We start from the raw sequence: 125,000 nt of genomic DNA on the forward strand, positions 1-125,000 counted from the left end.
TAAAATCAGCAGCTTTCCCTTCTCTGCTGTGGGAGAGGCTGGAGCCGCAGGGTACTGGCTGTGATCCTGAGCGAGGCGATAAATCAAACCGCTGTCTCGGAGCTCGTCCGCGCCCTAGGGGCCACCAGAACAAGCGCCGCCCCAAACCTGAAACCCCTTCTCACCGCAGCCCCAGCCGTGCACGCTTTCTGCTGGGAATGAACGAGTCTCCTCCAACTCTGCGCTGTCTCGCTCTCTCTGTCTCTCACTCTTCCACCGATTCTCATCTCGCCTGGGCTTGTCCCTTTGTCCTCCACCTCTATCTCTCCTGTTCTCCCCTCTCTCTCTCTGGAATGTGGATACAGATCAGGGTTTGGAATTCGCTCCCTCTTCCAGCGATTCTCATCTCCCCTGGGCTTGTCCCTTTGTCCTCCACCTCTATCTCTCCTGTTCTCCCCTCTCTCTCTCTGGAATGTGGATACAGATCAGGGTTTGGAATTCGCTCCCTCTTCCAGCGATTCTCATCTCCCCTGGGCTTGTCCCTTTGTCCTCCACCTCTATCTCTCCTGTTCTCCTCTCTCGTTCTCTCTCTCTCTATCTCTGCAATGTGGATACAGATCAGGGTTTGGAATTCGCTCCCTCTTCCAGCGATTCTCATCTCCCCTGGGCTTGTCCCTTTGTCCTCCAGGGGCCGGCAGCTCTCACTCGCTGTAAAACTGGCAATCCAAAAAAAGAAAACTAAAAAACGTACGAGGGGACTGACTGCCAAACACAATGATAAATCATTCTCACACAAACAGGTGCTTGCAGAGTGATCTGGCACTGTTCATTAATTACATTACAAAACAACGTGAAAACGAAGGGAAAACAGAACAGAAAAAAAACCCCAAAAGAACCTCAAGTAAAAAAAAAAAAAAACACCCAGACAAAGAAACGTCATTAAAACCGATCGTTTTCTAATAAATTTTACTGTGAAATTATAAATATATATATTATTAACACACAGGTTAAATAATTCATACAAGCACCAATTTTACTGCAAGCTTTTTAAAAATCTACAGCAGACTTTATATATATATATATATATATATATATATATATATTATATATATATATATATATATATAAAAATACACACAAGCTTTTTTTTTTTTTAACTTAACTTAAAGCAATCACTAATAATCATTTTGTTCGATCTAGTCTTAGTGCAAATTCTAACATGAAAACATAAAGGGTTAAAAATAATAATAATCTATCCCGCTACAACACTACAAGCTCACTTCCTGTGTTACAGTTAAAAAGGTCCCCGTCTAAGCTGGCACTACGTGCGGGTCAGGAGGTCCCAAATACCACAAGCACAGGAAGTGTATTCTGTAAGTCAAAAGTCTAGAAAATTTGTAAAAAGTATCAAAAGTCTGGCTAGTAGGAATATGATCCTACCTCAGATATATAGACAGTTACAGGCAGGGAACCAGATTAGAGCTATTAATAGGTTGTGCACTAAAGTATGTGCATCACTAATATTCTTCCCCCCCCTGCCATCATCAGATTTAAAGCATGTTTTTTCAGGAACCAATTTTTCCTGGATTCGTAAAGGCTGGAGGATTAAGACCCTAGCACAAAACCCAACGTTGTACAATGATACAAAACACACAATACACAGCAGGAGAGAAAACACACAGGAAATGAAATACAACAACAGAGAAAGTGAGCAGCCCTCTAAGGACTGCTTATGCAGCACTCTGAGGATTGAGAGCGACGCTGTCTGGCTAAAAGTTTTGCCTGTCCTACATAAAGTCGAACACAGCCTGCTCAATAAAGTTTGCATGTTGAATTACACCCCGCTTGCTTTGTAGATTTCCATACACTGAACAAAATCTAAATCTTTTTTTTTTTTTTTTTTTTGCGAGATAATTTGTAGTTTCATTACATGAGGTTAAATAAAAGATCTAAAATTATGTTCGTATTTTTATTTTTTTTTTAATTGCTCCTCAATCCTAAAATTCTAGGCGATGCAGAACTTTTATCCAGATCTGTCTGGGCCGCGTCATTTTCAGAGCAACGTCCAGCTGCTTCTTCCGCGCTGTGCAGGGCAGATGGCTGCAAAAGCAGAAGTGCGACTCTTTGCGTTTCGATATGCGGCAACCCGCACAGCAATAAAAGGAACAGGGGCTGTATTTGTAATCTTTAAGAATCTGCAGAATTTCACGGGCAGTTTTATATTCAATTTGCCCTTTCTAGAGGGCCAAAAATATATTTATTAAAGCACAGGTTTGTTTTATCAATTGAAGACCATGTGCTCCAAAACAAGTCTCAGCACAACGCGGTGAGACACGACGAATCGCTACACCCTGACTGCCCTTCACACATCAGCAATCTCTCCCAGCTCTGTGCTGCGAGTCGCTCGGAGGGTAGGGGATTAGCGTTGCTTCAACAAAGCACAGTACTTGGGCTGCAGGTGGAAAGACTGGCGCCGACTTCACCCCCGCCCGTGACGGACGGCTCTCTCGGCCCACAATCCCGGGGGAAATCTCTCTAGCCCCGCCACCCCCCCCCTCTCCGGGATCAGGCTTTCCGAATGGTGTATTTTCCCTTCTGGAGCTGGGAAACGTAGATTTTGGTTTTACTTCCATCTGTCCTTCTCAACCACACCTCTCCCGTGCTCACTGCCGTGATGACTGCCCTGAAATAAAAGACAAGATGTGTCTCTATTACATTTGTAACAATATTGTCTATAGGGCTTGAAATTCGCACTAGCCCTGCTGCTGCTGCTGCACCCAGTCCTGGGGTTCAGAGCTCCCCTCAATGAAGTCTAGTATTATTATTATTAATATTGAAATGATCAGGAGACACACTAGCCAGTTCAGTGCAAGTCAAGACAGTTCTGAAAGGCAGTACCAGATACAGGGCTAGCTAGTGTCAAGTCATGTTTTCAACACATGTAACATTTCATTTATTTTAATCTATAAATCAAATGAGGCTCTTTTACCTTCAAGGCATGTCAGAGAGATATTTCTCTCCCTGTCTCTCTGCTATGTTCCCACAGTGCCATCTAGTGTTTGCAACAGGGAAGTGACACTGGATGGTTTCATTCAAAGCAAGTAACTTTTCTCCTAGGCTGCGTGTGCTGCACTGTACAGAACATCGAAGGCACTGAAATGTGTGTGAAGCGGTCAATTTGTATCCAATAAAAGCCCTTAAGCTGAAAGAAATAAATTACCTGAACCAAGCCCTAAACACTGGCTTCATTTTACACTTAATTATCTGAGTCATCGTGACAACACAAATCTTCCACAATTAACAAAAACGTCTTGAAAAAACACGTGTGTGGGTTTATGAAGACACTTCATTTTGTAAAATTTCGTATTTCGCTTCTCAATTCTTAAAAGTTATCGTGTTAATTAGTAATCTAATTTTACACAGACTCTCCCAGTGAAATACCAGCGATCAGGAGTTCAGGCTGTCTGGTGTCCAGAACAGTGATCACCTGGTAATGATTTGAGCTGGAGAAAGCGATACTAGAAACTATACAGAGGTTTTAAGTAGAAACCTCTGGCTCAGCAAGAGCCCGATTCCTTGCGCACCTCGGGGGCCAACAAAGGCTTCCTAGTAAACTGGGAATCTTTTCACTTACTGGGAAGGGGGATCATCTCTTATCTCCAGTAGGATGACCTGCCCTTTGCTGTAGCACTCGCCTTCGTAATACAGCTTCCCGTCCTCGCACTTTGCCGAATATTGAACGCTGTCCTGCTTGGCTGCTGCGAGGACACAAAAGGTGACAGGGAGCAGTTAACGTTTTCGTGCTCGGGGGAGGTCACAGTGGTTAAAGCAAAAGCGGTCTTTACACCAGGAGGTTCAGATCCCGGACGAGCCACCGACTCACTGCGTGTGTGACCCTGCGACTCACAACGGGAAAGGACCACCTCCTGGCGTTGAGTGAAAAACAGAGCTGAAAAGACACAGGGACGATTTCACACTCACTCTCTGATTTCTTCTTCACTGGAAGCACCGTTGCTTTAGCCTGTGAAACAGCAAGTCTGATCAGTTTCATTCCGCACGGCAATTATGCATTTCATATAGATTAGCAATTTACTGTACTACAGCTTATAAAATATATCTTTATAAAATATATCTTTATAAAATACACGTAACTGGTCATACCTTTGCCGTTGAATTTACACTGAAGACCCAGAGAAAGACTTCTAGTGGAAACATTTGCCATTGAACTGACACTGAAGACACTGAGAAAGACTTCTAGTGGAAACGCTTGCCATTGAATTGACACTGAGAAAGACTTCTAGTGGAAACGTTTGCCACTGGATCTACATGTTGCGTTTCTGTCCTTTCACTACTCTGTGTTATGCTTGGTTATATTTTTATTGTGGGATTTATAAAGGCACTTCATTTTGCATTTGAAGCTATGGCACCACTGCTCAGCGTTTACCTTCTTAATGGCAGTCCAGTCTTCTAAGATGCTGATGTCTTGTAACATATAAACGATGTAGGGTCCTGCGACGAGGTTAAGAAACAAAGCACTTTGAAAACCAGCAACATTAAGAATAACAATGTTTCAGGGATGGAACTGAAATGAGACTCCTGCTGCATCGCAGGTGGTGTCCTGGTTTCGCTGTGAGTTTAATAAGACACACCTGAGAGCGTGTTACCTGTATAGCTGTGGCCAAAAACTTAGCATCAACTAGAATTTGAGGATTGAGACATTCCTGTTTAAAAGAAAACTATATGAACATAATTTACACACTTTGACTTAACATCGTGTAATCAAAGAAACTACCAAATGATATCGCAAAAGTCTACCGGAGGCCATGATAGTAGTACAGTACTTCATTGACTCACTGTGTGTGTGTGTGTGTGTGAGAGACCCTGAGCAAGTCACTTCACCTCCTGTGTGTGTGTGTGTGTGGAGACCCTGACTTATCCTCCTTGTGCTCCGTCCTTCGGAGAGACGCAAAACAAACGAGGTCCTATTGGAAGAGACTCTGCAGCAGCAGCAGCGGTTGTTGATGATGCAGAGTTCAAAGTCTATCTCCGCTTAATGGTGAAGTATATGAATCTCACCTACTGACTGCATGACAGTTGCGATAACAGCCCTGGCTGGCACTAGTGTAGAATGCCCTCCTGCTATGTATTCGGTGACATTCCGACGCAGTGAAAGGATACCAGAGACCAAAACCGGCTTCCTCTTTTTCTCCGGCTTGGTCGGGTCACAGCGACGTGTGCTCTTCTTCGAACGAAGCTTGTCGTTCCACCACTCTGCGAAAAATAAAAGTGAAGACACTGAGAGAGACTTCCAGTGGAAACGTTTACCACTGAACTGACACTGAAGACACTGAGAGAGACTTCCAGTGGAAACGTTTACCACTGAACTGACACTGAAGACACTGAGAAAGACTTCTAGTGGAAACGTTTACCATTGAACTGACACTGAAGACACTGAGAAAGACTTCTAGTGGAAACGTTTACCATTGAACTGACACTGAAGACACTGAGAAAGACTTCTAGTGGAAACGTTTACCATTGAACTGACACTGAAGACACTGAGAGAGACTTCCAGTGGAAACGTTTACCACTGAACTGACACTGAAGACACTGAGAAAGACTTCTAGTGGAGACGTTTACCATTGAATTGACACTGAAGACACTGAGAGAGACTTCTAGTGGAAACGTTTACCATTGAACTGACACTGAAGACACTGAGAGAGACTTCTAGTGGAAACGTTTACCATTGAATTGACACTGAAGACACTGAGAGAGACTTCCAGTGGAAACGTTTACCATTGAACTGACACTGAAGACACTGAGAAAGACTTCTAGTGGAGACGTTTACCATTGGATTGACACTTAGAAAGACTTCTAGTGGAGACGCTTGCCATTGAACTGACACTGAAGACACTGAGAAAGACTTCTAGTGGAAAATGTTTGTCCGAGAATTACACAGGCGTCCTACTATGTTCATATTTACGCCGATAAATATCTGCGTATATAAACTATAATCAATTAATCAATCCGAGTGTTGGAGTGTGTCTGGTCTCACCGGAGCTGATGTCTATGGTCTGTCTGTCCTCTTCCAGTCTCTGAATCTTCTCCATCAGTTCGTTCCGCATGGTATCAAACAGCAGCAACTTCTCGCTCTGAAAAATGAAAGGATCGGAGCTGCATGAAGAGACAAGCAACCCCCTCCATCCATCCTCAGCTACGGACAAAAGTTTAGCATCGCCTAGAATTTTAGGATTGAGACATCATTTAAAAAAGATCCTGATATTGATGTCTTTATAATATACAGCACTAGACCCTGATATTGATGAGACACAGCCCTCTGAAATGTCTTTATAATATACAGCACTAGACCCTGATATTGATGAGATCCAGCCCTCTGAAATGTCTTTATAATATACAGCACTAGACCCTGATATTGATGAGATCCAGCCCTCTGAAATGTCTTTATAATATACAGCACTAGACCCTGATATTGATGAGATCCAGCCCTCTGAAATGTCTTTATAATATACAGCACTAGACCCTGATATTGCCCAGCCCTCTGAAATGTCTTTATAATATACAGCACTAGACCCTGATATTGATGAGATCCAGCCCTCTGAAATGTCTTTATAATATACAGCACTAGACCCTGATATTGATGAGATCCAGCCCTCTGAAATGTCTTTATAATATACAGCACTAGACCCTGATATTGATGAGATCCAGCCCTCTGAAATGTCTTTATAATATACAGCACTAGACCCTGATATTGATGAGATCCAGCCCTCTGAAATGTCTTTATAATATACAGCACTAGACCCTGATATTGATGAGATCCAGCCCTCTGAAATGTCTTTATAATATATATAATATATCCCTCGTCCTAATCACTTTTGCATTTCGGATTCAGTTTCAGTACCTCCGTGTGCTGTCTGGCCCCCTGAATTTCACAGTCGTACTTGTTATGAATCACTTGAAGGCACAGGTCCCTATAAACACCTGCAGAGAGAGCGAGAGAGAGAGAGAGCGAGAGAGAGAGAGAGAGAGAGAGAGAGAGAGAGAGAGAGAGAGAGAGAGAGAGAGAGAGAGAGAGAGAGAGAGAGAGAGAGAGAGAGAGAGAGAGAGAGAGAGAGAGAGAGAGAGAGAGAGAGAGAGAGAGAGAGAGAGAGAGAGGAGTTACTGGAAACACTTTGTAACAACTGCAAATTCCTAACGAACTCTGGCTGACGGGAATAACGCATGCATATCTTACCGTCAGTGTTCTGAAATCGTTAGTTTCGCACTCAGCCCCTGTTAATTCCATTTAAAAATCACCCGGATTCATTCCGTGTTCCTTTGTAACAAATTCTACTGACCGTGTGCATGAATGAACGCTTCCTTCTAACAATCCCCTGCTGGGAGAATAATGCCCGCCTTACAACACTGCCCCCTGGTGGCACGCCGGCAAGGATTAATCAACTCGGGCAGTTCTTCTTATATCCACTGGGGGCTGTGTTGCAGTGGGGAAAGGTTAACGGTTACACTGTGCCAAGGAGGGAAGACATGTTAGAGAGCTCTACTGAGGCCACTGCTTCATTTAGATAACAGTATTACTAAAGTCTGTTCCAGTGATGAGAACATGCTATGCAATAGGATACTGCCTTGCAACAGGAGTCTTATTTCTATCCCCGGTCACTGTCTGTCTGCCTGGGGAGCGTACCGGCCACTTCAGTTCGGATCTTCATATTCTTCTGCAAGGCAGCTACAGGTTCGATGTACTCCGCTGCCTTCCCAGCTATCACCTCTTCCAGCTTCGCCTTCACTTGGTTTAACCGCTCCTCGAAAAGCCTGCAAAAACACAACAGTTGAATTGACAGGGCTGGGAATGCTACCTTAGACAGAGCTTTGAGTTCTGGGTGCAGCAGCAGCAGCAGCAGGGCTAGTGTGAGTTTCTAACCCTGCTCAAACTCCTGGCTCCTGATCATTGCAATATTAATAATAATAATACTAGACTTCATTGAGGGGAGCTCTGAACCCCAGGACTGGGTGCAGCAGCAGCAGGGCTAGTGTGAGTTTCTAACCCTGCTCAAACTCCTGGCTCCTGATCATTGCAATATTAATAATAATAATACTAGACTTCATTGAGGGGAGCTCTGAACCCCAGGACTGGGTGCAGCAGCAGCAGCAGCAGGGCTAGTGTGAGTTTCTAACCCTGCTCAAACTCCTGCCTCCTGATCATTGCAATATTAATAATAATAATACTAGACTTCATTGAGGGGAGCTCTGAACCCCAGGACTGGGTGCAGCAGCAGCAGGGCTAGTGTGAGTTTCTAACCCTGCTCAAACTCCTGCCTCCTGATCATTGCAATATTAATAATAATAATACTAGACTTCATTGAGGGGAGCTCTGAACCCCAGGACTGGGTGCAGCAGCAGCAGCAGGGCTAGTGTGAGTTTCTAACCCTGCTCAAACTCCTGGCTCCTGATCATTGCAATATTAATAATAATAATACTAGACTTCATTGAGGGGAGCTCTGAACCCCAGGACTGGGTGCAGCAGCAGCAGGGCTAGTGTGAGTTTCTAACCCTGCTCAAACTCCTGCCTCCTGATCATTGCAATATTAATAATAATAATACTAGACTTCATTGAGGGGAGCTCTGAACCCCAGGACTGGGTGCAGCAGCAGCAGGGCTGTGTGAGTTTCTAACCTGGTTTATATATATTCCTCTTACTTTTCCTTCAGACCCATGAACTGCTTCTCCAGGTCTGACATTTCATCCAGACACTCGATCCTCCTCCTTTCGCAGTCTTCATCGTCCATTTCTACAGGAACACAGATTTCCTCTTCAGTCATTTCAGAGGCCGCGTTCGTTTGCACAGCGATCACACATTTAACCCTTTCTGTGCCGCGTTCAATCATTCACCGCAAGCGAATTAAACAGGCTGCCAGGCTCCTGAACGCAGCGTATGAAGCTTTATCATCGCAGCGGGAAAAAAAACACCAAGACAGCGGATCGTTTTTCAGGTTTTTAGCTTCTTTACGTCGTCATCAAAGCGTTTAGAAGGGCTGTGCTTGCTGAACTCATAACAGCTGAGTTCTGGCTTGAGTTTTGCGATTATCAAAAAGTTAACATTTGAGTTCATGAGAACATTTTAATAAGGAGGAGTTACCAATCTTCCACAACAGAAAATTACAAAAGTAGCCTGTCCCTCAAAAGAGGGGACCAGCTATTAATGTAATGGGTTAATATATTGTGAACATCACAGGGTCTCTCTCTCTGTCTGTCTGTCTGTGTGTCTGTCTCTCTCTGCCTCTGTTTGTCTCTGTCTGTCATCTGTCTGTCTCTCTCTCTGCCTGTCTGTATCTCTCTCTGTCTGTCTCTCTCTCTCTGTCTGTCTCTCTCTCTCTCTCTCTCTCTCTCTCTCTGTCTGTCTGTCTCTCTCTCTGCCTGTCTGTCTGTCTGTCTGTCTGTCTGTCTCTCTCTCTCTCTCTCTCTCTGTCTCTCTCTCTCTCTGTCTGTCTGTCCGTCTCTCCTGCAGTTCTCACCTGAGCTCTCTTCCTCCGGCTCAGTCTCGGACTCGCTGCCGCTCTCCTCCTCTTCCTCCTCCTCCTCTTCCTCCCCGTTAGCCTCAGTGGCCGAGTCGCCCTCGACCTCCATTCCCTCCGGCTCCTTCAGCGCGGGCTGCACTGGCATCTGAATCACAAGGGGTCCGCTTTCAAACGGGGGGCAGATGTCGTGCCGGGCCGAGTATGTTACCGAAGCTCACAGTGCCACAGATTACTATTAAACTAATCAGACGCTTTTATCCAAAGCGATTTACAGAGCCTAGGGGGGGTGAACTCTGCTTCATCAACAACTGCAGAGTCACTTCCAATAGGACCTCGTTTGTTTTGCGTCTCATCAGAAGGACGGAGCCCAAGGAGGTGAAGTGACTCGCTCAGGGTCTCTCACACACACACACACAGTGTGTTACTGGTTTATTACGAGATAACATTATTTCACACACACACACTATATGCAAAATAATTATAAATAAAGGAAAATGCAATAGCATATATAAACAGGAATTGACAGATGAAGTTCATGTGAAGAGAAGGCGCAGCAAGTCTCCCGGCACTCGAGAGGGGACGAGCGGGATTAGGAGACACGAAACACACACACAAAGGAATATTTACTATCACATTACAGACGAAGCTGGTCCCGCTGCAAAGAGATTACACACACACAGCACCAAATGAAAAAAAAGGGGGGGCGTTTAGCAACGCTGGCTATTGTTGCATAGTTTTTAAAATTGCTGAAGTTAGCGGGAAAAGCATAAGAACGATGCAGCAGATTTAGGTTTCCGCTTCGGTGCAGTTTTATTTATTTTGAAGTGATAAAATAACATTATTTTTTGTTTTGTTTTTGTTTTTGTTAGCGCACATGATCTAAACACACTATTTGTTCCCACACTCAAATTAAACATTTATCTGCGGATAATGCCAGACGTGGAAACATATACACACTTAAACTATAAGTATTTAATGCAGTAATACATCGTGCCCACAGTTTGCAGATAAATTCTCATTTTGAAAGAGCTGCAGTAAGTTTTTTGGGGTTTTTTTTTTGAGGTATGTATATTTGACAGGAATAAAAACGTAGTTAATTAGGTGTAAATTAGATAAAACGTCTGGATTTGACTTTTTCTTAGTTCTGCTTACCTTACAGGATTATACTGAATAAAGATCGGGCTTCTTCAACTCCACTTCCTCCATCAACTCTCTAACTTCACCAAGGCTTCTCGTCTCCGCCAATCAGGAGGGGGGCCAGTTTGCAAATCCACCAATTGCAGGCCGAGCTCTGGTCACCTTGGCCAATCATCGTCGAATGCTACCGTAATTTTTTTTTTTTTTTTTTTATTTTGTTTTTCGACCAATGAAGTTCTAAGTTAAAATTGCTTTCGTCCAATCGAAACCGCGGACAGGTATAACCAACTGTAAGAGATCATGTTTTTAAAAACAGATTTGTTTATATGTGAAATTTAAAAAAAATTAATCCGGGATATATATATATATATATATATATATATATATATATATATATATATATATATATATATATATATATATATATATATATATATATATATATATATATATATATATATATATATATATATATATATATATATATATATATATATATATATATATATATATATATATATATATATATATATATATATATATATATATATATATATATATCTATCATATGACCTATCAGGTACCAAATAAATGTTTACTTATATCTGAAACGAGATGTATTTATGTAACCTTGGCGTTGCATGTGGTTACATTGTTATCTTCTTAGCAATAATACAGCAGTTAAGAGAGAGGGAGTTAAAAAAAAAAAAAAAGGAAACCAGTTAAAATTGCAGCCTATCGCAAAGGAGCTAAACCGGAACCTCTTTTGCTGACTCCCCCTCGCTGAACTTCGTGTGGCGGACAGCTGAGCTAGAGAGAGAGAGAGAAAGCAAACGCCAGAATAAATCGCACCCCGTTTTGTTGTGAGTGAGTGAAGCAGAGCTGCCTGTCATGCGTGTTTGATAATCGTATGTAACGCTATTCAGCGATGGTGTGGGTGGTTTTATTTGATTTGGGTTTTGTCTCTCGTTGTGTTTCTTTGCAGTCTGCTAGGATGAAGGCCGGGCTGGTGGGAGCGGTGTTGCTCTTGGCTCTGGGCTCACTCTGCTGCGCCAGCGAGGGGAAGAAGAAGCTGCAGATCGGGATTAAGAAGCGGGTGGATAACTGCCCAATGAAGTCGCGCAAGGGAGACGTCCTGCACATGCATTACACCGTGAGTCCCTGTAAAAGCTGATGCAAGCCAACCGAAGCGATCAAATCTTCATGCAATAGAAATACAGACTCCGCTTGCGCAGCAGTGTGATCCATTCCAGGTTTTACTGCTACCAGCTTCATCAGTGTGTCTAGCTAACAAGCTCAGGTGTGTCTTATTATTAAACTCCTAGTGAAAGCAGGACTGGATCACACTGCTGTGCAGCGGGAGTCTGATTATTAAACTCCTAGTGAAAGCAGGACTGGATCACACTGCTGTGCAGCGGGAGTCTGTTTATTAAACTCCTAGTGAAAGCAGGACTGGATCACACTGCTGTGCAGCGGGAGTCTGTTTATTAAACTCCTAGTGAAAGCAGGACTGGATCACACTGCTGTGCAGCGGGAGTCTGTTGTCCGTCAGGGATGGGAATTAGACTCCTGTTGCATAGCAGTGCCACCCGTTCTAGGTTTTATAACTACCAGCTGCTTGATTAGTGATACTAGGAGGTTCAAATCCTGGCTCAGCCTCTGACTCACTCCGTGTGTGTGTGTGTGTGTGTGTGTGTGTGTGTGTGTGTGTGTGTGTGACCCTGAGCGAGTCACTTCACCTCCTTGTGCTCCGTCCTTCGGACGAGACGCAAAACAAACGCGGTCCTATTGGAAGAGACTCTGCAGCAGCAGCAGCGGTTGTTGGAGAAGCAGAGTTCACCCCCCCCCCCCCCCCCCCCCCCCCCCCCCCCCCCCAGTCTCTGCGAGTCGCTTTGGGGTAAATAATTCTGCTCAGGTGCTTGCTGTCTTGGCAGGGTAAGCTGGAAGATGGCACAGAGTTTGATAGCAGCCTTCCACGAAACCAGCCGTTCACCTTCACCCTGGGCACAGGGCAGGTCATCAAAGGATGGGACCAAGGGCTTCTTGGGTACGTTTCAAAAGCATTCCTCTTCAACCCCCCCCCGGGTGTCTAGGTAACAAGTTCAGGTGTGTCTTATTAAACTCCTAGTGCTATAGAGGGCTTCCCAAGCCCCCGGTCCTGCGGGGGGCGCTGTGTCGTTCGTTTTCATTCCAGCTGAGGTCTCGGTTACCGAACTAGACCCTGAATTGAACTTTGGTTTGACCGTCTTTAATTTCTTTTCAGCTCTTTAAACAGCTGTGGATTTCAAGTGAGCGGCAAAATTTTAGATCTTTTTCAGAACGGAGAAGAATCGGGGGTGGGGGGGGGGGGGGGAGTCTAATTAAAGCAAACGATCAGTTCAGTGAAGGGTCTGGTTCAGTAATTGAGACCTCGGCTGGAATGGAAACTGGCAGACACAGCGGAGGGGGCCCCGGGACCGGGTTTGGGGAGCCCGGGTGTAACAGTACAACCCGGCTCTATTGTTACTTCAGCACAGCGCGTCTCTGCTTGGCGGGTTGAAAAACGCCAGACAGGACCAGAACCGAACCTTTCTTTTACATTTATTTTTTTTATTTATTTTTTTTTAAGGATGTGTGAAGGAGAGAAAAGAAAGCTGGTCATTCCTTCTGAACTGGGTGAGTACTGAGAGGAGCACCCCGATTTGAAACGGTAACGCTTAGAGCTGCGTGAACCGATCGGTCCAGTGTCCGGGCGGAGCTCTCCCCGCGGGCGAGGGGCGCTTGTGCGGATCGGGGGGGGGGGGGGGGGCTGGTTCACCGTTCAGAGTGAATTCAGAAACAGCTGCTCGGGTTTGTGTGGATCGCTGGGGCCCTGTTTCTGGGTATTTTAATATTAACCCTTTGAAGTCCTGTCAGGTCCGACATCTTCAAAAAGACGTCAAGCGCAGGTCTGTAGTTGTTTTTTTCCTCTGGAAAAAGCAGAGAAAACATTTCACTGGCCAAGCGAGACCACCTGGGAGCTCCTCGTTCTGGAGTGTCTTTACCAGCGAGATGCTGTTGCAAAACTGAGAGGAAATTAGGCTCTGCCTTGGAGATAAATATATTGTTTGTTTTTTTTCTTTATAAATATCTCCAGACAGGTGCAGCCATTTCCAGAAATAATAATACAAATATAATAATAATAATAAAATAACAAATTGAAGAAGTTCGTTTTATTCCTGCACACAAATCTACACAGATAAACGAGTCGCAGTGACCCGAAACATCTTATTTGTACACATGACCTGTTCTAAAAGAAAATAAACATCTCAAAGTTTTTCTGTGTATAAGTTCATGACCCCAACTTAGAAAAAGTCATAAAATATTATACAGAAAATGAAACGAGAAACGAGAGTCGGGTCAAATAGACCCGAAACCTAAGAGGAGGGTTAAGTCATGGCTTGTAGCTGCAGTGTGTTGAGCACTCCTGTTTTTGTTTGTGAGTTTTGCACGGCGCTCCGGGACGCTGTGTTGTTAGAAGGGAGGGGGCGATCTATACAAGATGCGTTGGGATTGTAAATTCAGTATTTTTATTTTTCTAGGGTATGGAGATAGGGGAGCCCCACCAAAAATTCCAGGTAAGCAAAAAAAAAACTTAAAAATATTTGCAATCCGCACAAACTGAGCTCTTAACTGCCAATCAAAGGGGTTTGTATTTTTTTTCAAAGGTTTACTGTGAATTTACTTTTCGCTGTCAGAGAGGGAACGTACAGCAGCTGTGTTTATAATGTGGAATATCTGACAAGAAACAGTGTTTTTCAGATGTAGTAATAGTTTTGAGACGGGACCCCCCAACCCCGGTCCTGGCGCCCCCTCTACTGTGTCTGCTGCTTTTCATTCCAACTGAACATCCAAATTACTGAACTAAACCCTTAACTGAACGGAATTGTGCTTAATTAGACCTTAATTGGAGCTCTTAAACAGTTGCAGAGTTCAAGAGAGCTGTAACCTTTTATATGGAAATTGAACTGATTTCCCTCTTCCCCACCACCAGGTGGCGCTACTCTGGTCTTTGAAGTGGAGCTGCTGAAGATCGAAAACCGATCGGAACTGTAAATCGATCTTGGAAAAACCAAATCCCTCACACTGCCACAATAAACAGCTGCGTTTCAGCAACATGCTTACTGATTCGAGGTGCAACCAAACGACTGCTGAACTATTGTCAGACTTGCAGATACCTCCACAAAGGTAGCCTTCGCGGGTGTACTGCAAAACTGTATACCAACCAGAAATACATGGTTATATTGTTATTGTTATTTTGTCATTTTAGCAGACGCTTTTATCCAAAGCGGCTTGGAGAGGAGGGGGTGAACTGCGCATCGCATCTGCTGTTGCAGAGTCACTTCCAATAGGACCTCGTTTTTTCTCATACGAACATATTTCTTATTTCTGTTGGAAGAACGTAGTTTGTTTGCAGACTTTAGTTGCAGTCGCGCTTCTTCCCCAGCAGATGTCGCTGCTGTGCAGGGAATAGCTCCTCTGCTTCCAATAGGACCCCGGTTTTCCTCATGGGAAGCATATTTCTGCTGGAAGAAAATGTAGTTTTGCGACTTTAGTTGCAGTCGCGCTTCTTCCCCAGCAGATGTCGCCGCTGTGCAGGGAATAGCTCCTCTAATGAAACGCCCTTGGAGGAATGTATATATTGACACACACGTGGCAATTTCTCACGGCGCTTTGTCATCTTGACAGCTGAAGCGGTTTAATAGTCTTTCCTGGTTCTAAATTCTGCAGTTCTCTCAACGATTGAATCTGCAAAGTGTTTCTGTATACGCCCTAAAATATTCCTTTAGGTAAACGCAAATACATTCCACAGTCGCGCACTTCTGTAACAGGTTACAGTACCTGCCCACGTTGTTTTCTTTTCTGTAACACAGACTGTTAGCGTTGCAGAAGTTAAAAAAAAGCCCCTTTCCAGATGACAGAAGCGAGCGGTTCGCTCATTTTCGGTTTGTTTGTTGCTGTTTCCAGTCCAGGTATGTTTTAACAAAACGCGAGGGGTGGGGTGGAAAAAATAAAGGCCAGAATGTGACTCGCCTGAGTGATTCAGTCCTGTCTTGATGGTTTTTTGTAAAAGCATTAGAAACAGCTGATCTGCGTCATACTATTTGAATAAAACACGTTCACAACTAACTGGGTTTCCTCTTGTGATTATTATTATTATTATTATTATTATTACACTATGTAACACAATTTTTTTGTTCCTGGGTAGTAAGTGTTTTTTCCTAATTGCTTATGCCTCAAAAGTATAGAAAATGGCTATTATTCCCCACAAACTTTGCTTTTGTGACCAGGACAGTGATATTTCAAAATATCACTATTTCCAATGGGAAAACGGGCAAATGTGTGTCTTTTCGTTCACATAAAGTCAGAAAAAAACAACATATGAATCCAAATTAGCATGTATTTATACTAAAGCAATACAAAAATGACTACAAAAGATTTAGAAGTGAGTAGTTTTTCGAGATTTACGATTATACTGTAAATTTACTCACTTCTAAATCTTTTGTAGTCATTTTTGTATCCAGTTTTGAAGCCAATGCTCGGGAAACACGAGGGCCCCTGGAATTAAAAGCAAGCGCGCAAAGGCCGATTCGTAGCAGTAGCCATTTTCTTTATCTTAGTAATTTTGGGCATTTCCTTTTCTTTAATATAAGGGACCCGGGCTTTGCCAGAGCAGGTGGCAGCTGTTGCCTGCTCTGTATGGGGCCCTTTATAAGGCGGCGGGCGGGGATTTGGCAGCCAAAACGCGGCAATGCCAAGAACTGAGTCAAGGACTGAGCTGTCAAAGGCGCAGGAACCCAGTCTCCCCTCATATTAACCCTGTTAACACCGTATTCATGTTTGTAAAATACTATTTTTTTTGCAGTTTTGCAACAGCGAGCTGTAAAACAGTGCCAGGATAAATGATATTTATTATTATTTTTTTCTTCTCCATGTTGTATGTTTTGAAAAGCAGTTTAATACAATAAAATAAACAAATTAAACGTGTCGAAAAAAAAGGGGGGTTGGTGACTCTGAAGGCGTGTGTAAAGGAAAGCGATTTATTTCTGTATTTATTTGTGGTTTATGCTGAATTCAGGGATTAACAAAGGAGACGTTTAAGATGATTCCGGACGCAAACCCCCCCCCCCCCCCCCCCCCCCCCCCCCCCCCTATACTGACAACCCCCCCCCCCCCCCCCCCCCCCCCCCCCCCCCCCCCCCCCCCCCCCCCCCCAGACCCCTCCCCCACCCCCCCCTCCCCCGCCCCCCCCAAGTTCATTCACAAAAACCACACAGAGACTAGTCAATTAGTTTACTGTTTAAAACAAAACAACAACAAAACAAAAAAATAAAAACAGTGTTTTTAAATATCTTTGCTCCTTTTAATTATCCATCACCTCCCGTCATCCAGTTTGTATAAAACGCATTTTAAAAAAAAAAATATTTAAAAAAGCCGGTTTTATTAAAAAAAAAAAAAAAAAAAAAAAAAACAGGCTTGTAATTTAAAAAAACACCTAGAATAAAAAGGTTGACCTGGTTTTGTTTTTTTTTTTTTTTTTTTTTAAACAAGAGAAAGCTTTTTCGACGTTTATAAAAAAGCAGGACTCCCCCCCCCCCCCCCCCCCCCCCCCCCCCCCCCCCCCGACCCCCCCGGTCCGACGTCATTTCTTCTGTGGCGTGGTCAGCTTCTGCATCCCTCGTATTCGATCAAGCAGCTCGGCCACGAAACTCTGAAATCAAATCAAATCAAACCTGTTCATAATAAAAGGGTCAATAGAAACCTGTTATGGCGCAGATAGATAGATAGATACTGTAGATAGATAGATAGATACTGTAGATAGATATTGTAGATAGATAGATAGATACTGTAGATAGATAGATACTGTAGTAGATAGATACTGTAGATAGATAGATAGATACTGTAGATAGATAGATACTGTAGATAGATAGATAGATACTGTAGATAGATAGATAGATACTGTAGATAGATAGATAGATAGATAGATAGATACTGTAGATAGATAGATACTGTAGATAGATAGATAGATAGATACTGTAGATAGATAGATACTGTAGATAGATAGATACTGTAGATAGATAGATAGATAGATAGATACTGTAGATAGATAGATAGATAGTAGATAGATAGATACTGATAGATAGATAGATACTGTAGATAGATAGATACTGTAGATAGATAGATAGATAGATAGATAGATACTGTAGATAGATAGATACTGTAGATAGATAGATACTGTAGATAGATAGATAGATAGAGATAGATAGATACTGTAGATAGATAGATGTAGATAGATAGATAGATAGATAGTAGATAGATAGATAGATAGATAGATAGATAGACAGTAGATAGATAGATACTGTAGATAGACAGGCAGGTAGATAGATAGATACTGTAGATAGACAGGCAGGTAGATAGATAGATACTGTAGATAGACAGGCAGGTAGATAGATAGATACTGTAGATAGACAGGCAGGTAGATAGATAGATACTGTAGATAGACAGGCAGGTAGATAGATAGATACTGTAGATAGACAGGCAGGTAGGTGACAAGTCAAAGGAAGGCATATATCAGGCGTTAATATTATAAATATAATAATATAATAATATAATAATACCCCTTACTTCAGTGAAGTCACCCAAACATTGTTAGCTGGTCGTTAAGGACGTTTTTGTCGCCCACGTCGCAAAGGGCAATCTAAAGGTGCAGTGTAAACAGTTACTCAGTCAAAAAGTAACTCACAATACCCTTGTTTTTGATGTTTCGCACACGTTAAGTTGAAGCAATTGCAATAAGTCGTCGAAATTAGGCTGAAGTACTTCGTTCATGAAGCAAAAGGAGTTCATTTTATTCCCCCTCCCCTTGGGGGGGTATGCAAAACTGTTAGCCAGAGCTGTACACTTTGAGACAACCCCAACGCGCCCCCATGCTGGGCTGCAGACCCACCTTGACCGTGGCGGCGCGGTCCTCCTCGCTCGGAAGATCAAGCAGCTCGTCAACGTCTATCTCCAGCTCTGGGATCGCCTCCTCCTAGCGGGACACAGAACACACACAGACCCGGGCTGCGTTACTGAACCGGGATCAATCAAACCCACGCTGCTCGTCCATGCGTCCTGCGTGGCTCCGGCCAGCAGCTGTGCGCAACATCTGCGTCGAAGGATGTGGGGTTTTTTTTTTATGCAAAAGGGTTGCTACTCCTTGTCGATGCAACAGAATCGTGATCAACATAAAAAAAAAATAACCCAGATTAAAAATCAATTTATTACAAAATCATAAGGGAAGGTAACAAAGGATCTTATTGCACGGCAGTTTGACTGACCCCCATATGTGTAGGGTAACAGATGTGTCTCCTTAAACTCCTAGCAAAACCAAGGTGTTATTTCCTCCCCTGCGGCTCAATTTAAAATTAAGGTCTGCGTTTAGAGACTGGGGGATATGCAAATTGCTTGCAAACACCGAATAACCGGCGTTTGATGTCGGGAGAACTATACTAACATTACACTCCTCCCCATGTTCATTACAGGGTTAAGAAATACAATTACGCCTCAAAGTGGGACGTCATACTGTGATCCTGATTCAGCGTGTCTTTCCTCAATTGTCCACCAGGGGGAGCCCTGCAGGGCACCGAGAGCGCACCACGTAGCTCAGGTTTCAAGGTCACAGAGTTTTGACAAGGCGCCCCCCCGCCCCCTGTCCCAAAAAAAAAAAATGTTTGAAAATAAACTCTTGGTACCATTAGGGCTTCAAACTGTAGCCAGGGCGGGACCTCCAAACAGGAGTGGCTCTGCCTCCAAGTGGCTTTCATTTCGCTGAATCATGAAATAAATCATTGGCAATGCGTTAGAACGCGCAACACTGCGATTAAATATGAAACATGAAACGACTTTGTGCTATTTCCAGGAGTTTCAAAACGCACAGAAATGACGGGGATGGAAGAGAGACTCCCTTGGCATAGCGGTTTGATCCGTTCCTGGTTTTTACAAAAGAGTTTAATAAGACACCCAGGGGATAATCAAGTAAAACCTGGAATGGATCGAAACTGCTATGCAATAGGAGTCTTATTTCAAACCAAGAATCAGAATTTCAAAGACAAAATCTATAGTAGACAGACCTTTCAGCTAGTGCCTTTGGTTTGTGTACAGACAGTAACTTTAAGGTAAAAACACCACATTTAAATGGTCATTGTACACACACACACACACACACACACACACACACACACACACACACACACACACACACACACACACACACTAAAGCGTAACTTTAAAGGTCCAAACGCGGGTGTGTGCACACGCACGTACACTCACACACACACTCACACACAACACACCCACACACACACACACACACACACACCGCACACACACACACACACCACACTTTTTTCCTCCACACACACACTTTTTCCTCCAAAGATCCAACTTCTCAACGTTTCGCTGTGTTTCAGCACGCCTCTGTCAAGGGAACTAGGTGTTTGAAAGCAAACAGTGGAGGTGCTTCTAAGCTTTTGATGCCACGGTAACACCACTCGCTTATTTCTATATACGCCCAGAATCGGATCCTCTCGAGAACGCACGCTAAACAGTATGAAAATGCCAAGCAGTCCTCAGATATGTAGGGCAACGCGAAGCGTGGCAGACAGCGTGTGTAACAGCTGACCCCTCTTCCGTTCCCCTGCCTCTGTGCGGTTTTTAGTGCTTGAGGCACTTTCTCTCTTGAAACCCGATCCTTTAAAAACAGGATGGGCTGATCACCATCCCCCTCCCCCCCCCGCGGACTGCCAGGACATTTCCTCTGAATATCTTAGTCCCCAAACGCGTACAGCACACACAACACACTGTCTCTTGAACTGCTGCCACACAGGCAGAGAAATGAGCAACGCTCCCAGTGCAGAGCAGTGTGGTCCAGTCCAGGTTTTACATTCATCCTGCGAGCTTATTAATAATAATAATAATAATAATAATAATAATAATAATAATAATACTCCCATTGCATTGCCGTTTAAGCTAATCCAAGTTTTATAAAAATAAAACAAACACAAAATCGCTGCTGGAAAATTCTACTGGAAAGTCTCCTCTTGATAAACGTCGAGGCAAAACTGAGACCCCTGTCTTTGTGTGCTGTGGCACGGTGACTCCCTGCAGGAATGCTTGCACTGAGCAGTACAGTGCATGGGAAGAATGTGGCATTTCAGGGTGCCAGACCTACAGCCTCAATAACGCGCAATATAAACCTGATCTCAATCCTTAACTACAGATACACCCAGCTGCAAACTATTTCTGCCCCAAACCGGTCACAGCCCAGAAAACCCTAAAATAAAAAACACACAGCTGTCCCGGAACCCTGTTTCGAAAGCCACCTGTCCTCCTCTCACGCTGCCGACGCAGTGCAGCACAGAATCTCAATTACCTTGTGAGAATGCCAGGACAGCACAGCTAACAAGCTGGGGGCGACTAGCACAGCTTTCAGTTTGCTGTGATCATTTTACAGAATAGGTGGCTTGCCGGTCCAGCGGTTCAAGAAAAGGGGTCTCAAAACCAGGAGGTTCAAATCCCGGCTCAGCCACTGACTCGCTGTGTGGGACCCTGAGTGACTCACTGAACCTCCTTGTGCTGCGTCTTTCGGATGAGACCCAAAGCAAACGCGGTCCTATTGGAAGAGACTCTGCAGCAGCAGCAGCGGTTGTTGATGAAGCAGAGTTCACCCCCCTGGTCTCTGCAGGTCACTTTGGATAAAAGCATCTGCTAATTATTATTATTATTATTATTATTATTATTATTATTATTATTATGATGTAACACACAAGCAGATTGAGACACAACTTTTGATACTGAATTTGTTGTGTTTGTACACAACGCTGCCTTTTGTGTTGCTCTACTGTGGGGATTGCTGTTCAATTCGCCTGCAACGTCAGCAAGCCAGCGCTGCGTATTGAATTCAAATCCAGTCAGGACTCCTCACTCCCAGCCCTCACCTCTAACCATTAAACCGAGCTTAACACTGTAATTATAAAGCATCGCCGCCTCATAAAACGAGACATCAAGAGGAAAATTGAGGAAGCAAAGGCAGGCAGGCAGGAAGGAAGTCACCTTTTAGAGATCGTCTCTCTTGTTTACTTTGTTCTGAATCATTTCCCGGTGCTGTCAGCGCTAGGTTAGGGGAAAACGGGAGGAAGACTAAAAACAGAGCCCTCACCTCGTGCCGTCGACAGGGATACCTCCCCGGGCGCGAAAACACACAGGAACAGGAGCACTGTTGCCGTGGAAACCGGGCCTAGCAATATGTTCAACACCTCACCGGGCCGCTTCATATCTAAACCAGGAAACAGTCGCTCCTGGATTAGTTTTTTTGAAGCTCTGAAAAGGACACCGGTCTTAATGCAATTTGTATCCCCACATGTAGGGAAAGTCCACCAATAAAAAAAAGGTTATACACACACACACACACACACACACACACACACACACACACAGAGGGCAAGCTGGCTATGCAGACGGACACACTAGGCCACAAAGTGACACCAAGGACAGTCCCTCCAGTCCAGGGCAGGCTTGAGGCACAGAGACTGAACTGCTCCCTCCTTCCCTCACCCCCCCCTAAGAGAAAGGCTGCTCCCTCCAGTCCAGGCTTGAGGCAGGGAGACTGAACTGCTCCCTCACCATACACATACACCTCTGATCACAGAAGGAGTTAAAACAGCTACAATAATTATCAAGCCTTCATGAAGCTGATTTTATTTGACTCCATTCTGGAGCCGGACTCCAGTGTGATCAGACGCAAGGCCTGGCAATGCTGGTGTCATTAAGCCATCTGCATTCCTGGTACATCCCAGCCCTCTTGCCTCCCAGACAACTGACTCACTGCCAACTAGACCAATTCACTGAGTATAATGATCTGCGGCCAGCCTCTCCATGTATCCATTCAGAGAGCTGCTTTCAGGATGACGCAGCCAAACAGAGCACACAGCCTTTACAAATCAATCAATCTTTTATTCCCTATATTAGTGCCTTTCACAATGAAACACCTCAAAGAGCTTTACAGACTTAAAAAAACATGCACACACACCGACCATCAAACGAAACGTATCACTTATATTTGGATAAAATTCACTAGCTGTGATCGAAAAACGACAAACTCTGTTTCAGAGCAGGCGCAGTGACTTTTTATTGTGCTGATTACCAACTGACATAACGAAGATGCTGCAGAATGATCTGTTGGTTCTCGGGCAGGTGTTGTGACTCTTGGTCTCCCGGTTGGCGTCCTGTCATTGACAGAGCGTGTCTGGTTATAGCGTCTCGCCAGGTTTGAAATCGCTGGCTGCGAGCGCCCAAGACGGAGAGCCACAGCCCGCTGCCCCAGCCCAGCCTCCAGCGTGCCGATCGCACGAAGGCGCTGCTCTCTCGACAGACGTTGGTGTTTTTCTGTGATTTTTTCTTTATTGCTTTTATTCAAGCTTGCAAGTCAGCAGCTGAAATCGCTCCACATCCAGCGTCCAACCAACTGTCTCACTAATTAGGTGATTAAGAGCTTCAGTCACAGTCACTCAAGAGGATGTAACGGGCAAGGATGAAGGATCAAGTGATTAAAAAGAGAAACATTTCGTCAATGGCTATCATCTATATACTTTGTTTTTTTAACGAAAATAAATGTGTTACAATAGTGATAAATTTCTTTTGATGCTCGGTATATACACACACACACACACACACACACACACACACACTCCCCTGACTGTGTGACTCCCCCCTGCACGCCACGCCGCCGTGCCTTTACCAGGGGAGACTCTCGGGGACCCCTGCTCTCCCCTGACTGTGTGACTCCCCCCTGCACGCCACGCGCCCGTGCCTTTACCAGGGGAGACCCTCGGGGACCCCTGCGCTCCCCTGACTGTGTGACTCCCCCCTGCACGCCACGCGCCCGTGCCTTTACCAGGGGAGACTCTCGGGGACCCCTGCTCTCCCCTGACTGTGTGACTCCCCCCTGCACGCCACGCGCCCGTGCCTTTACCAGGGGAGACCCTCGGGGACCCCTGCGCCCCCCTGATTCTGTGATTCCACATATACTACTGTACAACAGGGAGGAAGGGGCGGATCTTTGCATTAGTCATGCGATTTCTAACCGTGCCCCCTTTAAAAAATGGAAAAGAAAGCAGGCTGGCAAACGCCGGCTTAGAAAACGTGCGCCAAGCAATCATGCAAGACTTGGCAAATTAGCAGCTTAGAGAGGGAAGGAACGCTGCCAGCTGTGCACAATCGGCATGTCACAACATGCCTGGTTTGTCTGCTGTGCAGAAGAAGAAAAAATGACTACATGCACCCACCCACCCCAGCCTATTCCATTACTGTACAGAACAAAGCCGCATGTAATACGCAAGTCGGGTGTTGTATTCAGGTTGAGGGGGTATGTAGCTGATGATCAGTCCATCTGTCTGCGTTTGCTCTGGCCTACCATCCCGTCATAACCCACATCCCGCTCAGTAACCCTCTCCTCCCTGTCAACACTGCATGACACTTAACACAAAACAGACCACTGAAACTCCAAAGCTACAGATGGCTTTAGTTCTTGGGTTGATTGCTTTTGCTTGCTTCCCAGACTGGAGAAAGACAGAGAGACTGAGAATGCCCATCTTTTCTGCACATGTCTGGAGAGCCGCTTATCCCCCATCGTCATGAAACTTGGTACAGTCCAACCCGTTTACTAGAACTCCGGTTAATATCACCACCCGCTGATCACCATCACATTGCAATGTCCCGCACACGCAATACAATGGGAGTCGAATATCCCGTTGGTTAACATCACAGCCCTTGCAATTGATTTCCACTTAATGTCACTTGAAAAGAGGCTTCCACAGCCCTGCATCGGCAGTCACAAGATCCCCCTGCGTGTCTCCTGGAGAAGCGTGTGTTTTCAGTTTTAACCATTAAGCATTAAAACGAAAAAGTCTGCGAATCCAGTGATGCAAAACTTTTAGCCGCCGCGGAGAGTCCCGCCCGTGTCACAGCTGCTTTAGCAATGCACACATCACCCCCCCAGCCACTGCGGGAAGTTGCAATGACTCTTGCCCTCAGCAATGTGCTCATAGACATGTGTTCTTCACACCATGTGCTGTGCATTAGATCAGCAACAAGAAAAGAAACAGGCTTTCAGACAGAATCGGAAAATAAATGATAGGGTTTCAAATATTAATTTACGATAGTAAAACGTCTTGTGTGCTTGCAAGTTATGATTTATTATAGATAGATAGATAGATAGATAGATACGCACTGTAGATATATAGTTAGATACTGTAGAGAGATAGATACTGTAGATAGATAGATACTGTAGATACACACTGCAGATATATAGTTAGATACTGTAGAGAGATAGATAGATACTGTAGATAGATAGATAGATAGATATATAGATAGATAGATAGATAGATAGACAATAATAATATAAGTGACACCCAGGACAGCAGGTACTTGAGTCCTGAGTCCAATAGAATCTGAGAAGACACTTATATTAGGAGATAGACCGTTTTTTTTTAAAGCATTAATATAACGCCTTTAAGGAACCAGCCAGTGGAGAGGGGGGAAAGCGAAAGGTGGGAGGATGTAAACAAACTGGTCTGTCAAGGCCGACTTCCAACGTAAATAAACAAACAAATAAATAAATAACTAATGAAAACAACGGTCACAGACAGGTACCAATGGTCGCAGCTTTAAAAATTCTGGATTTGAGGCTTTAAAAAATTCACAAAACTCAGTGAAACACAAACACACACACACACACACACACACACACACACACACACACACACACACACACACACACACACACACACACACACACACACCACACACACACACACACACACACACACACACACACCCACACACACACACACACACACACACACACACACACACACACACACACACACACACACACACACACACACACACACACACACACACACACACACACACACACACACACACACACACACACACACACACACACACACACACACACACACACACACACACACACCACACACACACACACACACACACACACACACACACACACACACACACACACACACACACACACACACACACACACACACACACACACACACACACACACACACACACACACACACACACACACACACACACACACACACACACACACACACACACACACACACACACACACACACACACACACACACACACACACACACACACACACACACACACACACACACACACACACACACACACACACACACACACACACCCACACACACACACACACACACACACACACACACACACACACACACACACACACACACACCACACACACACACACACACACACACACACACACACACACACACACACACACACACACGGTGTGCACACACACCCCCTCACCACTACCCACCACACACCACACACACTGACACCACATTGTGGCACACACACACAACCTGACACACAAACACACACACACATTGACTGACAAGTCCAATATAACACTTCTGGAGCCTTAAGTCCTTCCTTCCTGTAAAAGACCAGATTGTTCACTTCTCAAATACTCGCAGGAACAGACGACTAGAAATCAGCGAGGAGGAGACGTGAGCAAAGGATGTGTCATAACAGTGTGAATTCAAACCTCAAACCTCGGTCCACCGGGTGGTTTACAGCTGGGGGGTGGTTTGTATTATTCTGTTTTAACGCTGCCGTGTCAAACCAGGCAGATTGGCTAGGAAAGCGTTTTATGTAGGTCGTGAGAAACGGAACCGTCCGCCGGTGTTTTAATCGCTAGGATCTTACAGCGACCGACCATCCGCCTCTCTCAAGTCGCTCCACCGCGCCGGGGTCAACAGGACACGGTATCCAGCGCATTGGGTATCGATAATACCCCTTCCCCCTCCCCAAATAAACGACTAGACTGCCTTCAAAATCAACAGCCGGGGGGCAAACACAAATTACATTTAAAAAGTGTTTCCACTTATTTTAAATAGATGACATTGTAGCTGTATTGGTTTGGACTAACTAAATAATTATTAAAATAATAATAATAATAATAATAATAATAATAATAATAATAATAATAATAATAATACATTTAAAAAAGGTGGAAAAATCGATAACACCACAAAACAAAAGATGACATTTTTTTAAAGCGTTGCCAGTTTGTAAATTTAGATGAAATATGAAATGAGGCGACAGGCTTCACAATGAGTTTGAATTGAACCGGTCTGGAAACGCGACCTTTAAATTAAAGTTGAATTAAGTCAAACTTGCCCGTTCGGGTCTAATTTGAGTTTACAGAAAGTGCCGAGAGAGTGGAAGGCAACCCATAATAATAACAGGAAATACATTGTATACATTGGCATAACTAACGCTTAAGTTGCAACCTTAAACACACCTTCTAATTCTCATAAAAACGCAGTTCCTGTTTGATTTATTTTGCGCGACAATAACTGTGTTTATGCTCGTTGCGGTGACACGCAGTTAAACGCGTTGTGGTTTTTCATTCAGTTAAATTATACGCCGAGACACGGTCAGCCCATGATTACGCATAGCAGTACGCGTCTCCTGCAATGTAAGGGTAACGTCACGTCCTATAGGACCCTACAGCAGTGCGATAGGACACTCTATGGGACTTTAAATAAATCCTATAGGATATTCTATAGGGCTTGACCAGTTTACTATAGGACTTTCTCTCTGTAAGGGTAACTTTGATAAAATAAACGCCAGCCCAAGTTTACACCTTAAGCTGTCCGGCTGAAGCGCATTTGCACCGGCGCCATCCACGCGTCAGCCAGTTGTTACCAAGTTAATCTAGCCGTGGTCGTTCACGACATGGCTATTATGAATTAGCCTAATCGCTTTGTGTAGAGGCAGTGGCATTAAACGCAAGCTCCCCTCTCCCCGTGCATTGCGGCAGGGACCGGTCAAGAGCACATACCTCACAGTCGTAGAGGTCCGTCAGTCTGTTGATGATCCATTCTTCCAAATTGAGTCTCTTTCGAAGTTCTTTTCGGTCGTATTTCACAGTCACCCTGCCTTGTTTCCGAACCGGGATTTCGGTCTGCTCGGTCTCCGGCGGCGTCTGGAAGTATACCCGGGGTTGGGGACTCGATTCCGGGCTGCTTATTGCTGCCATGCTTCCTTTCGGTCGGTTCTAGTGTTTGTCTGTAAAGCCGCTCCGTTGAGGACTGGAAAACTTCAAATCCGGTGCTTTTAAAAAATATATATCGTACAGCAAGTCCGGTGTGTGTTTTGTATTTACACACGACTCCAGCACCTAGCCTTTTTCAGAGGAGAACCGTGCAGAAATATCAGCATATAATAGCTCCTTTGTTTCTTTGCCAGTTATTTAAATAATAATTAAAAAAAAAAAAACGTGATGTTATCTTCTTTTCGTAGTCCCTTTAAATAAACGACTCTCCGCCTTTTTCTATAGATTCTGCCGGCGCTGGTTTATTTTGGACTGTTACAATAACGCCAGCTATGAGCGACCATTCTACTTGACCAGTCCGCTTTCTTTCCTCGCTTTGTAAGTCAGTGATCACTAGACAGCAGTCTCTCTTCTCTCTCCTCCCTCCCTAATCTTTCACGACACACACCCAGCTACCTCCCCGGAGAGCCAAAATCCGAGCTCTTAAAGAGATATACACACGGGTTGGAGGTTAAGTTCCAAAAGCACAATTTTGCGTAAAAACTGATAAATCCGTTATGCAAATATCGTGTAACCGCGGCGCGTCTCTTTGATAGCGTGGCGACGATCCAACGGGCGCGGAGTGACTGAAGTGATGTCGACTGCAGCGTGGGGGTGACAACCAAACAGCTGCCTTTACGCTCAACTGTGACCCCAAGACGTGTTGAAGGTCGTTTACCTTTTTAGTTTGGAGGCTGTTATTGACAGTGATATGGCAGGTGTTTACGCTTTTTTTTTTAAAAGACTTCCAGACAGATGCGTAAACGTATCCGATTGAGAAATTGGCAAAAACCAGACACATTACTTCAAAACTCACAACATTTCCATAGAAACGAGTGCCAGATTGAGGCGGATCTGAGAAAGCTATCTCTTTGTTCGCTATGCTATTACGCCCACTAGAGGGCACCGTGTTTCAGTTTGGGGGGGGGGGGGGGGACTGACCCCACTGGCTGTGTCACAGCGACACAGCGAGCTGGGGTGCATGTTCCAGGGGGAGGTGCCTTTTCTGTTATGAATCTCCACCCGGGAGCCTGTCGCTCCGGGAAGCGCGTTTGGACCAGGGTGACAAGTTCCTCTCCAGAAACAATGCAAGCGACAGAATCCGCTATTGATCAAAAGAAACCCGCCTTCTGGTGAAATGACACCAAAACAAGTCCGACTTGTTATTTTACAAAAAAAACAACTGTTTTTTTTTTTAAGCGCTGGGAAAAGAGAAAAATGATTAATTTAGAGGAAGTGACAAGGTGTTGTTAATGCCAGCCTCTCGCATGCCTGCTGTCTCTAGACCCCGGTCACGCCCCCAGCCCTCCCCACCGTCTCCTTCTAAACTCCCCGCGGCAACTTCACTGTCAGGTTTCAAAGCAATGCTGAAATCAGGGCCGAACAACGGACGGGTCGAGAGTCCTGTATCCCGGATAAAAGTTTTGCACAGTAAAAGCACAGCAAAGTGTAGTAAAGCATTGTAAAGAAGAGAGAGGTATGGCAAAGCGTATTAAAAAACAAACCATGCTAAACTAACCCTTGTAAAAGTATCTCTCTCTCTCTCATATATATATATATATATATATATATATATATATATATATATATATATATATATATATATATACACATACACACTACAACAGTAAATACAACTTTAACATGGACGTTTTAATACACAACCAGAGAGAGAGAGAGAGAGAGAGAGAGTGAGAGAGAGAGAGAGAGAGAGAGAGAAATAGAAGAAGGGACATCCTGGCAGCTTGACCTACATGCAAGCTGTCTCCAGTCAACCCTGCAATAACACCGCGCGCCGTCTCTTGCTCACTCGCTCGCTGGCTGTCGATCGACCTTCCCCTTTGCCAATGACAGCGAGTCCAGCGGCAACCGCAGCAGCGCACGGGAAGCACAGAGACGTGGTAAAGCATAGGGAAGCATTGTAAAGCACAGAGAGGTATGGTAAAGCATAGGGAAGCATTGTAAAGCACAGAGAGGTCTGGTAAAGCATAGGGAAGCATTGTAAAGCACAGAGAGGTGTGGTAAAGCATAGGGAAGCATTGTAAAGCACAGAGAGGTGTGGTAAAGCATAGGGAAGCATTGTAAAGCACAGAGAGGTCTAGTAAAGCAGAGAAGCATTGTAAAGCACAGAGGGGTCTGCTAAAGCATAGGAAAGCATTGTGAAGCACAGGGAAGCATTGTAAAGCATAGGAAAGCATTGTGAAGCACAGGGAAGCATTGTAAAGCACAGATAGGTCTGGTAAAACATAGGGAAGCATTGTAAAGCACAGAGAGGTCTGGTAAAGCACAGGGAAGCATTGTAAAGCACAGATAGGTCTGTTAAAGCATAGGGAAGCATTGTAAGCACAGAGAGGTCTGGTAAAGCATAGAGAAGCATTGTGAAGCACAGAGAGATATAGCAAAGTGTTTTCAAATCAAGGCAAACCACGGTAAGCACGTAGAGAGAAGCATGGGGGGGAAATATGTAAAATGATCATGCACATTTACTGCGGTAATCGTTTCTAAGGGAGGAGTCTTGTAACTGGTTGAGCAACCGGTTAAACTGGTTTTATAAAAATAATAATAATAATAATGATTCTGAAGTTCAGTTCAATTATAAATAATGAAGTGTGACATCATGCGCGAACGTGATATTGACTGTAACAGTATTAGTGAAGGGAAGGAGCAGGCAAACAAGAGTTTATCTGAAATATAAACAAACATAATTTCCAGTTGCCTCCTTTCAGTTTCAGTAGTCACGTCACCGCACATGGCGATCGTGCTGCGGCGGTAAGATCACCGTTCCAATTCGGGCCACATGTCTGTAGTCTCTCGAGTGATACAAGCGCACCCTCTAGTGGTAGATATGAAAAATTGCAGCTGTGCTCTCGTTTTTAACCCATTAAATACCAAATGCATATTTTCTTTGAAAACAAACAAACAAACAAACAAACAAACACAGAACAAATTATGTATGTAGTTTGATACATCATATTTAGACTTAATCAAATTAGGGTCGGTTATCGCGACAGCAGAGTTAAAGAGAAAATTAACATAACAGGTAGACGAGAGTTAAAAATGCTTGCAAATAAATAAATAAACACAACCAAAAATATAACAAAAAGTGAGATGTTATGCCAATTGCATCCACTAGATGGCAGGCTGTGATTGTTAATTGTTCTCTTAATAATACCCAGTGCGTTCTGATAAACATTGTATGGTATTTGGAAAAACCTCTATCTATTTGTATTAGTTATCTAGAACTGAAATGCAGCGTGTGAATTTCTGAAAAAAAATAATTCAGTTCAGTGTCCGTGCCTCAAGCCTGCCCTGGACTGGAGGGAGCATCCTTTCTCTTAGGGGGTGAGGGAGCAGTTCAGTCTCCATGCCTCAAGCCTGCCCTGGACTGAGGGAAGCACCCTTTCTCTTAGGGGGGGGGGGGGGGGGGGTAAGGGAAGGAGGGAGCAGTTCAGTCTCCATGCCACAAGCCTGCCCTGGACTGGAGGGAGCACCCTTTCTCATAGGCGATCAGTTTCTGTGCCCAATCACAGAAGATAAATTTCGTTTTTTTTTTTTTTTTCTGTGCTTCTGTATTTCAGAAGGTGACTACTGCAGAGCACCCCAGCAAGACACTCGCGAAGAACAGACTGGCTGCAAGAGCGAACCGGCCGCCTGTCTTATCAGCACAGTCTGCTTCCAGCCCAAAGCCGGGCTATCGCGGTTCAGTCTTTGTTTCCTCTTCTCTGCCTGTATTCGCTTCAGCATTCCAGCAATAGCATTACTCCTTGGTTGAAACCATCAACAAGAACTTCCTGTTATTGACCAAGAACCTCATTAACCGCTTGGCGCTAGATCCTCAATTCTCTTCACTTCAAATCGCTCTCCGTTTCGGTCTCAAAGGCTCAGTTTTCCCCGTAACCACAGGTGTTAGCAAACACGCATTTTAAAATGAAACCGTGCGTGATATCAGACACTAGGTTAAAGAGATTTCTGGAGAGTGGGAGAGTTGGGATAGGTCTCTACCAACTTTGCACACCTAGATTCTGCAATATTCGACCATTCGTCTTTACAAAACTGCCCAAGCTCTGTCGAGTTCCTTGCGGAGCATTGATGGACACCAATCTTCAAGTCATGCCATAAATTTTCGATTGAATTCAGGTCGGCGCTCTGACTGTTTATTTTTGAAGGCGATTGGTTACACCTGAGCTAATTTAGGATTGCTATTACAAGGGGGGTGGACACTTATCCAACCAAGCTATTTCAGTTTTTATTTTTAATTAATTTTCTACAAATTTCTACTTTTTTTTTCACTTGGAAGTTGTGAGGTAGGATGGGTAGATAAATGAAAAAAAAATCTATATTTAAATGTATTTTAATTCCAGGCAACAAAAGGTAAAATATAAATTTGAAAAGGCGTGTAGAGTTTCTATAGGCACTGTAGATAATTAAATCTACGTGATCTTTGTTCGTTAACCTTTTACTGAAGATGTAATAAACGCTCTTATCAGAAAGGCAGTTTAGATGAAAATTCATAACTCTGGGTACACACTGAATATTTTATAGCCATAGTGATCAATAAAACAATAAAGATTAATCAGAGTGCGCACTGCAATTAACAGAATTTTTTTTTTTTAAAAAAAAAAGCACGTGTTCTGTGAGATAATTCTGACTGGTGCGCTTATCAGTTCCACTCGGAACTGCAGCCTGTTGCAGAGGGGCGGGACAGATTCAAGGTTGCACTCGGGTTTACCAGCCGTACCCAGAGGAAAGACAGGCTCGTCAGCTCTGTAGAGACGACAAGCGTGGTTTTAAACTTTAAAAAAAAAAAAACGACTGGGTTAACTTTATCGGTGCAGCTCCGAAAGTTTCCCGCAAAATATTATCAGTATTTCAAAACCCAACACAAAGAATTTCTCCTTTTGAGTTTCTCTTTCGTTTCCCTGGCTTTTGAAACGCCTCCGTCTTCGGATACAAAGAGCGGTGAAAGTCGGGGTGCAGTTACAAGGTTTCTCCGACAGGAGGCTCTGCGAGAGTTATGGAAGCTCTTGAATGGTGCAGAATAGTTTACTGGCTGTTGTTTAGATACTGGCCTCATTCTACACGCATTGCCTCGGGCGAGCAATGTGCTGGCCAGTGATGACTATACCTCTCACAAGCCTTTCCATTCCTGTTCCTGGAATAAAAGGATCAAATTTCCACAGCTTTTACTGCATTGAAAAGCTAACACTATTAGCATTATTTACAACACGTCCCTTATCAAAGTTTACCAAGGTATCATATATGTGTGTGTGTGTGTGTGTGTGTGTGTGTGTGTGTGTGTGTCTATCTATATCTATCTATCTATCTATCTATCTATATATATATAGAGATAGAGAGAGATAGATAGATAGATAGATAGACACACACACACACACATATATATATATATATATATATATATATATATATATATATATATAATAATTATATATATATATACTACCTTGGTAAACTTTGAAATTCAACATGAACAAAACAAAGCTAATTTTCATTGAATATAATAATTTCACACAACTTTGCACCGCAATGCAATGCAAAATGTTATACAAAATAGTGTATTGTTTCATGGAATGGACGATATCCTTAAAAATACGATTGCAAATAAATAGTTAAAGAAAAAAGAAAAAGAAGAAAAGGTGCTTCGTAATGTAACCCAGGGAGTTTCTCCAGAACTCTGTGCCTTTAAGAAACTCCAGACAGTGCTGCTGGTATTATCTAGTTCATACAGAGAGGTCCGCCTCTCGACTGTGGATCGCTCCGATTGACAGCGAGCATTGATCCGCTTTCTCGCTCTGCTCCTGCTACCAAAAAAAAAAAAAAAAAAAAAAACAGCCGAGAAACATGGAATAAAGTCAAGGATTCGCAGTAAACACGCCCGCCGACCTTTTTTTTTTTGTTTTGTTTTTCACCTGGAACTTTATCACCCGTCTCCTATCCAAGTTCCGAGCTCAGAGCGGGGCGTGAGGACTCTCCTACCCCGCCGACAGCGCCGCAATGGCCGGGGCGCGCCCGGGAGTTCATGCGCTCCAACTGAAACCTGTCTCTGTCCACGAAATCCTGAAAAAAGGCAGCAAGTTTATACAATGGGACGAGGTTGGTCAAAAAAACCCTTTTAAAACTCAATTCATATGTTTTATTGTTGTTGTTGTTATTAATTATTGCGGGGTTGTTTCGATCCTATACACAGTTTCTGACTTGCACCTGGGTTTGTGTGCTTTGCGCATTGAAGTTATTTTTGTTTAAAACATTTGCTTTATGATTTGTTTAATGATTTACTGATAACTTCCCACAAATAATCTCAAGGCTCTGTGTAGCATATTAGTAATATGTTGTCTCACGGTGGGTGGAATGCAGCGCGCCTGCATTCCTCTATAGCGTTTACTTAAAGAAATAAAAAACGCACCTAAAACTAAACACATCTTGCATTAATTCAATGCTCTTATTCTATTTCCCTTCAACGTTTTGTCGCCCAGGGTCTTCCTCGAGTTCCTTGCTTCGCAGTTGATTGATTTGAGCAGCTCGGTAAATGTATTATTAGCTGTCCTTTTGAAGGAGTGAGGTGTGAGTCTGGTGTGTGGAGTGGCGCATTGCAACGTCCATGTTACAGTGTAATTCCTGTTGCATTGTGCATGTTTTGAATTACTTAATGGTGATCTGGTTGTGAAAAATTGGGTAACATTTCTTGTAAAATGTTACCAGACTACCAAAAAAAACAAAACACTCGATTTTTAAAAAAAAACAAACTGTTATTCACATTTTCTGTACCTACACTATCCTTTATATCTATCTATCTATATATATATATATATATATATATATATATATATATATATTAGCTTAAAGAGCCAGCTGCCCGACGTTTCGATATATTGTACATATTGTGATCAATGGAGCCTGTGTTTGAATCAAAGCATTGGAGGAGAAGAGATGAAGAAGAAAGGTGATTGATAAACGGAAAGCATAGCGTTTTAATTAGCGGCAAACGTTTTCAGTTGTTCAGTTACTTTTAAGTATTTCTAGTCATTGATGAGTAGGCTGTCCTGTTAGGTTCTCATTCTCCTGGGAGAGAGAGAGAGATTTTTTTATTCTCTCTCTCTCTCTCTCTCTCTCTCTCTCTCTCATTCCACTTTTGTTTCCCACATTTGCGCTGCGTGTGACAGGGGCTCGGCCGGGTACCCGCTTCTCTTCCAGAGTGACAGTGGCGAGCAGGGTTCAGAGAGGGGGCGGGGTTTGTCCTGTATTTCGAGTAGTTGAACTTTGAACGGGGGATAAGTTTAAAAAACAAACAAACTGTACCGTCAACAAGTCCTACCTGTACGACAACTATATATATATATATATATATATATATATATATATATATATATATATATATATATGTGACATCATGCTGTAAGCTTGGGAGTGAGAGAGAGAGAGAGTGTGTGTGTGTGTGTGTGTGTGTTTAACTGTGGTGTGTGTGTGTGTGGGTGGGTGATACTTTTAATCAAATTTTTAAACGTAGGCCTCATTAATTCCTTCCTGTATGCACAGTACACGCTATTAGTTTGAAGTTGTGTTTTATTATTGCATTATTACTGAACTCTGTATTCATACAAATTCAATTTTGAATTGAAAAGTTTGGTGTAATCCCGCTTTGTGATTTTTAAGGTCCAACAATGATTGATTTATTCCTTTAAAAAAAATTTTCCAAACTGTAGTATAGTGTTTGCAAAACGCTACACTGTTTCTTCCCTTGAAATGTGCGACCTTTTGAAATCTAACATGGAATACTGGACTAGTATGGCTTCCGGTAGACTTTTTTTTCAGTATGATTTTGTGGTTTCTTTGAGTGCATTATGTTAAATAAAAGATCTAAATTGTGCTAGTCTAGTTTTGTTTGTGTTTTTTCAGTATGGTGTCTCAATCCTACAGTTCTGGGTAATCAATGTTCGGTTTGAGATTTCATTGAAACATTGCGCAAACTGCAATGTAATCGTCCCTGAGACAGAGAGGGCGGAGAGGTAGAAATCGACATATAAAGGAAGTACTGTTTGTTGCTTGGATTTGTTACACCCGGGTGCAGTCCTTTTAAACTTTCGCTGCGTTGTAACTGTAGTTTTTAACTGATTAATTTATAACCACACTGGCATAGGGAAAAGCCCACGCCTGTCTGCAAAAGACAGGCTGCTAATACGGATACTGTGTGTGTGTGTGTGTGCGTGTGCGTGTGTTTTCACATCCAAACTAGTGTGAGGCGCTATTTTCGCCAGTATAATCCAGAATCTGCTGGAAAAAAACACAACGTATCGAGGCATGTTCGCCGATAGTATGTGTGCGTGGGAAGGAGCTAATAACTCAGACTGCGTGTGTCGAGTGTGTGTGTGTGTGTGTGCTTGTGTACCGGACTTTTGCTTGTCTTGATACACGTTAAACAAAACAGTGTTTCAGATTATAAGGTTTTAGCACACAGCAAATATTTAAAATAATAAAAACGGTGTCTTTTATGTACAGCGCGGTAAAGCACAGAGAGGTGTGATCAAGCGCGGCGGTAAACATGAGAAACGAACCCTTATTAAAGTCTGCCATAGCAAAGTGTAACAGGCTAGTGAAGGCGTGGCAAAGCACGGGCAGGTATTGCGAAGATATATATGAGAAGCAGAGCTGTGTATTTAATGAGAAGCAGAGCTGTGTATTTAAAAGCCGGTGCTCTCTGAGGCGCGCCAGCCCTGCTTTGTCATTGAGAAGTGAGTGTTAACACGCGTTTCAGAGAACATTGTCTCCATATATCATCCAGCCCGTGTCGCTGGTGTCTGTGCTAGAGATCTGGAACTGAAGCTCCAAAACATTTCAAAGCCCCTTATAGTTACTCGCAACCTTACTCCATCAATCTCACCTGTCGGGTCCCCCCCCATCAGCGAATAGGGAGGAAGCAATTGGTTGGTTAATGACGGGAAATAAGCCATCCCCCGTCGGAAGGAAGCGCGACGCTATCTATCTGAAAACGAGATTTCTTTAACCTAGTGTCAGGTCATCCCACAGGTCCAGAGCGTCTCTCCAACCTGCTGAACCCGCCGCGTCCCAGCCAGCAAGCCGAGGTCCTCCTCCGACTCTGTCACGCTTGTCATATCCAAGCAAAAGCGCGGCCACACTCGGGGAGCGCTCGTTTAGCTTCGTGGCCCCCGACTCTGTGGAACTCTCTCCCGGCTCCCGCAGTCGCTCGCTTCAAATCAACTCTCCAGACCCACTTGTTCTCGTTCGCTTTCCATGCTGTTTAAGCCTGAGATCAGTTATTAGCTGTTGTCTAATTTACGGTTTCAGATTTATCTTTGTTATGATTATGTGTGACACATGCATCCACAATGTCTGGGACTCGCAGCCTAGCCTTGTATTGAATGAGCTATGCCCTGTATATCACTGTATTCAATGCATTTGCATTGTTATATACTGTTTGTATTGAATGTGCTATGCCCTGTATCTCATTGTATTCAATGTAAAGCGCTTTTTGATGGTGGTCCACTATGAAAGGCGCTATATAAATTAAATATTGATTAATCGATGTTTTAAAATAGTCGCTTTTACATAGCGTATTGCCTGTCGTGCATCCCAGGGCACGCTGCAATAAAAACAAACAAAAAACAATCCAGCTAATAAAAAAATAAGCCAACAAATATGTTTGTAAAATTAGATTTAAAAGATCGGACTGTGCCAGCATACCCGCTACGGCTCAGGACTGATTCCCAAAGGCTTGGAGTAACTAAAGACCATCGTCCCCGTAATATATCCTGAAGCCCTGATTTTAAGACAACTTCTAGAAACTACCAAGCGCTTAGCAGCCCCTGGTCTCGGGTGTGTTTCTTTCAAAACTGCACACCTGAGACCTAGTGCGCGCACGGAATGGAAGGGCCCAAGAGGTGAGGTTTCTGGACTTGATCTCGATCGCACCGCTGGCAGCGTGTGATGATCTGCAGCGTGAGTGTCTGCGGTGCTGGTTTCTGTCGAGCGTATCTGCGGGTTTGGTCGCTGTTGGTTTGTCACGGCTAATGAAAAAAAAAAAAAAAAAAAAAAAAGTTTTGGCTCCGGGCAACCAAGCGACGAGCAAACAGCGTACGCTGGATTCGCTTTTGTTTTTGTCAAACCTGACTCAAACGGGTGGCGTCACGGCTAAAAAAAAAAAAAAAAAAAAAAGTTTGGCAGCGGGTTGCGCATGCAAACCACTGAGCGCTAATGTGTGCCGAGAGACCCTGGCGTGGTTTTAAAATGCAATCTCAATGGCTCAGTGCAATTCCCTGCAGAAATGTATCAGAGATTCTGCATTGCTGAGGAAAAAACGAAGCTATTGAAAGAGGACCAGGACCACTCAGAACGACTGAAGCAGTAGTAAGAGTGGGGGTGGGGGGTAGAGCTTGACAACTTTACTGTGAGAAACTAGCCTTTCTCTCTCTCTCTCTCTCTCTCCCTCCACTTCCATCCTCTGGCCTCAGCCTCTTGATTTTTGTAATTCCAATGCAATTAAGACATCAGGGCTGGAAATAAACCCCGGGAAAACGATCTGTCGGAAGCTGGCTTCTCCTGCTCCAGCTCCCAGGAGCTCCTTCATTGACAATTCAGAGCGCTTTGCAACTGGAGCCTCCCACCCCCGCCTTGCTTCAGTTGAATCATTCCTAAACATTGAGCGCTGCTTACTTCTGGGTAAATGCATTAGAAAGTAGGGGGGGGGGGGTCCTCCTAATAATAATAATAATAATAATAACAATAATAATAATAATAATAATAATAATAATAATAATAATACCTTCCATTGCAGATTTACCAGTCAGAGTGAATTCAGAAACAGCTGCTCGGGTTTGTGTGGATCGCTGTTCTCTGCAGAGACTTTAAGAAAAGCAACGATCATCACAAGCAACTGTTTCTGAATCATGCTTCCCCCCCCCCCCCCCCCCCCCCCCCCCCCCCCCCCACTCTAGCTGCGTCTCCTTTTTGAAGCAACATTAAAAGGCATTGTGTTCTAGGCTGCTTTGAAAAGAGCTGCCAAAGCTTTTCAAATGCATTTTCTCGCCTCTTAAAGAAGCATTGTCGCCAGTCCTCCTTTTAAAGGATTGCTAAGCCAGGCTTTTAACATCGATTTTCTTCTTCTTAGCGCTCCCGTCATTATCGCTGACCTCCCATTCAAGCAATCCATGTATTACCTCTTATTAGCAAAAGCGGAGCTTTATTGCTGCTTTCCACCTCTCTGTGCTTTACAATGCTTCCCTATGCTTTACCAGACCTCTCTGTGCTTTACCAGACCTCTCTGTGCTTTACAATGACCTCTCTGTGCTTTACAATGCTTCCCTACCTCTCTGTGCTTTACCAGACCTCTCTGTGCTTTACAATGCTTCCCTATGCTTTACCAGACCTCTCTGTGCTTTACAATGCTTCCCTATGCTTTAGCGCTTTACCAGACCTCTCTGTGCTTTACAATGCTTCCCTATGCTTTACCAGACCTCTCTGTGCTTTACAATGCTTCCCTATGCTTTACCAGACCTCTCTGTGCTTTACAATGCTTTCTCCTATGCTTCCCTATGCTTTACCAGACCTCTCTGTGCTTTACAATGCTTCCCTATGCTTTCTCCTGTGCTTTTTACCAGACCTCTCTGTGCTTTACAATGCTTCCCTATGCTTTACCAGACCTCTCTGTGCTTTACAATGCTTCCCTATGCTTTACCAGACCTCTCTGTGCTTTACAATGCTTCTCCTACAATGCTTCCCTATGCTTTACCAGACCTCTCTGTGCTTTATGTTTCCAATGCTTCTGTGCCTGCTTCCCTGTGCTTTACCAGACCTCTCTGTGCTTTACAATGCTTCCCTATGCTTTACCAGACCTCTCTGTGCTTTACAATGCAGACCTCTCTTTGCTTTTCTCTGTGCTTTACCATGCTTTACAATGTTTCCTGTGCTACCAGACCTCTCTGTGCTTTACAATGCTTCCCTATGCTTTACCAGACCTCTCTGTGCTTTACAATGCTTCCCTATGCTTTACCAGACCTCTCTGTGCTTTACAATGCTTCCCTATGCTTTACCAGACCTCTCTGTGCTTTACAATGCTTCCCTATGCTTTACCAGACCTCTCTGTGCTTTACAATGCTTCCCTATGCTTTACCAGACCTCTCTGTGCTTTACAATGCTTCCCTATGCTTTACCAGACCTCTCTGTGCTTTATGCTTCCCAATGCAGACCTCTCTTCCCTATGCTTTACCAGACCTCTCTGTGCTTTACAATGCTTCCCTATGCTTTACCAGACCTCTCTGTGCTTTACAATGCTTCCTCTCTGTGCTTTACAATGCTTCCTTATGCTTTAACAGACCTCTCTGTGCTTTACAATGCTTCCCTATGCTTTACCAGACCTCTCTGTGCTTTACAATGCTTCCCTATGCTTTACCAGACCTCTCTGTGCTTTACAATGCTTCCCTATGCTTTACCAGACCTCTCTGTGCTTTACAATGCTTCCCTATGCTTTACCAGACCTCTCTGTGCTTTACAAATGCTTTACCTATGCTTTACCAGACCTCTCTGTGCTTTACAATGCTTCCCTATGCTTTACCAGACCTCTCTGTGCTTTACAATGCTTCCCTATGCTTTACCAGACCTCTCTGTGCTTTACAATGCTTCCCTATGCTTTACCAGACCTCTCTGTGCTTTACAATGCTTCCCTATGCTTTACCAGACCTCTCTGTGCTTTACAATGCTATGCTTTACCAGACCTCTCTGTGCTTTACAATGCTTCCCTATGCTTTACCAGACCTCTCTGTGCTTTACAATGCTTCCCTATGCTTTACCAGACCTCTCTGTGCTTTACAATGCTTCCCTATGCTTTACCAGACCTCTCTGTGCTTTACAATGCTTCCCTATGCTTTACCACACCTCTCTGTGCTTTGCAATGCTTCCCCATGCTTTCCAATTGTTGCACTGTGCTTTATTACACTGTGCTGTGCTTTTATATAATTCTATAAAGTTGAAGGAGTTTTCTCAGGGCTGTGTTTCTGATGGCTTCCGTCTGTTCCATTTTTCAGGAGCCAGTGGTTCGGAATTTGGTCACATTGCGGGTTGACCCACAAGGATTCTTCCTGTACTGGACCGGAGCAAACATGGTGAGTCACCTCCTTATTGGGAACCAGTGGCACCAGCAACCTACCCCTCGACCCTACTGGTGTGCTCCAGGCGTCGATTTAATGCTTGACAGTTCAGGGAGGGAAATAAGACTCCCGTTGCAGTGGGATCAGTTCCTGGTTTTGCTGAGCGTTCACTAATGCGACACACCTGAGCTCGTTACCTATAAACAGGGGGGCTGGTGGTAAAACCTGGACTGGGGGCAGAAATTCCCTGTGTTGGATTAGGCAGTTGGTGATTGCTCCTCCAAGTTTTCAAACTGGCTTAATCAATGTGAAAGAAATTTAAACAGGCAATCACGAAATGCCGTGTAGATAGAACACATTTTCAATTATTTTGCAAGCGAAAGCGGCGATCGTCTAGTCCAGTACACTGCAAGACAGCCTCGTTTTATAACGGCATTGTGATCCGGCCGGCCCTGTCGAAAAAGCAGAAACGAATCTGGAAAAAAGTTTTTGTTGGTTTGTTTTATGCTGACAAAAAAAAATACATAGGAATTAATGAAGGACAAAAAGGAAAAATATATATATATATATAACCCAACGCATTCAAACTTGTCAGCTTCATATGCGTGCAGCACAGGCTCATGGATTAACGCTTCATGTTAGCCTGCTGGCGGAAGCGGTGAGATAAGGCACCGCAGTTTGGTCTGTTATGCCCCTGATAAACAGAACTAAACCGCACTGCGCCTGGAGAGTCTGTTATTTCGGGATTGGAAGACATGTCCAGTTTTATGCGGATAGTTACAATAAATCCGCATGCTTTTAAATTGTTAATTATTGTAGGACTAGGCACGCACACGCTATTCCCAACTCCAGTCAAACTAAACTCCACACAGGGTGACAGTCTTCCCTTCCTTGTGGAGACTTTATTGACCCAACACTAATACCCCCCCCCCCCTAATACCCCCCCCCCCCCCCACACACACACACACACACACACACACACACACACACGCAGAGAGACATACACGCAGGCACGCACACAAAACCAACAGGACTTGTTTTATTCATTCGAGTATGGGAAAATGTTTGAAATGTTTCAAAATAGTTTCAATTTTACTTTTCTTGTCGTCGTCCCCCCCCACTGTTCCCTTAACGTTTTATGAGGTTTGTAATCTCTCACCGGCTCTTATCGCAGTTATACAAACACTGTGGTTTTTAAGAGCCTCCTCATACAAGCGCACTGGGAGAGCGGAGACCGTGTCCGCCTGTCACTCCCTAGCCTCCGAGGCGCTTCACCTGATAAAATTCGCGATTTGCAAACGCAGATGTTCACGCTTTGATTGTGGGCTCAATGCAGATCTTTCGGATTGCTTTTCTTTAGACCCTGCGGAGAGCAGCGATCCACACAAACCCGAGCAGCCGTTTTTGAATTCACTCTGATCCACACCAGCGCCCCTCAGCTGTGGATAGCTTGATCGCAATAACCGATCCATGTAGCTCCATTTAAAAATAAATAAAAAAAATATCATCTTCTTTGACTCCTGATTTTCTTAAGTCTGGTGATCTGTTTTAACGAAGTTAAGAACTCGGTCTCCAGCGGGAACAGAGACATTACTGTCTTGCGCGAAGCTTGAGGGGAATTCTGCTGTCTCATTACAAGAATGCCATCGCAAATTCAGGTTGTTTTGTAATGGTAGTTGCTGTGACAGCATTTCACGAGGGAGGCTGTTCAGAAAGTATAAGAGCCTCCCTGTCTCTCTGCTCCACCAGCACAGAGCAGAGGGAGGCTGTTCAGAGAGTATAAGAGCCTCCCTTTCTCTCTGCTCCACCAGCACAGAGCAGAGGGAGGCTGTTCAGAGAGTATAAGAGCCACAGAGCAGAGGGAGGCTGTTCAGAGAGTGTAAGAGCCTCCCATTTCTCTCTCTTTCTCTGCTCCACCAGCACAGCACTTAATCTCTTCTACTCCCAGCAGCACGCTTCCTTTAGGCAGGGAGCACACTGCAGGTCCACAATGCTGGGAGGGGAGTCTGAAATGCAACTCAAGCCAAAGGAGAAGTAGGCAATGATTTCTGATAAGAAAGCACATTTAAAAACAGGTCTAATAAGTAGGACCTGAAAAGTGGGGGTTTTGAAACAAGAACACTGCTCCATACTTTCGGTTTCTCTTCTTATCAGGATGTGAAAGCGCATCGAATCCATTCCCGTCTTGCAGTGGAAAGCAAACAGGCTGGCTCTTCCCCTGTGGATGCCCTGGGCTGTGCCCGGGGAAGCAGCGCGCTCCACTTGCTGCCCCCCCTCCCCCCCCCCAGGAGGTTCAAATCCCAGCTCAGCCACTGACTCACTATGTGGGACCCTGAGCAAGTCACTTCACCTCCTTGTGCTCCGTCCTTCTGATGAGACGTAAAACAAACGCGGTCCTATTGGAAGAGACTCTGCAGCAGCAGCAGCGGTTGTTGATGAAGCAGAGTTCACCCTCCTAGTCTCTGCAAGTCGCTTTGGATAAAAGCCTCTGCTGAATGACTCACTCATAATAATAATAATAATAATAATAATAACCACATCCATTCCCCACTGTGAGCTACAACATCAGCACCTAATCCTGCACAGGGCCAGCCATCTCTAGCAAGTAATACTGTCAGTATGACAGGAGACAATGTCTCTCGAGCCGTGAGAGCTCTGAACGGAGTTCTTTTTTTATGAAGGATTATATCATTAAAAAGTCGGGTCATGTCATTTAAATTAGCTTTCGAGCACTTATTTAGAAAGACTAACTGGGGCTTTGAGCTGAGGGAACCGGCCTTCCATGCATTTACTCTTTACAGCGAACAAGGGTTCAAGCTGGGTTTTATCATACAGCTTGTGCAGCCTCAGTTTGGCAGAGCTCAGTCGCGTGTAATTCATCAGTGTTCACACATTCTTCCACAGGGCTGGAACAGGACCCCCTACCCCATCCATTGTTACCCTGCTATATGCATGGTCCTGCTAGACTTGCAGCAGCAGGTGGTTATAAACAAGTCAAGGCAGAACACGCAGAATAGGCAAACTAAGTCAGAAGTCCTTTGCCATGCAAAGAGCGTTGGAAACTTCTATTGCAAATCTTTGAGAAGGCAAAGAAATGAAGGAAAGAAAGAGAGAGAGAGACACACACACAGAGAGACAGAGCGAATTGCGACTAAGTTGTATCCTGTTCATTATTTCGCTATTCTCAGCCCCCATGTTTTTAAACAGCAGCCTGTCCAGAAGTTCTGTCTCAGGGAATCTCCTGACATGTCTGCAGCAGCATGGGGCTGTGATGATGAGGAGGAGGAGGAGGGGGGCTGGTTCGCACTGTGTCGATTCCCCTCTAGCAACTGTCATGCAAGGGTTTATATAATCCCTGACAGAGACCAGCTTTCCGTTGCATGTCCGACTCCACTAAAGCTTCTGAAGTCCCACACGGCAGTAAATCAATCAGACTGGCTCTCTCACGCATTGCTCGCTTCCTGTAGCAGAAGCTTTGTGTACACAAGGCACGGCTTGAAAGCTTTGTCATTTTAAAAGAATAATAGAGAGATGCTCTTTCAAAGGTAAAGTCGGAGCCTGGCCAAAGCTGTTTTTGGCTCGTCGACAAGCAGAGAGATCTTAAAGAGATAGAGAATGCAAACGCGGCAGACCGCCACTGCCTGCTTCGCTAGGACCTGCTGTTCTGGAGATGAGGGTCATCGTGTCACGTGACGCCCCTGTGGCTCTGTGGGAGCAGCACGGTTGCAAGCAGCCTGCCAGAAACGTCATTGGATAGAGGAAGGAGGTTTGCCCATTGAGACCGGAGCCTCATTGACAAGGGGGTCCTGGAAAAACAGTAAAAGGACGAGCGCGAAGTCGAAACAACACGATAAATAAACGTGTGTGTTTTCAAACAGAATCGCCAGCAAGCAGAGATCAAAGGACATGGTCAACGAGACCTGTATGTATTTGTTAATGTGGACTGACGAGGAAGCAGTATGGACAGGTTCTCAGCAATTCTAACCCCAGATACCATCTTTAAAAGCAGAGGCTGAAAGGCGATCAAATTCCATCTTCATCCTGCGAAGGAGGCAAGTCTTCGGGAGTCGATCTGTGAAAGAGAACTCTCCCGGTACGGGTTCGAACCTTGTTGGAACAGCCAAATTCACAGAATCCTGAGAGTTTAAACTATAGCCAATGCTTGTGCTTTCTAAGAAGGTGGCTGCCCGTGTACCCGCACTGGACCTGCTCAGTGGTAAATCCATCTTGGTTACATATGTGACCAGGAGGATGATGGGAAATGTAGTTCTGGAGAGGTCCAATGCGGGCACACGGGAAGCCATTTTGAGGCAGGGAATGCAATTTTAAACTTTTTTTTTAACAAGTGGTCAAAATATAAAACAAAATTTAAAACGACACGCACACCTTCCGTAAACAGTTGTAGCAACCCATGGGAACACACGACACAATCAAACAAAAAGGTCCTTATGTGCCCTTTAAACCTGAAACGCAAAACCGTACCAAAGAAAATGGGCGAGAGACAGTCAATGATGTGTCAAAGATGGAAGACCTCTAGAACAGGGTTTCCCAACCCTGGTCCCAGGGGCTCCCTGTGTCTGCTGGTCTTCATAACAACTCAGTTCTCAATTACTTAACAAAACCCTTAATTGAACTCATAATCTGCTTAATTAGACCTTTTGTATTGGTTCTTGACTCCTGTAAAAGCTACTGATTTTTCAAGCTGTAATCTCTGACGCAGGGAAACCCACTCTCTAACACAACTGAAATCTAATTTTAACAAACTAGTCACAGAGTTTTATAACACTGCAATCTATCAGCAGTGATGGGAGGGGGGTGTTTGTTGACTCCAGTAGCCCCGGGCAACGTGACTTTAGTAATGGGCTGCCATTGTCCTTCCTGACAGGAAGCCCTCCAGGCTCTTGAAGACTTTAATGACAGACTTACTGGAAAATCCCGCAGAGATCTCTGGGAATCCATGTGTGGTCCATTTTGAGCAGCTGGGGGGAAAAAAGTTGCCTCGATTTTAAAGGGGTCCAGCTTTTTACAAAAAAACTGTTGATTCAATAAAAAATAAGCTTGGTAAACAAACAGCAGGAATGCTTAGGAATTATTATTATTATTATTATTATTATTATTATTATTATTATTATTATTATTAATAATAATAATAATAATAATAATAATAATAATAATAATAATAATAATAATAATAATATTATTAAACATCTCCCCCTTTTGTTGAATCACAGGTTTACATCTCATTGGTCAACAATGTAACTGACGTAGTTTGTTTGATGCCGAGTGATGAAGATTTAAACTGTTGACAGTCTTATCAGCGTTTGGCTTGTATAAATCCCCAAAGCTTTTAAAATTGCATTTGCTTCTCGCTTTCTGGTAACTGGGTCACGAAAGTAAACTTTCAAAGCCGGCCAACAAAACATGCAGTCAAAATACTTCTATATTTGTTTGTTTGTTTTTTTTGGTTCTGGTTTTTCAGAATACAGAAAAACAGCTCTTGCAAAACTCCACACCTGTATGAAGAGTTAGGAAAGAGATCTCCACTCTCAACACTGCAGAGCTGTATAGAGGTCTATAGGAAAGAGATCTCCACTCTCAACACTGCAGAGCTGTATAGAGGTCTATAGGAAAGAGATCTCCACTCTCCACACTGCAGAGCTGTATAGAGGTCTATAGGAAAGAGATCTCCACTCTCAACACTGCAGAGCTGTATAGAGGTCTATAGGAAAGAGATCTCCACTCTCAACACTGCAGAGCTGTATAGAGGTCTATAGGAAAGAGATCTCCACTCTCCACACTGCAGAGCTGTATAGAGGTCTATAGGAAAGAGATCTCCACTCTCCACACTGCAGAGCTGTATAGAGGTCTATAGGAAAGAGATCTCCACTCTTCACACTGCAGAGCGCTCTAGCAGTATAGGAAAGAGAACTATCTCGCTCTCCCCCTCTCTCGTCTCTTCGTGGGGTCATGAGAAAGAGAGCAGGAAGAGAGGCAGACTGATTCCAGGCGCTGGGAATCCCTGGGAATATTGAGAGAAGATTCCCGGAGCGATAGCTATCGAGTGAGGAGACCCAGCTCTCCAGAAGAGAGGTCTACAGCAAGACTGCACTTATAGAAGACAGAGAAGCTTACTGTTTACCTGGTTCCAGGAGACCGGGAGACCTAGTTTGAGGTTTGCTGTATCAAACCCCTAAGCCTCCCCTGGTGTGCCGTGCAGTGGCCTGTAACCTAGTCTCCTGAAACGCAGTTCCAAGCCTCACAGTGGGTGGGTGTTACCGTGGCTTTGGGACCCTCTCATAAACCCAGTCTGTGTAATTCAAGCAGATTTCTCAAGCCGTGTCAGTAGTGATGTCGTTCAGGGGTTTGCGCCAGTTACACAGTTGTGGCGATTTCCGATTTGTGGTTAAGAGTGTAACGCTTACCTTGAGCAATTTCCTGGAAACAAGCTGGGACGTGAGAGACAAGTGAGGGCCAGTGACTCTGACAGGACTAATATCTCTCTGAGACGGGGACGTCTCCTTTAGAGGGGGGTCCTGGGGCCGCCCTTAGAAAATGTTTCCCATAACAAAAGCACAGCACAGTGCAGTAAAGCTCAGTGAAAGCACAGGGAGATATGGGAAAGCATAGGGAACCACTGTAAAGCACAGAGAGGTCTGGTAAAGCATAGGGAAGCATTGTAAAGCACAGAGAGGTCTGGTAAAGCACAGGGAAGCATTGTAAAGCACAGAGAGGTCTGGAAAAGCATAGGGAAGCATTGTAAAGCACAGAGAAGTCTGGGAAAGCATAGGGAAGCATTGTAAAGCATAGAGAGGTCTGGTAAAGCACAGGGAAGCATTGTAAAGCACAGTGAGTTGCTCAGAGCTGCTGGCCTGGGGCCTGGGACCGGGGAAGGTAGCTGAGAGGTAGCTGCGTTGAGTCTCACATTGTTGTCAGTGTGTTTCAGAGACTCCTGTTAATAAGGTAATAAATATCTGTGTGATGTTTGCCCAGTGTAGGCTGCCTTGTCTCTGCAGTTACCGTCTCCGTGCCAACAGCTCCCTCCCCCCGCCTGGAATGTGATGAAAGAGGAGCTGCACAGCAGATTGTTTGCTGGGCTGTGATAATGCCAGCCAGGACCCCTTTGCCTGCTTATTGAAGGAGAGTCGTGCATTCACTTCTAAATGTTTCCCATAGTGAAAGCACAGCAAAGTGTAATAAAGCACAGAGAGGTCTGGTAAAGCATAGGGAAGCATTGTAAAGCACAGAGAGGTCTGGTAAAGCATAGGGAAGCATTGTAAAGCGCAGAGAGGGCTGGTAAAGCATAGGGAAGCATTGTAAAGCACAGAGAGGTCTGGTAAAGCATAGGGAAGCATTGTAAAGCACAGAGAGGTCTGGTAAAGCATAGGGAAGCATTGTAAAGCACAGAGAGGTCTGGTAAAGCATAGGGAAGCATTGTAAAGCGCAGAGAGGTCTGGTAAAGCATAGGGAAGCATTGTAAAGCACAGAGAGGTCTGGTAAAGCACAGGGAAGCATTGTAAAGCACAGAGAGGTCTGGTAAAGCATAGGGAAGCATTGTAAAGCACAGAGAGGTGTGGTAAAGCATAGGGAAGCATTCAAATAGGGTACCGTGGATTGATAGATCAAGTAATCAATACATCTCAAATTGAGGCTCGCAATGTAAAAGCCGCCGTCAGTAACCACCTGCTTTTGAAATATATATATATATATATATATATATATATATATATACTAGATAAGGTGCAGGAAGTCAGTATTTGAACAATCATAATTATTAAACAAACAATCCTAGAGATTTATTTTTAATAGCGCAAACACAACTTAATAAACGACTCTGCTGTTTCATTTGCTGAACGCAGCTTTTGTGATTTTTTTTTTTTTTTTAAATCAATAAATAAATAAATAATTCAACAGCAAAAACGGGGACGATTTTAACAATGTTCTCAGTTTTCCCACCGGGACAAGAAAATATAAGCTGAAAAACTAGGACGGTGCGCAGTTTTCCCGGGATGCCTTGCAACCCCTCTCATTCCCGTACTTCAAGCCTGAACACATCCTTCTGTAGGAACCTGTTCTTCCAAAAAACTGACCTCATGCTGTATCGCCGTGCACACTCTTTCCCTGTTTAAAGAGGTGCTATAGCCAGTGCTTTTTACAATGCACTTTCTAAACTTCATCAGCGGTATTAGGGGTCCCCCTTGCGATCGCTGCATTGATTAACCCTCTCAAATCAATCGTGCAGTCGATATGAATTGCAGTAGTGTTTCTATAGGGGAGTTGTTAATGCGATGGGTTTTATTTACCGCCCCTGTTAGGAAGCGCCCTGCCTGATACCATGCGTTTTCAGATTTGCTCATTTCAGTGTCTAGTTTACTTGCTGGGTGTCTCAGGGAACTTATCTCAACTGTATATAAGTGGACAGGAAGCCGGCTGGGGGGGGGGGGCAGGGGGGGCACAGTGCATTACTGGCCTGGATTGGACCCATGGGTTCTCTGCTGTTATCTGATACTCCTGAGAAACAGTCTCAGTTGCTAGACAGGCTGCACGCAAGCCTGGCAGTTGCACCAGCAGAGCTGCATACCTTGTTCGTATCTCCTGAAATGGTTTTCCTGCCCTGAATTTTCAATTTCAGACCAGCTTTATTTGACATGGCAGCTGTTCTGCATTCTGCAAAACAATATCAGTCAGCTCAAGTTAACATGAACCCCGTGCTAAAGTCATGGCGGCTGTTATCCGTGTTATATATGACCGTGGCAAATACTGTACAAAGTGCAGCATTTCTCTCCCTCGCTCTCTACCTCTCCCTCTTATCTATCTCTCCTTCCCCCTCTCCTACTCTCTCCACCCCTCTCTTTCTGCCTCTCTCCCTCTTCTATTTATCTCTCTCCCTCTTATCTATCTCTCCTTCCCCCTCTCCTACTCTCTCCACCCCTCTCTTTCTGCCTCTCTCCCTCTTCTATTTATCTCTCTCCCTCTTATCTATCTCTCCTTCCCCCTCTCCACCCCTCTCTTTCTGCCTCTCTCCCTCTTCAATTTCTCGCTGTATCTCTCTCCCCATCACTCTTTCTTTCTCTCTGCCTCTTTCTCTCTCCCTCCCCCTCTTTCTCCCTCTTCTATTTCTCTCTCCCTCCCTCCCTACCTACAACCTTTTGCAAAACTATAAACTTCCCGTCTGTCAAGCAGCAGAAACATGTGTCTGCTTCACATGGTTTCCTCTACTTGCCGTTTAATAGGTCACAAATTAAACTGTTATTATCACCGCCTGCAATTCCCAGGGTGGGTGTAGCGGGTGTAACCCATTCACAGATATACCACTGCGGCAGGCTGGTGAGTGGATAGAGGCCCAGAGACAGTCTGGAGTTCAAAAACATAACTTTTATTATAAACACAAAAGTGAAAGGGCACAAGGGCCAAAACAAAGCAATTTAAACACAAAAAGACAAAAACGGAAAACTTACAAAAATAGCAATTTCCAGGCTGGGCAATGCCTTCGCTGGATTCAAAAATCACAAACACCAAAACATCGACCTGCTTCCTCAGCTCCCTCCTCCTCAATGAGAAGCAGAGGCCTCCTTTTATGTCAGGTGGCTGGGCGCTGATTGATCGTTAAACTAATCATCTAATCAACCCCAGCCACCTGAATACAATGAACCCAGGCAGGTAGGGGAATTTAACCCCATCCCTGCCAATTTCTAAAGAGCAGAGCTGTGCTCTGCCACAACCACACTATCTCCGGAATGACTTCTCAGGAAGCTTTGGCAAGACCATTTTAGAATATATTCCACTTTGCGCATGATGTTGGCGAGGAGGGGGGGGAGGTCATCAGCTTTTTGCGTTACACTGAAAGCTCTAATTTCGCCGGTATGGCGAGGTTTACATAAGCTAGTTAATGTGGTGATCGTGCTGGCGTAAATAGGTGCAGTGTTTCAGCGTCAGTGTTTTAACATAATCAAATAATACCGCAACTTTTTGTAGAGGATGTGTACACTGTCTGATTTGAATCTTCCCCCGCGAAGCACTGAAATGTTTTGTAGATGTTTCTTCTCTCATACCATTCCTCTTGCTAGGGGTCTCGCTGTCTTATTTTTTTTTTTTTTTTACCTTCTTCCTGAAGAATGCCTGTGGGTTATTTGCATGCCACGGTGACTGCAGGCTGGCTCATGTTTCAGGCAGACCGAGAGAGTCTGAAAACAGATTCCTGAACTTTCTTTCCCTTTCGTCGGTCCTAAACAACGCGTCAGTCTAAATCATAGGGTTAGAAACTCGCACTATCCCTGCTGCTGCTGCTGCACCCAGTCCTGGGGTTCAGAGCTCCCCTCAATGAAGTCTAGTATTATTATTATTAATATTGCAATGATCAGGAGGCAGGAGTTTGAGCAGGGTTAGAAACTCACACTAGCCCTGCTGCTGCTGCACCCAGTCCTGGGGTTCAGAGCTCCCCTCAATGAAGTCTAGTATTATTATTATTAATATTGCAATGATCAGGAGGCAGGAGTTTGAGCAGGGTTAGAAACTCACACTAGCCCTGCTGCTGCTGCTGCTGCACCCAGTCCTGGGGTTCAGAGCTCCCCTCAATGAAGTCTAGTATTATTATTATTAATATTGCAATGATCAGGAGGCAGGAGTTTGAGCAGGGTTAGAAACTCACACTAGCCCTGCTGCTGCTGCTGCACCCAGTCCTGGGGTTCAGAGCTCCCCTCAATGAAGTCTAGTATTATTATTATTAATATTGCAATGATCAGGAGGCAGGAGTTTGAGCAGGGTTAGAAACTCACACTAGCCCTGCTGCTGCTGCACCCAGTCCTGGGGTTCAGAGCCCCCCTCAGTGAAGTCTTCTATTCTTGTAATCATTTCGTGCAGAACTATCTGGGATGAACTTGAGAGACGCATGTATATAATGCGTCATTATACTGAATGCTCTAAATGTACTCCTCCAGCAACCGGAAACAGAATTCTGTGTATGTCAGTAACCTGCGATTTCTTATTTTCATTTCCCTAGGAAGTTGACCTGCTGGATATTAGCTACATCAGAGATACCAGAACCGGGAAGTTTGCAAAAGTGCCCAAGGTTAGTTTTTATTGATTAATTTATTTAACCAGGAGATTTGCCCTTTGAGACGGAGGCCACGTTTTCAAGGGAGTCCTGGGAAACAGTAAAAAGACCATCGCAAAGTACAAACACAATAAAAACACACGTGGGGTTCAAACTGAATCAGCGACAGGCAGAGATCAAAGAACAGTCAGTAAGAACTGTATCTGTTTGCTACTCAGAACTGAAGGAGGATTGGCTAGTTCTAAGCAATGCCCACTGTTATGGAAACAATTCCACGTCCTCAGCAGTTGATATGCAAAAGATAATTTTCACGGTACGCGTTCGGACCTTTGGAGCTGCCAGATTTAACAGAATCCCGAAGGCATGGTGCGATCAACAACAGATGCATTTTACTGCCATCTAGTGGCGAATAGTCACACTGCAGTGCCTATGAAAAAATATGAATAAAAAAAAAAAAAAAAAAAAAAAAAAAAAAAACCCACGCGATGGTAAAATCTGCAAAGTGATGGCATGTTGATTAGATTTACTGGAGCGACAGGGAGGCCACAAATAGGGTGATCCCTGGAGCCAGCATTACACCTAAGCCATGAGACGAGTCCAATGTTAGTATAAAGCAAAGTGACAGCTAATCTGTAGCTCTGCGTACTTTGGGATACTCCCTACTTTAAAAAGTTGCCTATTTCCTTTTATTATTTATTTATTTCTTTATTTGACAGATGCCTGCTTTACCCCAGGAGACTCACACAGGTGTCCCAGGGCTGCGCAGGGTTACAATGCAAGCTTCATATTGAAACACAGTGTAGTTTACAGCAAGTGCAAATAATAACACTGCACAATATGAACTAGGATGCTGTGTATAATAATAACACTGCTAGAATCCAATATGAACTAGGATGCTGTGTATAATAATAACACTGCTAGAATCCAATATGAACTAGGATGCCGTGTATAATAATAACACTGCTAGAATCCAATATGAACTAGGATGCCGTGTATAATAATAACACTGCTAGAATACAATATGAACTAGGATGCCGTGTATAATAATAACACTGCTAGAATACAATATGAACTAGGATGCCGTGTATAATAATAACACTGCTAGAATCCAATATGAATGCTGCTGAATCCAATATGAATAATAATAACACTGCTAGAATCCAATATGAACTGGGATGCCGTGTATAATAATAACACTGCTAGAATCCAATATGAACTAGGATGCCGTGTATAATAATAACACTGCTAGAATCCAATATGAACTAGGATGCCGTGTATAATAATAACACTGCTAGAAACAATATGAACTAGGATGCCGTGTATAATAATAACACTGCTAGAATCCAATATGAACTAGGATGCCGTGTATAATAATAACACTGCTAGAATCAATATGAACAATATATGAACTAGGATGCCGTGTATAATAATAACACTGCTAGAATCCAATATGAACTAGGATGCCGTGTATAATAATAACGCTGCTAGAATCCAATATGAACTAGGATGCCGTGTATAATAATAACACTGCTAGCAATATGAGGATGCCGTGTATAATAATAACACTGCTAGAATCCAATATGAACTAGGATGCCGTGTATAATAATAACACTGCTAGAATCCAATATGAACTAGGATGCCGTGTATAATAATAACACTGCTAGAATCCAATATGAACTAGGATGCCGTGTATAATAATAACACTGCTAGAATCCAATATGAACTAGGATGCTGTGTATAATAATAACACTGCTAGAATCCAATATGAACTAGGATGCCGTGTATAATAATAACACTGCTAGAATCCAATATGAACTAGGATGCTGTGTATAATAATAACACTGCTAGAATCCAATATGAACTAGGATGCAGCCAGTTAGGATCACAGCGAGTTATATCTGCAGTGTTAGCAGTGCAATAGTGCAAGGACAGCGCCTCAGCTGAGGGTCCAGTAACAAGGTGCTCAGGGTGTAATGATGAAGTCCAGTGCCCCCCCTCCTCCTTTGTCTAGGATCCGAAGCTGCGGGATGTGCTGGGTTTTGGGAACCAGGAGCACGTGGAGAGCAAGCTGATCACCGTGGTGCATGGGACTGACCTTGTCAACCTCACCTTCCTCAACTTCCAAGCGGTGCAGGAGGACACGGCCAAGGTAACCGCCCCGGGGAGCGAAGCGCTAGCCCTTCCTAGCCAGTCCTAACCAGAAAGCAGAAACCAAAACCAGGTAGAAGGTCTTCTCACGCCGCGCTTCGGGTACACGAGGAACTGAGCGCTTGCTCGAAGGGTTTCTTCTTCAGCTATGTTTTTGAGAGCGGGCTGAAATGTTTTTTCGCTGTGTGACTGTACCTGACCCCGGCTGTTCTGTCCTGCGCAGATCTGGACGGAGGAACTCTTCAAACTGGCGACCAACATCCTGGCCCAAAATGCATCCCGGGACGTGTTCCTGATGAAAGCGTGAGTGTGGCTCCAACTCGCTCTCTCTCCGACTAGCTAACCTTGCTCTAACTAACACTTTGCACCAACTGACACCCAGCTCCAGCTAACTCAAAGCTCTAACTGACTCCTTGCTCAACTAGCTCTAGCTCCAGCTCTAGCTCCAGCTCTAGCTCCAGCGCTAACTCCAGCTCTAGATTGAGTTCTAGCTCCAGCTCTAACTCCAGCTCTAGCACCAGCTCTAGCTCCGTTCTAACTCCAGCTCTAACTCCAGCTCTAACTCCAGCTCTAACTCCAGCTAATGCCAGCTCCAACTCCAGCTAACTAAAGCTACTGATTTTGACGGTGGTGTTTTTTTGTTCCGAAGCTCTTGAGAAGCTGAACTATGGCGCACGGTGCGCACGCACAGCATCGTAAAACCGGCTCTGCTACCAGATGTAGACTGTAGCAGACAGCAGAGAGTGAAGTTACATCATTGGGGGTTTTGTGTGTTTTTTTTAGGTACACAAAGTTGAAACTGCAATTGAATCAGGACATGAGGATCCCAGTTAAGAAGTAAGATATTAAATTATATATATATATATATATAGTGAATGTTTCCAACCAGCAAGCATTTCAAGTTTCACGGTATTTCAACAGGGCGTTCCATTTGCAATGAGTTTGCTTTGTGTTTTTTTGCTCGCAGTATCCTGAAGATGTTCTCTGATAAGAAGCGAGTGGAGATCGCTCTCGAGTCCTGTGGTCTCAATTACAACAGGGTAGGCGATTGGCTGCAGCATCGCCGCGGAAACCTGATACTGTAAACACAGACCCAGATCTGTAAACAGGGTCCCAGGGCCTGGGCTGGGATGCTTGTCAGTGTGCCAGCGTTTGGAAATAAAGTATGCCGGCAACGAACAAGAAGAAGAATAATTCAAGACCAAATGTGCACACTAATTCTGACTCCATTTGAACATTCATTGCAGGGATGGAAATAACTCCCATTGCATAGCAGTTCGATCCATTCCTGGTTTTACTAGGAGTTTAATAAGACACACCTATACACACTAGGGCTAATTTTTGCACAGATTTCTGTGAAATTTACCTAGAACCATTAATAGACTAATAAGAGAGGAACAAGTTTCAGGGGAAGCCAATGTAGTGATTGTGTATCTCGGGGAAATGCGGCACACAGTTTGTGAAGTATTCTCGCTGCGGCATTTTGCATTCGCCTGCATCTGTTTAGTGAGGGATCTAGGAGGACAGTGTTCTCCCTTAAACTGTTCAAATCCTACAGCTACTGCTGCAATGACAAATGCACAACGCTACTTCTTTCTTTCTTACTTTCTTTCTTTGCAGACCGAGTCGATCAAGCCGGACGACTTTACCTGGGAAATCTTTCAGAAGTTTCTCGGCAAGATGTGCCTTCGACCCGACATTGACAAGATCCTGCTCGAGCTGTGAGTCGGACAGCACAGGAACCTTAGCGACCGGCGCAGAACCGTAGTCCCGTCCCATCCCCTCCCCCAAAAAAAGGACCCTTCCGCTTTCTGTAGCTGTGTTGTCTCTCGGAGGAGGTCTGCCGTCGATGTCTGCTTACGTCAAGAGTGATCCTCGTGCAATTTCCCCTGTAAAAAAAAATCGTTATCAGACACGTTGTTACTGCATTTTGGAGATTGCTTCAAGCACCAAAGATTCACTGTAAATAATACCACTTACCACTTAGTTTAATTGCTGCCGCTGTGTCTGTGTGACTCTTATAGCTATCTGATTAAGGCTTTGTTCTAATGTTTGTGTTTGCTTCAATCCGTCACCGGGAACGCATTAACAAACTCGTCTCCTTGGCCATATTTTTTAAAAAGAAAAAAAACAAACTCGTCTGTGCGAGACTGCCTGCTTCAGGGTATTTCTGAGCTGCTGCGCAATGCACTGTTTCACCTGGGAGGGCAGTACAACAGCAGAAATCGGTTCAAAATCAAAACCGAAAACGTTCCTACAATAGGGCTGCCACCTCCCAGAGGAACAAAAAAATGAAACCTTCTGAACAGAAGGAGGGGTTGTTAAGTTTATTTTAGAAATCCTACATTCATCCAGTGGGAAACATTGGATAATATTCGTACTGCAGTATTGCCCACCAATTAATGACGTGCCTCTGTTGCAGTAATATAGCGATGGTGGTCCACTATGAAAGGCGCTATATAAAGAATATTGATTGATTGATATTCTGGTTCATGTAACTTGATGGTACTGGCATTTAGTGTCCTGGGAAGGCATATTGAAATTCCTGGGACACCTTCCTCAAAACCCGTGACGGTTCAGGGAAAGCAGGGACGGGTGGCAACCCTGTTCTGTAGATCCGTCAGTAGTGTTTTCGGGGGGCTCTCTCTTTCAGGGGCGCGAAAGGGAAGCCGTACCTGGGAATAGAGCAGCTGACGGACTTCATCAACCTGAAGCAGCGAGACTCGCGCCTCAACGAGGTTCTGTACCCCCCGCTGAAGAAGGACCAGGTCAGGCAGCTCATCGAGAAGTACGAGCCCAACAAGAACTTCATGGAGCGCGGTAAGAGAGATGCTCCTTCGCTTGTTTCCGTGAATTAGATCGACGTCGCGACCCTCGACGACCTGAGTGAGTCTAGGCTGTTCTGTTTTGTTGACTCTGCCCGCCTCCCCCTCCCCAGATCAGATCTCCGTGGAGGGGTTCAGCTGCTACCTGGGTGGAGACGAGAACTGCATTGTCCCTCCAGAGAAGCTGGATAACTGTGATGACATGACCCAGCCCCTCAGCCACTACTTCATCAACTCCTCACACAACACCTACCTCACAGGTACAGAGCTACCCTCTCCAACCCCCCGCACCCTCTCCTTCTCGCTATCAACTCCTCACACGCCCGCCTCTCCTTTCCTTCTCACTACTTCTTCATCAACTCCTAAAGAAAGTGTTTGTTTCCCATTTCCTCTCTCGGTCAGTTGTCCAGGTCTCTCCTCGGTAGAGGTGTAGTTGCAAGTCCTCCACAGCAGGTGGCGGTGTGCCGCCTCTCTCGCAGTGTTTGGTTTCTCTCTCTTCCTCTGCAGCGGGTCAGCTGACCGGGCTGTCCTCGGTGGAGATGTACCGGCAGGTCCTCCTCACCGGGTGTCGCTGTATCGAACTCGACTGCTGGAAGGGCCGTCCGAACGACGAGGAGCCTTTCATCACGCACGGATTCACCATGACAACAGAGATCCCCTTCAAGGTAAGGTCAATACACAACACAGGTAAAAGCACAGCAAGTCTCCTTAAAAACCCAGTGAAAACATACTTGGGTAAGCACGGCAGAGCAGAGGGGTATGGAAATGGCATAGAAGTTTTACCCCTTCCGGGTTTTACTGCTGTGAACTCGTGACTGACCAGTCTTGTTTGTGTTTTTGTAGGAAGTGATCGAAGCCATAGCAGAAAGCGCCTTCAAGACTTCCCCGTACCCCGTCATTCTTTCGTTTGAAAACCATGTTGATTCGTAAGTGCCCAAGCCTCTCTTTCTGTCTGTCTCTGAGTGATTAAAACAAAAGAGTAAAATGTAAAGCAGTCCTTCACAGTGTTTCTTGTTGCAATTACTCAAAACATTTCAATTTTTTTCTTGAAGTGTTTTCGTCTTTACAGAATTAAGAGCCGGCGCCATCTAGTGGTCTGCCACTTTGGGTCTAGTTACCTTTTGTTTTGCTTGCAGTACACTAGCTGTGCACTAGATGGCGCTGGCGCTTACTAGCATAAAGACTTTGGGTGATCCAGCCTACGTTTCGTCAATGGCCGCCTCAGAGCTACGGTGTCGGAGGACAGCTCTGGGCAGCTTGCAGGCAAGCCCGCAGGCGCCCGGCCAGTCTGCAGGGGGCGATGGTGCGCGGTGAGCCGAGGACACCCTGGTCGACCTAAGTCCTCCCCACCTGTGCGGCGCTCGGTCAATTGTGCGCTGCCCCCTGGGAGCTCCTGTCCAAGGTTGGCAGTGGAATAGCCTTGACTCGAACCGGCGACTTCCAGGCTATAGGAAGCATCCTGCACAGCATTTAATAGTTCATGTATAATACACCAAAACAGCAGTGGAACAGTTCACTAACGATTTAAATAAAAGACTTACTCTGTTTAGTTTAAAGTATCCTGGTGTTGTTTTGACCATAGATCGAAGCAGCAGGTGAAGATGGCAGAGTACTGCAGGACGATTTTCGGAGAGGCGCTTCTAATCGAGCCCCTGGAGAAGTACCCTGTGAGTGAAACCCAGCTACGGATCTACAGGGCCGTCACAAAGGGTCCCATTGATAGCACACCAGAAGAACAGCACTAAAAATTACTGAGTACTGAAAGAAATGTAGTAGTTGTGTTTGTCATTGAGTTTCTGTGAGTTTAATAAGACACACCAGAGTTGGTTGCCTATACAGTGTGAATAATCAGACTCCTTTTTAAAACCGGGAATGGATGAAACTGCTATTTCCAAATCTAACACTATTGAGTGTTTTAATAGGTTTGGATGATGGGCAGTGGGCTGGCGAGTCTAGTTCAGTGAGAAAAGTTTGAAAAAACGGGTTTCGCTCAGTTGTCTTTTTCAAACTCTGTGCCAGTCTAGATTCGCCTGGTTGGGAGCGAGCGAGTGCCAGAAAAAAAGTGGCAACTTCGAGATTCGCCCAGAAGCCGTTGGCGAAACTAGATTGGCCCGGGCAAAACTAGACTCGCCAGATCACCGGGTTTCTATTCATGTTGTGGTAAAGCCTATGGCAAGCACAACTCCCTCTTCCTTATTTAACCAAAGGTTTCTTGTTTTCCTTTTGTTTTCCTGACCCCAGCTGGTCCCAGGCCAAGCCCTGCCCTCTCCCCAGGACCTGCTGGGAAAGATCCTGATCAAGAACAAGAAGAAGCACCCGCACAAAGGGTCCCAGGGGAGCATCAAGAGACGCTTGGCAGAGCAAAGCTCCAACACGTACAGCGACACCTCCAGCATCTTCGAACAGCCTCTGCCCAACAACGGTACGGCTCTTGCTCTGCTGCCGGCTTCTCTAATAGAGCTGTGTCTGCTTCTGGCCGTCCCAGGCTGGTGAGGAACCCCCCTCCCCCTGCGATGGGGACGTAGCGGAGGCGGCCGTGCGTATGTCGCAGTTCGTGTATTTCCATAAATCTGGAGAACCGCTTCTCCAATTGTCATTAAGCCTCTTGCTGCCATTATGCAGCATAAGTCACTGAGTGTATCGTGGGATATAGGGGTGTCTGTAATATTGTGCATTTTGACGTTGGATTTAGACGCTAGAAGAGTGACTGTGTCTGGCATGTCCCTTGTTCTAGGATGTCCGCTGCAGGACACGGCAGAGACGGGACAGCTGTTGTCCAACGGGGAAGAGAAGATGGCCGAAAGGCTGGCTAAGGAAGGACAGCCCAGGAAATCCATCGGTGAGGCTTGGAATTCAGTGTGGTTGGGGCTTCGGGTTCGGGCACACCTCCTGGTGTTACACTCCCTTCCTGGGATGGGATCTTTCAGCCCTGCCAGCCCCCTGGGTAGTATATTCGGCGGCTGTGATTGGCAGGCGCGTATAAAGCGGATTTCTTGCTTTTCAGATCGAGAGGTGGAGAGCGAGGAGGAGGAAGAGGAGGAGCAGCCAGACCTCAAGAAACCCACGACTGACGAGGTGCCTTCCTCGCTGCTTTCAATCTCTGTGCAAATGAACCTGCTGCTCGAAGGAGGGGGGGGGGGGGGGGGGGGGGGGTTTAAACTTTGAAATAAGTCCCCCGGATGCGATGAGGAACCGATACAGGAAGAAGAACTGAAGGATGTCTCATGGATTCAACGACAAACATCTAGAAGCCCTTCCAAACCTTATGGAACAAACATATATATTTTTGGCCCCTTTTTTATATATTTTAAATATATGGGATATATATATATATATATATATGTAATGTATTTATTTCATATGATTAAAGACTAATGAATATATATATATATTTTGAATATATGAATATAAAATATATGGTGCACCATGTTTTTTCAACATATAAAATATATGGATTACAGACTAAAATATATTTTAAATATATCCAGTACAATTAAAATGAAATTTTCTGGGGAGATGGGGGAGTATTGCAGATTGTGTGAATATGGTCGATATTTCATACCCCTTCCGAGTTTAACAGCAGAGAGATTTGTTTAAAGTCAACTGGTAAAAGTTTGCTGCTATAAAGGGAAGCGCCTGCTGTGTTTATTGTGAGTACTGACCTCTCTCTCTCTCTCTCCTCTGTCCTCTTTCTTTCTCGCTCTCCCTCTCTCTCCTTTACCTTCTTTCTTTCTTTCTTTCTTTCTCCCTTCCTCTCCCATAGGGCACGGCGAGCAGCGAAGTTAACGCGACAGAAGAAATGTCAAACTTGGTCAACTACATCGAACCTGTCAAGTTCAAATCCTTCGAAGTAGCCAGCAGTAAGTGGGGACCGTTTTCATTTGAAACGCATCTCATGACAACACTGTCAAGACACACAGACGCACAAAAAAAAAACAACCCACGCGTTCGCCTTTAGATTTTAACCCCTTCCTCCCCTGGCTCTTGCAGAACGGAATAAGTTCTTTGAGATGTCCTCTTTTGTGGAGACGAAGGGTTTGGAGCAGCTAACCAAGTGTCCCATGGAATTCGTAGAGTATCCTTTTGATCTTCAGAGCGAACACAGTCTCCTCTGCAAACTAACTAACTAAAAATAACCATAACCAAGCCGTGCATGCTTGCTGGTCCAGTGCTTAGAGGAAGGGCTACCAGGAGGTTCTAATTTCAATCCCGGCTCAGCCACTGACTCTCCGTGTGTGTGTGTGTGTGTGTGTGTGTGTGTGTGTGTGTGTGTGTGTGTGTGACCCTGCGCGAGTCACTTCACCTCCTTGTGCTGCGTCCTTCGGACAAGACGCAAAACAACCGAGGTCCTATTGGACTCTGCAGCAGCAGCAGCGGTTGTTGATGATGCAGAGTTCACCCCCCTAGTCTCTGTAAGTCTCTTTGGATAAAAGTCTCTGCTGAATGACTAATTGAATAATATTATTAGCATTGTAGAGTACTGTAGTGCATCACTGCTTCGTAACAGATTGTATCGCACTGGGTCAGATTGCGTGCTTTTCCTTAGCGCGTGCTCCCCAGGTACAACAAGAAGCAGCTGAGCCGAATCTACCCCAAAGGAACTCGGGTCGACTCTTCAAACTACCTCCCCCAGCTCTTCTGGAATGCAGGCTGTCAGATGGCAGCCCTGAACTTCCAGACCCTGGGTAAGAGATTAAATAATAGAATCGACCTGCTTTCAGCACTGTTCTGCAGGGACGGGAACAGCGGTGTGATCCAGTCCAGGTTTTACTGCTACCAGCTTGATCAGCCCCAGCGTGTCTAGCTAACAAGCTCAGGTGTGTCTTGTTATTAAACTCCTAGTCTTGTTTCCCTCCCTGGTTTGGTAAAACAATGCATGATATAGGTCCAGTGGTTAAAGAAACAGGCTTGTAACCAGGAGGTTCAAATCCCAGCTCAGCCACTGACTCACTGTGTGTGACCCTGAGCGAGTCACTGAACCTCCTTGCGCTGCGTCTTTGGGGTGAGACGTTGTTGTAAGTGACTCTGCAGCTGATGCATCGCTCACACACCCTAGACTCTTGTAAAGCGCTTTGTGATGGTGGTCCACTACGAAAGGCGCTATATAAAAATAAAGATTATTATTATTATTATTATTATTATTATTAATAATAATGCATAATATAACCATGGGGAAAATGTTACCTTGCTAATTTACTGTAGCTTTTAGAAGGGGAACCCCAACTTATTTAAAAAAAAAAAAAAAAAAATTCTAATCGTTATGTTAGTTATTAAAACGTCAGGTGCTTCCTAAATTAGTTGGATGTTCCTGGCTTGTGAACCTGGGGCTCTGGCTTCTCTTGTCTCTCCAGACCTGGCGATGCAGCTCAACATGGGGTTCTTTGAGTACAATGGGAGGAGTGGTTACGTCCTGAAGCCGGAGTTCATGAGACGCACGGACAAGCACTTCGACCCGTTCACTGAGAACATCGTGGACGGGATCGTCGCCAACACGGTCAAGATCAAGGTGAGAAGGCCTGAGCAAGGCCTGAGCAAGGCCTGAGCAAGGCCGACACCGGGCCGCAAAGGGAAAGTTGGAATGTGGGACCTGGTCCGACGCAGGACCGCAAAGGGTTAACAAGTGCTCTTCCGCATATGCAGAAACAGTGGGAGCGACCGTGTAACGCTGCACAAATTAATTCTTCACAATGCAGATAATGAGGCTGCATTTTCTCAAGCTACCTCCTCCCCCCTCTCCCAGATTATTTCAGGACAGTTTCTGTCGGATAAGAAGGTCGGAGTCCACGTGGAAGTGGACATGTTCGGACTCCCGGTGGACACCAAGCGGAAATTCAGAACCAAGACGTCCGCCAATGGGAACTCTCTGAACCCAGTCTGGGACTAAGACCTTACTCATGTCAGCAAGAACGTTGGTGGGATCCGTCCCAGGCAACCGTGAAACGTCTGGTGTCAGAGAACATAAAACTGTGTGCACACAGCAGATTGTGGTTGCTACCGGTACACTGCAAGGGGGAGGGGGGGGGGGGGGGGGGGGGGGGGGGGGGGGGGGGTGTCCGTTAGCTACCCTTAGCTGAACGTGAGAATAAAAGCATTCAAACAGCCGCTTGATTAGAAGTCGCGTGCCCTCGCTGGGAGCTATTGGCAGAGGCTGCACTTAGAGCGTAGCTCTCGCGCTCAGAACGTCAACGACGGAGCGTTCTATGCGTTCAAATCGCGGCAGGTTCTGTAAAAAGAGATGAAGTGAATTTAGATGTAGTGACTTCTGTGTTTTTGTGAGTGTTCGGTCAGTGGCGGCCTCCTAATCAAATTGAAAGTGTGCTTCCTGTTGTACTCTTTGTGTGACAGATCACCCTTTGTGCGAATAATCACTGAACACTTGACTCGGCAGAGAGAGCCCGTGAAATACAGTGATTAGAGGTCGCCAACGAACACTGACTTGACAAAGGAATATTTTCAGGAGACCTTCGGGTAGGGTTAGGAAGCGAGGGCAAGATTTCCTGTACAGAGGAAGTCCCAGTGAGGCGCGACTGACTAACTCCTCCCCCCCCCCCCCCTCCCCCTTCTCCAGGTTGTCCTTCCCACTCTGGCCTCTCTCCGGATCGCCGTGTTTGAGGAGAACGGGAAATTCATCGGGCATCGGATCATGCAGGTGTCGGCGATTCGACCAGGTGGGGCTCCCAGAAGGAGTTACTGCTTACCAGAATGGTCGACAGTTTAGGGCGGGGGGGGGGGGGATCAGCTTAAAACTTAAAATCAGTCCTAAAACTTATAAGAATTTAAGTCAAGTTAACAAACGTCTCATCTGTTGACTCTAATATGACTCTAATATCAACTCTGCATGCACCTCCTGCTCTACATGTATATATAGAGAGAAATCTGACTCTGAGACACTTCTTTACACAGTATGGAATGGGTTACCGACCCATGTCATTGATCATTGGGATCCTTCAAGACTCGACTCATCTACCGCCTGCACGCTAACATGACTCTGATATCAACTCTGGAAGTCCCACCTACTCTACATAAACATATACAGTGTGCAGCAGTAAAGACACAGAGAGTGGGGATGGGGTGAAAGAGGTTACCTAGCCACGTTTTTGAGGCTGAAATAACTGGGATCCATTAAGACCCGACTCGTCAGCGTTCTGAGATCGATCGGCTGCTCGGGAACCGGACGAGCGCCGATGGTCCGAATGGCCTCCTCTCCTTCTTAAACTTTCTTCTGTTCTTGTGCTAGGTTACCACTACATCTGCCTGAAGAATGAGCTGAACCAGCCCCTGATGCTTCCAACCCTGCTGGTGTATACCGAAGCCAAGGACTATATTCCAGACGAACACCAGGGTAACGCCCCCTTCCTTTCCCACTCCCCTCTCCACCCCCAGGTCTCTCTCTCTCTCTCACTTTCTGTTCTACCAGCAAGGAGGCTTGGTGATCCAGCGCTTAAAGGGGTCTTGATACCAGGTGGTTGAAATCCCGGCTTGGCCACCGACTCGCTGTGTGGGACCCTGAGCAAGTCACTTCACCTCCTTGTGCTCCGTCCTTCGGATGAGACAAACGAGGTCCTATTGGAAGTGACTCTGCAGCAGCAGCAGCGGTTGATGAAGCAGAGTTCACCCCCTAGTCTCTGTAACGCGCTTTGGATAAAAGCGTCTGATAAATTACTGATGAATAAACTAAAGACACCTGACCTTGTTTTAAGGTGTGTTTTTTCCCGTCAAAGAAACGACATCCAATTTCTTGGATCGTTTTTTTTTTTTTTTTTTCACCGAGGAAACGGACCTTCCAAGTCGATCCGGAAACAGATAAACGTGCTTCACGCTGCTCTGCTGTTTTGTTTGTTTGTTTGTTAAATCGCTTGTGTTTTTCAGCTGCGTTCCTTGTCTTGTTTGTCATCGGCTTTGTGTTTCTCTCTCTTTTTATTTTATTTTTTTTTTTAGAATACGCAGATGCGCTTTCCAACCCCATCAAACACGTCAACCTGAGAGAGAAGCAGCTGGCCGCCCTGATGGGAGAGTGTGAGGTAAGGGGTTCATTTATTTTCGGGTTGCAGCCTGTGCTGTCCCGAGCTGCTGTGGTTTATTGCAATTCCACGTTTGCCGGTCTCCTTGGTGTTTTATTGAAGAGTTTGCGGCTGGGGTTCGCTCCCTGGTCTTGTTTTGTGCAGAGGAACCTGGAGAACGAAGAGCAAACCCCCGAGAGAGCCGAGCCCGACCACCGAACCGAGGAGCAGACGAGGAGCGAGCCCACGCAGAACCCCCTGCAGGAAACGTTCCACCAAGCCGTCGCCAACCCGCTGAGCGACAGAAACATCGGCAGCCCAGGTATTCAGGAACGAACACGCACCAACTCACAATCACAACGTCACACACACCATCTCACAATCACACCGTCACACACAACATCTCACAATCACACCGTCACACACACCATCTCACAATCACACCATCACACACACCATCTCACAATCACACCGTCACACACACCATCTCACAATCACACCGTCACACACAACATCTCACAATCACACCATCACACACACCATCTCACAATCACACCGTCACACACACACACAATCACACCATCTCACACACACACACCACCCTTCAGTCAAGTAAGTTTGGCCACCCAGGTTTACACTTCATTATATGCGTGTGGGAATCGACATTTTAATATCTACCTCCCTAGCCCCTCCTCCTTGCGTCCTGCACAGTGTATCTATAGGGATGTGGTCCAGGTTGCTGGTTTGGCATTAAAATGACGTCTGGAAAGCGAGGCGACTCTCCCGAATCCTGATTTGAAATGTCAGTTTCTTTTAATGTTTTTTTTTTTTCCTTGCAGTTCAACATGATGACCTTATCTCCAGAGTTTTGACAGGTAAGAGCATTCTAAAGAAATCGCTGCACAGGATCTGATACACAAGCTCCATTTGACAGTTAAACGACTCCCACACTAAATGTTTCATTTTCGGCCGTAGCTTGTAGGCGACACCCCTGTCCTGTAGATCCTTGTCCTTTTTACTCAATTTGTTATTCGGGTTAGAAAGTGTGGAGCCTTAAATCCCACTGTGATTAATCTCTATGTATGTCTCTCAAATAAAAATTGCAAATAAGCTTTGTTAGCACGACAGGAATGATCCAGTATTGCAGAAAGCAGTTAAACACAATAGATAATAACAATAACATACACACATCTCTCTCTCTCTCTCTCTCTCTCTCTCTCTCTCTCTCTCTCTCTCTCTCTCTCTCTCTCTTCCCCCTCCCTCTCCCTCTCTGTGTTCCTCTTTCTGTGTCTCTGCTTCTCCTTTCTCTGTCTCTGTGTCTCCCTTTCTCTCCCTCTCTGTTTCTCTCTGTGCTTCTGTGTCTCCCTCTATCTCCATCTATCTTTCTTTCCTTCTTTCTCTCTCTATCTTTCTCTCGTGTGCTCTCTTCTGTACCCGTTTCTCTCTGCGCCTCCTTCCCTCTCTCTCTTCTTTCTCTATGTCTGTACTTCTGTCTGTGTACACCTGTCTCTCTGCCTCTCCTTCCCCTCTCCTCTCCCCCCCCCCTTTCTCTCTGTGCCCTGTAGAGGTCCAGGCTCAGTCGATAGAGGTCCTCCGGCAGCAGAAGGGCTTCCTGAAGCTGCAGAGGAAGCAGTACAAGGAGCTGAAGGAGCTGAAGAGGAAGCACATGAAGAAGATCTCGAAGCTGAACAAAGAGCAGAACGCCCGAATCAGCCAGCTGAACTCCGAGAGCATGCGTCGCAAATCGCAGGTGGAGAAGAACCTGAAGAGAAGCGTCAAGAAAAAGTAAGAGAGTCACCTGGAGAGTAGAGCAGCACAGAGAGCGCAGAGTCTGAGCAATCAGACCCCTGGTAGAGCTAAATAAACCGTCCCTCCCTTTTGTTTTATGAGTGCGTGTTTAAGGCAAGAGCATTTAGATGCAACAGTTGATCGTTTCTCTTTGTGAAACAGCATGGGGTAAAGTGGTTTTAGTTTTCCCACATGTTCTGTGTGCAATTATACTTGCAACTCCACTACAAAATACAACTGGATTGGAACTGAGAAATGCCTCCATATACAGTGTGTGTGTGTGTGTGAGAGAGAGAGGAGGGGGGAAGGAGAGGAGTTTGGAGAAGTAGAAGGGAGGAGGAGAGGGGAGGGGAGGAGGAGAAGAGGAGGAGAAAGAGGGAGAGAGAGAGAGGAGAGAGACAGTTGTCGTCAAAGTCTGCATACCCCAGTGTGTGTAAATATACATACGTCGGGGATATAAACTGCTGACGACAACTTTGTTTTCATCACAGCCGCCCTAACTATTAGCAAACCTGCAGGCTGGGGTGTGGCTTGCCGGCGCTGTGATGAGAAGCCTGATCAACGTGTCTGTCTGTGTCGCAGCACGGACGAGTCTTCAGCAGCTATGGAAATGGAGCTGAGCAACCTGGAGGCTGAGGTCTCTCAGAAGCACATCGAGCTGAAGGAGTGGCAGATGAAGGAGCTGCTTGAGGTCAGGGAGAACCAGTTCCAGCTGGAAGGGAAGAAGAAGCTGGAGCACTTCAAACAGGTAGAGACCTCCCTTCACACTGACAGCCACCCCCCCCCCCCACCCCCCCTCCAGGAGCAGAGATCGTACCTCTGTTAACATTGCACAGTCCAGGATTAGAGGAATCCGCTCCTGGTTTTACTAAGACTGAGCTCGCTACCGATACACTGATCAAGCTGCTGTGAAAACCTGGACTGGATTGCGGTGGGAGATTTATTTTCTTCCTTTGTGCTGATTATTTAGCTTTGGTTGCGTTTTTTTTTCTCAGGCTCAACAGAAGCTGAAAGACACGGCGATGGACTGCCAGGCTGTGCAGCTGAAGAAACTCAAAGAGATCTGTGAGAAGTAAGAGGGCAGAGAGCGGGACGGGGATGGGGGGGGGGGGGGGGGGGGGGGGGTTGCCTTTCTGAGCAGCGGAGCAAAGAGGCTGGGGGCTACAGCCTCTCAAAGCTAGCCACGCATTCCTGACATACAATTACCTGATTACCCTCAGGGATGGAAGCGAGACTCCCGTTGCATGGCGGTTTGGATCCATTCCTGGTTTTCCTAGGAACGTAATCAGACACACCTGAGCTTGTTACCTAGACACTAATCAAGCTATTAAAACCTGGACTGGGGGAAGCTGCTATGCAATAGAAGTCTTATTTCTATCGCTGTAAATGCTCAAGAGATAAAGTCACTAATTTAGCGATGATGAGAAGGGAGTATATGGAAGATGAGTACGTTTGGAAATGCAGACAGGAGGCACTTCACACACAGAGACCCACACAGCTGATGTGTCTAAAATGCAGAGTTCTGTCCCAGCAAAGAGGACCCGTTTAGTTCAGGCGAACGTCGTGCTCCGAAGGGACGAGGCTTGATGGGCTGAACAGCGTCCTCGTCCTGTTCCCGTGCCGTGTGTTCACAGCCCCTCTGCTGCTGGTTAACAGGGAGAAGAAGGAACTGAAGAAGATGCTAGATCGGAAGAGACAAAACAGCATCTCGGAAGCCAAGAGCCGAGATCGACAGAAAGCAGAAGCGTGAGTGTCTTGGGGCAGGGGGGGGAGTGGAGAGGGATGGCATTTTTGTTTCTAGACCTAATGAACAGACCTTGGTTTACAGTAGCTTATATATACTTTGTAGTGGTACAGGGGAACGTTTTTTTAATATTGGATTTTTTTTTTTGTTCTTGTGTTCTCCCTGCAGAGAACTTAATGAGATCAACCGCAAGCACATCAACGAATCGGTCACCTTGATCCGGCGCGTGAGTGCACAATATTGCAGTCTGCATTTCATTGCAGTTGCCAGTCCTGGAGATATATATGGTAGGGAAGATCAGCCAAAGGGGTCTTTCTATATTAGGACCAGTGCGCCATCTAGTGCACACCTAGTGTATTGCTACTCAAACCAGGAGGAAACTTGATCCAAACTGTCTGATCACTAGATGGGGGGGGGGGGGGGGGGGGGGGGAAGCGCCCTCGCGTAGTATTTGAGTTCCTGCGAAAAGGGGGAGAGGGGGGGAATCCTGTGAAAAGGATTGCTTTGAGTGATTGCGAACATCATGTAAAGTGACACTGCTGTATAAAATGAATGTGTGTGCGTGTGTTTCTTGTTCATATAGCTGGACGTGGCACAGAAGAAACGACACGACAGACTGCTGCTGAAACATACGGAGATCCTGCACCAGATCTCGGAGGAGCAGCCGCTGGTAAGAAGTGTCCGGGTTTTAAGCACTGGAGTCGATCAGCTGGTACCTTGTTAAAGGCACATTGTAGCTATACACTACAGTGTTACACTAGCGGATCAGAAATTAGTTGTTAAAGGCACATTGTAGCTATACACTACAGTGTTACACTCAGCCCTGTCTTAATCCTAGTCTTAACACTACCCATTTATAGATATATATATATATATATATATATATATATATATATATATATATATATATATATATATATATATATATATATATATATATATTTGTCTTTGCAATAAAATAGTCCGTCATTTTAAACGATAATTTGATCGTCACGCAAGCAGCCCCCCAGGACCACGCCGTGCGTCGCGATGCAGGCTGTCGTGACTCCCCAGGTAAAGCCGCCTCTAATCCAGCCCCCCTTGCTTTCCAGCTCCTGGCTTGCATGGAGAAAGAGTCCGACACCGAGTTCCGACAGCTCCCGCAGGAGATAAGAAAATTCCTTCAAGGGGAACTCGACGCCCAAATGCATCAGGCGGACAATGGGCGTGCCAACACCGACAGCTCCGGCCCGCCGTCCAATCAGAGCACGCCGTCCAATCAGAGCACTCGGGATTGGCTCAGCGAGAGGAGCCTGGACAATAGCACCGCCTCTCTGGCAGAAGAGGACTGTCTCGGAGTCCCAGCGGCTTCCGAGGGACAGGTGTCTGTTTTATAACAGTAGACAAGAGACAGAGTTTTTCTTTATAAAGTGAGCGGACTTGTGAGGAGCGAGAGAAACGACGGGATACACTGGTGTTTTTACAGGCAATGCTTTTAATTATTATTATTTATTATTATTATTATTTTTTTTTTTTTTACAAAAAAAAAAACTTGCGGGGGGGGGGATTAAGGTCTCTGAACCCCCCCCCCCCCCCTTTTTTTTTTTTTTTTTTTTTTTTTTTTAAATGTTATTATTTTTTTTTTATTAAGAACGTTAGAATATTTTTATTTGAAGTTGTACCTACTCTTGTACCACTACTACATCTATCCAGACTATGATGGGAATCATATATACTGTATATATTTATATATTTTTTATTTTAATATAAGGTATTTTGTGGGCAATTTTTTTTTTTTTTTTAAAACAAATGAGTCTTTATTTAATATATTCCCAGTCTTTTATAACTTGGGGTATTTAGCCCCCTCCCCCTTGCCCCCAAGCTAAGTCGCATAGTGACACCTTTCTTTGTTCAGCTGTATCTCATTAACAGTCACTGGGGGCTGAGGAGTAGAGTCTATAGAATCCTCAGGTTTACCATGATGTAGTTCCAAGAATTCACCACCAGATGTCACCATTTGGCAAAAAAAAAGTACTCAAAGTATCTCCCCTTCAGTCACTTTGTGTGCAATTGCACCATTTTAAGTTATGTATGGATCTATTTTATAATGCAAACTGTTTTAACATTTCCAGAAATGAAATACAAAAATGTGTGACCGAATATATATATATATATATATATATATATATATATATATATATATATATATATATATATATATATATATGAGAGAGAGAGAGAGAGATTATTATGCATACAAAATATATTTAAGCAAGTCATGCATTTTACAGCAGCTGTGCCTTTTTGCTTCCTACTTCACATACTTTCACAGCATTCGTGTACCACAGTATGCCTCCGCTGCTAAAGAGTCGAACAAAACAGTACACTTCAAAACGACTGCCTTATCTAAAATCAAATGGTCCAAGACTAGCGCTAAGGGTGGGGTTGGGGGCAGGGTGGGGGGACTAATGAAATTTAAAACCTAGTATTAATACTTCAAAATAGAATATAAATTCCCTACAGTATATTAGGGTTACTATCAATATAAAATGAACACAGCCACAGTTATCTATCCGTGGTTTGTATTGTGTATGCTTTTACTGTTATACTAGTTTGCACTAGGGTGTATTTTCACAAGGCTAGTGAGAATATGCTCTTTCGAAAAAGCAAAGTTTCTGATAATCCTGAAAAAATTCTGTAGATAATATGGTAATTTTTTTAAAAAAAAAATTATATATAAATTTCGTTGTGCCTTCAAGCTAATAGAAACTGCGACAGGTACTAGGGATGCAAATTTAATGAAAATGTAGTTTGTTTTTTTAACCGAAATCAAGGAGAGGGGAAATGATAATCCAGTGCTATATTCAGCTTGTGAGTGAGCAAATGAGAATGAAACACTGATTATTAGCAACAAGAAATGTCTGAAATGTGCAGAACAGTCTCGTCGGGCGAAATGTTTGCACGCATGCAGAAAACGTTTTGAACAGATCAATGTTTTTGGTTATCCGTTTCACTGCAGAATACAGTGTTATTTGCAAGTTATTAGTTAGCGACACTGTATAGAATTTGAGCACAGAACCTACTGCTTTCCTAATAAAAGGTCTATCCTGGCCGACTTGGTGCCGGAGCAGCCCAGAACGAATCTATCCCCCTTTTTTAAGAGCCTTACAAAGGTGCACTTACAATTACAGCCAGCTGGGGGCAGTGTGTGCTAAGCAGAGTTAAAAACAACTCCCGATTCATAATTTGGTCACCTGGTAAAACCAAATATGTTTTTTTTTTCTAAAACAGGGTTATACTGTACTGTAGTATACTGTAACAAGTCATACTGTATGTTGGTATTTACCGATTTAAATAATAATAATAATAATAATAATAATAATAATAATAATAATAATAATAATAATAATTCACCCAAAATATGGCCCACGCAGAAGATTGTGACTTAAACACCAAGAAAATCCACGACTTTATGTTCGATGTATTTTTACATGTGTACTTAAATTCTGATACAGGTTCATTTAGCTGGACTCTGTAAAGCAAAGAGCGCGTCGGTCGCGATAGAGAAGAGTTTAAACAACCATTCCATTTAAACTAAAGAAAGAAAAAAAAAAATATCTGCTGCTGACTGATTTAGCAATCATGATGATTTTTAATTCAGTTGATTTTGGTGATTTTAATTTTATTTTATTGTACGTTTAGATTCTGGAGCGGTGAAAAAAAGGAACAATTCCGTTCCCTGCAGTATATATTTTATTAAACCGTGTTTTCTGTCTCTCTGAACTCGTTTTTATGTCAGTGTTTACCAAGGTATTATACTTTAATCATATTGTATGTCTCACTGGGTACTGATTAACTGTCTATGTGGTGCAGCTGTAGAAATCCTGAAACTCTGTTCTGAACGCTGTCCGGTGTTCGGCATCGTTCTGTCTGTTTTTTAAAAGGTTGTTGGTTGTTTTTTTTTGGTTGTTTTTTTTAAATGGGAAATGAATTCAAGATGTATGTACTTTTTTTAATGGAACTATCTCTGTAAATGTAATTAAATGGGTTTGGGGATGCTAAAGTTCTCGGAGTGGTGTTTGCTTCGATTTACGCGCAGCTTTGTGTTGAAATCGATTAGGCTTTCCGGGTTGGGATTACTCGGATAATCACGCCTGGTCTCTCCTCCTGCGAGGTGATCACAACACCTGAGTAGAATTATATATATTACAGGTTCTTGCCTGAAACCGTGCATCTCTTTCTAGTCTATAAAACTCAATTAAACTGCAGAATTGGGTTTTCAAAATCCCTTCGGGGAATACAAATTGCCGTGTGATTTATTGTAGAATCTCCATTAAGTATCCTGCCTTGCGTTGAAATTAATTAAAGTGCATTGGCTCTGCATTAAGATTTTCAATTACAGGAGCTGGGAGAGGCCCCCCCCCCCCCCCCCCCCCCGCTGGGAAATGGTACTTCAAGCTGTTAATAAATGATTTGGTATGGTCTTGACGTAGAGCTGACAGTGGGTTGATCGTGTGACTGGACCCGTGGTTCCTGCGACACTATGGATCTCCCTTGACATCGGCGTCATTATGGATATTCAATGCCTGAGTGGATCCTACGAGGCACCCTCCGGTACCTTGTGGAGTCTGTGACCCTGTCAAGGCTGTGATCTGGGCAAACGGTGGTCCAGTCAGCACGATATTTGGTACAGATCCTAATTCACTTTACCCCAATGACTACAGCATATCGGGTACTGATCGATCTGTGGGTAGCATATATTTCAGACAGACAGTAATGGGTTAACAGTAAGCAAATCCGCTGCTGATGTAAATTAACTGAGTTCAATTGCTTTTCATCAACTAAAATGTGCACGCAGTATACAGAGGCAAACTTCCAGCACGACATTGATTCAAAGACTAGGTGGAATGAAATATTAACTTCGGACTGCAGAGGAAGGATTTGTATCTGCTCCACCAGCACAGAGGGAGGCTGTTCAGAGAGTACAAGAGCCTTCCTTTCTCTTTCTCTGCTCCACCAGCACAGAGCAGAGGGAGGCTATTGAGAGATTATAAGAGCCTCCCTTTTTCTCTCTGCTTCACCAGCACAGAGGGAGGCTCTTCAGAGAGTACAAGAGCCTCCCTTTCTCTTTCTCTGCTCCACCAGCACAGAGGGAGGCTCTTCAGAGAGTATAAGAGCCTCCCTTTCTCTTTCTCTGCTCCACCAGCACAGAGGGAGGCTCTTCAGAGAGTATAAGAGCCTCCCTTTCTCTTTCTCTGCTCCACCAGCACAGAGGGAGGCTCTTCAGAGAGTACAAGAGCCTCCCCTTCTCTTTCTCTGCTTCACCAGCACAGAGGGAGGCTCTTCAGAGAGTATAAGAGCCTCCCTTTCTCTTTCTCTGCTCCACCAGCACAGAGGGAGGCTCTTCAGAGAGTATAAGAGCCTCCCCTTCTCTTTCTCTGCTCCACCAGCACAAAGGGAGGCTCTTCAGAGAGTACAAGAGCCTCCTTTTCTCTCTATCTCTGCTCCACCAGCGCAGAATATTCTTCTTCCCTCTCAAGTTTGAACAAGTCGTCTGGTTAAGAATTCATGGACGTCCTTTCTTGTCAGAGCTTGTTAAGAATGAACTGATCTGTAATGAATAGTGGACAGCCAGCCATTCATTACAGAGAGTAATTATTCAGGGCTGCTGTCCTCACAGAACTCTCCCAGAGAAAGAAAGAAATAACCGTGCAAACTTCAAAGTTTCTGGTGCGAGGTTAAATCTGAACTCTCTCTGTTTTAAATCAAACAAGTTTTTTTGAGCCACACCATCGCGTTCAATAGCCTCCAGCAGAGAGAAACTAAATTAAATTCTATTCTGCATTATATAAAAGCTGTTCTCAATGAGAAAAAAAAATCTTACTTCAGTTCAGCGCCATCCTTGCACCAGTGGTTGTCAAAGGCGTGCCAGCAATACCAGCGCCTTTGGCCGCCAAGCGGACTATTACAGTCATATGTGAAGTTAAAAAGCAACAAACGAGAACAGATTCTGCTTGTTATAATCTGTTAAATACGCTGCAGACATCTCAGGGGCTTCATTTGTTCCAGGCTCTTTCGGTCTAAAATGGGTGCTTTGGAAACCGGTTGCTAAAATCTGTATAGTCTGTGTAGTTTAAAACTACTTCACTGGTACATCCGAAAAATGACTAAGGCATCTGATTTTCAGATTTTACCCGATTTCGAATACTTCAGTGTGATTGGTCCATTTCTGACACGCGTCAGACACGCGTTATGTAAACCGAAACAGCGACTACGCGGTTCAATTAACGCGTTTGCAATGAAGCGATAATGAAGTACTAATCTCTGTATTGCAGCCCCATTCATTTCGTGCATTCAAATTACACAAAAGGGTTGGTCCCCCCCCCCCCCCCCCCCCCCCCCCCCCCCCATCCAAAATCACGATTGAAATGCGTTACAGTGCACAGCTGTGCAGATTTCTCGAGTCAATTCCGTGCTGCAATTACAGTGCACCATTCGCATGTAAAACCGAATTGCACAACATCTGCTCCCCTATTATTTGACTGTGCTTCAGTTCAGTTGATGCAATCGGGGAACAAGTTCTTGCTAATATCAGCTTCTGTTTTGTTTCGTTTTTCATTTGCTTGCAAGTTGTCACAGCTGGCGCGCTTGCCAGGGTTTGTAGAAAAATGCCCAAACAGCACGCAGCGAGGTTGTTTGATTTGAAGTCTCTGTCATTTTAAGAAGAACAAAATAAAGCAAGACAAAACCTTGTTTTTTTAAAAATATCAATACCTTATAATTTCTAAGGCGTTTGGGGTATTTGATCGCTTGATTATAGTGCTCTGTAAAAAAAATAATAATAATAATAATAATAATAATTCTTAGTATATGTCATGTTATTTTCTGTTACATGTCACAGAGGGAGACTGTTCAGAGATTGTAAGAGCCTCTCTTTCTATTTCTCTGCTCCACCAGCACAGAGCCGAGGGAGGCTGTTCAGAGAGTGTAAGAGCCTTCCTTTCTCTTTCTCTGCTCCACCAGCAGAGGGAGGTTGTTCAGAGAGTATAAGAGCCTCCCTTTCTCTTTCTCTGCTCCACCAGCACAGAGCAGAGGGAGGCTGTGGATAGTATTATAGTTAGAGAAATCTTCTCACGAGAAAACACAGAATTAAATAACGAGGCAAACACAAACCGGTAAAAAATAACATTTTAATTTTAATGTGAAAAAAAAGACACAGAGAAAGAGATTGTTCAAACACAGGGCATTTTTTTTCTTCACAATGGGATCAAACACACAGAATGTCAAATATAACCGGATTCCAGAGACAGGACACGGGGCTTCCTTCGTAACGGTTTTAAAATGATAACCCTCATCCTGTCGCCCCTTTTCCCTTGCCCTAAATTTAAGGCCAATTAAATTAATCTTGCAACGTTGCATGTTCTACCAAAAAATAATAAGAACCAGAATCTGTTCATTGTTAAAACATGCTTATTAATGGCATATACCTCTAAATGAAAAAAAAGCAATGTTCGTTATAATATTTGAAGAGTTCCAGCACCAATAATTGACAGACAAATAGACTGACTGAACGGGACAATGATTTAAAATAATAATCACAAATACATATACAAGAATATCAACACTTACACAGGTGTTATAGAAGAGAGAGAGAGAGAGAGAGAGAGAGAGAGAGAGAGAGAGAGAGAGAGAGAGAGAGCCATGTGCAAGCGTTCAGCACTAGAAGACATTTCTCATAGCAACATATTGTATCAGCAACTGCGGTCTGCAACTTTATACAGCAATCAGCATGCAAACATTTTAAATGGTCTCCCTTTTATTGTTTAATATCCTTTAATAATTAAAAAAAAAAGATTTTAAATATTAATATATTATACGTGAATAAATAAATCTTTTTTTTTTTTAAAACCCGTCCATTTATTTTTGTTTAAATAGAGTTTAAATGAGAGTTTGTTACGATTCAGAGCACAGGATTGAGTCCCCTGATATTAATATCATACTTCAAGCTTCTGTAGGTTAACGCATGACACGTACGGACGCACGCACGCACACACGCAGGCTGGGAGGGATGTATTAACTTTTTTCTGAAGGAAATTGCAGATTTATTTTAAGTTGATAGGTTCCAGAGATCATTTAGTAGTAAAAAGCCCCCCCAAAAGAATTGGGGGGTGATAATCCAATTTAACAGTGCTGTACGACAAATGACAACCAAATAATCTTATTAGAAGACTCCCATCTGTGGACATTGAGAATCTATAGTGTGTTACTCTTACAAAAATCACAATCTGAGAAGCTGTTTTTTATTATTAATAAATGCATCGCCTTCTGATTGGGAGATTATTTAGGTCAAAACGGAAGCCTCTAAAATTGAAAGTTTTTCTTCGTTAATAATGAAACAATAAATATTCGTTACAGAGAACCATTATTGTCATTGTCTCTTGGTATGTATTTGCAAAACATCCTTTACCCCAATAACACGTTTTTTATATCTTATGGGGGTACTTGTATCTAAAGAATATCCCGTTTGTGGGTGGGGGGGTGCACGCACACACGCAGGCTGGGAGGGATGTATTAACTTTTTTCTGAAGGAAATTGCAGATTTATTTTAAGTTGATAGGTTCCAGAGATCATTTAGGCTTATATATATGGGGGGGTTGGAAAGTGGCCTCCCAGGTTTGTAGCTTGAGAACCTGTCCCAATTCGGAATTGAACCCGGGTCCCAGAGGCACACTGCAAAAGGACGAGGGTCCGGTCCGGTGGGAAATTGCAAAAAAAAAAACAAGAAAAATGAAATATTTACAAGGGAAGTTGTTTTACGCTGAATTGAATCACCACAAGGGGGCGCAATTGCAGACCGTGAAAGCTGTGTCTTGCCATATTCTTAGTTTCCATGTGCAAATCCAAAGCTGGCTTCCCCGCATTGTGGTTCATTATCAAGTCCTTAATCAAGAAGTTACACTGGTTTAAAAATCAGTGGTCTAGTTTTTGCGTCGGCATTAACACGACACGCTGCCCTGGACGTTTCAATAGCATGCTGTAATAGAATTCACCGGCAAAGCAAGTTTCAGCAGGATTTTTTCTTCCTTCAGCCTGCCATTGAGCAGATACATATTTTTTTTTCCAATTGCCTTTTTGCTGTGAGTGCAGTCGGAAAGGAAATTGGATAGAACCATGCACGGTGAAGAAGCGTCTGCAGCATCGCGGCTGGAGATTCAATCTTTAGCTGCAATGGATTGCAGCAGGGTCTGTAAAAAGATAATCTATTTCTTAATTTAGAATCACATTACAGCTGCCCAAGATATAACAGGCTAGTGAGATGCAAGCTGTCAAGGACATAAATACCACAATAGATGTGTCAGGATCACGGCGTGCTAGGTTGCCATAACTTCGCTGAATACAAACACAGAGAAAGGGTGCTCCCTCCAGTCCAGGGCAGGATTGAGGCATGGAGACTGAACTGCGCCCTCACCCTCTAACAGAAAGGGGGCTCCCTCCAGTCCAGGGCAGGCTTAAGGCACGGAGACTGAAATGCTCCCTCCCTCACCCCCCTAAGAGAAAGGGTGCTCCCTCCAGTCCAGGGCAGGCTTGAGGCACGGAGACTGAACTGCTCCCTCCCTCCCTCACTCCCTCACTCCAGTTCAGGGCAGGCAGTTAATATGAGAGAGCAGTATGGTTTTATGCACGCAGCGATCCATTACTAGTCGAGGTTAAACGATGCAATAAGAAAAAGAATCAAAGGAAAAATTAAACCACAGAGTTGACAACCCAGAGGAGATGAGCATATGATTTTGTTTTATGTTTTAGCGAAATGTTAAAGAGCTTGACAGCATAACATTAGCAATCTCCATTTAGGAATGTGGATGGGAGAGCAGGTCTAGTTTACAGTATTAAGCTTGGTTCTCTGACAGCCGGTTCTAATCAAGAGAAATAATTAAGCATAATAGCATAGCTCTAGTCGAACGCAGGCATATTTGTCCAGGCAGTGCAACAGTAATTGATTGCAATTAATTTACACACAGTCACACAAACGTACCCGGAGATAGCTTAAACAAACGGTGAATGCAGGAGAAAAGTGCTGGTTTAAGCAACAGCTTTATAGAAATGCATTTACAACATATTTCCAGGGCATTCAAATGCATGCAGTTTGAATGGATGTTCAGTAAATGGCTTCAGAGTGCAATTGGATTAATCAAAGTGTGTAATGCAAGTCTCTATCTGGAACTGAAATGGATTTTTGATAGATAAGTAATTCTAATGCGCACACTGTGTACATCTTTAGTGTCACCCACATTACTCTGTACAGGATTTCTTCTCTGTGGCTCCTGTAGTGAAAACAGTATACCTCGATGCACTTGAGAAGGTACGGAGAACGAGGCTGGTCCCACGGCACAGTGCCGAGTTAAAAGAATCAAAACTCTTCAGCCTAGAAAAAGCATGGATTTGATCACCTTTTCAAAAAACCTCAATGGTTTGGTAAAGTCACTATTTCAGATTTAGCACAGAGAGTAGGGAGCTACAGCACAGACTGTATGGAGGCACAGAACAAGTTTAGAAACAGAAGGGTTTTTTTAGAGTTAAACATTCTCTGAATAGCAGGTGGATAAGTAAAACTAAAGCACTATGAAATAAAAAAATAATAAAAATACATATATAGATATAGATATAGATAGATAGATAGATAGATAGATAGATAGATTCTGTCTTTTTAATCTCCCTTAGTACCTTAGCAGAGGTCTAAAGTGTGTTTAGGAGGCTTGGTGGTTCTAGCGGTTAGAGAAAAGGGGTCTTGATACCAGGAGGTTCAAATCCCGGCTTGGCCACCGACTCACTGTGTGTGTGTGTGTGTGTGTGTGTGTGTGTGTGTGTCAGTGTCAGTGTCAGTGTGTGTGTGTGTGTGTGTGTGAGACCCTGAGCAAGTCACTTCACCTCCTTGTGCTCCGTCCTTCAGATGAGACGCAAAACAACCGAGGTCCTATTGGAAGAGACTCTGCAGCAGCAGCAGCGGTTGTTGATGAAGCAGAGTTCACCCCCCTAGTCTCTGCAAGTCGCTTTGGATAAAAGCCTCTGCTAACTCATTAATAATAAAGAAGGGATGTTTCCAATGGGTTGAAAGGTCTCAGTTTTTTTGTCCTATTCTTAAGCCCTTCCCTGTTGTGTTTTTATTTGATCATTTTATACTGGCTTTTATACAGCCTCAGCTGGTCGCGTTCAGCAGGCTTGCCATTTTCATTCCCTGGAGTGCTGCATTCTGCAGTCTGATATGTCCATCAGCCAGAGATTATTGTACAACAAGGCTTAACAATAACCAAAGTGCGAGTTCACTTACTGGATTTCCGCTGTGTGGCTGGAAGCCAAAAGCGCCATCTAATTGGAAAAATCCTGACACTCTGCAAAGTGCATGTTCACGTCAAATCTGGGATAGAGATAAATATACACTGTCTGGCCACCTTATTAGGATCTGTACCAAATATCGGGCTGGGCTGCCGTTGGCCCCGATCGCAGCCTTGACACGGCTCAGCTCCACAAGGCTTTGCTGGGATGATAATGTGGGCTGGCTAATGCTTTAGTTGGCCACCAAACTAATTTCCTATTAGAGCTTGTTCGCTTCTTTCAATTAAAAATAACACACACACACACACACACGTAGTTAAACTCTCACACACGCACGCACACACACACACACACACTGAAATTCTGATGAAAATTATCATGCTCAAAACTCATCAGTCGGTTCTTTTGCACCTTTTTCCTGGGTATGCCAGTTGCTCATCCATGAATTCTATGTTTAGAATGTGGTTTACGTTGCTTTTAAAAGGTTCAGTTTAACGTCAGAGCTGACTCTGTAATTATAGGTTATATTGTAGTCTGCTACCCAGCTCACAGTGCTAAACGCACCATTATAGAATATTCTGTGCAGTGTCTCTAGAGCTTGCTTTGACACAGAGTACAATTATTCCTGGTATACAGAGACTGCTCCTGTCTCCTAGCAGCAAGACGCAATGTCTAAAAATATATCTATCTAGCTATCTTTCTGTAAAGGATTTGTACATATATTTAGAAGCATAGTAACTACCTATGAAAATGAGCTTTTAGCTAAATTTGGGTGCAATGCATCATACGTTTCATTTATGTTAAAAATCGTACAAAGTCCCAGAATAAATAAAATCAATAAATAAAACAAAATCTAATAGGGCTGTATCTCAAATTCGTTTGTTCTGGGAGCAGCAGCATGAGTAACTGTTACATTGCATTACCAGCAACATCTGCATTAACATCTTAAACCAGGGAACTGAACTGAATCAAGCTGATAAAGCACCGATAAAGCTGCTGTTCTTTCTTCCAAGCCTCACTTTATAATTGGTGATTGAGAGTGTTAGAAAGCGCGGCCGCGGGAAAGCAGGGTCTCCTCCTGACTGTGCGAAGACTGTCCCTAGGGATTCTGGGAAGGGTGTTGGGTTAGGGAGGCAAAGCCCGGCAGGGACTGTCTCTCCTCGTCGCGCTACAGCGGACCCTACCGTCCAGGCGCCGAGCGAGCTCAGAGCGGACATCTGCAGGGCTCGTCCTCCGGAGGGCGCTAGCTCGCCGACATCCGCTCTGGGGCTCCTGGGTGCTCCCGCTGGACCGTCGCTGCGTGGGGGAACTGCTGCGATGAGGGGACAAACTGGGGAGCAAATCGGAGGTAAAAGAATTGGGCACGCCCTTAAAAAAGAATCATCTGCAAATGAGCAAATTCTTGGCTTGAACGTGCGCCATGCTTGTCATTCTGGAGGAAATTATTAAAATGCACAGCTTATACAGAAGTACTAGTCACTGGCAGCGAAGGAAAAACCAAGAGAGGGATGTTCTTTCCAATTCAGTGAGAGTAAATGTTAAGAATTGCCTCTGCTTGACAGGTTACAGTGAAGACAAGTGCGGCAAGCCTATGCAGAGCCCAGCGTGCCAAAGAGAAGGTTTGGAGTCCTCTGGCAGAAGATAGACTCAGTTGTTCAAAGCAAGCTGAGAAGTTCTGAAACTTTAAAAAAAACGGGGATTGACAGATCATGTAATGTATGGGGGTGACCAGAAACTAAACGCCTGATTTCAATTGATAATCGTGGCAATTTATTTTTGGATTTGTCTATTTACAGACAGTCTTTCTGCCCAATATGTGATCCACTTGCCTGTCAGGAAGACTGAAGGTCAACGGACGTAACTCATGGTATTGAACACTGAAACCCAGGGCACAGCCTGCGACGTCTCTGTCTGACCAGCAGGGGTCGCTAAAACATATTCCCAGGCCACTTTTCTCCCCAGACCCCAAAAGCCAATGCAGCACCTCCATTCCCTGCCAAGAACCACAGCTTGGCGCAGACAGGATTCAAACCACGCTTGCATGACTCACCTTGCATTCCTGTTCTTTTACTGGGGTTACCCCTGTATATACTATATATATATATCATGGCAAACCACTATTAGCATCTGCGAGCCAATTGAATCATCCCGGAGATAAAGGGAGGGGAGAGATGCAAAAGCAGCTCCTATTGGCTGCCTTCCCGTGGTTACCATGGCAGTTTGGAACGACATGAAGCATTGGTGCCAGACAAGCTGCGCCGCTGGTCTCAACAGTTCCCGGTTTGCAAACTTAAATCCGTGTCTGTCCTGCAAGACCCGTGGTGCGAACACCTCCATCCGCAGCTCTGTAAAGAGGGGAAAATCGGGGGCAGGACAGCAGAGGCTTGGAGAACGTCCCAGTGCCAGCTTTTGACAGATTTAAAAGGAAGAGGCAGAGAAAATCAAACCGCCCACACACAATTTAATGGCCCTTCCCGCGGATTGAACATGCTTTGAGCTGACAGAGCAGAATGCAGCAGAAAGGCAGGGCTGGCATATATATATATATAATATATATAATATATATATATATATACCCCAATCTTTATGCCAATTATAAGCAGATTTCACTGTGTTTATATACATTACATAAACCTAGTCCTGAATCAGAATTAGCTCTAAAAGGGAAAATGACCTAATTTGCACATTTCAGTTGCATTATCTGACTACTGTATAATGTGAATCCCACAGTGAACAATGCTGCAGTATGCTGTGTGTAGGGTGTCTTTTATTGCACAAGGCTATGCAGTTTGGAACGAGAGAGAACGAAGAAGCTGCTCAAAGCTGAGAAAGATTACAAGAACAGACGTCCTACGCACAGCACATATTATATTATTATTATTATTATTATTATTATTATTATTATTATTATTATTAATTAGTCATTGAGCAGACGCACAGAGACTAGGAGGTGAATCACCAGCTGCTGCTGCAGAGTCACTTACAATAGCTTAATCTAAAATAACGCTCTGTTCCGTGCGCAGGTTCTGTACAAGGATATGCATTTTGGCAACTGTGATTGGTTGATTTCTTACATTAAGAATTGGTATTAAAAAAAAATTCACCGGGCGCGTCCAGGAAATAATGGTGGATCCCAATTGGTTAGACCCATACCCCGCCCCTTTGCCCTTCACCAATGACCATCAACAGAAGACAACAAGTGTTGTGAATTCATGCAGAGTCTAATTGAAACCCTGGGCTGTGTCAGCAATGGATTCCTCGCCATTCCACCACTGTTTGAAAACCAGCCTTACATCCTGGCCTTAGTGCACAGAACCTCGATCCATCTTGTGTTTTGTCCAGATTCTCACAGGACAGTGATAGAAGGAGCACAGGATACTGGTACAGATCTGGAGTCACACAAAGGGATACCGTGAACATGCAAGTCAACAAAAGTTTGAAATCTAGTGCATTGCTTTAAAACGTCCTTTAGATTTGATGCCGTTGACAGCCAGCTGATCAGTTTGGAAGAAGAGGAGAAAGACAATCTTCAGTTCACAAAGGTATCACCCGACACAGCACTGTACCTAGTTGTTGCCCACGTCGGACATAGCAGCAATCCTTCTCTATGGTGGACGAACGAACGAACGAGTGAAAAACACGCCTACATATTCCCAGTTTCCATGGAATCCAACTCGAGAAACGACAAATAAATACTGAAAAACATCTCGTCTCCCAGAACGAGAAAAGCAAAACAAGAGGAGGGAAAAATAATATTTTTTTACTTGTTCGATCATCCAGGATTTTCACAGACACACAACTACGTTATCCAGTCCATCCCTGCTGTGTCACGGGTCCGGTGTAAAGATAAACACACACCTATAGTAAAAAGGACCAACTTGGTTCTTCCTTGTTCAGTCTATTACCTTTAGCTCGCCACCGTTGAGTGCGTGTGTTTTTGTGCGCGGTCAACCCAAGCCACGGCGAAACAAGACAGTCAATGATTTTTGTCCATGGAGAGGTGGAGATGGTCAAAAACGAACAGGAGACAGGCAGAAAGGAGAAAAAAAAAACCACGGGAGAAGAAGATCAGAATCCCGGGATGTGACAGTAAGCCTCCAGAGAAGACAGCAGGATGTACATGAGCCACAGGCAGATAAAAAACATGGTGGTCAAGACCTTGGCAGTCCTGGGCCCGCCCAGCTCGCCGTTGATAGGTGCCCTCCGTCGGTACATGAGGAATGCCACGCTGAAGAAGGCAAAGATGGTGAAGATGGTGACGGAGAAGGCCAGGTTGCCCGGGTTCACCCTGAAGGGATGCCCCTTGCTCTTCCAGTAGACGGCGGCGATAGTCCAAGCCACCCCGATTCCCAGGAACACGTTGACCGCGTTGCTGCCCGTCACGTTGCCGATGGAGGCGTCCGCGTATCGGTCCTGAATTGCAGCTACCTTGCTGGCGAACGTATCTGCAAAGGAGGGAAGAGAGTGCGTCACAAAATCGTAAAACAGAGAACTGCAGTTTGTCCCGTCAAAGACGACAGACGAATAACACAGATCTGGGGGGTCGAGGGAGTCGTTTACGGCTAACCTCATGATCGAAATAACCAGACACAAAGCTGAATTCAGATCTTAGAGCGCGCTTCGGCATCTGCGCAGCAATGGGATTTTGTCGTCCTGTCGTTGGATTTGAATGAATGCGACAATCCGACAACCGTGATAAAAACAAGACTCACTCGGCAGCCTGAGAAGGATAAGCTAGATCTCTCAGCGCTTTCATAAAACGATGTCTTTTTAAATGTAGCAGGACGTAGATGACAATGCCAAAATAAGTTGACCCAATGGCCTCTCGGTTTGTGGTCTTCTTAGAGAGATCAATTTAGCATTGCTATGACTGTGACTGCAGATGGTGACCCTAATACCGAATACAGGGATGATTGTTCTAAACTAAAGACATTGCCTGCAAAAGACTTCAACAGCTGCAGAGTTGGCCCTAACTGTGAAGTGGTCTTTTCACTGGCCTTAAAGTGAGGTTTTAACAAATTGGAGTTAATAATATCAAAAGCACATCTGTAGTCCCCGAAAGCCTTTTGTGTTTTAAGCCGCTGTCGCCTGTTTATAGAACTGGTTCTTTGGCGCGCTTGACAAATGTTCTTCTCTTTTGCTGCCTCGGTTAATTACAGAACGGTCAGACTCTGTCTAAACGAGTAAACATCAAAGTTGGATCCAGGGCAGAAGCACGCTTTGTTGCTTTGCATCTGGCAGCCTCCACGCAAACTGTCGCAACGATGCGCTAGAAACAGAAGGGAAGGGGCCGGAGGAATGAAAGAGCACGCCTTCCACTTTTACGCACGGGTCTTGAAAATGGAAGTAACCGTTCAAGGAATGTTTCGTGAAGGACTGTTTTTTGTTTTTTAAATCCTGTTTTGATCAATCGAATCAGTCTTTGAGACTGCGAGTGTCTCTGTTTCTATGCCGCTTGTGTAGAGCAGGTGGGACTGAGCGGGAAGGTCACACGGCCACACAGTTTGAGCAGAATGAACAAGGCTGTTTGCTGTAAAACAGCTCTATATATATATATATTGGAAGAACTGATTGCAAAACATTTAAAGGGACATTTGAAGCCGCTCCCACCTTGAGACGGTCAATATTAAGGTTTGTTCCGTTGCAATGTTGCATGCTGATTTGTGTGACTTGCTGCGATTGACGAAAACCTCCGATGTATTTTAAAAACCCTTTGTTACCCCCCCCCCCCCCCCCCCCCCCCTTCTTTGTCCTCCTTCGTTCACCTGCTGGCCTATTTAAGCTTAAAGTTTCATTTAAACCCTGTGTAGCAATCCACCTGATTCTCTGTGACCTTGAAGGAAGCTGACAGGTCACCGCTCCAGCTACAGCACCCTCTAGCAGTGCCTGAAATCCCTCTGTCAGCCCAGTTGATCTCCTAGGTAAGAAGGGCCCCAGATGTAATGAAACAGACGAGTGCAATTGAATCAAATCAGCCTGCATGCGCTCACGCTAACAGGCAGATAACCGTATGAGGCAGAAGAGAGAGAGAGAGAGAGAGAGGCAAGCGTTGAGCGATCCGGCAGAATTTGATTTATTTGTTTGTTTTTTTGTGCCTCATTACCATATCAGAATCCCGCTAAGCGAGAAACGGCAGCCGTGAAGCGCTTCGAATCCCCTGCTGCTGGCTGGCTGTCGGAAGGAAATCAGTTTGACAGGGGAGAGTAAAAGCAATCAGCCTGCTGGAAACAGCTACACGAGGTCTGGGAAGGCAGCCTGTTCTAGAAATTCACGCATTTTACAGCTGGCGAACTGAGCATGTTCTGCGTTAATCAGAAGAGATTCTGCCCATCGTGAATTCATACTGTGTTAATTTTAGATGGTTTACTACGATTTCTGGTAAGCTTTATGCTTGAGATCATCGCAATAAAAAAGCTTTCTGTCTATCCGATTTTCTTTTTTTGAAAACATATAAAACATTCCCTGATTGGTTGTCGGAGCCTTTGGAGATGTCAGTCATTCGGTAAGCAACCAACGGTTGTTTGAAAACGGCTTAAAATGGGCGTGTAACGTCACCATTACATCATCGCTCACGTGTGGACGATTTCCAGCGGCGCCGTATCGGTAGGGTTACAGGTTAATCAGAAGAGATTCTGCCCCCCGTTAATTACGCCCGCTTTTATACGTTGGAATATGCGCTGGGTGTCACCCATGACGGGTAGGGTTTGCTGATCACAGTCAGTAAAGCTAATTGGGATCCAGGCTTGGTTATCACTATCCACCACCCAAGAACCCAGCCGTACCTGGCACTGAGGTCCCCAGAGCCACGAACACCACGGCGGTCACTGAGTCCTTGAGCCCCACAGTGCAGCCGAAGTGGGAAGCCAGGTCTCCGGTGACGGCGGTCAGCACTCCGATGAGAGAGATGGAAACGATGAAGCAGGCCCAGCCGTTCCAGTACTCCGTGGGGGGCACGAAGGCAAACAGGACCTTCCAGAAGACCGTGAGGAAGTGCATGATGTAATCGAAGCAGGACGGTAGCCGCTCCTCCCCGCTCTCCTCTTCATCGTCGTCACCTGAGCCGAGGGGAGACAGGCATCACTGAACCCTGCCCACAGAGGTCGGCTGCATCCCTTAGAAAACTTTCCCAAGGTATTTTTGCAGTTCCCCCGCCCCCCTCCCATATGCATTTGCCATACCCTGGTTTCTCACACTGATAAATATGCTTTCTCACACTTTACTATTATTTACCATGCTTTCCTATGCTTCATCACACTGATAACACTTTACATTAATTTGCTGCTTATTCATGTTATATAAATATAATAGATGCTTTATAACTATGTTATAGAGTGTTAATAAAGCATTATAGATTCTTTATCACCAGCCAATAGCCATAGATTGAATTATAGTTTTATAAAGGGGGAGCCACCTATTGTACTTTGGGATGTTTAAACGCAATCCATCTATGGCTATTGCATGGTTATAAACCATCCATACTGCTTTATTAACACCCTATAACATAGCTATTACGTGTATATTGTGCATTTATAACACAATAATAAGCAGCACCTTCATATAAAGTGTTACACTTTGGCTGTGCTTTTACTATGGGAAACATTTTCTAAGGGATCAATCACAGAACTGCTCTTCAGTTCTGATTGGCTGGCGTGCAGATTACCTGATTGCTTTTAAAACGAAGCATTTCTAACAGGCATCACCTGGCTGTTATTATAATGCTCTCTTTGACTATACTGTTCTGATAACTGACTCTAATCGCGCTGATCGCAAATGCAATGAATCAACACGACACCAACGCAGCTTGCGTTCTATGGCAGCGTGAACTAGATTTGTCAAAGTGTCTTTAAACGTGTTGATCTGCAAATTTGGATCAAGTATCCTCTTTGTTTTTTCTGGCAATGCACTGTGACCGCATCTACAAAACAAAACTCAAGCTGGCAAACGCTGCTGTGCTCTTTCCTGGTCTAATTCACATCTAGCCTCCCCCCTCCCCTCCAAGTTGTAGTTTTCGCACTGGAAGGACAGGAAGCCAGGCAGATGCTCAATAAGGCAGGTGTCAGATGGCAGTTTGTGCGATTACACTAATCACTATGTGCGTGCGATAGCTGCAGATTCACATCCGGCTAACTTCTTGCTGGCTGGAGACGCCACCAGTCTTGAACTGTTTTTGCAGTCGCTTCCTGGCTGAGAGAAAAGGGAGAATTAACACCCTCCTCTGGTCATCCCTTCCTTTTCAATAATAAGGCAGCCGATTCATTTTGAAAGCGACCTCGTTAGATTGGATGACTGCTGTGGTTTTAATTGCTGGCTATTACCGGTATGTCGTTTTCATGTTCTGCAGTTTCTTCTTAAAATACATTTGAGAGCTTCACGAGGAGGAAACTGACAATTCGGATGAGCGGATCCATTTCAAAACCCTGTTGGACGCACCTACCTCACTGCAAAAATCAGAAAGCTATTTGCTGGACACCCGCATCCCTTAAAGGGGTCAAGTTTTGTAAATAGCCCTCAAGGTCTTAGAACCTGAGTGAGCGGAACACCTGGGCATTCTGAGGTGTGCTTGGAAGGCTGTCTGTTGCCTCGGTAACGCGCTCACCTGCGCTCACGGTAACAGCGTTAACAAACTGCTCCCTCCAGCTGCTGCTCCCCACCACGAGGGCCAGGTTAGTCTTCTTGATCAGCTTGTCCACGGTACTCTGTGACACACAGATACACACACAGCCAGTCAGCAACCAACGCAACAAGAGGCAGATCATAAATCAACAGCATTCGCTGCATTGAGAAAGCAAGAAGAAAAGAAAAGCTTTTGCTAGTAACTGCATTTTATTGTGTGCGATATAGTAATTGCATATTAGCAGATGCTTTTATCCAAAGCAACTTACAGAGACTTGGAGGGTGAACTCTGCTTCATCAACAACCGCTGCTGCTGCTGCAGAGTCTCTTCCAATAGGACCGCGTTTGTTTTACGTCTCTCCGAAGGACGGAGCACAAGGAGGTGAAGTGACTTGCTCAGGGTCACGCGCACAGCGAGTCAGTGGCTGAGCCGGGATTTGAACCATTTGATTTGATTCATTGCCCTCAATAAAAGCCACGTGGATGAATAACTGTGACGTGAGGACAGCGGTCAATGCTGCATCTCTAATAAGCCAAGGTGTACAGGGGTTGTTTTTTTGCATTGCAAGTAGGGCAATGCAAGTAGGGCAACAGAGCTGTGCTGAGCGCACAGCAGGCAGGTACCTGCTTGAAATCCCTGCAAAACACAACAAGCCACACCCTCCCCTGCACAGTAATATTCCATTGGGATAAAGAAACTGAAAGAAAGCATTTGAAGGATTATATGCAAATTATATTATATATATATATATATATATATATGAGAGCAATCTGCAAAGCATTTTATTCCAAACATAACCCTTTAAAATACCCAAAAATGCTTATTTCCATTTTTTCCTCTTAACAGGAGCTACTTTTGAGGGTAACAATCGTTGAAAAATATCGCCCCTATTTTGAATTGTTATCTTCCTGACTTCTTTCCTGAGTCGTTGAAGTTCTAGATAGATCATCCCTAAAGGAGAATAAAAAAAAAGCCTTTAACGAATCTGAAAGAGCAGCGGGGCTCTTGCAAGGAAACACGTTGGCTCACTGGCCCCATCTTCCCGCCTCTAAAAAGAGAGAAAAGGGCGACTGGGCTGAGCCCAGGACGGTAACGTGAGCTACGAGGACAGGCTAAAATGATCTCTCCAGCCTAGAAACAAGAGGAGACTTGATTGATAAAACAGGAGACGTGGAAGTTACCTTAAACTCGTAGGACTCCTCAATGACGACCTCAAGCCTGGTGTTTTCACCCAGACTAGGGCAGCCCATCTTGGCGATCTGTTCATCGTCGCCTTCAGAGTAGAAAGGCTTGTTCTCATTGGAGTCTCCTGAAGGGAAGGCGCAGAACGAGACTCAAACGACCACTAGACTTCTCAGACTTTTTTAACCCAACGAAATACACTTGCCATGTTCAAACTCGGCTTCAACTCCCGCCACCTTGTCCCTCAGCTTTAACCACTAGGCTACACGGTCAGTGGTGCTGCCCAAAATGATTATTCGATTACTGGGAAAATGCTCTTCACTGAAATCAGGGCGAGGAGAGCCGGCGTGGATTGGGGGGGGGGGGGGATTCAGAGTCAGAGTGAATTCAGAAACAGATGCTCGGGTTTGTGATGATCGCTGCTTTTTTCAAGACTCTGCAGAGAACAGCGACCCACACAAACCCGAGCAGCTGTTTCTTCACTCTGAACGGTGAATCAGCCCTGATCCACACCACCTGCAGAGAGCGCCATCCGGACACTGCAATTAAGGATCCAGGCAGCTCTAAGCCAGTCTGTTTGTACGGATTTCAAAATGAACTAAATCCTGTCTCCCAGCCCAGTCCCCTCGTCTCCAACCCGCCCCTCACTCTACCGCAACAGAGACTAAATATAAAACGTTGACGTCTTTCAACACTGTCTTCCAAAACGTCCTTGAAAATGAGTGTTCAGGGTCCCTCCAGCCAAAAAAACTCAAAGCACCAAAACAATAGCTATATTAGTCTTCAGTAGCCCAAGGTTATCAAAAACATAAATGATGACTTGAAAAAACAATCCAAGGCTATCTATTATCTCTCACAGTGGGGTGCAATTCTGCCTAAGTGACTATCTCCACTCTCTGCCTCTGCCTTAATTTACCAGTTTTATTATTATTATTATTATTATTATTATTATTATTATTATTATTATTATTATTATACTGTTCCTTTTTCATGATGTTTGGAGCAATTCATTTTCAGTATGATCAAAGTGTTGAATTCAGGAGCGTCTCTTTGGTTCTGCCATACTCAACGCAGGCAGGAGCAGCCTTGTCATCGTTATACGGAGCTGGCGCCATCTAGTGGTCAGTCTTCCTCGTGCCGCCCAAATCGCTGTTTGTTTCTAGGTAGAGGCTGAGGCTAGCAGAGTTGACAAGTCACAGGATTTGAACGGAGCTCCCCAGAAAAGCTCAAAGGAGGTCCGAAGCCGGGAAGCCAGATAAAGGGAAAGGTGATCTGGGATACTCTTTCTGAAACCCTGTTGTCTGGTCTGGGATGGCCAAGCCAGCCTTACCGTGTTTCTGCCCCATCTCCACCAGCACTGGCTCCCCCAGCACGATGGTGAAGGTCTTGTTCTTCTCATACTCCTCGTCGTCAATAATCTTCACCTCAATGATCTTCCTGAAACAGGGGGAGAGAGAGAGAGAGAGAGAGAGGAGAGGAGAGAGAGAGAGAGAGAGAGGGGAGAGAGAGAGAGAGAGAGAGAGAGAGAGAGAGAGAGAGAGAGAGAGAGAGAGAGAGAGAGAGGAGAGAGAGAGAGAGGGGAGAGAGAGAGAGAGAGAGAGAGAGAGAGAGAGAGAGAGAGAGAGGGGGAAGAGAGAGAGATAGAGAGAGAGCAAGAGAGAGAAAGAGAGAGGAGAGAGAGCATTCATCACAAACTGTTAGAAGACGCAACCTTACTCTGCTTGAATCGTATTATTATTATTATTATTATTATTATTATGCATCAGAATTATTATTGACTGATCTTAGATTAACAATTAAGCATGTACTGTACTGAGGCTGTTCAGTGTATAAGAGCCTCCCTTTCTCTTTCTCTGCTCTACCAGCACAGAGCAGAGGGAGGCTGTTCAGAGAGTATAAGAGCCTACCTTTCTCTTTCTCTGCTTCACCAGTACAGAGCAGAGGGAGGCTGCTGCATGCAAAATTAATCTGTGCTCCGATTGGGTGAAATGACCTTGAGCGTTATATGACCACGTTTACAAACCTTAGCACAGCTCATAATGAAAGCAAAGAAAAACAATACATCTCTGGAAACAACCCAAACACACACACACACCCACACACACACACACACACACACACACACACACACACACACACACACACACACACACACACACACACACACACACACACACACACACACACACACACACACACACACACACACACACACACACACACACACACACACACACACACCCACACACAAACTACAGGCTGGTGGCAAAAACAGCTTTCCAAATGCCAGCGTTGAGGAAAAATGGTTTGATGATAAATTGGCTGTTCAGTGGGACTGACAAAGGGTAATCTGTCAAGGTGGGCTTTGTCAGCGTTTCATAATAACAATAATCTACCAGAATTAAAAATTGCTTTCGATATAGAAGGCTTGTAAAAGGATGGGGAAATAAAATAAAGGACTGAAAAGTTTGGGTTTTTTTCAGTCTCGCTGCAAGTGATTGATTGGTCCGTATTTTGGTATGATATGAAACATGTCCTGGTTTTATTTCTTTGTTTATTTCATAAAGTTGCATTTTTCTGAAGCTTATCTTCCCTCCCTCCCAGTCCCTCCTCAGCTCTAACCACTAGAGCCACACTGCTTCCCTCCCTCCCAGTCCCTCCTCAGCTCCACTAGAGCCACACTGCTTCCCTCCCTCCCAGTCCCTCCTCAGCTCCACTAGAGCCACACTGCTTCCCTCCCTCCCAGTCCCTCCTCAGCTCCACTAGAGCCACACTGCTTCCCTCCCTCCCAGTCCCTCCTCAGCTCCACTAGAGCCACACTGCTTCCCTCCCTCCCAGTCCCTCCTCAGCTCCACTAGAGCCACACTGCTTCCCTCCCTCCCAGTCCCTCCTCAGCTCTAACCACTAGAGCCACACTGCCTCCCTCCCTCCCAGTCCCTCCTCAGCTCCACTAGAGCTCACACTGCTTCAATTCAAAGCAGAGGAACAAAGCAGTGACTTGGAAGATGATGCCCTCTCTTTTTCAATTCGTATTCTTGCATGACAAAAGCCCTGATGCAGAGGAGTCCTCAGCTCCAGCTAGAGTTCATTGCAAGTACACCCGTCTCGTTCCCGGAGAGCTAAAGGTAGGTTCTCATCATCTCTGCTGGGCCTCTGTAATCCCTCACCAGCTCCACTAGAGCCACACTGCTTCCCTCCCTCCCAGTCCCTCCTCAGCTCCACTAGAGCCACACTGCCTCCCTCCCTCCCAGTCAACCCCAACTCATTCTCCACTAGTTTCACACTGCTTCCCTCCCTCCCAGTGAAGGCGGCAGCTCCAGATAGAGGCCACACTTTATTCCCTCCCAGTCCCTCCTCAGCTCCACTAGAGCCACACTTTACCACTCCTCCCAGTCCCTGCTTCCCTCCACTAGGGCCACACTGCCTCCCAGCTCAACCACTAGAGCCACAGTGCCTCCCAGTCCTCTCAGCTCTAACCACTAGGATACACTGCCTTCCGCATAAGCTCAGTAAAGGGAGCTCTACAGAACAATTCAAAGCAGAGGAACAAAGCAGTGAATTGGAAGATGATGCCCTCTCTTTTTCAATTCGTATTCTTGCATGACAAAAGCAGTGATGCAGAGGAGTGGGAGTCTATGCAGCTGAGTTCATTACAAGTACACCCGTCTCGTTAACGGAGAGCTAAAGGTAGGTTCTCATCATCTCTGCTGGGCCTCTGTAATTAGCCACCAGCTTAATTGCCAGATTTTCTGCTGTGAAGACAATGCAGCCGGGAGAGGAGGGAATTACTGTGCTAAGCTGAGCAACGCAAAGCCAACCCCAACTTTGATTCTCACAGAAAGTTTCAGCCAAGTTAGTCAACTATTCTACTAGTGAAGGCGGCAGTCAAGATCAAAGGCCAGGTTTATTAAATTGGTTTAAATAGTTATATCAAAAACAGCTCTAATTTACCACTCGAGCCACACTGCTTCCCTCCCTCCCAGTCCCTCCTCAGCTCTAACCACTAGAGCCACACTGCTTCCCTCCCTCCCAGTCCCTCCTCAGCTCCACTAGAGCCACACTGCTTCCCTCCCTCCCAGTCCCTCCTCAGCTCCACTAGAGCCACACTGCTTCCCTCCCTCCCAGTCCCTCCCTCCCTCCCAGTCCCTCCTCAGCTCCGCTAGAGCCACACTGCTTCCCTCCCAGTCCCTCAGCACTATCAATTATTCTGCAGCCAGTCAATGTATGTATAGATACCATGGCATGCTTTATGAAAGATTAATACGGTGCCTAACAGTATATTTGTATCAGCGTATTATTATTAAAAGCGCTATCGACCCCTTTCTCCTACTTGATGAATAGATTACCGGCATGCAATTCGCGCTGCTTGCTGCGCAGGAAATATAGATTAATTGAGCTAATCACATAATCTATTAATCTTGTGCAAATGGCCGTCAATGCATTTATCAAAGCAACGCAGACATGAAGGATCACAGTGCTGTCACTTAAGCCAAAGGGGCAGCAGAGAGATGGTTATATAGCTAATTTAAAAAAAATACACTTCCCATTCTTTGAAAAAGAATGCCTTTATAAAAAAAACACTTTGTAGCTAAAGACTTCTTATAGCCGGAAATACAGCCACACTGCTTCCCTCCCTCCCAGTCCCTCCTCAGCTCCACTAGAGCCACACTGCTTCCCTCCCTCCCAGTCCCTCCTCAGCTCCACTAGAGCCACACTGCTTCCCTCCCTCCCAGTCCCTCCTCAGCTCCACTAGAGCCACACTGCTTCCCTCCCTCCCAGTCCCTCCTCAGCTCCACTAGAGCCACACTGCTTCCCTCCCTCCCAGTCCCTCCTCAGCTCCACTAGAGCCACACTGCTTCCCTCCCTCCCAGTCCCTCCTCAGCTCCACTAGAGCCACACTGCTTCCCTCCCTCCCAGTCCCTCCTCAGCTCCACTAGAGCCACACTGCTTCCCTCCCTCCCAGTCCCTCCTCAGCTCCACTAGAGCCACACTGCTTCCCTCCCTCCCAGTCCCTCCTCAGCTCCACTAGAGCCACACTGCTTCCCTCCCTCCCAGTCCCTCCTCAGCTCCACTAGAGCCACACTGCTTCCCTCCCTCCCAGTCCCTCCTCAGCTCCACTAGAGCCACACTGCTTCCCTCCCTCCCAGTCCCTCCTCAGCGCCACTAGAGCCACACTGCTTCCCTCCCTCCCTTCCAGTCCCTCATCTCCAAGCACTAGCGATATTTGTAAAGCAAGTGAATATATGTGTCGCTGTGTTGCCACTGTTCTTCAATTCTGAATTGTAAAAAATGAATAAGATTCCCAGTAACGTAAATACATTTTCCCAACGGCTGCCGTGTCTTCCCAGTAAAGATTCCCAGCCCATTCAACGAGAAACCATTTCCAGCGGGACAACGGAAATTGATCAAAATAAATAAAACCTGCAGAAAATGCGTCAGTTTTCAGCTAAAATCAATACTAAAAGAAAAACCCCACTCTGCCTGTTTGTTCTGTTCTTCTGCACAGAAAAGAGTTTCACTGAATGCAGTCAGTGCTCCTAGCAATCCTGAATGCACTGACCTTTACGCTGTGTTCACCCGCCCTAACCTCCCAGAAATCACCGGCTGTCTTTTCCAACTTGCCCAAGCCCTCGAGGGCTGAGTGGCGCAGTCGGTTACAGCTCTCACTCTTCACCTCTGGAGACCCAGGTTCAAATCACATGCAAATTCAACAACAATAATAACACAACGATCTGCAACAGCAACGAAAGATTTCAAAAGATATGCAAAGTTTTTAGGCAGGGATTAAATATGATAATTTAATCGAAAGGAACCACAGGTCAAACAGAAGGGTTTGCTTTTGTAGGACAGGATTTGTTTTACCAGACCTCTCTGTGCTTTACAATGCTTCCCTGTGCTTTACCAGACCTCTCTGTGCTTTACAATGCTTCCCTGTGCTTTACCAGACCTCTCTGTCCTTTACAATGCTTCCCTATGCTTTACCAGACCTCTCTGTGCTTTACAATGCTTCCCTATGCTTTACCAGACCTCTCTGTGCTTTACAATGCTTCCCTGTGCTTTACCAGACCTCTCTGTGCTTTACAATGCTTCCCTGTGCTTTACCAGACCTCTCTGTGCTTTACAATGCTTCCCTATGCTTTACCAGACCTCTCTGTGCTTTACAATGCTTCCCTATGCTTTACCAGACCTCTCTGTGCTTTACAATGCTTCCCTATGCTTTACCAGACCTCTCTGTGCTTTACAATGCTTCCCTATGCTTTACCAGACCTCTCTGTGCTTTACAATGCTTCCCTATGCTTTACCAGACCTCTCTGTGCTTTACAATGCTTCCCTATGCTTTACCAGACCTCTCTGTGCTTTACAATGCTTCCCTATGCTTTACCAGACCTCTCTGTGCTTTACAATGCTTCCCTATGCTTTTCCATGCTTTCACTGTGCTTTATTGCTCTTTGCTATGGTTTTACTAAGGGAACTTTTACAAGTCTAAAAATGTCTTTAAAATGCCTTTTAAAAAAACACAGTGCCTAACAATGTATTTGCAGAGTCTGTCTGTGCTGCACACACACACTCACTATAAACTCTACCGCTGTAGCAATGCAGTAATACGAGAGACTGTAAAATGGATTTCAATGCCTCGGCAGCAAGGAGTTACTGTTCTCACTGGAGCCTTTATGCATTCATGTAAATCCTACAGGAGTCTGTAAAAAAATCAAATCTACATTATCCAGATTCCTACGCTTAGAAATTGATTCGTTATTCCACACCCCCTCAATTTAAGTAAACTGGAGTAAATCTGTCTCTGGGAAACATCATCCAAAAAACCAACTAATGGACTTGAATTGACGCTGTCCCCTTTATTAAATCTATTGAGAATGATCAATTATACTTTCATCAAGGGGATGCTTCAACATCTATTCTGGCAGCTTCTGAAAAGATCTACACTTCTACACTGCGGATTTAAAACTCTCTCTTGCATAAGGACATAAGAAAGTTTACAAATGAGAGGAGGCCCATCTTGCTCGTTTGGTTGTTAGTAGCTTATTGATCCCAGAATCTCATCAAGCAGCTTCTTGAAGGATCCCAGGGTGTCGGCTTCAACAACATTCCTGGGGAGTTGATTCCAGACCCTCACGATTCTCTGTGTAAAAAAGTGCCTCCTATTTTTTGTTCTGAATGCCCCTTTATCTAATCTCCACTTGTGACCCCTGATCCTTTTTTCTTTTTTCAGACCCCCTGGGTCGATATTGTCAATACCTTTTAGTATTTTGAATGCTTGAATTAGGTCGCCACGTAGTCTTCTTTGTTCAAGACTGAACAGATTCAATTCTTTTAGCCTGTCTGCATGTGACATGCCTTTTAAGCCCGGAATAATTCTGGTCGCTCTTCTTTGCACTCTTTCTAGAGCAGCAATATCTTTTTTATAGCGAGGTGACCAGAACTGCACACAATATTCAAGATGAGGTCTTACTAGTGTATTTAACATTACTTCCCTTGATTTAAATTCAACACTTTTCACTATATATCTGAGAATCTTGTTTGCCTTTTTTTTTTCATAGCTTCCCCACATTGTCTAGATGAAGACATTTCAGAGTCAACATAAACTCCTAGGTCTTTTTCATAGATTCCTTCTTCAATTTCAGTATCTCCCATACGGTATTTATAATTTCTATTGACTGCATGCACTACCTGACTCTCTATTAAACTTGCATCCTTCGTACCTAATGCACAGGTATGGAATAGACCACATCAGAACCACAAATAGCCTTGTAATTAAGTTTTTCAATCAACTCTCAATCCAGGACGGTATATTACACTGGATTGCCTGTGGGTGTACGAAAACTGCCTTCGATACCAATCTGGAAGGTGGTATTTCTGCTGTAGATTAATGCCCAGCTATTTATTTTGACATGTCATCTTGCACTGAGCTGAAAAGCTGGGAGACAGCCGCCACAGTGCCCGGAGACAATCAGCTTCAATTATTGAAAGATTTCCTTCTTGCAATATTCATAACAAAAAGGGCTTTTTTTAGTTTTGAGCTCAATTATTCATAAGGCTCGGTTATTAGCTGTGTTTTAAAATGTAGAGAACATTACTAACCGCATTGTTGGGTTTTTTTTTCTTCTTTGCGATGGAGTTATTTCAGTGCAAGTAAACCAAACCAGAGATCAGTAATAAGTGAGCTGACTCAATTATTTTCTTGTTGGAAATCCATTAAAAACGTGTCAGTCATCCATCACCCAACCAGGGCTGTGAATTCAAAATGACATGATCATTAAGCAGCTGACGACCAAGGATCTCGTCACGAAAGGGTTAATATCGACCGCCTCCTCTCTGGGTATCGACGCTGCTTGTGACAGCCCTTCTTAAAGGGGATGCCCGGAGGGTTTTAAAAAAAAATCCATTTTGGCCTACCCTTTAATTCCCGAGTCAGCGGGGGGGGGGGGGGGCTAAAAATAACTGGATATGCCAAATTGGGAGAAAATAATTGGCTATTATATAAATAAAAAAAAAAAAAAGAAAGATGTCAAACCATAATAAGCTATGGTAAATACTGTATAACCATTGAAAAAGCATGGGGGGGGGATATTGCAAATTCCCCTGGTAAACTGAGAAACAAGTTAATTAGTTATGAATAACAATGAATAAGACAGCTAATCTGTAGGGCTGGAGTTTATACCTGAAAGCAGGGGGGGGGCTCAAGGACTAGCTATTCAAATGAACGAGCACGTCAGTACAAATCTTACTTGCAATGTCTGTAAGAGGCTATCATTAGACCCGGTGCGGGAGTCTACATGTGGGGTGTGTATTCTGTACAGTGCAAGGCAAGCGATGCCTGCTATTCCTTGATCTGAAGATCACCTTTTTAAACAGAACCTGAGAATTTCAAAGGCGCGCAGACGCTTGCCATTGCAGTGCCTGTTGAAGGTAAAGGGCGCGTGCCACTGGCGCTCTCGAAAGCCTCGGGAAGGCATGGCATTGTCCACCTGGCGCGCTTATCTCTCTGCCGTCTTTACAAAGAGGGTTGTGTTTTTTTTTTTTCAAAACGATTTCGGATGTGGAGAACAGAGAAGCTGTCTTTTGAATCCGTTCTTGAAGCGCGTACGGCTGTGAAGTTACTCACAACCAGCTTTCAATGATCTTCCTTTTTCACTGCGACCTTGTAGCCAAATGGTACTTAATTCATATATATATATATATATATATATATATATATATATATATATATATATATATATATATATGTGTGTGTGTGTTCATTAATCTGCTTTCACCTGACAGGAGCTGCTCTTCAGTTTTAGCTGTCTGCTGTAGACTAAGGCTAGACCACCCAAAGTGTCTTTATAGACGAGACGGCGCCATCTAGCGGTCGACTCCTGTGGATCAAGCTTCCTTTTCCTTTATGGCTTGCTGGAATGGATCTACTCCTAGCGGCTGGTGAGTTAATCATAAAAAAACCCTAGTCGCAGTGTGGCCATGAGAGGATTTGTCTGAAGTGGCGGGCGGGGGGGGTCCGGACACTGTGTAGTGGTTAGTGGTACCAATGGCGTAAGATTACCGTTTGTCCACTGGGAAGTGACCCCTAATTGACTACTTTAGGATGTCTTGGTTCGTCTACTCTTCACGAAATTAGACAAGTGCTTTTCTCTGTCTCCGTTAAAGAGACAGAGCTGTACAGATTGTGGGAGTGTTAGGGACTGTCTACAAACATAAAGGTTTTCGCCATAGCTTTATATACATATATATATATATATATATATATATATATATATATATATATATATATATATATATATTATAATAGCTATATATATATATATATATAATATATCTATATAATATATAAATCTATATATCTCGACAATAGAGGAGCGAGAGAGAGAGAGAGAGAAAGCTCGAAGCAGCCTGGAAGTGTTTAATCCCTTTCAACATATACGTTTTTACACATGTGTAAACATCTACCAGGGACTTGTCAAAGATCTATATATATATATATATATATATATATATATATATATATATATATATATATATATATATATATATCCCTCCTTCCTTTTATTTCCTCTTTTATTGATCCCCCCCCTGCGGTGCCATCACTCAGCCCTGCCTCTCCTCGCGAATCATCTCATAAATCACAAACTGTCAGGAGAATATCCACGAATCAGCTCCCCTGAGCTACAAAACACACTGACTACAGTCCCTTCAAGCCACCTACACATTCCTAATCTACAACACCTTACCTGGTTATTATCCTCAGGGATGCAACTAAGACTCTCGTTGAATAGGTTTACAGTGAGTCTACAAAGTTTCCAAAGGTATTAGTTTTACAGTAGAGTTTCCAAAGGTTTTGTGTTAATTTTAGTGGGGTTTATAATGGTTTACAATGTGCAGTATCCTCATCGCACAGGGGGTTCAAACCCCAGCTGAGGATAACAGCCACTAATCCCTACCCAGCGATCTTCAGTGGCAAGGCAGCTTACAAAATCCAGGCTCAAAAGCATCTCGACACATCGTCAGGGCCGCTGCCTGCCTCCTTCGCTCGCACTAGCTATTGATTAGAGATCATCTCTCTGGAAATCACAGGAGCGCTACCCGCTCAGCTAGCGAGAACGGATCAAAGCTGGACACCGCGGCGTGTCACATCCCACAATACCCAGTCGGCGGCAGTCCAGGCGTCCTTGGAAATTACGGAACACGCTCCAGGTTTGCTTTCAAAGTCAAATTACTTTTGCCCCCCAGAGTCGCAGCTGAAATCCAAGCTGACTGCCTTTATTAAAAACCATGCATCATCCCTGCTGCAGCCCTGCGCTTTACGACTTCATAAATACAGCCTTTTATATCATTTAAAAGCTACCAAACCAACACACATGCCAAATTAAGGAGCGATTTGCTTGTGTAAGATATATCACACTGATGTATTCTTTGGGGTTTGATTCTTAGAAGACTATAAAGCAGCTCTGTGTTCCAGACCAATCCCTGAAACCTCACACGGACCAAACAGACACGGAGAGAGATATCCCATCACAATCTGGTTTGTTTTAATAAACTATGAAAAAAAAAAAAAAATGTTGTCGTTATAATGATCGGATAAATCAATGCCACCCAGTGTCAGATCTGCTGTCTTGCACATCGAGACTGAAACTGACAAACAGGGAGATGCAGCTTTGGCGTGGAACAGAATCTGCAAACCGGTCAAGGGTTTTGCGCAAAGCGATTTTATAAGAAACTCATTCTGATGTTCTCTGCTGCCCTGCCAAAGCTGGGTAGAACAGAGCACTGATGAAAATGAAGCCAGCCCTCCCTTTGATAAACACAGTAACTAAACTTCTTGGATAGAGACGTAGCTGGGGGAGGAATCCTAATCTTAAATAGCTTCGCCCCCCCCTCCAACGCTTTCTGTGCTGGAAGGGAGTTCATACAGGTATTGAATCTAGCAAAGAGACACAGTAAAGGCATCTACTGTGAGGATAAGCAGCTGTTTCTTGTGCATAAAACTGGATTCTAAGATCACAGTAACTCAGGCTTTATATAGTCTCTTTTGGCAGCCTGGCGTTCTCGTTTTTAATAGCCTCGCCACACTTAACTCGCTTATGAACCGTAGTTCAATTTCAGAAGGTTTAAAATGACATCAAACCAGAGGCTGGGCTTCAGGTTAATATTCAGATCACAGCCGCAGGAGGCACACACGAGGCCTGGTAACAGGCTGTGTTTGACTGCCAGCCTCTTTTCTTTTTTTAAACCCTGTTTACTCATCAGCAGCTAAATCCAGGGATTACACGCAGCGACAGACGAAGGTAGCGTTGGCATGGCAACCGGTCGAATTCTAAGAGTGGAACCCGCGACGACGCCGGAGAAAAGCATAGGAAAGAAAGAAAGAAAGAAAGAAATAGAAGAGGATAGGAAAGATAGAAAGAGAGATGGAGAGACAGAGGTGAGCGATATTAACAGCACTGTGACAAAAACCAAAGCCACTTTAATAGGCAGGAGTCCCCATTGAATCCTATTGTATCGTGGCAGTGACACGCTGAGGCTGCTGTGAGCAGCAGGGATGTGGCTCAACCTTGACTGCAAGCCGGTAAGGGAGCGATCGATCCCTGTGGGCTGAAACACACAGCCAGGTCTGTAATATTTATACTGACCTAAAAAAAAAAAAAACCTCCCCTACTCCACTCTCAAGAAAGCGCCATTTAATCAAGGACGACAAACAGGTTTGAAGCGTTAATTAAAGCTCGTTAAAATTATTAGAAGGGAGTTTTTAATCGCGGTTCCCTTTTCCTGAAGGAGATGGAAATATGGTGACGTCTGACAGCTGTAAATACAGCTCCGAGTTCTCTGGAGAGAGGAGGTAGGGCAGACTGCTCTGTTAGTGCTGTAATACAATTGATAACACACATGCCTCAGAGAAATATGCTTTACCATGCTTCACTATTCTTTACAATGCTTCCCTATGCTTTACCATACTTCTCTGTGCTTTACCAGACCTCTCTGTGCTTTACCAGACCTCTCTGTGCTTTACAATGCTTCCCTATGCTTTACCAGACCTCTCTGTGCTTTACAATGCTTCCCTATGCTTTACCACACCTCTCTGTGCTTTACAATGCTTCTGAATCCGTAGCTAGATAAATGACATTTGAATCTCAAGATATAGCTAAAGAAAAATGAAGCGCAGACAGCTTCATGCACCGCCTCCCCCCCCCTTGCAGTCCCTCCTGGCTCATGATGTGAGATAACCGTGGGGGGTAATTAGGGACCCGTTTGAACGAGTCTATCTTTCATTGCATTACAATGGTAAAATGTACAAATACAGCCTAATTTGCTTTTGTAAAACATCATGTTAGCTCGAGCGATATCGCTAGACCCCTTAATTAAGTTGCCAGAGCGCATCAGCGCGCTCCCTGGAGTAGCATCTCCTGGCTATCTCTCCTCCAGCCTCGCTTCAACGGCAGGGGCACATCAGACTCGTAATTGCTGCACAAACGCAGTGCAAGGGCAGGATAATGATGCAGCTCAGAAGAAGCGGTTCTCAGAGCATTGAGAAAGACGAGTTCAAAAGGTTTCAGTATCGTTAGATGGACTTGGTCTCAGTGAAACTGCCACGTTCGTTTTTCCAGAGTAAGCGCGGGACCCAGGGTATACCAGGAGAGCATGCCCCATGCCAGCGCGATGCCCGATAGAAATCGGGTAGACAGGTCTCAATCAGGCTTATAAAAAGTTTACCACGGTAAATTTTCACCAGAACATGCTTTTCGATTCCTCTCATATTTTAAAAATAACACCCTGACAAATTACAACACCCCCCCCCCCCCCCCCCCCCCCCCCAAAAAAACAAAAAACAAAGAGCTTCTAACCCCAGTGGAGCCTGTAGTGTCAATGAAATGTACAAGTCTAGAGAAGCGCTCTAATTACACCATTTTACAAAGACAAAATTACAAGGGACTGTTCTCTATATATAGCTAAAGAGATCATTCATCTATCTATCTATCTATATATATATTGCAGCGTTGCTCTTGAACTCAATATGCCACACCAGTAACATACTAGTAATTTCAGATAATTTCAGACAATTTAAGATAACTCTGCCTTTTACCATAAGCACATATAAAACCACCGGCCTTCAGCACACACTTATGTTGGTGTAGCTATTGCTGGGGCACTAAAATTAACTCCTAACTTCACACACTAGCCCTGCTGCTGCTGCTGCTGCACCCAGTCCTGGGGTTCAGAGCTCCCCTCAATGAAGTCTAGTATTATTATTATTAATATTGCAATGATCAGGAGCCAGGAGTTTGAGCAGGGTTAGAAACTCACACTAGCCCTGCTGCTGCTGCACCCAGTCCTGGGGTTCAGAGCTCCCCTCAATGAAGTCTAGTATTATTATTATTAATATTGCAATGATCAGGAGGCAGGAGTTTGAGCAGGGTTAGAAACTCACACTAGCCCTGCTGCTGCTGCACCCAGTCCTGGGGTTCAGAGCTCCCCTCAATGAAGTCTAGTATTATTATTATTAATATTGCAATGATCAGGAGGCAGGAGTTTGAGCAGGGTTAGAAACTCACACTAGCCCTGCTGCTGCTGCACCCAGTCCTGGGGTTCAGAGCTCCCCTCAATGAAGTCTATTATTATTATTATTATTATTATTATTATTATTATTATTATTATTATTATTATTAATAATATTGAAATGATCATTTATTTATATATAACATATCTATGTCCTGGTTTCAGTGGTAATGCTGCTGGTGCAAATAATAAAAAGGGGTTTGAAATCTGCATTGCTAGTTCACAGTCTGGCTCTAGCGCTACCCCTCCAGTGGGACTGTTGTCGGCGCTGCTAAGAGAACACGGCTCTCATTACCGCTCACTAAACGGCTTGGTTGGTGGAGGGGGTGTGGAGGAGGTAGGAGGGTTAAACTTCAGGGAAGTTAAGCCCTGCTGCAAGTTTCCATGGAAACCTAAAGTTGAAGTCCCCAAAGTGAACTATACTTAGATCTGAGGTGGAGGAACGCGAGTGCTCTCCTCTGCCATCCCTGTGCAGACTGCAGGGCCTTGAGGTGCCAGGGGAACCCTTAAATCACAAGCCAAACAAAAGAGAGTCCCATCTCCACGCCACAGGACCGGCTTCTGAATCGCTCATGCGCTTTCCAGGCTAGATCAAGCGCATTCGTAGACGCCAAGAGCCGTCTGAGTGATCTGCCGTTTCGGATCAAGTTTCCCTTTTGCTTCGCTGGCAGCGCCCTAGCTGTGCACTAGATGGCGCCAGCGTGTGATAAAATTGCCCACCCTGCGTACGTCCTTGTCACCAGATCTGAAGAGCGGCTTTGGAAAGTCAAAGCACCTTAAGGACACTCAAAGGAATCGTCTGATTCAGCTTCGTTGCTCATCAAGTCAAAAGTCAACCCCAGTGGTAACCAACAATGGTAACCAACGGCAACGTATTATCACATTCCAAATGTAGTATTTTTTTTTTTTTTTTTTTTGTTAATCTCCAAAGCAGGATCAGATATGACAGGGGGAAGATTGACAGAGTGGGGAAAGAGATCAATACAATGGATGTTTAAAATACTCTTTCTGCAAAGCTTGTGAGACAGCAGCGGCTCTTGGTGTCTGTTCGCACTCAATCTCCTGAGCCCTTGGGAACAGGGAAGGAGGCGGGGAGAGCGGGCGGTCATGTTTGAAGTTTGAAATGCATTCTCGCGGACTGGTAATAGCTTTTAATGGACTTGCGTTTGAGGTTTCCGGTCCAGCAACCTGCTCATGCGACCATTGAAGTCTTTAAAATCTCATCTCGTTCATCGTCGGAGCGATCCAGTCTACATCGGGGTGTGTAACTGGGAACAGTACCAGCTGTTGCAAAAGATGACCCTCTCTCTCATGTGTAGAGGGATTAGGATTATAATCCCTCTCTCTTTGGGATTAGCGCTCTTTCACATCTGGGTCAAAACCGGCATTTGTGAAGCAACTAAACAGAAACGCTTGGGCCAGTGGATGGATTACAGTGTTAGCGTTGCACCCTCGGCTGACTATACGATGAATGTAGGAGCTAGCAGGATCATGCAGGTCTCAGTGTGGAGAATGGGTAGGAAAGCACGTGCTGTTCCAGTGAATACCCTCCCCTCCCTCTGCAAGCAGGATCATGCAGGTCTCAGTGTGGAGAATGGGTAGGAAAGCACGTGCTGTTCCAGTAATACCCTCCCCTCCCTCTGCAAGCAGGATCATGCAGGTCTCAGTGTGCAGAATGGGTAGGAAAGCACGTGCTGTTCCAGTAATACCCTCCCCTCCCTCTGCAAGCTGGTTCATTCAGGTCTCAGTGTGGAGAATGGGTAGTAAAGCACCATGCTGTTCCAGTGATCCCTTGTTTGTTTTCGGTCTCACCCGAAGGATGGGAGCACACTGTGGTTCCAGGACTGCTCTCCCCTCCCTTAAGGTGACTTGCTCAGGGTCACACACAGGTCTCACACACACAGCACGCAAGTCATTATGGGAGGGGAGGAGACGTTCGTCCCTAGTACGTCCAGCAGGTCACACCTCTCCCATCCTTTCTCACGACAAGCACATTATGGGAGGTAGGAGACGTCCCGTCCTAGTACTTCCAGCAGCATCACGTCTTACTCAATCCTGTCGAATTGTACGACAAGGTCATTATGAGGGGAGTGAGACCGTATAGAGCAGGTGCTGTTCCAGTAATACCCTCCCCTCCCTCTGCAAGCAGGATCATTCAGGTCTCAGCACAGAGTTGATTCAGTAATAACTCTCCCCTCCCTCTGCACACAGGTCTCAGTGTGCAGAATGGGTAGGAAAGCACGTGCTGTTCCAGTAATACCCTCCCCTCCCTCTGCAAGCTGGTTCATTCAGGTCTCAGTGTGGAGAATGGGTAGTAAAGCACCATGCTGTTCCATGCCCTCCCCTCCCTCTGCAAGCAGGATCATCAGGTCTCAGTGTGCAGAATGGGTAGTTTGTTTTCGGTCTCACCCGAAGGATGGAGCACAAGGAGGTTAAGTGACTTGCTCAGTGGCTGAGCCGGGATTTGAACCTCCTGGTAACGAGACCCCTTTCTCTCTCACCCCTGGAAACACCGAACCAGTTCGCATTGTCAGCATTCTCCGGGTTTCCTTTGATTGCTGTAAAATGTGTTCTCCTCGGCCCACGATTGTACAACGGGTGTCCTTGTCGCCTAGCAACCAGCTGGCGTTGGCATTGCAGCACGCCGCAGGACTCACAGGAATGCAACGAGAGCGCTGCGTTCTTTTAGCTACATCCCATAATTGCCGGAACCCACACAAGTGGAGTTCTCCGCAAGTGTGTTCGCTTCCAGCAGGCTGGCCGGTCAAGTGGTTTGTGAAAAAGGGGCTTTATACCAGGAGGTTCAAATCCCAGCTCAGCAACGAACAAGCGTTCAGCACAGTCTCTCTCAAATTATATATGTAATAAAGGACAAGAAGAGATAAGAAAGAAAGGAGAGAACAAACAGAAAAAAAGATCAAGTCCTGTCCCTAGTAAAACATATTTAGATTAGATCAGATTAGATTTTGATTAGGTTGGCAGTTGCTTTTCTAATTTTGGTTTTATTAGCTGCGAGTTCCTACTCTGTGCTAATCTCCAGAATACAAACACCCCCTCCCTCCTCCCTGGAATTTCAGTTACCCCCCTGCCTCGCTCATCAATCTGCTGGTATTTTCCTGTATCGCCTTGTCCCTCGATAAGCAGGCTCCTCAAACTCTTCCCTCTCTCATCTCCTCTCATTATTCTGCTGCAGCCTGATAATCGGATTTCTGTTCGGAAATCAATGATCCAAAACAATACTGTTGGGATTTAATTTAATCTACTCCCCCTCCCTCACCCCCCCCCCCCCCCCCCCCCCAGAGAAATGGTGCTCCCTCCAGTCCAGGGCAGGCTTGAGACACAGAGACTGAACTGCCCCCTCCCCCCCCCCCCCCCCCCCCCAAGAGAAATGGTGCTCCCTCCAGTCCAGGGCAGGCTTGAGACACAGAGACTGCACTGCCCCCCCCCTCCCCCCCCCCCCCCCTAAGAGAAAGGGTGCTCCCTCCAGTCCAGGGCAGGCTTGAGACACAGAGACTGAACCCCCTCCCTAAGAGAACCCCCCCCCCCCCCCCTAAGAGAAAGGGTGCTCCCTCCAGTCCAGGGCAGGCTTGAGACACAGAGACTGCACTGCCCCCTCCCTCACCCCCCCCTAAGAGAAATGGTGCTCCCTCCAGTCCAGGGCAGGCTTGAGACACAGAGACTGAACTGCTCCCTCCCTCACCCCCCCCCCCCCCCCCCTAAGAGAAAGGGTGCTCCCTCCAGTCCAGGGCAGGCTTGAGGCACAGAGACTGAACTGCTCCCTCCCTCCCTCACCCCCCCCTAAGAGAAAGGGTGCTCCCTCCAGTCCAGGGCAGGCTTGAGGCACAGAGACTGAACTGCCCCCTCCCTCACCCCCCCCTAAGAGAAATGGTGCTCCCTCCAGTCCAGGGCAGGCTTGAGACACAGAGACTGAACTGCCCCCTCCCTCACCCCCCCCTAAGAGAAATGGTGCTCCCCCCAGTCCAAGGCAGGCTGGAGGCATGGAGACATATTTGATGACCACATATACAAATTCAGAGAAAAGGTTACCTAGGCATCTTTGTGGTTTCCGTTTGTTCTACACTACGCACGAGAGGGGATGCACTCCCTAAACAATCCCGCCTGCCTCTTTGATGTTTTAAAATGAAATCTCTTCATCCCAGAGGAAAAACACTGTTTAGAAGCCTATTCCTTCAGATCCCAGAAAGCTACCCAACAGCAGCTGGGTCAGGCCTGATTAGGGTTACCAGACATCCATTATTATTAAAACTCCTAGTGAAAACCAGGACCGGATCGGACACTGCTATGCAACGGGAGTCTTATTCCCACCCCTGCCGGTTTATGAAATACGCGACGCTCCCTCAGAAGCTGCTCTCCAGCTGCAGGAGCTGCCTGGCAGGGCTCCTAGTGGAGGGTTCGGTTGCTTTTTCTCCAAGCCAGTTTGTCACATCTCCCCACAACAGAGTCGAAGCAGATAGCAGAAATACCATGGCAACACAGCCTCACCTCATGACATCAGAGGCGATGTCTGGTTCTAGAACGCCAAAGCTCTATTAGCCACACTCACTGGGATCAGAGAGGATGTGTTCGGAGAGACAAACCACTCTGATCATCAGACTAGGATTTATATGACCCCCCCCAATCAAGAAGCCTCTGCTACCATCACCACGCCTCCTGTATCACTAGGATGGGGTACCTGTATGATGCAGGCTGCAATAAAATGACCCTTTAATGAGGAGCTATTTTGTCATTTTTCTCTTTACCTGGTTCTGAGCCGGGAGAATCCTAAATGCCAGGCGCTGAGGAGCCTTCTCCTGATTCGTTAAAATCATGTAACAATGGGGGATTCATTTGCTAACCCTATCTATCCATCCATCTATCTATCCATCTATCTATCTATCTATCTATCTATCTATCTATCTATCTATCCATCTATCTATCCATCTATCTATCTATCTATCTATCTATCTATCTATCTATCTATCTATCTATCTATCTATCTATCTATCTATCTATCTATCTATCTATCTATCTATCTATCTATCTATCTATCTATCTATCTATCTATCTATCTATCTATCTATCTATCTATCTATCTATCTATCTAATCTATCTATCTAATCTATCTATCTATCTATCTATCTATCTATCTATCTAACCTATCTCTATCTATCTATCTATCTATCTATCTATCTATCTATCTATCTATCTATCTATCTAACCTATCTCTATCTATCTATCTATCTATCTATCTATCTCTCTATCTATCTATCTATCTATCTATCTATCTATCTATCTATCTATCTATCTATCTATCTATCTATCTATCTATCTATCTATCTATCTATCTATCTATCTATCTATCTATCTATATCTATCTATCTATCTATCTATCTATCTATCTATCTATCTATCTATCTATCTAACCTATCTCTATCTATCTATCTATCTATCTATCTATCTATCTATCTATCTATCTATCTATCTATCTATCTATCTATCTATCTATCTATCTATCTATCTATCTATCTATCTATCTATCTATCTAACCTATCTCTATCTATCTATCTATCTATCTATCTATCTATCTATCTATCTATCTATCTATCTATCTATCTATCTATCTATCTATCTATCTATCTATCTATCTATCTATCTATCTATCTATCTAACCTATCTATCTATCTATCTATCTATCTATCTATCTATCTATCTATCTATCTATCTATCTATCCAGATTATGATACTCTGAGTAACTTGTGTTCAAGAATGTCCTTGCCAACATTCATTACAAATGAGCAAGGGGTTCCCTAAAGAGGTGTGTGTGTGTGTGTGTGTGTGTGTGTGTGTGTGTGTGTGTGTGTGTGTGTGTGTGTATCTATCTACTAACGGGGGTTAAAAACTACAAGAAAGTCAGTGCCATTAGCCAAAACGCTCCTTGACTCCCATTCTGAGTGAACTGAACGCAGCGAGCGTATGAGAGAACCCCCAGCGTTCGCCCCCGGATCGACAGACCCCCTGGTTACTCACATGGTCTCGTCGTTCTGAAACTCCAGCTTGCCCTCGCACTCCTCGTAATCGTCCCCGCTCTTGGCGGTCCCTTCGACGGCCCTGTACGGCACGATGACAGTCCCCCTGGCTCCGGAGGTCCTCTGGACCTTCACCTGCATAATCCCGATGCTCTCGCTCACCCGGGTGGCGTCGTTCTCGAAGGTGAAAATCCCGGCATGGTCGTCGTCAAAGATGGTCACGGTGGCCGTGTGGTTGGCGCCCAGGCAGGCTTTAGGAAGAGGGGTCGAACCCGGGTCCCCGCCGGCCTCGGGCCTGGTCACCCTGACGTTGCTGAGGTGCACATAGAAGTACTCGTCCTCCTCAAAAATGTCATCGTCGATGATGCCCACTGTGAACTCCTTGCGCGTCTCGCCGGCTTTGAAGACCAGCGTGCCCTCGGCGAACTCGTAGTCGGAGCCAGCGTTGGCCGTGCCGTCCTCGGTTCTGAAGTCCACCTTCACGGTGCAGCCGGGATCCCCGCCCCTCCTGGCCACGGCCAGCACCAGAGAGCCGCAGTTCTCGAAGCACTGGTAGTGGGAAGGCTCGAAGAAGACCTTGATGGTGGCGTCGTCCTCATCCTCCGAGCGGGCCTCGTGGCAGCTCACCACCTTCCTGGCCTGGTCGGCGGCGTGCTTTTTCAAGATGTTCCCCGCGCCGATCATCATCCTGGTGGCCTGGATCCTGTAGAAGGCTCTGCTCTTCTGCTGCTGCACCAGGACGTGGTAGTTGGCCATTTCGATGAGCTGCTCCGTGTCCTTATCAGGGTGCTTCTGCTTGAGCTCTTTCAAGGTTTTGGCCATGTCCCTCCGAGCCTCGTCCTCTTGCCCCTGACGGTTCTCCTCTGCCAGGCTCAGCATCCCGTCCAGGGCCTCCTTGTGAGAGTTGACCACCTGCCCGTCCATCTCGATGTCCATTTTGGTGAAGGGACCATCCCCTTCCGTCTCGATGATGATCCCGTGGTGCTTGTCCGCCCGGTACCGCTTCTGGACGTACTTGTAGAAGAACAAGCGGCGGTCCGCGATCCAGGCCTGGACGACGCACAGCGGGAAGAAGAGGAAGGTGAGGACCGCTTCCCAGAGATCAACGATTCCCGGGGAGATGACAGAGAGGATCAGGTAGAGCCAGATGTAGGCGAAGATGCTCCAGGCGGCCGTCACGAAGAACACCCTCAGGTGCTTGATCTTCCTGGTTTCGCCGTCCGGGACGACGTAGACGCAGATGGCGATGATCACAAACATGTTGAAGGCGGCGCTGCCCACAATGGTGCTGGGGCCCATGTCGCCGGCGTTGAACCCGTGGCCGCACACCTCGATCACTGACAGCAAGATCTCCGGGGCGGACGATCCCAGGGCCATGAGGGTCAGGTTGGAGACCGTCTCGTTCCAGATCCGGACGGTGGTGGTGCTGGTCTCCCCGTTGGGTTTTTTGATGGTGATCTCCTTCTCCTGAGAGGTGATGACTTCGATGGACGACATAAACCGGTCGGCGATGATGGACATGCCCAGGAACATGTAGATCAGAGCCACAAAGTAAACTATGGCCCGGGCCACTTTGTCGCCCACGGAAGGGTTTAGGGGGTTCCACACCGGCAGGACCACCCCGTCCATGCAGCCACTTTTTTTGCTGGAGCAAGTCTCATTGCCGGCGGGCTTGGCTGGAGAGATCTCCCCCTCGCTGGCTTCGGAGCGCTGGACGTGGAACAGCAAGGTGGCCAACAGCACCAGACACCTAAAGCCAAGAGTGGACCAGAACCGAGGAGCAGGCTTCATGTTGGCAAGGTCTCTCTCTCTCTATCCTCAAACCCTGCTTGGAAAGAGAAAAAAAACATCAGCATTCAGACACTCCTTCTACGCAAAGCTTAGCAAAGTGTGATGGAGCACAGTGGAAGCATTGTAAAGCATAACAAAGCATTTCAAAGTGATAGCAAGTGCGGGTGGAAATCAATTTCTGTTGCATTCCCCCGGTATTAAGAGGAATATGATATTAACCAACATGATATTATCAGGCGTTTCTTTCTAGCGACACCTCGCAGGCGGGTGATAATAAGCAGGTGTGATATTAAGCGGGTTGGATTTGTATCTAGAACACTTTTTTTTTTTAATCTGTCACTTTCTGAATGAACTAAAATAGACTGGCCAGCCTAGTTTTTGAAGGGCGGTCAATGGGCTACCTTTGCCAAGGACAACTTCAGAGTCTGGTGTTCATGTTATTGGAGGACGATGTTGGCTGCGCTGCTAAACGGGGCAGGCTTTGCTATACCTCATGTTTTGACCACGTTTAGTGTTTGATTCTGTATAAAATGTGCCAGGAGTCAACAGTCAAAAAGTTTTCTGGTTACCAATGTTATGTAAATAAATAAGCTCATTCGACTTTTAGTCGACTGGTTTTTTTCGGTATAAACATTAATATTATATATATATATATATAATATATATATATATATATATATATTTCCCTAGCTAGCTTACCAATGCTGCAAAACTTCTGAGCATTCACGTCAAATGAGAAACCCACAAGCAAAACCGAAAGCACTGGCACGTGTATTTAAAACAGCGAGACAAAAGCAACACGCAGCCACGAACATAAAAACGCAGGAGGCATTTATTTATTTATTTATTTATTTTTAGAAGTTGTTTTAAGATGCCTAATTAAAGCCCAAGGCAGGTCGAACACATGTTCACACGGGAGCGCCTGTTGTTATACTGATTGCACCCTGAGGTGTTTTCATGCAGGCAGGTGTATAAAAGAGATCGATGACACATCTGGAGGGGTTCTGGTAAATCTGGACCCTGCTGTGCCCCCCCCCCCCCCCCCCCCCCCCCCCCCCCCCCCCCCCCCCCCCAAGGCAAACCATCATTCAAGCAGAAGCGATGACATTGAGATGTGCCGGCTGCCCTCTCCCCAGCCTAAACGCCGTTGAATGCTAGCTTTCATCAGAGGAACATTATCATGAGCTCGCTGCATCACTGAGGATACAAAGAGAGATGGGGGGGAGACCTGAGGTTGCCACTGGCAGTGGAGAACACGGGGGTAACAGAGGGGTCAATTCTCTGAAGTCAACAATGCTGGGAATGGACCGCTGAGTAAGTACTATGGAAATACACAGTCATTGGAGACACTTTAATATAAAGTGTGACACTTATTTCTACCGCTGAATTGAATTATAAGGCATGTGCTACAGTGCGTGTGTGTGTGTGTGTGTGTGTGTGTGTGTGTGTGTGTCTGTGTGTGTGCGTGCGTGTGCATGTGTAACTCTGACCATCGCTGTAAAACTAAAGCGTGTTTTTGAATGCCGGAGACCAGCAGCACAGGAATCAATGGGCAGTTTTCATTTGCGCTGAACGGGCACATTGAGCTGCTAACTCGTGTGTAAAAACACCCTCAGAGCGCTGGGCCCTGCAGCTGATCTCTCCAGGGCCAGTTTAGCTGCTTACAAACACCACCGCAGAGCTTTGTAACAAAGCAGAGGATCGGATCAACGTATTTCCTGAATAACCCCCGGCCCGAGGAATCCCTCCTGGACTGGATCAAGCACTTATTGTTAGGGATAATCCTGGGTAGGCAATCCTGAGGCATTCCCCACGGCTGCCACGTTCTCTGAACTGCAGCCCAATCACTATGGTTGTATGTTTTCTAAAATGTAATTTTTTTTTTTTATCACTTCTTCAACATAAACACAGTGAACGCTCGCCCGACTGACGCCCCACCGCCCGCTGAACCGCGTTTAGAAAGCTGCCAGTCGGTTTATTTTGGTAAATGATTGCGCACACACGCTGCACGGAGCCGCGACGTTTCTTTAAAAACGTCCTCAGACACTAAAGGGGCTGGGCCAGCCTCCCCCCCCCCGGGTGACCAAAGCAGGGCTTGCAAACCGGAGATTTCTTACCCAAGTGCAGAATCGTGTCTTTAAAAGAACAACACGCGTGTGTGTGTGTGTGTGTGTGTGTGTGTGTGTGTGTGTGTGTGTGTGTGTGTGTGTGTGTGTGTGTGTGTGTGTGTGTGTGTGTGTGTGTGTGTGTGTGTGTGTGTGTGTGTCTTTCAAAACTGCACCTCCGCACATGGAAGTGAACGCGCGCAGCACACGAAACTGTTGCGTTTCCCTGCGAACATACGCTCGGAAATTAAGCTGAAATTAAGGTTAAGCGACTCCAAAAGCAAATAAATTTAAAAAAAAACAAAAAAAAAAAAAAAAAAAACCAAAAAAAAAAAAAACACGTTCCTTTTGAAAATAAAAAAAAAAAACATTCCGGAAGGTTCGCTATGCTAATTGCTTCGGAGACTAATTAGACACAGAAAAAAAGAACCGATCCGGCAATTTTCTCAATTCCATCATCCCCCAGCTCTCTCTCTCTCTCTCTCTCTCTCTCTCTCTCTCTCTCTCTCTCTCTCCCAGCTTTGGTTTCAAGCAGCGCTGTGGATAGATACGGGCATCACAGGAGCAAACCTTAGCTGTTAGCTGTTCTTTAATAAATGCTCAACTCTTTCTAAATGCTGACTGGTTCTTATCAATTCTACAAGGGGCTCTCACTAAATACTAAAAGCATCTTTTAAACGGGATGCTGTTTAGTCGTTCAAATCCCTCAGCTAAGCTACACAGAGGATATAAATAGCCAATCTTGAGGTGTTCCAGTAAGCGTGCACACTGCTGCAAGTGTGTGCTACATATTGCAAATACAAATTTGTAGTCCTTCCTGCACCCATGCACTTCGCACTGGCACGTTTGCAGTCACGGCGCAATTCGCGCTGTCTTCAGAGACTGCGTGGTTCTGTCCAGTCTTCAAAACCAACAGCCCACGCTCCCGCTATCCCCACTTCACACCTGTGAGCTGGTCAGAGGCGGTGCACAGCTTCTGGGATTGTATCTATTTCCCAGAAAGAACAAACACACACACAAAAAAAACACGAGTTCTTACACCAGTTCTTGTACAGATAAAAATACCATAAAACCAGCCAGGATGGGAATCAGACTCCTGCTGCACAGCAGTGTGATCCAGTCCTGCTTTCACTAGGAGTTTAATAATCAGACTCCCGCTGCACAGCGGTGTGATCCAGTCCTGCTTTCACTAGGAGTTTAATAATCAGACTCCCGCTGCACAGCAGTGTGATCCAGTCCTGCTTTCACTAGGAGTTTAATAATCAGACTCCCGCTGCACAGCAGTGTGATCCAGTCCTGCTTTCACTAGGAGTTTAATAATCAGACTCCCGCTGCACAGCAGTGTGATCCAGTCCTGCTTTCACTAGGAGTTTAATAATCAGACTCCCGCTGCACAGCAGTGTGATCCAGTCCTGCTTTCACTAGGAGTTTAATAATCAGACTCCCGCTGCACAGCAGTGTGATCCAGTCCTGCTTTCACTAGGAGTTTAATAATCAGACTCCCGCTGCACAGCAGTGTGATCCAGTCCTGCTTTCACTAGGAGTTTAATAATCAGACACACCTGAGCTTGTTAGCTAGACAACCTGGGGGCTGATCAAGCTGGTGGTAAACGAACATCCTTTGCTATTGCCGGCAGCAATTGCATTGTTTATTTATTGCATTATGAGGCTAAAACACACTCGACTAAAAGGCTATTTGCGTTTGCACAGAACTAAAGATAGAACATTATTCTTTAAAGAGGACGAGCAACAAAACTGTGTGTGCGTGTGTGTGTGTGTGAGTATCGTGTACAGTTACAGAAATGATGTCTGTATATCAGCAATTCTATACATTATCAGTTTAAAAATATGTACACATATATATATCCCGTGAATAATGACTTTTGTTAAAGGGATGTGATCATATGATCATTTTATTCCCTTGGTTGAAGCGTGGCTCCAGCGCAGTTTAAACGTGAATTGCACCCAAAATGAACGCTCACGCTTTCTTTAGGGGCTCAGCGGTGTGCGGTTTACGAGTTCAGCCGTGCAAGGCGCTTTCTGCAGACTGCAACACAAGAACACGGGGTGGCCGGTCGATACATTCAACAGCTGCGTGGCTCCCAAATAATACTGTTTAACACTCGCGTTACCGTTCGACGGATATCAGCCTGAAGCAGCAGAACAAAACAGAAACATGAACCAGAACCGAACCAGAGACGGTCCGATAGCCTGCTTTATTAATTACCAATACAATCGGTTTTTTTTTATTATTATTTTAACAGCAGGCCTATATAGAAAACAGTCTATGTATATGGCATATGGAAAATGAACACATTAGTCGGTAAACATAAACAAACAAACAAACAAATAAACAAGCAAACACATAAATAAATTAGCCGCGTCACCCTGAAATAAAAGAAGCCATGCTTTTAAAAATAAAACCTGCCGTGCACAAGTAAACATAATTAATTAAACACAAATGACTTACCCAGATAAACAGCCCGGGTGCAAACTGCTGGTTGTGTACAGTGTTTTATTTTGGGTTTGTGTTTGTCTTCCCCCTCTTCAGAATTGGGAAGAACGAAGCAGAGACTCGCCCTGGCAGATCCCGTCGCCGTCGACGAGGCACCAACGCTCGGCCAGAGCGCAGCGATTTAGCCGCTGGTTAAAAACGAGACAACAGGCAGCGGATGCGATTAGAGCAACTGCCCTATAAATAAATGCATTGCTTGGAAAGAAAACGATTGAACGGCGCAGGTAATAAGACAGCGCGCTAAAAACAGACGGGGCAAACGGGCAGGTAGCAGGTGCGCGATTCGAGCAGCTAAGATGTAATATATTTGATATCAGACGCGCGTTGCTGATGCGAGCAGACCGCAATACAGTTAGTTACAGATCAGCAATCCCTCACACACGGATCAAAGTCCTTGCATGGAGGGAGACAGCCGGCATGCAAGCAGTACCTTCATACGCTGCTCATGTTAATAATAGCTTGTGGTCAGCAGGCCTACCTGATAAACTATCTAAACGACGTAGTCCCTTTTATTAAGTCTCGTCGTTCGGAGTGTGAATCCAGGTATATTAGAACGTCTAGTGTCTGGTTGTAGTTATATAATATTATTATTATTATTATTATTATTATTATTATTATTATTATTATTATATTATTATTATTATTATTATTATTATTATTATTATTATTATTTAGCAGTGTGTTCCGTTATAACGCGAACTCCAACGAAATATTACATTTTGATAATAATAATAATAATAATAATAATAATGATAATACTGCTACTAATAATAACGCACTCCCCTAAGAGTAGATGGCATCCTTCGATCCACGGGTGCTCGTTACAGTGCGATCCGGACAAAGCGCTCCCTCCGTCTCCTCTAGGGTCTCGTAAGAAAAACACCAAGCGAGGTGCGCACTGGAAGAAAAAAAAACACAGAGAGAGAGAGAGAGAGAGAGAGAGAAGGGAGACCCGGCTTGTCCAATATCTCTCTGTAGCTCTCCCCTGTGTCGCTGAGTTAGAGAGAGAGAGATGTAAAATGAATGAGAGAGGGGTACGCAGACGGACATGGGGAATGACGAATTTACGCACAAACCAGCATCTCGTCAAAGCGCAGAGCTAGTGAGGGGAGGGGGGGGGTGGGGGGAGTGAGCGGCTAGTGAATGCGGGATCTCAATAGACAGTGGCTGCCCGTCGCATTGACAGGACCAGGAGAAAAATAACGGGAGCAATCAGCAAATAACAGGGGGGTAGGATTAGTTAGACAGTGCCGTGCAGTGATGTAATCGTTATCTGCGCAGTGAGCGAATGAGTGAATGCGCGAAGGGCTCCCTCATTCAATTCGGTTGTTGTTGATTTCCTTGTTTGTTTGTTTTTTACCCGTGTAGACAATATTCGTCGCTGCTGTATAGTAGCCTAGATAAATAATCCTTAAAGTTAGTGCTGGTGGAGCAGAGAAAGAGAAAGGGAGGCTCTTATCCGGGGTCTATTTTATGCAGAATTTCAACATCACACCGCCTCGGCCTTTCTCTTTTCCCTCCTCTCTGAACAACCTCCCTCTGATCTGTGCTGGCGGAGCAGAGAAAGAGAAAGGGAGGCTCTTATACTCTCTGAACAGCCTCCCTCTGCTCTGTGCTGGTGGAGCAGGGAAAGAGAAAGGGAGGCTTTTATACTCTCTGAACAGCCTCCCTCTGATCTGTGCTGGTGGAGCAGGGAAAGAGAAAGGGAGGCTCTTATACTCTCTGAACAGCCTCCCTCTGCTCTGTGCTGGTGGAGCAGAGAAAGAGAAAGGGAGGCTCTTATACTCTCTGAACAGCCTCCCTCTGATCTGTGCTGGTGGAGCAGGGAAAGAGAAAGGGTGGCTTTTATACTCTCTGAACAGCCTCCCTGCTGTGTGTGTGTGTGTGTGTGTGTGCATGTGCAAAGCTCAATAAATGACAACTCTTGAGCTGGTCTAAGAAATGTGCACACCAGCTCTCAATGAAGAGAGCCCATATGGTAGACAGTTGTGTATCCCAGCGGAGCAGCTACACTGTCAAGAGGAAGGAGCTATATTTGACTTCAATTGCCCTGTAATTACACTCCTGTTCCAGACCACAGGGCAAGGTCTCTGCACCACAGACTGGGTGAGTCCCACCAATCTGGGAGTCCCAACTGTGCTTTAATTATAGAAATGCAGAAATCCTTCTGCTTTGTTCTGCTTGAGTTTCACGTCCTCTTTTTGAAGCCTGGTGACTTCACAAGTGCGTCCCATGCAGACGCGTGTCTCCACTGAGCGGAGATTTTGTATTCCAAGCGTGCTGAAGTGTATTGGCACAGCATTGGGATAAAGGCTGGCTTGTAAGCCTGGGCTGAACAGGGAAGCTTATCGGATGTTTGTAAGTGCAATACACTTTTTTTTTTACAGAGTAGAGAGGGAGGGAGAGACAGAGGAGGGGGGGGGGGTAGAAAAATGAAGGGGAGAAAGAATGAAAGCGCGTAAGAAAAAGAGACAGAGAGAAAGAATAGCCGAAATTTACATTCCATTCCCTGCTCTTGCTCATTTAATACTCTGCCGGCAGCTGGAAAAAAAAAAGTTACAAAAAATCACTGCGTGAAAGGAGGATGGGAATATCTTTCTGACAGCATAAAGTCATTATAAAAAAACAGGACAAGGTCAAAACGCGAATGAAGTTAGCGGCCAGTCAGCTTAGTGCGCTCTTAAAGATATGAGGCCTTCAATGTATCCTTAGCTTGTATTAATTTCCAAAAGAGACAACGACCCCCATGCACTAAGAGGTCTTATTGTCTAGATTTCCGCTTCGCACTAAAGCAAATAAAGTCGCTGCTTACGCGCCGCAGAATCTGCCAGCGTATAATAAACCCTCTACTGTTATTTCTCAAAGGAAGGGGGTCTTTGGAGAACGGATAATTCTCAGCGACGCAGGCGGTGCTTCAGCTTGTTCTTGCTGACAAAATAATCGTGCAAACCTTAACTGTCCCGCTTTTCCAGTCGGGTATTTATCTCTGAAATGGCCAGGTTTTTGTAAAAAGCATTGCAAAGCCCAGAGAGGTCTGGTAAAGCATAGGGAAGCATTGTAAAGCACAGAGAGGTCTGGTAAAGCATAGGGAAGCATTGTAAAGCACAGAGAGGTCTGGTAAAGCATAGGGAAGCATTGTAAAGCACAGAGAGGTCTGGTAAAGCACAGGGAAGCATTGTAAAGCACAGAGAGGTCTGGTAAAGCATAGGGAAGCATTGTAAAGCACAGAGAGGTCTGGTAAAGCATAGGGAAGCATTGTAAAGCACAGAGAGGTCTGGTAAAGCACAGGGAAGCATTGTAAAGCACAGAGAGGTCTGGTAAAGCATAGGGAAGCATTGTAAAGCACAGAGAGGTCTGGTAAAGCATAGGGAAGCATTGTAAAGCACAGAGAGGTCTGGTAAAGCATAGGGAAGCATTGTAAAGCACAGAGAGGGCTGGTAAAGCACAGGGAAGCATTGTCTTGTCTTGTCTTGCGCTTTGTGGAGAGCGGAAATTCAGCTTCCTCCTTCATGCAGCTGCGGCATATGAGAGTGTGAGAGAGGTGATGAAATTAACACCCTACCTTTTTACGAAAAAAAAGTGAATCGGCTTTTAATGAAGGCGGCCTGCCTCGTTCACGAATTCGACGTTCACCCAGATTTCTCTTTCCGTTTCCTCCATCCGCTGTTCCTTTACCGCATTCACCACCAAACCGAAAAAAACAAATAAATAAATCAACGCCGCCGAATTGCAGAAGCGCTTCGTTTCATACGGCGATGGCACCAGTTTTAACGGAATAAACAAAAAGGAGGATGTGAAATTGATCTAGAAGCGTTAGGACGCGCTGATCTGTACATTTCCATCGTTGCTCAACGGACGAGATCCAGCCCTCTGAAATGTCTTTATAATATACAGCACTAGACCCTGATATTGATGAGATCCAGCCCTCTGAAATGTCTTTATAATATACAGCACTAGACCCTGATATTGATGAGATCCAGCCCTCTGAAATGTCTTTATAATATACAGCACTAGACCCTGATATTGATGAGATCCAGCCCTCTGAAATGTCTTTATAATATACAGCACTAGACCCTGATATTGATGAGATCCAGCCCTCTGAAATGTCTTTATAATATACAGCACTAGACCCTGATATTGATGAGACACAGCCCTCTGAAATGTCTTTATAATATACAGCACTAGACCCTGATATTGATGAGATCCAGCCCTCTGAAATGTCTTTATAATATACAGCACTAGACCCTGATATTGATGAGATCCAGCCCTCTGAAATGTCTTTATAATATACAGCACTAGACCCTGATATTGATGAGATCCAGCCCTCTGAAATGTCTTTATAATATACAGCACTAGCACTAGACCCTGATATTGATGAGATACAGCCCTCTGAAATGTCTTTATAATATACAGCACTAGACCCTGATATTGATGAGATCCAGCCCTCTGAAATGTCTTTATAATATACAGCACTAGACCCTGATATTGATGAGATCCAGCCCTCTGAAATGTCTTTATAATATACAGCACTAGACCCTGATATTGATGAGATCCAGCCCTCTGTCTTTATAATATGCACTCTGATATTGATGAGATTCTGAAATGTCTTTATAATATACAGCACTAGACCCTGATATTGTATGAGATACAGCACTAGACCCTGATATTGAGATCCAGCCCTCTGAAATGTCTTTATAATATACAGCACTAGACCCTGATATTGATGAGATCCAGCCCTCTGAAATGTCTTTATAATATACAGCACTAGACCCTGATATTGTATGAGATGGATTTGTATTATAATGCATTTGATTTGGGTTGCAATTCGGTTGGTGGCGTTGAAGTGTATGTATAGTGTAACAGCGCCACCTGCTGCCTGCAGATGAAATTGCAAGTAGGTAGCGGTAATCTACACTAGGACAAATCAATCAACAGGCAGATTTCTGATTTCAACCAGTCAATATTAGCAGAAGCCTTTGGGGGGGGGGGGGGGGGGACAACAACAACTGAGATAAATCTTTCCAATCCCGGCAATACAGCATCGAGGACCGCAAGTCGTATTATTCGAGTATCCGCGCAGCAGAAAACAAAACAAAAAAAAAAACCTTTCAATTGCGCTTCGTTTTGGTGTTGCGCTTCTACAGTGTTAATACGGCGCCGGTGAAGGAAAAAAAAAAAAAAAAAAAAAAAAAAAGATGCGGGCGGGGCTGTGTAATGACGTCATTCCAGACCGAATTCAGAGCGTTCGGAGAGCGTCGGGAAAGGAGCGATCCGATTGGCTAATCAGAAATGAAACGAAGCATCGGGGAGACTAGAGAGAGGGGAGCTTGCAAAGAGACTGCGGGTAAGGATAAGAGAGACCTCGGGGTAAAACCTGATTAAATATCGAGAGCTGGGCCGAGCTGGGACGGGTTAGTTCGGGTGCACTGTGTTCAGGACACGGGTGCCCTGTTTAGGGAAATTGCGACTTCCTGAGCAGTGAAAACAACAGCGACACCGTGTCTGCAAAATAAATTCCCACTCTGCAAAGCGCAACAAAGAAACAGAGGAAGCAAGCATTGCGGTTTGATCGGACCCTGTCAACGCGAGTCCCTGCGCCTTGCACATTAACCCAGCCCCGCTTCGTGCCACTGCAGGGTTTCTAATCTAGATTAGCTTTTAATTCTCCGCGTTGTTTTTCTCAAAATCGGTATTGTGCAACTTCGAGAGGAAAGGTCGGCGGTGTTTGGTAAAGGAGTCGCTGCGTGTTATTGAATGATTTAAAAAAAATAAACAAAATTAAATAGAATAAAACATGTATTATTATTATTATTATTATTATTATTATTATTATTATTATTATTATTATTATTATTATTATTATATCGGGTCTTTGTTATTGAGAATACACTGAATACCCCTGTCCGCAGCTTTTAAAACCGGAGCGAAAACAGTCCATCAAACCCCAGCCTAACTCGTGGAGACAAGCCATTCTTTCTATCTGTCTATCTATCTATCTATCTATCTCTCTCTCTCTCTACAGTATATATCTATCTGTCTATCTCTCTGCAGTATCTATCTATCTACAGTATCTATCTATCTACAGTATCTATTTCTCTGCAGTATCTATCTATCTACAGTATCTATCTACAGTATCTATCTATCTACAGTATCTATCTATCTACAGTATCTATCTATCTACAGTATCTATCTATCTACAGTATCTATCTCTCTGCAGTATCTATCTACAGTATCTCTGTCTCTCTGCAGTATCTATCTATCTACAGTATCTATCTATCTATCTATCTATCTATAGGATCTATCTATCTACAGTATCTATCCATCTATCTATCTACAGTATCTATCTATCTACAGTATATATCTCTCTGCAGTATCTATCTACAGTATCTCTGTCTCTCTGCAGTATCTATCTATCTACTCTATCTATCTACAGTATCTATCTATCTACAGTATCTATCTATCTACAGTATCTCTCTACAGTATCTCTCTACAGTATCTATCTATCTGTCTCTCTACAGTATCTACCTATGTACAGTATCTATCTATCTGTATCTATGTATGCTCTGAAGAAGACACATGAGTCAAAATATCTCTCTCTCTCTCTCTCTCTCTCTCTCTCTCTCTCTCTGCAGATGTTGGCATGGCAAGTATGTTCAGCCTCTCCGAATCAGATTCAGACTTGTCTGACGACGATCAATCCCAGCATGCCTCGGGAGGAGAGGTGGGGGCAGACGTGAAACAGAGAACGAAGTCACTGACGGCACCCCGCCCGGGTAAGGGGGGGGGGGGTAAAAGTCTTTCTCAGGGTGACAGATAACAATGTTTGGAGTGTTTGTAAACCATCTCAGCTTCATAGAGTCCAGTGAAAGCTGCTGAATAATGTTCCCTTGTTAACATATTGAATTGCACCCCCTCTATATAGAATGAACTCCCTCAGCTTCACAGAGTCCAGTGAAAGCTGCTGAATAATGTTCCCTTGTTAACATATTGAATTGCACCCCCTCTATATAGAATGAACTCCCTCAGCTTCATAGAGTCCAGTGAAAGCTGCTGAATAATGTTCCCTTGTTAACATATTGAATTGCACCCCCTCTATATAGAATGAACTCCCTCAGCTTCACAAAGTCCAGTGAAAGCTGCTGAATAATGTTCCCTTGTTAACATATTGAATTGCACCCCCTCTATACAGAATGAACCCAGTCCTAAAATTCTAGGTGATGCAACATTTTTATATTTTATAATGTATACATGCTATGATTTATTTTATTTATTTTTTTCAAAGTTATGGCAAAGGCAACTTCTCAAACTCCATAGACTTCTCGTTTTCAAAATTCCCTCCCCCACCAAAAAAAATGTGAATCTCTTCCCTGCAGAGCTGGAGAGTCGCCCCCGGGGGACGTCGGAGTCACAGGCCTCCGACTCGGAGAGGGACGACACCCTGGGCCCGTTCCGGGCACGCTCGCGCTCCGCCCCCGCCGCTCTCTGGGCAGCCCAGAAATACGGGCGAGAGCTTCGGAGGATGAGTGACGAGTTCGACAGCTGCCTGGACAAAGGGGTGAGACTGGGGCACTTGGTACGGACATTCACAAGAACAGGAGCTAATTAATCACAGACTGGAAGGGGGTCAGTCCTCAACCCGCTCCTAGTAGCTGGTTCACATAAGGACCTTTTTATTTGTTTACGTACGGTGTGTGTTGTAATTATTTCCTTTTGTAATTTTGACCACTTTTATGTTTTTAAATTGCATTCCCTGCCTCAAGATGGCTTCCCGCGTACCAGCATCGGACCTCAGAACTACATTTCCCATCATCCTCCTGCTCACTCGTAAATCCATCGCCGTTCCAACTGTGAACAGGAGGATGATGGGAAATGTAGTTCTGAAAGGTCCAATACAGGTACACTGAAAGCCATCTTGAGGCAGGGAATGCAATTTTAACTTTTTTTTGACCTGCGTTGTTTTATTAATCTGTTACTGGGAATGTATCAGAGATCGGACACAGACTCCTACTGCACAGCAGTGTGATCCAGTCCAGGTTTTACTGCTAGCAGCTTGATCAGCCCCCAGTGTGTCTGGCTAACAAGCTCGGTCTGTGTTGCTTTTTTACAGACATTCAAGAGAGTGAGAAGCGCCTGCACGGCAAAGCAAATGACAACCTCCAGAAGCTGGTGGACGTTTCTGTGGAACAGAAAACAGGCAGTTGAGCAGACGGCCCAGGGGGTCCTCGAGGGGCAGTGACAGGCCTAGCCGGCAAGCCAAAGGAACACTCCGCCAGCTTGCAGGGGCACGAGCCCCAGGGACTCGGGTTCGGGGGAACGAGAGGGCTGGGGGATTCGTCAGCACACAGCGGGAGCACAGAGCAGACTCCAGTCCCGGAGGAGCGCTGCAGGGTCTCCTGGCTTCCATCCCAACCTGAGCTCCTCGATTTAACATCCTCCATCTAGTTATTTGTTCAGTTGTCCAGTCTCCCCCCCCCCCCCCCCCCCCCCCCCATAAGGTTGTTTTTTTTTACAGTTGAAACAACTGTGAGGACCGGAGACTGGAAATGGGTCCCAATTAATCAGATAGTAATGAGAGCAGGTAAGCGATTTTGAGAGCTCGGGGTGGAACGGAAGCCACAAGACACCCCCCCCCCCCCCCCTCCCCCCCCCCCCTCCCCCGGTCTACTGTGTAAGCAGGATACCAGCAGGGTTTTCTTACTGTTGTATTTTTAATTGCAGATTACAAAGTACTTCCATTGCTACAGTCCTTTCCACATGTACTGTTATTTTAAGCTGAACGATCGTAGCATCAAGCCAAGGGAGCCAAATTGTGGTAAGGTTTTCCCTGGAGTGGTGGGGGGG

General features: G+C 44.9%; 6 protein-coding genes across 11 annotated transcripts; 3 read left to right on the forward strand and 3 right to left on the reverse strand.

Moving 5' to 3' along the window:
• Positions 1 to 1,155: 1,155 nt before the first annotated feature.
• Positions 1,156 to 10,869, reverse strand: LOC121310104 (breast cancer metastasis-suppressor 1 homolog). Its single transcript, XM_041243365.1, has 11 exons — positions 10,659 to 10,869; positions 9,504 to 9,651; positions 8,689 to 8,779; positions 7,676 to 7,803; positions 6,896 to 6,975; positions 6,032 to 6,128; positions 5,158 to 5,250; positions 4,424 to 4,488; positions 3,961 to 4,000; positions 3,614 to 3,737; positions 1,156 to 2,662 (listed from the first exon to the last, which is right to left on the reverse strand). Exons 2-11 carry the CDS (start codon positions 9,649 to 9,651, stop codon positions 2,545 to 2,547), a joined length of 984 nt encoding a protein of 327 aa, XP_041099299.1. The 5' UTR covers positions 10,659 to 10,869; the 3' UTR covers positions 1,156 to 2,544.
• Positions 10,870 to 11,395: 526 nt separating this feature from the next.
• Positions 11,396 to 15,791, forward strand: fkbp2 (FKBP prolyl isomerase 2). Of its 3 annotated transcripts, none has more exons than XM_041243362.1 (6): positions 11,396 to 11,506; positions 11,629 to 11,796; positions 12,578 to 12,690; positions 13,252 to 13,298; positions 14,204 to 14,239; positions 14,656 to 15,791. In XM_041243362.1, the coding sequence occupies exons 2-6, from the start codon at positions 11,638 to 11,640 to the stop codon at positions 14,715 to 14,717; spliced, it is 417 nt and encodes a 138-aa protein (XP_041099296.1). In that variant the 5' UTR covers positions 11,396 to 11,506; positions 11,629 to 11,637; the 3' UTR covers positions 14,718 to 15,791. The 3 variants fall into 3 exon arrangements, with proteins under 3 accessions (XP_041099296.1, XP_041099297.1, XP_041099298.1); XM_041243363.1 differs by having other exon boundaries at positions 11,399 to 11,510; XM_041243364.1 differs by having other exon boundaries at positions 11,409 to 11,510; positions 11,616 to 11,796.
• A 1,487-nt stretch (positions 15,792 to 17,278) lies between these two features.
• On the reverse strand, positions 17,279 to 28,626 carry ppp1r14bb (protein phosphatase 1, regulatory (inhibitor) subunit 14Bb). Its single transcript, XM_041243354.1, has 3 exons — positions 27,637 to 28,626; positions 18,552 to 18,693; positions 17,279 to 17,381 (listed from the first exon to the last, which is right to left on the reverse strand). The coding sequence occupies exons 1-3, from the start codon at positions 27,832 to 27,834 to the stop codon at positions 17,305 to 17,307; spliced, it is 417 nt and encodes a 138-aa protein (XP_041099288.1). The 5' UTR covers positions 27,835 to 28,626; the 3' UTR covers positions 17,279 to 17,304.
• A 4,917-nt stretch (positions 28,627 to 33,543) lies between these two features.
• On the forward strand, positions 33,544 to 70,070 carry plcb3 (phospholipase C, beta 3 (phosphatidylinositol-specific)). Its single transcript, XM_041243353.1, is given in 33 exon segments — positions 33,544 to 33,999; positions 40,938 to 41,015; positions 51,997 to 52,065; positions 54,062 to 54,199; positions 54,422 to 54,501; positions 54,982 to 55,035; positions 55,166 to 55,238; positions 55,819 to 55,919; positions 56,852 to 57,018; positions 57,137 to 57,283; positions 57,531 to 57,688; positions 57,867 to 57,949; positions 58,606 to 58,690; positions 59,265 to 59,445; positions 59,758 to 59,862; positions 60,028 to 60,098; positions 60,787 to 60,883; positions 61,014 to 61,098; positions 61,584 to 61,708; positions 62,375 to 62,529; positions 62,764 to 62,931; positions 63,592 to 63,691; positions 64,261 to 64,365; positions 64,962 to 65,044; positions 65,189 to 65,345; positions 65,863 to 65,898; positions 66,589 to 66,808; positions 67,394 to 67,559; positions 67,807 to 67,883; positions 68,468 to 68,557; positions 68,724 to 68,781; positions 69,139 to 69,225; positions 69,647 to 70,070. Coding segments are annotated over 33 exon segments (3,783 nt in total). The 5' UTR covers positions 33,544 to 33,900; the 3' UTR covers positions 69,932 to 70,070.
• An 11,049-nt stretch (positions 70,071 to 81,119) lies between these two features.
• Positions 81,120 to 119,942, reverse strand: slc8a4a (solute carrier family 8 member 4a). 3 transcript variants are annotated; one of them, XM_041243355.1, is made up of 8 exons: positions 119,722 to 119,942; positions 116,115 to 116,287; positions 109,750 to 111,573; positions 90,992 to 91,098; positions 89,661 to 89,788; positions 88,462 to 88,561; positions 86,648 to 86,920; positions 81,120 to 84,310 (listed from the first exon to the last, which is right to left on the reverse strand). In XM_041243355.1, exons 3-8 carry the CDS (start codon positions 111,537 to 111,539, stop codon positions 83,934 to 83,936), a joined length of 2,775 nt encoding a protein of 924 aa, XP_041099289.1. In that variant the 5' UTR covers positions 111,540 to 111,573; positions 116,115 to 116,287; positions 119,722 to 119,942; the 3' UTR covers positions 81,120 to 83,933. The 3 variants fall into 3 exon arrangements, with proteins under 3 accessions (XP_041099289.1, XP_041099290.1, XP_041099291.1); XM_041243356.1 differs by having other exon boundaries at positions 109,750 to 111,576; XM_041243357.1 differs by lacking the exon at positions 119,722 to 119,942 and having other exon boundaries at positions 116,115 to 116,635.
• On the forward strand, positions 118,425 to 124,955 carry badb (BCL2 associated agonist of cell death b). 2 transcript variants are annotated; one of them, XM_041243361.1, is made up of 4 exons: positions 118,425 to 118,517; positions 122,792 to 122,932; positions 123,533 to 123,714; positions 124,267 to 124,955. In XM_041243361.1, exons 2-4 carry the CDS (start codon positions 122,800 to 122,802, stop codon positions 124,393 to 124,395), a joined length of 444 nt encoding a protein of 147 aa, XP_041099295.1. In that variant the 5' UTR covers positions 118,425 to 118,517; positions 122,792 to 122,799; the 3' UTR covers positions 124,396 to 124,955. The 2 variants fall into 2 exon arrangements, with proteins under 2 accessions (XP_041099295.1, XP_041099292.1); XM_041243358.1 differs by lacking the exon at positions 118,425 to 118,517 and adding an exon at positions 121,389 to 121,503.
• Positions 124,956 to 125,000: the final 45 nt, after the last annotated feature.

The sequence above is a fragment of the Polyodon spathula genome, unplaced genomic scaffold (genome assembly GCF_017654505.1).
Source record: "Polyodon spathula isolate WHYD16114869_AA unplaced genomic scaffold, ASM1765450v1 scaffolds_1729, whole genome shotgun sequence".
Lineage (NCBI taxonomy): Eukaryota > Metazoa > Chordata > Actinopteri > Acipenseriformes > Polyodontidae > Polyodon > Polyodon spathula.

Excerpts from the sequence above, each read along its gene's own strand:
- LOC121310104 (XM_041243365.1), bottom strand. The coding sequence starts at position 9,651 with ATGCCAGTGCAGCCCGCGCTGAAGGAGCCGGAGGGAATGGAGGTCGAG. Across the intron at positions 8,780-9,503 it reads GCCGGAGGAAGAGAGCTCAG|AAATGGACGATGAAGACTGC; the intron begins GTGAGAACTGCA and ends GTGTTCCTGTAG. Across the intron at positions 7,804-8,688 it reads TTCATGGGTCTGAAGGAAAA|GCTTTTCGAGGAGCGGTTAA; the intron begins GTAAGAGGAATA and ends GTGTTTTTGCAG.
- fkbp2 (XM_041243362.1), top strand. The coding sequence starts at position 11,638 with ATGAAGGCCGGGCTGGTGGGAGCGGTGTTGCTCTTGGCTCTGGGCTCA. Across the intron at positions 11,797-12,577 it reads TCCTGCACATGCATTACACC|GGTAAGCTGGAAGATGGCAC; the intron begins GTGAGTCCCTGT and ends CTGTCTTGGCAG. Across the intron at positions 13,299-14,203 it reads GGTCATTCCTTCTGAACTGG|GGTATGGAGATAGGGGAGCC; the intron begins GTGAGTACTGAG and ends TTATTTTTCTAG.
- ppp1r14bb (XM_041243354.1), bottom strand. The coding sequence starts at position 27,834 with ATGGCAGCAATAAGCAGCCCGGAATCGAGTCCCCAACCCCGGGTATAC. Across the intron at positions 18,694-27,636 it reads CGGACCTCTACGACTGTGAG|GAGGAGGCGATCCCAGAGCT; the intron begins GTATGTGCTCTT and ends GTGTCCCGCTAG. Across the intron at positions 17,382-18,551 it reads TCTCAAAGTGTACAGCTCTG|GATTTCAGAGTTTCGTGGCC; the intron begins GCTAACAGTTTT and ends TTGATTTGATTT.
- slc8a4a (XM_041243355.1), bottom strand. The coding sequence starts at position 111,539 with ATGAAGCCTGCTCCTCGGTTCTGGTCCACTCTTGGCTTTAGGTGTCTG. Across the intron at positions 89,789-90,991 it reads GGAGATGGGGCAGAAACACG|GAGACTCCAATGAGAACAAG; the intron begins GTAAGGCTGGCT and ends CCTTCCCTTCAG. Across the intron at positions 84,311-86,647 it reads TCTGGGGACCTCAGTGCCAG|ATACGTTCGCCAGCAAGGTA; the intron begins GTACGGCTGGGT and ends CCTCCTTTGCAG.
- badb (XM_041243358.1), top strand. The coding sequence starts at position 121,449 with ATGAAACGAAGCATCGGGGAGACTAGAGAGAGGGGAGCTTGCAAAGAG. Across the intron at positions 121,504-122,791 it reads AGCTTGCAAAGAGACTGCGG|ATGTTGGCATGGCAAGTATG; the intron begins GTAAGGATAAGA and ends CTCTCTCTGCAG. Across the intron at positions 123,715-124,266 it reads ACAGCTGCCTGGACAAAGGG|ACATTCAAGAGAGTGAGAAG; the intron begins GTGAGACTGGGG and ends GCTTTTTTACAG.